The sequence below is a fragment of the Xyrauchen texanus genome, chromosome 22 (genome assembly GCF_025860055.1).
Source record: "Xyrauchen texanus isolate HMW12.3.18 chromosome 22, RBS_HiC_50CHRs, whole genome shotgun sequence".
Taxonomy (NCBI): domain Eukaryota; kingdom Metazoa; phylum Chordata; class Actinopteri; order Cypriniformes; family Catostomidae; genus Xyrauchen; species Xyrauchen texanus.
This window is the reverse complement of record NC_068297.1, coordinates 7,123,227-7,267,405: the sequence shown is the minus strand read 5'-3', so window position 1 is coordinate 7,267,405 and position 144,179 is coordinate 7,123,227. Positions and strand designations below refer to the sequence as shown.

Genomic DNA, 144,179 nt, shown 5'->3' with positions numbered 1-144,179 from the left:
TCGGTGTTCCAGTCGTTCATGAACGACATCTTCCGGGACATGCTAGACCTCTTCCTCGTCGTCTACATAGACGAACTTTTAATCTACTCCTCCACACTCTCTGAACACACCGTTCACGTCTCGAGAGTGTTACAGAGACTGCGAGAACACGACCTGTTCGTAAAAGGCAGAGAAGTGTGCCTTTCACCGTCCCTCCGTCTCCTTCTTGGGCTATGTCCTGTCTGCCGGAACTATGGAGATGGAGACCGACAAGGTTGCCGCAGTCTTGTCCTGGCCTGAGCCTAGGACGCTCAAGGAGCTCCAATGGTTCCTGGGTTTCGCCAACTATTACAGACGTTTTATCAGAGACTTTGGTAAGATCGCCGCACCTCTCATGTCTCTGACACGAGGCAACCCGAGGTTCCTCACTTGGAACGCACCCACCCAGCAGGCCTTCCAGGCCCTAAAGGAGGCCTTTACGGCCTCCCCAGTTCTCCAACAACCCGATCCCACTCTCCCGTTCGTGGTAGAGGTAGACGCCTCAGAGGTAGGGGTGGGAGCTGTACTCTCCCAACCACACGGGACTCCCGCTAAGCTGTACCCTTGTGCTTTCTACTCCCATAAACTGTCCTCCCCGAACAGAACTACGATGTCGGGAATAGAGAGCTGCTGGCCATCAAGCTAGCCCTGGAGGAATGGCGCCATTGGTTTGAGGGCTCTAGGTTCCCTTTCGTCGTTTTCACCGACCATAAGAACCTGGAGTAACTTCGCTCAGCCAAGAGGTTGAACCCTCGACAAGCCAGGTGGGCGATGTTCTTCACCCATTTTAACTTTTCTGTTACTTTTCGCCCGGGCTCCCAGAACATCAAGGCTGACGCCCTCTCTCGTCTCTTCAACCATGGCTCGGAACCCCCGGGGTCGGAGACAATTCTCCCCACGTCGTCGCACCCGTTAGGTGGGAACTGACGGAGGCCATCCTGCAGGCTCAAGGCGACGAGCCTGCGCCTCCTCAAACCCCCCCCAACAAGATGTATGTACCCACCATTATTTGCCCTCAGCTGATGCAGTGGGTTCTCACTTCCCTTTGTTCTGGCCACCCGGGGATTACCCGTTCTACCGAGCTACTCGCTAGGAGATTTTGGTGGCCCTCACTCAAGGACGACGTCCACGACTGTGTTCTCTCGTGTCCAGTCTGTGCCCAGTCCAAAACGCCTCGTCACCTTCCCGCAGGACTCCTCCAACCGTTACCTATACCTGACCGACCGTGGTCCCACATCGCCATGGATTTCATTACCGACTTGCCCCCCTCCGACGGTCGGACCGAGATCCTAGTTGTAATAGACCGATTCTCCAAGATGTGCCGCCTGATTCCCCTACCTGGGTTGCCCAACGCTACACAACTGGCCGACCACATCATTAACCACATCTTCAGAAACTTCGGTATTCCCGAGGAGATCACTTCAGATCGGGGTACCCAATTCACATCTCGCTTCTGGCGAGCCTTCAGTGACAGACTGGGTATCCAACTCAACTTCTCCTCGGGATACCACCCCCAGACCAATGGTCAGACCGAGCGCCTCAACCAGGAGATTGGCAGATACCTGAGAGCCTACTGCGCCCAGAACCAAGGCAGCTGGCACACCTACCTCCCCTGGGCCGAATACGCCCAGAACAGCCTGGTCAGCTCTTCGACTCATCTTACCCCTTTCCAATGCGTCCTGGGCTACCAACCACCCCTTTTCCCGTGGGAAGCTGATCCCAGCGACGTTCCGGCGGTGGATGCCTGGGCCCGGAGGTGTGCCCAGGTCTGGAGAGCCACCCATGACCGGATACAATGCTCCACCCAGACCCAGAAGTCTAAGGCAGACCGCTGATGCCGTCCTGCCCCCCTTTTCCATCCGGGCCAAAGGGTTTGGCTCTGGACCCGAGACATCCGTCTCCGTCTCCCGTCTAAGAAGCTCAGCCCTAAGCTCAGCCCTTTTAAAATTGTTAAAAGAGTTAACCCAGTCACTTATAAATTGCTTTTGCCACCCCGCTACAAAATTTGTCCTGTGTTTCATGTTTCCCTTTTAAAGCCAGTATTCTATAGCCCCATGTTCCCGCCCACGGCAGCCCAAACACCCCCTCCACCACTCGATGTCGGAGGTCAACCCGCCTATACGGTCCGGGCCTTGCTAGACTCCCGACGTCGGGGTGGCGAGTTGCAGTATCTGGTAGACTGGGAGGGCTACAGACCTGAGGAACAGTCGTGGGTACGGTCAAGGGATGTCCTGGACCAAGCGCTCAAGCTAGATTACCATCGCCAGCATCCCGATCGTCCTGCACCACTTCCCGTAGGTCGCGCTCCTCGCAACCGAGTGCGGCCATCCGTAGCACAGGGAGGAGTACTGTAACTATCTCTGATCCTCAAGTTCACCCCGCCCCCTCTGGCTCTCACGCTCGCTCCCAGAGTATTAGTTTCACCCGCACTCGTCCCAATCACTAGATTATTAGTTTCACCTGCACTGTTCATTTTCCCTATATATATATATATATATATATATATATATATATATATATATATAGGGGAAAATATATATAAAAATATATATATATACATATATACGCTGCCCTTTCGTTTCACACTTGTTGGTTATTGTTTAGTTTACCCCTTCACTTTGCCAGCTCTAGTGTTCCCCTAGCTTCCCCTGTCTATTCAACTCGCTTGTCTTATTCGAAATACTTATTCTGATTCCCCGGCTTTGACCTTACGCTTCCCTTGACCACTCTTCTGTAGATTTGCCCCTTTGCCATATTCTGATTCCCCGGTTTCGACCTTTTCGCTCCCCACGACTACTCTTCTCTGGATTTGCCCTTTTGTACTTTTGCCTGCTCTGTAACAAAAGCAGTTTTCTTTTACATTGTGTCTCTTCTTGTGCGGGTTACATATATATATTTTTAAAATATATATATATTTTTTATATATATAAATATATAAAAATATATATTTTTCATAATTCATATATATATATATATATATATATATATATATATATATATATATATATATATATATATATATATATATATTTAGAATTATAAAGAAAAAAAATTCAAACTGTATTTAGACCAATGGTGCAATTAATTTAACAAACAGTCTTGGAGTGCATGAAATAAATTTTGTATAATTGTTTATCTTTTTTTAAAAATGTTGTTTTATTAAATAATTCCACCCATCCTATTGCACACTTCTTAGGGTTTGCCGTGAGTCCCGCCTGTCTCAACGACTTCAGGACAGCCCTAAATTGTTGCAGGTGCCACTGTCAATCATTACTATAAATAATAATGTCATCCAGATTGCCAGCATTGTAAGCAGTGTGCGTTCTGAGGATTCTGTCAATGAGCCAAAATTAGTGTAAGCCAAATGGTGTGCAAAATGCAGGTTTTTCACAGGACATGGGAGTTAAAAGATCTGCCAATATCCCCTTTTCAAATCCAGTGTCGAATAATAGCGAGCCACGCCTAAGCGATCGAGCAGTTCATCAATGCAAGGCATTGGGTATGCATCATATTTAGACACCTCATTGACTTTTATAGAATCCACACAGAATGGATAACTCTTCGAAACCTGCACCGAAGTCACCACTGTGACAAGAACCAACACCACCGGGCTGGCCCAGTCACTGTGGGATTCTTCTATTACCCACATATTTAGCATGGCCTTTAATAATAATTCTTCCCGAACCACTTTTTTCTTGTATTCAAGTAATCGGTAGAGACAACTGTGTACCACTACCTTTGGGGTAATTTCAATATGGTCCTCTGTGAGATTCGTACAAACGGGAAGAGGTGAGGACACGTCGGATAATTCTCCTTGCAACCTGGCAACCTCCGTGAATTTTTACAGTGAGAGGTGGTCTCCGCAAATGACCGGGGTGACTCGATCAGTGGCTTTTAAGTTCACTTCTGGTACGAGCTCCTCCCTCTCCAGAAGCACCATCCGCAAAAGTCACAGAGCTGTTGGGCAGAGGCAAACGAGCGGCCAAGCTCACCAAGAGTCAGTGAGCTGAAGCACAGTTGTAAGATGGCACGTTTCAATTCCTGATATCCCAGGAGGTTGGTGACGGATAGTTGTTGGGCTGCCAGTTGTGCTTCACCTGACAGCAGCGTTGGCAGGTGGACCACCCACTGGGACCCTGGCCATCCCGCTGCTTCCGCAGCATGCTCAAACAGCTCCACGAATGCCTCAGGGTCATCCTCTGGCCCCAACTTGGTGAGCATGAAGTGGGTCATGGAGGGGCGGTGGCTGAGATCATACCAATGAAAGCTCCCTGGGGTATCAAGCTCGGTAGCACCTGACTGTCCTCTGCTTGAGCTTGAAGGATGATCTGGAATCGCTGTTCCTGGCTCAGCTCTAGTCGATCTTGATGTTATGTTAGTTGGATGCTGGCGAGGGTCTTGATCAGCTCGGCGAAGTGTGATGACTCCATGACTGCACAACTTCCTCCAAATCTTGGGTTTCGGCACCAATGTGACAAGATCTCTGTCTTTCTTCTCAAGGAGGAAGCGAGGGCCAGACAAACGTTCAATGCATGTCTTTTATTTTCCACACTTTCTCATTTTTTCAGCACAACACAAAACACACAGAACGATTTGCTTCGTGCTCTCTCTCTCTCTCTCTCTCTCTCTCTCTCTCTCTATCTCCTTCGGCGTTCTGGATTGACCTTTTTATCCCTCTCCACTCTCACTGCAAACACAAAACAGATGTTAGAGGTATTTTCCACAGGTGTCAATCCTTACCGTTCTGTCTCTCCTGGCCTCACTCTCTGAAAATGGCGCTCGGCCAGGCCCCCATCAACACACATGTCAATGACACATTACTGATCATTTACATCAACAATTGTACTGCGGACCAGGAAGCTGGTTATAAGGCTAAAAATAAGCTGCAATTATTAATAATGGGTCAGTCGCTGTTCCCTTTTTGTGTTGCTAAACTGGAAGGATTTCTTTTTTTAAGGATGGATAAAAGAACATTGGACATTGTCTAATGAGTATGTAAGTAGTTGTATGTGTGTTGAGAGGGGGCGCATGGCTTCTGTCAAATTAAATATCTCAATTAATGGAAGACATGGGATCATAAGAACAAAGCCTAGAGATTATATTCAGCTTTTTAATTGATTCTAGAATCAAATTGAGCTGTTACACAAAGAGTGTCAGGGCTCATTGATGTGTAGATTGGGTTCTCAGTGAAGGCGCAATGGTCACATCAAGCTGTGCTTTTAACAACTGTGTTTATGGCTTTAAAGAACTCGGCATGTGCCAATCACTGACCGAAGACCATTCTACTCTTACACTCTCTCTCTCTCTACATCATTCACTTAATATCACAATGTATTTCAGTTACTGATGGTAATAATTAGGCAGTTTTTGTAATATCTACAAGTCAGTAAGTCTCAGTCTGTACACCCACAGACAGCCAACCGTTTGCTCACTGACCATCTGATTTATATTATATAGCATGTGCTGACTGAAATTTCCATTGCGATTGTCTGGGTTTACAGAATTTTGATATTTATTATACATTTTTAAACAATGTGTGTTTGTAGGTAGGGCTAGGTATTAAGGCTAGACAAAAACACAGATTTTCTGAATCACAATTTTTATTGATATGTATTCTTAACAGAGGTGGGTAGAGTAGCCAAAAACTGTATTCAAGTAAAAGTAACATTACTTGAACATTACATTTACTCAAGTGGAAGTAAAAGTAGTTATGTCAACAATTACTTGAGAAAGAGTAAAAAAGTATCCAATTAAAAGAATACTCAAGTAACAAGCAAATATTTACTTTCATATGTAACAGAATGGATGTTTACTCCCCAATATTCATTACACAATATACATTTAACTTGTATTACATAATTATAATAATGATAATAATTTTATAATAATTATTATTGGAAATTCTTTCATCATTTAGCCTCATGTTGTTCCAAACCTGTACAACGTTCCGTTTTCAATACAACACAATTAAGGAGATTTAAGACAAAATGTTGCCTTAGTCAATATTTAATTTCACTGCAAGTTTTTTCCTCCATATTTTAAAAGGGAAAGGTGTCAGTCTCTAACATTCTGTCTAACATCTTTTGGGTTCCACAAAATACACAAAGTCACACAGGTTTGGAACAACATGAGGGTGGGGAAATGATGTCAGAACATTCATTTATGGCTGAACCATCACTTTAAGGATGCTTGTTAGATTTGTACGAATCTGTCAGTTAGAAGTTTGGAAACCATTTTCTAGTAATTATTACAGTGAAAAATATGAACAATATTCCACTGGCCCAATCATATATAATGCTGAATAAAACGAAGCAAGTTCATGCTTTTATTAATGTTACCTTTGATATTTCACAGCTTTTTATAGCCCTGCATGGATTCTAGTTCAGTGTAATTACAGTATTTTCAGTGTAGAAAGAATTTATATCATTAGTTCTGTACTGTAAGGGTAAACTGCACCTTATCTCTGTATGTTAGACTTATTTAAGTTTGTTCTCTGTTGTGCATGAGAAAAACACACTGTCAAATGCAAAGTTGTTGTGCAGTGTGCATGTGCAGAGATGTGCTCTAGTAGTCACACACGCACACGATATGCAGAGCAAAAAGGCATTTATATTTAACGCAGATGTTTACATGGATTTATACTGAAGACACTGATATATTTCAGCACTGATATAAAAAATTTAGAGATTAAAAAAAGTCTCTCAATAAATTCAGCATTTTTTTTTTCATTATACATTTACTTGAGCAAGAGTAGTAATAATAACAACAATAATAATGATATGTTTTATATAGATACCACCACAGCTCAAGTATGCTTCACAACAAAGAACAGTGACATAACAATCATATGGACAGTGGACAGTTGTCCAGTCCAGTCCGGAACAAAAACAAATGCAGTTGCATATAGCAAATATCAGATTGTGCAATCAATTAGACATTTCAATCAAGTATAAAAGAACACATAACATTGTGTAGACAGTATAGAAAGTATAAGCATTGTAGGCAGTGGCCCAATCAGAATACAGTTATGCATAAAAAAATACAACGTGACTGATAATATTGGGAGAACAAATAGGACTTGAGCTTAGATTTGAATTCAGAGATAGAGGTAGTAGTTCGGAGAGCCAGAGGGATTGAGTTCCACAGCTTAGGTTCCAAAACAGAAAAAGACCTGCAACCCATCGAAGAAAGGCAGAATCTAGGAACAAGAAGAAGTTTGCACCCTGAAAATCGGAGTGAGCGAGGAGGAATATATATAGGGAGAAAGTAAATCAGAAAGGTGAGAAGGAGCTAGACCGTGGAGGGACTTAAATGTAAGCAGGAGAATTTTGAATGCAATTCTGGATGGGACCAGGTCTCTATTGGTAATCTGGCATACCGGGCATTTTCGCACTTTGGGGCCGATCAGGGGTTTTACTCACCTGGCGGGCCGGTGGGTAAAAGTTACCAAAATTGTGAAAAACGAATGATAAATGAAGAAAAGTGGAGAAATTTCATGTAATTTAACTCTCAGATGTTGGTCAGCAGGTATACTTGCACCACAGACCTTTGGGTAGGAACAACATACAGGATTGATGGGGTCCTACTGTATACAGGGTCATAGATGTGCAGGGTACCACAGATTTTGTGTTTGGAGCATATCTTTGGTTTTGTGTTGATGAGGGGGTACTTGAGTCTTACTGATGGTTCTATTGGGGTACTTACAACAGCAACAACAACAAAAGTAAACTATGATTTGTCTGCTTTACATTTCTCTTCCTGTCTAACTGGGTAGATCTTGGCCAGAATATGTTTAAATATGGACTAGACTTTATTCGGTTAGTTAAAAGTCTGACTACATGAGTCTAGCCTGTGATATCCAGCTAGCCTAAAACTTTAGCTATCAAACTGATGTTGACCTTTTTGTAGTAAATGTAATAAATATCTACTGTACAAACCCAAAGAAATGCTGTTACCATTAATCAAAAAATGCATTACTGTATAGGACAGAATGACAAATTCTGAGTAATGATCATTGTTATATTAGTGTCCTTAATATATCATCTGAACACTGACTGTATTTTCTAATCAAAAGTGATGGATTGCTCCTCAATACAAAAACAAGATTATATATCATTCATTGATTGGATTTGTAAATGTGATAATCTGAAATACTACAAATTAAGTACTATGTACACTGTAAGGACTATGATGCTAAACATGTCTAATGTCATCACATCAATTAGTCTGTGTCTATATGATATATGCAGTAGCTATGTGAAGTTGTTTTGCATCATAGCTGATTTTATCTGTATATTTTAGCTGGACTAGAACACTGTGTAGACCAATCAGCAGCCAGGACTGGAATCTAAAATGCATAGGTAGCACTTTGCAATAAAGTTCTATATGTTAACCTTAATTAATGCAATAGCTAACATAAAACATTCAGCATTTCTTAATCTTGATTAAAATAATTGTATAGATCAGATCTGTAGTGCATCTTATTCAACTATGGATTTCAATTTATATATGATATGAATCAAAGTCTTATGACCTTTCTAATTACTTTAATGTACATTAGCTACTGATCTGTTAAGCATTATAATAATGTTTGCTATTAAGTATTATACTTACACTTTTTTTATCTGTCATGTGAAATCATTTAAATCTTATTTAACCATTAGATGTTCTGTAACATATTACTCGTAATCATTAATCACAGTGGTGTTCTGTCAAATGTCATTGCACTATCGAGAAATGATGCTGAATGTCAATAAAGTGTTTCATCTAAAGGCCAACAATTAACATAGAGACTCCTTGTGAAATGTTTCAATTATTACAGAGGCTTTAAAAGTTGCTTTCTCTGCCTGTCATTGTAGCACCACAATTGCTCTGCTCAGGGTCAGTAACCACACATAGTCAAGCAAGAAATGAAATCTCCTGTAATATAGAGCATTTCTTTAGAAGGTCCATTCATACTAACATATGCACAATTAGGTTGATATTCTTAGCGCAGGGTCCCGAAATCCAAATTTATTTCAGTCTGCTCACTTGTTATATTGCATTGGAGAATGACACCTGTCAGCACACAGTAATAATCCCAGGGAGGAAATTAAGAACTTAAATTATTAATGGAGAAAGAGACAAAGGTAATACAGTATCTACTCATCCTTCACTGATACGGCATTAGTGATGAGCTCCTAACTCACTGTCCTTTCCAGTAGGACAAAGTTACTCACATCAATTCAAATATTGCCATTAATATTAACATTTTTATGTTTATTGCATTTTTATTGTGTTTTATTGGCTTCTCTCCCTCTGTTATTCATTCATTTAAAACTTATAAAACAGCCCAGATAAGGACATTGCCAAATTAAGACACATGCCTGCTGAACAACACAGCTCAAATCAGCCCAAGCTCCTCTTAACTGGTCATCCAGCTTGGTCACGCTAGTCAGTTGACTGGTTTTAGAGGGCTTTGGGGCACTTTTTAGCTGGTCAGGATAAGAGACCAGCTTAAACCAGCTAAGACCAGTCAACCAGCTTAGGTAATTGATGTTTTAGGTTTTAGATGCAGTTTGCTCTCTATTTCAAAATATGAGCCAAAAGATGATAACGAAACCCAAGCTGATACCTAAGCAAAGATGCTGACCCCCTTTTCATCAGTCAGTAATTGTCTGTTTTGACTTTTGATTTATGTATTTATCAGCTCGGAGGTTAATGGTGCACCGTGGGTGGTTTTACATGATATTCTTCTGATATTATCACCAAATCTCATGTATGAAGACCTCCATTTATTGACTTATTTTGGTTTTGGATTGTTATTTGGATGAGTGGTGGAATATGACACATCTAAACAGTGTTATTTTTATAAACATTAAGAATAAACATTAAAAGAAAAAAAAGAAATTACTATTTTCAAATGTAAGAAACTATACTTCAAATGGGAAATTAGTGTATTTTTCTAACCCCATTGGGAAACAGATTTTCCCCCTTGTTTTAGGCATAAACCTCCAGGATCAACATAATACAAATATAAAGATATCGTATGCTGTATTTTTATACCGCTGTAAACCTATATGAGAACTTCTCAACCCTTATATCACACATTAGTATTATATATTACTCACCTGTTGCTTTACAGGGTAGTTGAAGTGGTAATAGGGTCCTCGGTGGTGTCCAATCCAGCTCAGTCTAGGATCCGTTTCACTGGGCTTTCACTTAGTAAAAATCTCTAACTATTTAAGTCAAGATATATTTAGAAAAAATCACTCTGAGACTTATTTTGAAAGATTTTCGAATCACCAAAAATTATGGTTTCGTTTTACTTAAAAAATTCTCAGAATAATACAAAGACAATAAATTCAAAAAACAAAAAATAACAGAAAAGCGTATAGGTCTTCACCTCGGAGTGCGGCCCCGTAAAACAGGAAACAGAAACATTTATATGGTTTAATTGGGGCCGTCTTTAAGATTTTGGGGGCAGTCCCCTTAAAGAAATCATTCCTTATTAGGAAGCTTTTACAGTTCTTATGCTACACCCAAAGCTGCTTACTTACTCTAGAATCTTCCCTCCAATAAGTTTGCTAAAATCTACCCTTTATCTCACCTATATGTGTTAAAACCACGTCCTACCCCTGGCCTCTCGATGGCCTCTCAGCAGACCTATTCTCGTCTATGTCTAAAGGTTACAGGGACAGACACCCGTGTGGTTTCACCCCTGTTTAGCCCCCTTAATGCATCAGCCATGCAAGCTCCTTCTGTCAGATTGACATTTCACAAATAGTACATATAAATTGTTTTCCCCTTAAAAGCTCCTTTGCGGTACACAACAATCGTTTATTAAGCTTATCCATCCGTTTGATGGTCTTTGTCATCTGACCGATGAGATCTTTCCTCTGTCTCCTCAATTGCCTCTTCTTTCTTCTTTTTCGCTCTTCTCCTGGCTTTATGCAGTTTTCTGGCGTGGTCCTTTTGTAGTCTGTCCACTAAAAGATCGTCCATAAATATTTCAATTTTATTAGTCTGATCCGTCTGTTTTGAGATACATAACTCGCGCAGTTATGTATCTCAATACATAACCGAGGTTACGTAGGTAACCGAGACGTTCTCTTACGAGAGGTTCTCTCGTATTGCGTAAGCTAGCTTACGCTACGGGAACCCATTGTCAACGCCGTGCGCGCCAAGCATCCACTGCATCCACTGCGCTGTGAAGAGGCTCGTGCAGAAGGCTGGTCATGTGGACGGCCTGCAGAGGAGCTAGCGTGACGAGGCAGGAAGAGGTTCATGGCTTGGGTGGCTTTCTGGACTTCTGTGAAACGGTCAACAATGCCACTCACCGCGGAACCGAAGAGACCGGACGGAGAGAGCGGCGCGTTGTCCGTCGCGCTCCTTAGATCTGAAACAGCCTCTGGGTGTCCGCCTTTCTCATCCCATTCTCGAAGGAGGTCTGCTTGGAGGATCTGTAAGACGGCCATGGAATGCAGAGCAGATGCGGCTTGGCCAGCGGCGGCATAGGCGCGGCCAACACAGGCGGAAGTAGTTCTGCAGGCCTAGACGGGAGCACCGGTTTAGACCGCCATCTCGCGGAGGGCGGGCAAAGGTGTGCTGCTACCGAATCCTCTGGATTCCTGGGCCGAGGAGGAGGCTTGGGAGCCTGAACACTCCTCGCTGTCCGAAGCCATGATGGAACAGCAACCCTTATCCTCCGCCTCGTCATCCCAGATGGCAGCAGTGCGGCCGCTCGGCGGCAACTGCGCGCGTCCCAGGGGGCGGGAGGGTGAAAGCGAGACTCGAGGGAGAGGCTCCGGCGAGGCAGTCGCTTCTAACACCGGTTCCGCAGCCTTTGGGAGCGGCGCTTATTGCGCTGGCGAAGCGAAAGCGGCGGCGGCTTTGGTTTTGCATGTTTCGAGTGGAGCCCGCAGGGTCAACATCGGAAGCTCCTCGCAGAGGTCGCATCCGCCGTCAGCGAGGGCGAGCTCTGCATGTTCCCGTCCCAGGCAGAGAGCGCAGATGAGGTGGCGGTCTCCGGTGCTGAGAGGAGCGCGGCATGAGCCGCAGGAAGTGCGAGGCATCTTTAAAAAGACGCTCGATACTCTTTTTGTGAAGTTCGCTGAGGAACTTAGCTAGAACTTAGCTAAAAAAGGATACGTCGCCAGATGGCGTAGCTCGCAGGATGGCTGAAGGTGGTGAAGACGGCCGGCTTCTTCGAGCGCTGTCCAAGCTTGCTAGATGCCCCTCGAACGACGACGCGGCTTCCAGTTCAGAGATGCGAAGAGCTTCGCTGAAGAGATGAAAATCAGGGTTCCAGCCTACGAACTATGCTTATATGCACTCTAGCCATGCCCATTTTGGCGGGCTTTGATGCAGTAAGCGCACGGACGCCTCTCATTGGACGCGAGTTCGCCCAAGTTCGTCTATAGGCTGCAGCAGTTGCCGCAGAGCAACCAATGAGCTCGCTAGCTAGCCCGCTCAAGGTCTGCAGTTGCTGCACTGCGTTGACAAATGATACAAAATTAAGGATAATTTTTTGGCTTCAATATCTCAGAAAAGATTCATCTTTCCCATAGCGTAAGCTAGCTTACGCAATACTCGTTCCCTCGTCTAGAGAGAACCGAGGTTACGTTAGGTAACCGATTCGTTTTCTGGCGTGGTCCTTTTGTAGTCTGTCCACTAAAAGATCGTCCATAAATATTTCAATTTTATTAGTCTGATCCGTCTGTTTTGAGATACATAACTCACCAAGAAAAGGTAATGTGAGGCATTTATCAGAAGATTTCATAGTCTCAGTGCCATGCGACACTACACTTATTCAGTTTTGATTCTTAACTTAACTACAGTATCTTATTTCAAAGATGGTTTGGATGGTTTTTTTTTTACTGGAAAACAAGTCAAAAATACTGATTGGTAAAATATTTTTTGCAGTTTAACACTTGTATTTCTTTCGAGAAATGCAATTTTTATTAATGTAACAATCAATTGTGTAGCAGCCATGGGGGGTCTGGGGGAAACATACCCCGCACTCTTTAAAAAGTTTATTTGGTTCTCTACACTTTTTCAAGCTAAACCCATACAGAGTCCAAATGGTGGATTTGTATACAGTATTCTTGGCGTTTTGTTAATTTGGGCTGATTCAGCAACCATGCATCCAATCACAGGTGAGTTTCATGAGCCGTTATGTTATATTTACGTTATAGGCCGTCAGTCAGACAGTCTAATCAACATGGCTCCATTCATTTAAGTTACTTTCAACAATGCTCGGTCATCCATGTTTTTTATTGGCATTGATGTTGATCTAAATGAACAATCTAGAGTTGAGGAACACACAAACTAGAGTTATTTATCAGCATATCACTCTTAATCGTGTTACGTGAAATGCACTGCAGAAAACCAAAACAAAGGACAATCCTTCTTTTAAGCACTCACCGTAAGTGGAGTTTATGTCAGTGCCTGAGTCTTCATTAAGTTATTCTTTTTACATTATGCTTGTGAGGTAAAATTTTGATTGTTCTTTTTGCCAATTTAAGCAGATTTCCAGATCTGTGTTAAATATGTGTAGCCGGTAGGTTGTAATTAATACCTACGGAGAGAAAAATATATTTTATTATATAACAAAAAACAGCGGTCAATGGGCCCATAAAAAAAAAAAAAATAATTATTACATATAATGAAATACATAAATTAGATACAAAAATGTTAAATGATAAAATAAAATGCAACAAATTAAATACGGTAGAGGCTCATGTCAAAAGAAAATACAAACAGGGCAGTAGCTTACCCATATGCTTAAGCATACTTAATAATCACCTTAATACATGCTTATATCATTTACAAAACCCTATGCACTTAAGTACTTGCTCAAATCACTCAAAGCATCATATGCATTTAAGGCATGCTTAAATAACTCAAAGCATTTTATGCATTTAACACATGCTTAAATCACTCAAAGTGTTTTATGCATTTAACACATGCTTAAATCACTCAAAGCATTTTATGCATTTAACACATGCTTAAATCACTCAAAGTGTTTAATGCATTTAACACATGCTTAAATCACACAAAGCGTTTTATGCATTTAACACATGCTTAAATCACTCAAAGTGTTTAATGCATTTAACACATGCTTAAATCACTCAAAGCGTTTTATGCATTTAACACATGCTTAAATCACTCAAAGTGTTTAATGCATTTAACACATGCTTAAATCACTCAAAGCATTTTATGCATTTCTAACCAGGCTTCAAGGACACGTATAACATTTTTAATAATACATTATCATTACACACATTTTCACATATAACATTTATTACACTTATTCACTAAACTGGAAAACACTCTGGGTTATAAATCATTAAATAAGATAGTCCCAGTCCTTGCATGTTTACAATGTGGTCAAACTACACACATGCAATGCATATGCATCCTTAAAAGATTATCCATAAAAAAGACAAACATTTTATATCACTCTCGAGAACACATATATTATGTAATTCATAAATGACATTTAATGACAATTCAACATTTAAATCCCACAATGCACAAGCTCATAGTAAAAATTACAATTGCGCACATGCACAGTTGTCATTATTGTAATTGATTAAATCATTTATTCAGTACCAGCTTGTGCTCAGTCTTTTATTATCATGTGTGAAACAGAAGCAAGTGCTCAATTAAGTTTTCCAGCTAATTTTGCAATTAATTTGCAACACTTAAATCTTTAAAATACTACAAATACAAGTATATAATACTTATATATTAATAGAATACTTATATCATACTTACTCCTGAAAAGATACATTTCACTTTTAATACCTATGGGTTCCATAGACAAGATTAAGGGTTGAGACAGGTAGATACCAGGAGAATGTGGAATAAGTTTTGTAAAAAAAAAAAAAATACCTTTTATAGATTTATTTAGTGTCCTGAAAAAGGATCTATAATTTGAACTGTAAGCTTTTTACTGGCTGGAGTATAAAGCCCACTGTTAGGATTCATGGCACGTTTGCTCAGTTTTAATGGATAGCTATTAAGTGAACTGTCGGATTCTTAATTTTCACTCCTTTCTAAAAGTGAAGGGGGCTTTATTATTGAGTTTTGTCGGTGACAGAACAGAACCTGTCAAATATTCGCTTGCCAACACTTCTATTCAGTTGCTTGAATCACAAGTGATAGTATATAATGAGAGAGGGAAATTTGTTTCAACTGTGTAGCAGACATGAGTGATTTAATTTCAGATACCACACAGTTGCGATACTCTTGTAATCAACACAAAAACAAATGTGGCCATGGAGCTCAGCGACTGTCTTGCAGTGGGGATTTCTTTAAGACTGCAAGGGAAGCTCAGCTTCCCCTATAATGTCAAAAAAATAATGGTCAAATATGTACTATTGTGTAAACAATTTATTGACTAAAAATGCGTTAGAACACGTTCATCTCGAAGACGAGTTCGTTCAGAATCAGCTACATTACATATAGCAGGTCGGCTGACTCGATTTACTTCTCATACATTCCCGTAGCTTCAGTGCATTTCCCTGTTGAAGCCGAGCGTCCATTGACTTCAATGGGGCTGTTCTGAACAGTTTTTTTCAGTGCTCCGAAAATAGACGGTCATTGGATAAATGCTGCGATTATGTCCGCCCACGGACGCTCAGCGTCTCTGGGGGTGAATGAGGAGTGGGCTGGCCGGACTCCGGGCTTCTGCGTGATGATTGGAGGATCTGTCGAAAGACTGCATCTCCTTTTGATTGACAGCGAATCTGTACTATAAGAAGTCACTGAAGCTATTTCAGCTCAGTCCCATCGCGGATTTCTCAAGTGTAGTCGAAAGACAAACTGCTGCAACCTATTTCTTTATATTTGTTTGGCTGAAATTGCTAGTCAAGTTGCATAATACATTTCACACAATTATACACCACATTCCTTGTTTCAGTTTTACCAAGTTTAATATATTTTGTTTTAGAGCGTTCGTTCGTTCGTTCGTTCATTCATTCATTCATACAGTAGGCTAGGCTAGCGTCGTGCGGGTGAAACTGCGTCGCGATGGCAGATGGTGTTAATATTGTCGACCTGATTTTGGCGAAGCCATTTGAAAGTCTTCCTTACGAGGAAAAAATTAGAATTAAACAGCAGGGCAGATCAACACCTAAGATTGATTTAGTGCAAAAAATAGGGTAAATATGTTTATAATGTAGGCCGAAAATGAGCTTCCCCTCTTTGAAAGACCAGCAGCCGCCACTGCTGTCTTGGACTTTCTCACTGAACTTGACTTCCATGTCTTACATTCTAAAGAAACTCTCACTCATTCATTCATATTTTTTTTTTCAACTACTGCATTATAAGTGCTCTTTCTACCTCTGCTCTATGTGCAGATCATATTGATATGTTGGCTGAAACTTTGGCCCAGTTTACACCTGATACTAAAATCGGTCTTGGGCGATCTAATCTGGGTTATAAATTTGTAATCGGATTTGTTGTGGAGGCTACTTGTTAGAGGTTTGCACTGTCATTGAGTTGATGCACAAACCCGGCCCGTATCTGTGACCCGACCTGACTGGCTCAGTCAAATTTTAAGCCCACCCTTTAAAAAATTGAATGTTCTTGTCAGAAATCTCTTAATTGTCGCCAAAGGTTTTCTGCAGATTTACCTCTACCGGTGAAGAGCTGCAAACTTCTTGTAAATATCTGTGGCAGATCTTGTCAAAAAAATTTTTTTTGTAAACCCAACCCAAAATCACTCTCTTAATAATTTAATGTCTGATTTAGTAATTCTTGCAAAAAGCTGTTTTTTATTTAAGCATTGTATATGTGACAGGTTGAGTGTCTCTAGTATTTTCCCTGGTGCTTGGTTCTTTAGAATTAGTTTTGCTATCTTAATGGTTGTGCACATCTCCAATGGGAAGACACGCCCACTGCGCGTTAGGTTATGGTGTCTTTATAAAAAGCATGTCTAAGTGTGGTGTTGTGATTCTCCTGCATGTGCTCATGTTTTGTGGGCAGTAAGGCTCTACTGACTTCTATTTATTGTCACTCTTCCCTGGTGAGTCACATGATTTATTGATTTTTCTTACAGATGTGCTTCATTGTCTAATTATGTACTTATTGTGTGTGTGTGTGTGTGTGTGTGTGTGTGTGTGTGTGTGTGTGAGCGTGTATTTATCACTTTGTGGGGACCAAATGTCCCCATAAGGATAGTAAAACCCAAAATTTTTGACCTTGTGGGGACATTTTGTCGGTCCCCATGAGGAAAACAGCTTATAAATCATACTAAATTATGTTTTTTGAAAATGTAAAAATGCAGAAAGTTTTCTGTGAGGGTTAGGTTTAGGGTAGGGTTAGGTTTAGGGATAGAATATAAAGTTTGTACAGTATAAAACCATTATGTCTCTGGAAGTCCCATAAAACATGGAAACACAACTGTGTGTGTGTGTGTGTGTGTGTGTGTGTGTGTGTGTGTGTGTGTGTGTGTGTGTGTGTGTGTGTGTGTGTGTGTGTGTGGAGTTAGCGTAAAGCCTTCTGTAGATTAGGAATTTCCTTAAGGAGGTAAGACATTTATTGTGGGTTCTTTTTATAAACTTGACATAATTTATGAACTTCATGTTCTTACCACATCTTTGTTTCAGGTGTGGCCTGAGAGCAATTTTTTTTTATGCCTGTTTGATAGGGCCTACTGCTGATTAACAATCTTGCTCATATGGCTGTCTGTCTCTGACGGCTGTGGCCGCTGTTGTCTTTAATCACTGTTTTATGTGTGTTTTTAGGATGATTTTTCTCTGTGGATCCTTTTGATATATCTGTGATTCACTGTGATTCACGGTTTTGAAAGATCCTAAATATTACCTTTTTTTTTTTTTATACCAGTGTATATCCACAGTCCTATTACCTGTTAATGTCTGACCTGCTGTGATACTGAGGCTTAACATAGAGGGGAGTTTGTTTGGTATTGTTTTCCTTTTGGGTTGTCATTTGCTTTAAGAGTGTGTGTGCACTTATCTGATGTGCGATTAGTCCTTTCTGTTAATGTTTGCTTTATTATAGTGTCTTATAAACTGTTGGTATTTAATTGGTAAACTGTCATATAGTACATTTTTAGAAAGCTTTATGTGGAATACATTTATTTGTGAAATAAATTGGTTGTTTGAAAGTCATGTATCTGCCTTCATCCAATCCAAACCAGCAGGGTCCTTCATATTATTGTAACAGCATTTTGGTTTAAAACATTTGGGGGAAGTTTTACTTTATTTTCCTGGGTGGTAAAATGACCTAGGTGGCGTAGTCTGCTTTCTTTATCCCGTTAGCCAAAGGATACTTAGACCGCATTCATTTAAGTGTTGTATGACTAAACACTTAACAAGGCCCATCAATACATAAGAGTAAAAGGGGGGAAAAAAAATAAAAACCTTGGTTTACACTTTTTTACTTGACTTGCAATTACTCTAAGAAATGTAGCGGTGTAAGATGCTGAGGAAACAGTGCTGTGGCACAAAGGTCAAAGTCCAGCACATGTTTACAATTGGAAAAACAGCGCAAAACACATTCGCCTAGAGCAGACTCTAACTCATAATTTCAACTCCGTATCCATTGCCACAGAGCTTCTGAAGCATCATCTATTGATTACCAGACATTTCAGATTCATTATATTTCTCTCTGCAGCGCCAAAAGCAGAACAAAATGCCTTTTTCATATGGAGTTCAATGCGGTGCTTGCTGCACTGAAACAAATCCTGTGCATTCCATATCCAAAGTGAAATTATGATAAATATTGTGGCGGATGGGTGTTTAAGAGATTTAATGAACATTGCAATGAATAGTAGTTATATCAATCAGTCAACATCCCACTTTTGTAAATATTAATGTTACATGAATTGGTGCTATTTTAGTTCATTTCTGTCCTTGTACTGTGTAGTTTGGAAAATGTTAATAAAGCAGTATTGTTCCATATTGTTTTGCTCTATCATGTTGTCTTTTCCAAAAAAGGAAAAAATGCATTCATGTATACAGTATATTTTGTCAAATTTCAGCATTTTGTAAATCTGAGATTAATTGTATTTTTTACAATTTAAATATATTTTTTACAATTTAACCTCAACGCAAATGTGACAATTTGAGAAGAACACTCAATGTTTTTAGTGTATATGTGCTTTATGTGATATGTGTCATTGCATGTTGATGTCAGGAAACCTGATAAGTTCTGTGAAGTCTTGTGCATGTATATGTTTGGGGCTTATCTCAAATTTTATATCGGATGGTTATTTGATTTTAAAGCCACACACAATCGGCAAGGTTTAAACCCTTGTTGTAGCACAGTGGTTAATTGGTAGGTGAGTAGGTTGTCCTCTGTTGTTTGGAATGCATCAGGACAGACTTGCAATTCCACTACTGCTGTGTGTCACTGAATGTATGCCTGAATGTGGTTTGAGTGATTGAATCACAAATGTTTGGACCCTGTTGACAGTTTCTGATCAGATCACCCAAAACACATGTTACTGCCAGGTATAAATGGGGTCTTTGAAATATGTGGTTATGTAGTTTATTCTCAATTGGTTGCTTATGGATTATGCCATTGCCTAATGAAATAATATAAAAGTCGTTTGTTCATCTAAACCTTTATACATTTATTTTAGCAGCATTTTCACTCTTCGACTTATTCATACAGTCTATTAAAGCCAACGATAAAGAGGAGGTCGTTTGCTGGCAAAAAAGTCACATTCATGTTGGTTCTAGTACAGAAAGAATGGACTTTTTTATTTGCACAATGGACCTCAGGTGTTCCTTTGAAAGCCATTACATTGACTGAAACAGCTCTGAACTTTGAAAGCTTAAGAGAAGCAGTCATTTACATAATGCACACCTGCAGATCCTTTTTAATGTGTTTCAAAGTGCTTACTACCCCAAAAAAATCTACTTTAAAATTTAAAAAGACTTTCCAAATAACTTTTAGATATTATTTATCCTCTCTTGTTCTCAAAGCTATGTGATTGTGGCCAATCATTTATTAATAAGACTCAACGCTTCAAGTGTGAGTTTGGATATGCTGTCACATTTGATAGTTATGGTGTTCACTATTCACGCACTATCCTGTCCTTGATGTACAGAGAAACACTGAATAAATTATTTCAGTCCACTCAAAGGAATTGTCTCAGCGATAGAGAGAGATAGACAGATTCATCGTAATGAGATGTCCATGCTCTCTACCGTAGAACACACTGAATTTTTTATTCTGCATGTATTTGAGAGCCTCTCACAAATATAATGGATACTTGTTTGTAGTATCATAATCAAATTAGCCAATTCAATTTGTGTTTAAGTCAATAAACTGTATCCAGTTTTTTAAGGATATCCTGATCACTCTTTTCCATGTAATGAAAGTGAATCGGAACTTGGACTGTCAAGCACAATGATAATATCATAAATGTAGTCCATACTTCTCACGTGTTATATTCTCCACCAAAGCTCTAAAATTAACTACAAAAGTTGCATGGACATTAAAATGCTCATGCTACTCTCCATGATCAACTCACAACTTACCATGCGCCCCATTGAGAGCAAGAACCCCTAATTATGACCACAAGGAGGTTATCCCATGTGACTCTAGCTTCCCTAGCAACCGGGCCAATTTGGTTGCTTAGGAGACTTGGCTGGAATCACTGGCTGGAGGCAGCACGCCTGGATTCGAAGTTGTGACTCCAGGGGTGGTAGTCAGCATCAATACTCGCTGAGCTATCCAGGACCCATGGTTTAAAATGTCATTGACATCAATCTTGTCAGGGTGTAAAAACAGTACAGGGTGACACATGTAACTGGAATATGCATATTTAGAATATGGTTGCCTTCTTGCCTTCCAATTACCTTTTTATTTACATGTGTATATATACTGTACACTGGTGGCCAAATGTTTGGAATAATGTACAGATTTTGCTGTTTCGGAAGGAAATTGGTACTTTAATTCACCAAAGTGGCATTCAACTGATCACAGAGTATAGTCAGGATATTACTGATGTAAAAAAACAGCACCATCACTATTTGAAAGAAGTAATTTTTGATCAAATCTAGAAATGCCCCATTTCCAGTTGCCATGACTCCAAAACCTTAACCTTGAGTAATCATGCTAAATTGCTAATTTGGTACTAGAAAATCACTTGCCATTATATCAAACACTGCTGTAAGCTATTTGGTTCATTAAATTAAGCTTAATATTGTCTTTGTGTTTGTTTTTGAGGTGTTAGAGCAGGAGCTTCAGATAATGTTCACATCAAGAATCAGAACTGGGAAAAAATATGATCTCAGTGATTTGGACCGTGGCATGATTGTTGGTGCCAGATGGGCTGGTTTGAGTATTTCTGTAACTGCTGATCTCCTTGGATTTTCACGCATATTACTCTGTATGTATGTGTGTGTGTGTGTATATATATATATATATATATATATATATATATATATATATATATATATTAAATAGTGTGATGAAAGCTTAAGAAGCTTACGTTATTTGATCATAATCTTGACCAACCATTGTAGCAAATAGCTGCCTGGAGGTGTTATGAACATGGTTGTTGAGTGAAGCAAAAGTATACGTCAGTTTTGATGCAAAATCTTATCATCTGTGTACAGTCAAATGCTTGCTTTTTAAAGTACTGTATACTTCATTTGAATGTGCGCATGTATACTGCCGTTTGGTTCATGCAAGCTACGACTGCTATGAGTCTATTGACTATTGCGCTATATGACTATTTTTCTTCTGGAGTTTATACCCCTAAAGATATCTTTACATTCCTTCAGACTCGGGTTACAGAAATACAGGTATCTCCCGACCTTCTCACGTGCTCTTGACGTGCACATCCACTGTTGTTGCTTCTACCGTCTCCTGATGTTCAGTGGCAATGACATATTCTTCTAGCATTTCTTTGTGACAACAACGGCTCAATTTGAGCTATGCTACCTTGTGGACTCACTTCTCAATGCAAATTATTCCAGGTGCAAGCGCATTATGCACATTCAGAGTATGAATGGTTAGAAAAATTGGACCACAAGCATTTAGTGCTCGATTACTGTGCCAATGACGAAATTGGCATCACACATCCTGTACACACAGAAGCCTAGCGTACCACTAATACCTCTAATTAATGGATTTTATTTATTTATTTATTGTATTTTTTTGCCTAATTCTGATCATTTGGAATATAATGTTTTTTTTCTTCTTTAAGTTAACATGAGTGGAAGGAGAAATAGTTCCTATCCTATGGAGCGATTTGTTAATAGAATTTTTTATTTTTAAGGATTTTCATGGTAAATAATATAAATTCTCTAGTAAATAAAACCACTTTAGAATCAAGATTTTTTATGTGAGGATCAATCCTCTCGGATACTTCAGGATCGGCCCACCCATCCCTACTAGATTTATCATTCTAAAATGTATAGAACCGGTATAAGGTATTATTGATTTCTGAATTTTAGAAATACATGCATTTCAATTGATTGTGCTTAGTAAAAAGCATCATGACTCTTTAATATCATGACTCAGCAGACATTAAAAAAATTTCCAAAAGGAAACGCCTTTAAAATTGGATTGTCGCAGTAAGAGACGCCCTGGAAAATTATTAAAAAAGTGTTAAAAAATGGTTGACTGCGTCTTTCATAACATTGCGCTTTGTCATTTTTGCAGAAGGAAATCAAACTTTTATTTATTTATTTATTTATTTTTGCATTGGTGGGTTTTAATTTAAAGCATCAAGGCAATGGTTGAATCCTTGAGCAGATTCATGCGAGTAATGGGCTGCCATAGAATCCCCCATAACCTCCATAATGCTGCCAGGTTTTGGATGGATTGTGCCTAACCCAGAGTTCTACCCCAACCTCTTTCCTCAGCTCTTAATCTCCATAATTGGAAACACAGCTGGTAGTGTTCTAGTCTTCACGCTGCCCAGCACATCATAAAATGGCCTGATCTTGGCCTAGGGGACTGTCTGAGCCATTTAGTCCTACAGAACAATAAAAGAACAGGAACAGGACATGCTGCATTATGTTAAAAATGCTAAATGGATTATCTTCTTATTCAAAAACTTTTGGTTTCATTAGCTCTATCTGCCAGTCAAAAGACACACCTCATTCTTTATTTGATACTATTTTCAACATTTTATGATAATAGTAAAGTCATAAAAAATATGAAAACTCAAATGGACATATGGGAATTACAGTATGTAGTGACCAAAATGTAATTACTTTTACATTTATGCATTTGGCAGACGCTTTTATCCAAAGCGACTTCCAGTGCACTTATTACAGGGACAATCCCCCCGGAGCAACCTGGGGTTAAGTGCCTTCCTCAAGAACACAATGGTGGTGGATGTGGAGATCGAACCAGTGACCTTCTGATTACCAGTTCAGTGCTTTAGCCCACTATGCCACCACCTTAGTGTGGTGTATTATATATAAATATGTAATAAATTTGCCTCTTCAAAGTAACTACTCTTTGTCAAGATTACATCTCTGCACATTATTGGGGGCCTGGGTAGCTCAACAAGTAAAGATGCTGACTATCACACTATCACAAGTTCGAATCCAGGGCGAGCTGAGTGAATCCAGTCAGGCTTCCAAAGCAATCAATTGGCCTGTTTATTAGGGTGGGTAGAGTCATGTTGGGTTAACCTCCCCGTGGTCACTCTAATGTGGTTCTCACTCTCGGTGGGGCACGTGGTGAGTTGTGCATGAACGCTGCAGAGAATAGCATGAAACCTCCACACATGCTATGTCTCCAGGGTAATGTGCTCAATAAGTCACGTAATAAGATGCGTGTATTGACGGTCTCAGATGCGAAGGCAACAGAGATTCATCCTCCGCCACCCGGATTGAGGCGAGTCACTACGCCACCACAAGGACCATGCCAAAATGGAGAGAAAAGGGGGAGAAAATCCCCTCTTAAAAAATTTGGAATAAATTAATAAATTATTAATCAATTTTAGTAATGAATTCCCTTCATTAAATTGAAATGTAGTAGTAGTAGTAGTAGTCCTTTATTGTCACATAGTAAACCAGTGAAATTGGCTATCGACCTGTCCATACAAACATACATATGACAAGGGGGTAGACAGGACAGGAAGACAGGGAATTAGAAAGAAATACAGCTTGACATGAGGAGAGGTGAGGAGAGAAAAAAGGCAGCCCCCAGACTATGCTCCTTAAGGAGTACAGTGTGGGAACAGGAAAAAAACACCTCAGCAACATTAGCACATAATCAGTACACTCTATAACATGAACAAGACTTGCAACAGGGGAGGGGATGGGGGTTGGAGGTGGCCCAGCACAGGCAATCAGCCATCCGGTCCTGCAGCCATTTTCGGCGCTGGTCACAGACCCGCCTGTCAGACTGGGGGTACAAAGCGGCGAAGGCGAGAGATAGGGTATCGGGCATGTAGTGCATGTAGTCTTTGGTATCATAATGTCAATGATTGCTTTGATGGTAGTTTCAAAGACAATTTTTTTTTTTTTTTTTAATTTTTAACATACCAATGGGGCCTTGTCCATCACTGATCTCTGTATTTGATTGGATTTATCATCCTTCTCTCATGTCTGTGATTGCCTGTTCCTAAAAGACATAGTGTGTCCATCATGGCCTGTTTCTTTTTATCAAATGTGTATAGCTCATCGATAACCCTGACCCTCGATAAATGCGTCTCTCCCCTGTTGAGTGTCAAGTGTTGTGCTGGGAAGAGGCGAGCGGCTCATGATAGACAGCAGAAGTGGGACATCAGCACTGGCTAGCTGCATGTTTGAGCTGTGTTTTGGCTAGCTGCAATGACACTGATGGAGAGCATTTGCTTTTGTAGCTACACAAATGACATGCCTTGTTACACTATGGCTGTGGCCAGTGGTTCAAATCTGGTGCTGAGGTTATGTGGAGAAATCCATTGCTAGGCAGACTTTGATGCACAGTGGGATTGATATGAGTGTTTACTCTGTGTTTTGACATTCATTCATGTTGTTTGGCTTAAAAGGCAAGGATAAAACCTTATCAGTCATGCCCTGTTGGCCTTTCTTGTAACCCACACAAGAAGAGACAGTCACAATGTATAGTCAAACTGCGTTTATTGCAGGCAAAGCAAAAGTACAAATAGGGCAAATCCAGAAGAGAGTGGTCGAGGAAAGCGTAAGGTCGAAGCCGGGGAAATCAGAATCAGTATAACAAGTAAGACAATTGAGTTGAATAGACAGGGGAGCTAGGGGATCACTAGAGCTGGCAAAGCGAAGGGGTAAACTAAACAATAACCAACATGAGTGAGACGAAAGGGCAGCGTATAAATAGGGGAAAACGAACAGTGCAGGTGAAACTAATAATCGAGTGATTGGGACGAGTGCGGGTGAAACTAATACTCTGGTGATTGGGAGCGAGCGTGAGAGCCCTGACGTCAGGAGTCCTGCAGGGCCCGGACCGTATAGGCGGGTTTACCTCCGACATTGAGTGGTGGAGGGGGTGTCTGGGCTGCCATGGGCGGAAACATGGGACTATAGTGCACCGGCTTTAAAAGGGAAACATGAAACACAGGACAAATTTTGTAGCGGGGTGGCAAAAGTAATTTGTAAGTGACAGGGTTTATTCTTTTTATTATTTTAAAAGGGCCGACATACTTAGGGCTGAGTTTCTTCGACGGGAGATGGAGGCGGATGTCTCGGGTCGAGAGCAAACCCTTTGGCCCGGATGGAACAGGGGGGCAGGACGGCGTCGGCGATCTGCCTTAGACTTCTGGGCCTGGGTGGAGCGTTGTATCCGGTCCTGGGTGGCTCTCCAGACCTGGGCACACCTCTGGGCCCAGGCATCCACCGCCGGAACGTCGCTGGGATCAGCTTCCCATGGGAAAAGGGGTGGTTGGTAGCCCAGGACACACTGGAAAGGGGTAAGACGAGTTGAGGAGCTGACCAGGCTGTTCTGGGCGTATTCGGCCCAGGGGAGGTAGGTGTGCCAGCTGCCTTGGTTCTGGGCGCAGTAGGCTCTCAGGTACCTGCCTGAGATGCTGAGATCTCCTGGTTGAGACGCTCGGTCTGGCCATTGGTCTGGGGGTGGTATCCCGAGAAGAAGTTGAGTTGGATACCCAGTCTGTCACTGAAGGCCCGCCAGAAGCGAGACGTGAACTGGGTACCCCGATATGAGGTGATCTCCTCGGGAGTACCGAAGTTTCAGAAGATGTGGGTAATCATGTGGTCGGCCAGTTGTGTCGCATTAGGTAACCCGGGTAGGGGAATTAGGCAGCACATCTTAGAGAAGCGGTCTATGACAACCAGGATCTCGGTCCGGCTGTCGGAGGGGGGGCAAGTCGGTAATAAAGTCCATGGCAATGTGGGACCACGGGCGGTCAGGCACAGGCAACGGCTGGAGGAGTCCTGCAGGGAGGTGACGAGGTGTTTTGGACTGGGCACAGACTGGACACGAGAGGACATAGTCGTGGACGTCGTCCTTGAGTGAGGGCCACCAAAATCTCCTAGCGAGTAGCTCGGTAGAACGGGTAATCCCCGGGTGGCCAGAACAAAGGGAAGTATGAACCCACTGCATAAGCTGAGGGCGAATAGTGGTGGGTACATACATCTTGTTGGGGGGGTTTGAGGAGGCGCGTGCTCGTCGCCTTGAGCCTGCAGGATGGCCTCTGTCAGTTCCCACCGAACGGGTGCGACGACGCACGACGTGGGGAGAATTGTCTCCGACCTTGGGGGTTCCGAGCCATGGTTGAAGAGACGAGAGAGTGCATCAGCCTTGATGTTCTGGGAGCCCGGACGAAAAGTAACCGAAAAGTTAAACCGGGTGAAGAACATCGCCCACCTGGCCTGTCGAGGGTTCAACCTCTTGGCTGAGCGAAGGTACTCTAGGTTCTTATGGTCGGTGAAAATGACAAAAGGGAACCTAGAGCCCTCCAGCCAATGGCGCCATTCCTCCAGGGCTAGCTTGATGGCCAGCAGCTCTCTATTCCCGACATCGTAGTTCTGTTCGGAGAGGACAGCTAATGGGAGTAGAACGCACAAGGGTACAGCTTAGCGGGAGTCCCGTGTGGTTGGGAGAGTACAGCTCCCACCCCTACCTCTGAGGCATCCACCTCTACCACGAACGGGAGAGTGGAATCGGGTTGCTGAAGAACTGGGGAGGTCGTGAAGGCCTCCTTTAGGGCCTGGAAGGCCTGCTGGGCGGGTGCGTTCCAGGTGAGGAACTTCGGGTTGCCTCGTGTAAGAGACGTGAGAGGTGCGGCGATCTTGCCAAAGTCTCTGATAAAACGCTGGTAATAGTTGCCGAAACCCAGGAACCGTTGGAGCTCCTTGAGCGTACAAGGCTCGGGCCGAGATAGGACTGCGGCAAACTTGTCGGTCTCCATCTCCATAGTTCCCACAGACAGGACGTAGCCCAAGAAGGAGACGGAGGGGCGGTGAAAGGCACACTTCTCTGCCTTCACGAACATGTCGTGTTCTCGCAGTCTCTGTAATACCTTCGAGACGTGAACGGTGTGTTCAGAGAGTGTGGTGGAGTAAATTAAAAGGTTGTCTACGTAGACGACGAGGAAGAGGTCTAGCATGTCCCGGAAGACGTCGTTCATGAATGACTGGAACACCGAGGGGGAGTTGGCGAGGCCGTATTGCATCACCAAGTACTCGTAGTGCCCCCTGGTGGTGATGAACGCAGTCTTCCACTCGTCTCCCTTGCGGATGCGTACAAGGTTGTACGCGCTCCTGAGGTCGAGCTTAGTAAAGATCTTAGCCTTACTGACCTGCTCGAGGGACGGTTGGATGAGAGGCAGGGGGTAGGCGAACTTCACCATAGCCTTATTTAGGGCCCGGTAATCGATGCAGGGGCAAAGCCCGCCATCCTTCTTGCCCACGAAAAAGAAGCCGGACGCCGGAATGATGCCTAGACTGAGCGCCTCGTCGATGTAGTCCTCCATGGCTTTGGTTTCGGGTAGCGTTAAGGGGTACACTCGGCTCTTAGGGAGTGGGGACCCCGGAAGGAGATCGATGGCACAGTCCACACTACGATGTGGGGGGAGACTAACCTGGGTCTTCTCGAACACATCTGTGTAGGAGGAGTACTCAGGAGGGATGGAGACAGGAGACTTCACTTCGGGGCTCTCTACGGAGGTGGAGAACACCAGAAGGGAAATACAATGTGACAAACAGTGGTCGGTCCAGCGCAACAGCTCCCCCGTGCACCAGGAAATGTGGGGGTCATGAAGCGCCAACCAGGGGTGGCCCAAAACCACAGGGTCTCTAGGTGATTTCACAATAAAAAACTGGATGAGCTCAGTGTGAAACAAACCCACTTGGAGGGACAATGGCACGGTCCGAAAGGAAATGAGACCCGATCCGAGGGGTGCCCCATCTAGAGAATTAACCCTGAGAGGTGGCACGACCGGACTGAGTGGGATGGACAGTTTTTGGACCAAGCCATCGCTCTAAAAAATTCCCCGCTGCCCGGAATCAACTAGGGCTGGGGTAGAAAAGGAGACCTTGTTAAAACTCAACATTACTGGGAGGCAGACTTGTTTCTGGGTAATGTTGAGAATGACTGACGTTCTCACCTGGCTTTTGGAGCGGGAACGCTGGGGACCGGCCGGGCATGAGGTAATCCGGTGGCCCGGGGTGCCACAGTATAGGCAGAGGTTCTGTGTCAATCGCCTAGTTCGCCCCCCTTGAGTTATGTGGGCGCGACCAAGTTGCATAGGTTCGGATTTGGAAGAGCACTCGGGAGAAACGAGTTTAGGCAAGTGGAGACCCGTAGCAGGCTCTTGGACGACAGAGGGGCTCCAACAAGCACGGTCGTGAAGCAGGTTATCCACTGTGATGGAGAGCTGAATATAGTTCTCCAGCGACAGTGATTCTCCTCGACATGCCAATTCCATTTGGAGCTGGTCATTCAAACCCAGGCGGTATACAGTTAACAAAGCGGGGTCGCTCCACCCGCTACCCGCTGCAAGGGTGCGGAAATCAAGTGCGTAGGCAGCGGTTGTGCGTGTCACCTGTTTCAAAAACACGAGGCGGCTGCCTACATCCCTACCAGCTGCCGGGTGATTAAAAACCATGGCAATCTGGTGACAAAACTGATCATATGACGTCAAAAGGGGGCTCTCGGCAGTCCACAATGCAGTGGCCCATTGCCGTGCCTTCCCCGAGAGCAGTGAGATTAAAAAATGTATTCTCTCACTGTCAGTGCTTAAGAGGGGGTGATACGTCATATAAACAGTACATTGCATTAAAAAACCCTGACAAGCTTCCGACGAACTGTCAAACCGCTCAGGGGGGTTGAAAGCTCGCGGCGCTGGGAAATGCGGTGGGAACATCAACGGGTACAGGGACAGACACAGGTGGAACAGGTTGAAACTGATCGGAAATGGTACGTACCGTATGCAGTATTTCCTGTATTTGCTGTCCCTGGGCCGTGAGCGCTTGGTCGTGTTTCCCAACCGTAGATCCTTGGGCAGAAAGCGCTGTGCAAATCCGTTCTAGCGAGCTGCGGAGATCCTCAATGGATTCCATTGTGACTGTCTTCTGTAAGGTTGGTTATTCTGTAACCCGCACAAGAAGAGACAGTCACAATGTATAGTCAAACTGCGTTTATTGCAGGCAAAGCAAAAGTACAAATAGGGCAAATCCAGAAGAGAGTGGTCGAGGGGAGCGTAAGGTCGAAGCCGGGGAATCAGGATATGGCAACGGTGCAAATCTACAAAAGAGTGGTCGAGGAAAGCGTAAGGTCGAAGCTGGGGAAATCAGAATCAGTATAACAAGTAAGACAATCGAGTTGAATAGACAGGGGAGCTAGGGGATCACTAGAGCTGGCAAAGCGAAGGGGTAAACTAAACAATAACCAACACGAGTGAGACGAAAGGGCAGCGTATAAATAGGGGAAAACGAACAGTGCAGGTGAAACTACTAATCGAGTGATTGGGACGAGTGCGGGTGAAACTAATACTCTGGTGATTGGGAGTGAGCTTGAGAGCCAGAGGGGGGTGATTGGGAGCGAGCGTGTGAGCTCGAGGAAGCGGAGCGAACTAGAGGAGCGGGGTTCGTTACATTTCTACAGCAGTCCTAGGCTTTCTCGTCAATACAGCCTCTCAGATTGGGTGAACAATTCTCAACTACTTTTAAATCAACAAACAAAATTGTGACCTACTGTATGTATGTCTAGCTTATACTGCTTATCTGTTTATACTGTGCACTCATACTACATATAATAACCTATTCCTTTAAATAAAACTGCAGTGCATGCATGGCTGTGAAGAATAGTGTTTAAGTTTTAGGTTAGCTTTGAATCTCCATATATTAATGCTGCATTCACATCTTGTCAGAGTTACTTATTATTATGGGTGTTCTACAAAAATGCTTTTTACAATTCAAAATCTCATAATATTAGTAATATCAAAATGACAAGAATGTTTGGTTCATGTCAGATTTTGTTTTCAGTCGACTGTACACTTAGCATTTGTAACACAGCATACTACCATACTACTCCTATTATTCTTGCCATTTTATGGTGTAGTCTGTGAATAACACAAATATATTACCATAAATTCTTTCCTGTTATTCAAATTTGAATGCTGACTATTCTATCAATGTAAGCCAATGGCAAATTATCAAACATTAATCTTACATTTCTTAGAGAGCATAATGTTCGCAAAAATAGATAGCTCACCCTTATGTAATTCTTTATGCTAACCTACTGCTACTGTAATTTTGTAGAATGGCAAAAAAATTGATTGCTGGAATGACCAAATGTGCAAACAACAGTTTACGGCCTTCATTGCCTGAGTTCTATTTGTGTCGAGCAGACACATTCTTTGCACCCTAGTGTTTATGCCAATCACTGGGCATCAGGTTTATGTCAGGATTATTAACGATGTCAATCAAGACAGTAATCTAGATGCACTGAAACGCTTCCTCTCCATAAGACGTGCTGGTGCAATGTTAATTAAGGGCAGTGGCACACTCTTATTGTTATGATGCACATGTAATATTGTCACGTGCAGGATTTTGTGATGCCGCTTGCTATCTCAAGGCAATTTGGAACAGGAATCTACGACTCAGAGCTCTTCAAGCGAGAGGCCTCAACTCTGTCCACTTCAATAAAACTCATCTCACTAATCAAAAAACACAATAACAGCACTGAATAAACTACGGGGATCAATATTATTGTTCTCATTTATCAAAGTCAACCTTCAGTATTAAGAAAATAATAAACAGTCAAGGAACTTTGAAAATGATGCAGTACTATTTACCTTCTCTTACGTTTCTAAGAAAAAGTGTGCAACCCAGATACAGTATTCTGCAGATATTATCATGGGCACAAAGTTTGGAAAGAGATCAATTTAAAGTATAAAATACTGGATAATAGTATGTTTTTAGACCCCATGGATGAGCTTTCTTTACTCTGTGGACACATTTCCTATTGAAACAGGACATTTGGGTAGGACATATACTTTACTGTAGAAGGGCTAATCCCCCTTTATTTGGTTAAACAGCCAAGAGCCTTTAGTTTACATAATGACAAATTCAACTAATACTTGGTATTTTAAAGAAAGTCGTTTTAGAGTAAGTTATTATAAAAGATTACATGGACAAAAATACTTTTCCCCTTTATACTTTAGAATAGCATGCATTGATAGTGTGCCTAACAAGAGCAGGAAGGTTTATTTAGAGAATAAATAGGCTCAATTTTGATTTCATATTGCCCTAAAAAGAATTGAGAACAGACTAGTTAGTATTTTACAAATTAGTAGTTGAATTTGACAATTCAACTACTTTTTGAACGTCGTGGCTGCATTTCTGTGTCGAAGGACTGACAACGCAACACCTTAGATGTTTCACAGACTTAATGCTGAGTCTTTGTGTTCAAGCTGAAGTCCTCTTTGAAGCACTGAGCTCACATGGCTTTGATGTTTGCATCACCCATTCCTTCAACGCAACAGTCAGGGACTGTGCTGGAGAAGAATGTAGTTAAATTAAACTCTACTTAAAGTGCAAATCAATGCTAATGGAGAGGAATCAGACCGTCTACATGTATCCATTCTCAGTCTCTTGGTCATGACACACCAGGTATAGACAAAAACTACTTTCCTGAAGCTTGCAAGAGGGGCCTTTTATACCTCTCAGCCAATACATTGGGGAAAATCATCAAATTGCAGCCTCAGGATTTCAGCTAACACTAATTGAATGATAGATGTATAAAGAAGAATAAAAGAAAACATTGTCCTTGGTGAATATATTTATTTGTTTTTTGCATTTATAATTGAAATTAATGTGTGTGACTATTGATTCCAACACACTGGGTCTGTTAGCGGTTGATGTAGGCAGTAAACAGCAAAGAAGCTGCTTTATTTCCAAATGCCATGGAACCGCATAAGAGTGGCTTCTTCCTGGAAAATACGCATCATACCTTAAAATGCAGCATCAGTTGGGAGCTTACCACAGAGCAGTAGATTCTCTGCACAGTCACTTCCACATTCTGTCAGCGGGGGCATCCCTAAATTTGATTGAATATACTTTGAACAATTTTACTCAAAGCCTGCAGCCTGTATGTTCCCAATACTAATGTATAAGTGAAAAAATGCCAGGTATATGTAATCACCCGGGCCTCTTTAACTGCTGGATCATTTGGTTAAGTTAGCGATACATTCAGTTAAATCAAATAGAAATCCTATTCGCTCTCATTATGCATACCTTCAATCTGTTTAGAAATGAATTTATTCAGCATAATTTCCTAAATTAATATCTAATTTGCATGTTAATTTGTACAGTTCAATTTAAGGTTTTTGAAAATATAATTAATGTGGGAAAAAAGTTGATCTCCACCAGGATGGACCATATGCTTATACGTTATTGACAAATAAGGTTGTCCAGGGTGATGAAAATGATTTATATTTTATAAAACTGTTTAAAAAGTATAATAAAATGATGTGTACACAGCTTCATTAATTTCAAAATAAGTTAGGTAAAGAAGATTTTACAAATTAGTGTCATCCTTAACCTTAACTAAATGAAAAAACTAACATGATTCAGTTAGGACAACTCTCAGAGTAGTATTACATATATTTTTTATTTGATATATTTATGACGTGGTATGGGGCGGACAAGATCTGCTCTACGCATGCAGCTGCTGCTGCTGCTACTTGACATGAGTAAATATGCTGCTGTTGTTGCACAGAACCCTTGTGCTGCTGCTGCTGACAGAGAAGCGTGCTGCTTCTACTGAACAAACATAAAATCCCCCAATCCATGTTGAAAGAAAATAAAGAAATAATGTGATCCCTCCCCCCAAAGAGCAGATCTGGGCTGCAGTGAGGTGGATTTAATTCATGTGTAACTAGCAGTGTATCCTTAGCATTTGTTAAAAATTGTGTTCCCAATGGGGTTTGTCCTGTTTATCTAGTTATTAGGTTTTGTTTTTGACAGCACATTTGCACTGTTGCATTGTCGACCTGTAGATGCTGCAGTTGCAGCTCCTGGACAGCACATTTGCGCTGTTTTTCCCCGCTTGGCTTGAGCCAAGTTAGACCCTTGAGTTGAAATATTTGCATCAATCTTGGGCAAGCTAACCATGACTCGTAATAGGTTATTTGTCGACCGTTAGGAAGAAAGTGTAATAAAAGTAGGCAGAGTTCTGGTTTCAGGCCTGGAGACATGTGGAGAGCGGGCAGAAATGTGTTAGTTTGGGTTAGGCAATGGGTGATCCTTATTAAAGTACAGCAGATGTAAATAAGTGAAGATTTTTTATTAAATTGTTTTGTAGATGCTACAGTTGCGGGACCTAGACAACACATTTGCGCTGCTTTCAGTGCTGTAAGAGTTTTAGATGCTCGGCTTAAAGACACTGCAGTTGCGGCACCTTAACAGCACAAACTCAGCAGGCCGAGTAGATGATATAACATACTGGCAGGCTGAAGACAAGAACAGACAGGGACAAAGTAGCTGACGTGGAATGAATAGACTGGACATGGAAGCAGAGTCACAACAATGCTCAACAAGGACTATAGCAAACATGCTGGCTTAAGGGAACGCATGATAAAAACAACCAATGACTAGACTTATAACTAATAAAAAGATAACCAGACTACTAAAGAGGAACCAATAACAAAACAGAACTGATAACAAGTTAAGACAATAAACCAATGAGAGCAAGACACGTGAACATGAGGGAAAGAAGATATCACAAGACTAGACAAGGAAAGCACAGAACTAAAAATAAAAAGTCTTAAATACACCTAGCGACCTAAAGTGGCCGCTAGTGCAAATTTCCCAAGTGTAACAAAGCCCTCCCTTTAAGGAGCAACTCCTGTCTGAGTCTGAAATCCAACTTGAACCAGGAGACCAAGTAGACCAGGGCAGATCAGGTGGACGGTCAGTAGAGTCAGTGGCCAGGGAAGTGATCCCAGGAAGGGAGTGGGGTTCTGGCTGTTTCAGAGGCAGCTCCAGCAAGGGAATGGTGTCTGGTGGTTTGGGAGGCGGCTCCAGGAAGGGAGCGGGATCCGGCGGCCTGGGAGGTGGCTCCAGGAAGGGAAATGGTGGAGGATCAGGAGACCAGGACAGAACTGGCAGAGAGTCGCCTCTTGTTATCTGCTAACATCTCCTACAAAGGATGGTGGTATGCTGCTGCAGGTGATGAAGGAGATCTTTTATATACTCTTCGATTGAGATCTTTTATATACTCTTTGACAACATATCCGAAGAAAGATCTTTATCTCTTATCCAGCCTAGTGCCCATAGCTGATAGACTGCTGCATTAGCTGATTAGTAGGCTCCCTTTATAAGGGCACTTTCTTAAAATAGCGAATATGATGACTGTAGGAGGCTTGAGAAATGTTGCGTGTTACCATGCTGCTGCAGCCGTGCCATTACCATGTGTAGGCGGGTTATATATAATTTGATGAGGATAAAAGGAGTTATGATTGGTTAACGTAGCAAGGTGTGCCGGGGTGACCTATCGGCCCACGCCACAGAGTTTCCTAACTGAAATTAATTTGTCATTTGAAAGAAGAAAAAAAAGACAAACTAAACTAAAATACATTTGTATGACTGCAAAACTGACCTTAAATGAGTTTACATTTCAATTACACAGAATATAATTTAAATAATAAATAAATAAATAAACTTTACAATCTATCTTCATTAAACGTGAAAATGTTACTAAAATGCAGTAACACAAGACTGCTCTGAGAAATTGAATGTTAAAACTATTTAAATAATATTCGCAAACACTTTAGCTTTGAAAGCCATAAAATACTAAAACTAAAATAGAAACTAACTAAATAGAATCTAGAAATTATTTGATGTTCTTCTACATGACAACAGAATGGTAACCTCATGTTGGTTAACTATCTGACTTTAGAATGGCGTCCAACCGATTTTCAAATATTAATGATATTTGAAAATAAAATTTGTTTTATTTATTTATTTATTTTTCAAAGACATATTAACAAATGGTTATTCCAAATTTCAAGAACTTTAGATTTTATATAAAATATTTTATTTGTATTTATTTATTTATTTACTGTCTCTGTTTATGTAATTTAAACATTTTGGATTTTACGCCCCAGAGAAAAATATCAAAATGACAATGAACTCAGAACTAGAAAACACATTCACCATAGTAGTGGTGTAATCAAGTAATTGTTTTAAATAATGCTTTTTATTATTATATATGATATATATATATATATATATATATATATATATATATATATAAGAAAATAAAGCCTAATTTGGACATTATAATTTGTAATTTTATGTTGTTGTTTTTTTTATGATTCTATAACGATTAAGCATGTTTTCACTTCCAAATATATATTAATATAACGCATCTAGATGTTAGATTTAGATTAGTCATTATTCTTCTGCTTTTTTTACTCCAAAATGCTTTACTGCATGTTGCTCAATGGTTATTATTACTGTAAAGTAATTTTTTTCAAAATATTTAGGCATATTAAGAAGAATGTTAAGCTGTAACTCCTGCAGTGATGTGGATTTGTCACGTTGATGTTAATAACAGTGCCAGAGAGCTCATTCTATAATCATTCTGTGTTGCTTTAACCTCAGAGCTGAAGTGTCACAGGTGCTGAAAGGCAAACAGTTTTTAAAATGTAGCTCACAATACCCTTATAAATGTGTGCATGGACCATTCATTATGCCTGTTTACAGTTATACAAAGCAGAGATTGAAATAATATGCATGTGCTTTTTAAGCTCGCAGGCACATGTTGCATATTGCACATTTCTCTTCAGCAAGGGCAGAGAATCCAGATGGTAACCAGAGTTCATCCTCTGTCAAGCAATACCAGATTTAAATCTAACTCGCACATTTGTCAGAAGTCAAATCTCTGTTTCTCCTCCATTGCTGTTTACATAACAGGGTGCTAAATTCTTGATGGAACAGGAAAAACTATAGTACCAAATTGTGGTATCTTTTATTTATTTGTATCTATTCTCTTTTTTTTTGTTTTTTGGACACGATACCATGGTAATACCGTGTTGTTTTGAACATGTACAAAATTATTCCATTGCATCCTTTTAAAGCTCACACATGTATTTTTTTGCACCCCATCTTAATATGTGGAGTCAGATATCCAAGAAAGTCATTTGTAGGTTGGAGTAAATGCTTGAGTGAAAATGTCCCCTCTCCACTAGATTGTATAGAGTATTGTTTGTTGGTGTAGATATGATCAAATGAATTGCTGAGAGCCAGCATTTCAATCAAGGTTGGCTCATTTCAAAGACGCTGTATAAAATGCCTCTGACACAAACCTTGACAGAATCTCCAAGCTACAGCCACTGATTTAACCAAAATGCTAACCAGAAAGCTTTTTGTTCAGTTGACACAGGGAGGATATGTGAATATGAAAGGCTTACATGTGTTTGCTTTTAAAGCTGTACAAAAATGCATTTTAGTCTGACGTCAAAGTTAGCCTTGGTGACCATTCACTTTCAATGCATCTTTTATTTGATTAGATTTTTACCTCCAAAGATTGAATTGTTTCTGAGGCTAACTTTTTCCTTTCTATACCACAGAAGAACATGCAATTGTTCCCTAAAGACTGGTTGCAATTCTCTGTGTGTTCACCCTCACTCTTCTTCCTAATGAGCTGACACTTGCTGACTAAAGAACGCTCTGCACTAATATTAAGTGAAAAAGGGGAGTGAGGGTTGTTAAAATGTCCTTAAACTCAGCTAAATCTTAATGGCAATGGGCATCCTGACTCCGTATGAGACAATCAAGCTGAAGAGCAGGGGTGTAAAGTAACGAATTACAAATACTCATGTTAATGTAATCAACTACTTTTCCCCAAGAATTGTACTTTTTTAAGTAGTTTAACATTTTTATAATTTTACTTTTACTGTGCTGTAACTGTACTTTTACTGCACTATTTTCCCACCATCTGTGTTCACTACTTCCCTGTACTAACTTTATTTGTAACTATCAACGTAATTGGCTAGGGTGAGTCTCGACTGTCATCAAATCAAATCACACGTAATAAACTTGAACGGCATCTGCAGATTTGGCGCCAACTGTGGAGAATGCCTCAAGCAGAGTTTACAGCTGAACATCACCGCCGCACCTAAAGGTTCAAACGAAAACCATATGTGGTCGAAAGAGATCTTTAAAGCTACTTACCATTAAGAGTCCACGGCTTAAAGGGTGCACAGCAAGGACATTAAAGATATCAAACTGTTTGAAGTTAGCTTCTCCTACTCTCTAAATCACACAACCTTGTGTAAACTGCAAGATCACCTAGGAAGTTGGCATATTGTTTCCAAGAGTTCCAGTACCCTAGGATAGGCCACATTATGCTGACTCACTGACATGCCCTCCACAGACATTTCACCCAGAAAATGGAGCTCACACGTGCCCATACACCCAACAGCACTTACTGCTTTGCCGTTGGGGGCAGTGTTTTGCATTTCGGTAAGCACAGACTGATTCATTTATAACCTCTTGTGATAAGGTCTGTTTTTATCTTGCAATAATTTTAAGTACAAACCCAATTCCAAAAGAGTTGGGAGAGTATGTAAAATGCTAATAAAAAAAGAGTGATTTGTAAATTATATTCACCCTTTGCTAAATTGAAAACACTAAAACTACACGTTATAAGATGTTTTACCTAAAATATAAGACATTCATGTATAAGAAATAAACATGCAAACCAAAACATGTACAAAGATGTTCAAAATTAATGATAAATATAAATAATATGAACATGCTTACATTTTGTTTTCCACATTCAAGAGGTGTTTTTATTTCCTTTCTTCTTTCACCTATTAAGTCACAAATTTATTATGTAGGGGGTTTGGTGGCATGCTCCCCTTTGATTTATTTAATTTTTTACAATACGATTCTGGTGACTTTTGCAGCAGCATTTTCACATTTTCAAAGCATCTTTAGACTTACATGATGTTGTCGAATTTTCTCAAGGTGACCTTCAAAAAAGTAGCCAGCTGTAACCGTTCCATGTTAAAATGAGAGTAATATTATGGTATTTTAATACACATTATATTCCATAGTATTTAAATGAGAGGTATATGAAGTATCTCAGTACTCATGTGATTTTTACATCGTCTAAGCATCTGAAACCCTTTGAAAAAAACTGAGTATACATGAGTAGACCACTTTTTTGAATTTGGACTGTGCTAGTGAAAAACATAGTTTTCTACTTCATTTCCAATAGGTATTGTTTTCCTTTCCTCATGCTCTTATTGATTTAAATATATTTATTTATTTACTTATTTATTTTTAATGAAACATCATTCAAACAGAACATATATTATACAGGATGAAAACTTTGTCCATAATTTTCCATGAGTCTTGGAGGTCCAGACTTTGAAATCTGTTATGTACATGCCTTTATATTTACAGTGCAGTGTCATATAAGCACAGGTAAGACCATGGATGTCTTCTCATTAATGTGGTTAAAAAAATATAATTATAGTATTTGTTATGAAGAAATAGTAGCCTGAGCACATTTAAAAAAACATTAACTACAACTGCCCCATTTGTAATACAATTTCAGGCTAATAAATTTCCTCCTAATAGAACACATTTATACATTTTATATAAAAATACCACAGTTACTGTTAGCAGGGGTGCATTAATGCACAGGCTTACATGGGATGAAGCCCAGGGGCCCACAACTCCTATTGAGTCTGGCTTGAGGCGTTCGCCACCCCATTTTTCCCTTTCCATGTTGGTGGGAGGAGCGCTTTAAGCGGGAGATGGAGTTGTTGACACGAATACGGTGCGCAGCATTGAAAGGCCTCTGTGTAGCGCATGTTCAATGCACAGCAGTTCCAAGCAGAAAACATTTGGGGCAAGACCACAATCATTCGGGGATCAAGCCCCCTAATAAGTCATTGTATGGGAGAAACGTGTCGCACTGAATGTATGACTTGTGAGTGACAAGGAGGAAATGTAGACATGTTTAATTCATTAATCAGAAAAAACAAATACTTTGTCACAGAATGCAGAGAGACAGGACCCAATCATAGAGTTCAAAAACAGGGATTTATTAAATACAACAAAAGGTGCAAAAACAAACTAAAACTCCTACAAGGGGGAAAAAACTAAGAAAATCTCCCCCGAAGGAGAAGAACACAAAGTAAATAATCCAGGCAGGGGAAACAAGGAACAGGACCGACTGAATTGGGCTACAGGGACCAGGGTAAGAGGAAACAGACCGACTGACAGTACTGACATGAGAGCAACAAACACACTGGAAATAAGATGAACTGGCACTGGACAGCAAACATGAGGAGACTAAAATATGGAGAGAAATTAACAGGTTAACAAGACAGGGCAGGTGTGACTAATAAACTAATAATGGGCAAACAAGGAGGCAGGGTATGACGCAAGACAGAGAGACACGTGGCATTACAGAAACAAAACAACACCACGTGCTCTCACAAGACACCAAAATACCCGAATGGCATGAGCGTACATCGCCAAGACAATGAGACAATATATGTCCATGCCAACAAAATGAGAGAATACGTAGCAATGCCAAACAAAGCGATGCCACGCATTCTCTTACTAAACGAAACCTGAGTGTATATCACACACAACAGGTGACAAAAACAAGACAGGACACCTGTGTGAGAGTTCGGCCACTCACACACCGAGCACCTTAGACCGAAGTGATCGAAACTCAGCACGACATGAAGACAGCTTGAGATCCGTAATGCCACAAGCACCTGTGTTCACGAGAGACAGACAAACAATTGACGCGAGTGCATGCTGACATAAGCGTGATGCACCAACGTCAATAATAGACAGACATGGAGCACAAGTGTCCGGATCCCGACACAGACCGAAACCGAACCAGACATGAAGTCAGGATCCAGACACCGTGCTCCCGACATGAAACAAGACAGACCGAGGAGAGGGAATACAACCAAAACCGAGCGCTCACACAAATGCAGGCAACGAAACACAAGACAGACATGGGACAATAATGCCACGATCCTGTCAGACAAAAAACTAGACCGTGACACACTTTTCTGTGAAGTGTTTAATAAATATACTGTAAAATGTATTAGTAATGTGATTACATTTGTTGAAGAAATCAGTAAAGTAATCTGATTGCAGTTTGATTAAAGTAATTAGAATTTTTTTGTGACTTTTTTTGAGTACCTTACCCAACACTGCATGAAAAGAGTAGTACTTAATCTCTGCAGCACCTTCCCTAAAACAAAAACTCTTTGCAATGGTCCTAACACGTCGTAAAAGCAAGTGTGCCCATCGTGTGATGCATTGTCATTTTAATCAGCTTACAATGCGGATGCTTTCATGAACCATAGAGAATTAGGTTCTATTACCGAGGTGATTATTTCCTCACATTATCCTTAAGCTGGATCTGAGCTCACACAGGGAGGATAACTGGACTGAGCACAACACAACATTATTCTGGGTGAAACACTGCACTCTACATAATGTTACTAATTAAAACTGAAAAAGAATGTTAAAACACTACAGTGCAATCCTATTTATTAACTGAGCTACCTTAACATATTTGGTGAAAGACTGTAAAATACTGTAAAATTGTATGTTTTATTTTTGTAAAAAGTAATTTACCTAATTTCCCTGATTTTCTTACCTAAAATGTGTTTGTTTTTTTACAGTAAAAATATATAAAAGATGTTCCCAGTAGTCTCTGAGTGATCGAATTATAATTATATTTATTTATAAATTGTATTTATATAAATATTAAAATATGTTAATGTTTTTTTGTTTTTGTTTTAGTTTTGCATATTTATTTTTTATGTAATATTTAATTTGATTGTTTAGTTAATGTTAACAAAATTATTTACATTCATGCATTTGGCAGACACTTTTATCCAAAGGCATTTTCCCCATGGACCGATGCACTTTGGGGCCGATCAGGGGCGGACTGGCCATCGGGAGAACCGAGCGAGTCGAATGGGCCACGATAAGCTGAAACGAGCCGGCGTGTTATGCAAAACGGACAAAGCCCCCCCACCCACCCCGCTCAACGTTTGGGCCAGTTGCTATGTAAAATCCGGGCCAATTTCTCTTCCCAGTCCAGCCATGATGGAAGGAGAAGACTCAGGTGGTGCTCCGGTGAAAAAATCTAAATATACATGCAAATTTAACAACAGCTGGACGAAAGAATTGAATTTCATATCTCGAAGCCATATCGACAATGCCTGCACCTTTTGCAAAGTGTGTCGCACTGATTTTAATATCGGACAAGGTGGGAAAAATGACACTACTTAGCACATTATATCACAACGGCACAATTTGTATGCATTGTATGTATGGAGTGGTGGTGGTGTAGTGGGCTAAGGCACATAACTGTTAATCAGAAGGTTGCTGGTTCGATCCCCACTGCCACCACCATTGTGTCCTTGAGCAAGGCACTTAAATCCAGTTTGCTCCGGGGGGGATTGTCCCTGTAATAAGTGCACTGTAAGTCACTTTGGATAAAAGCATCTGCCAAAAGCATAAATGTAAATGTATTTAGCCTGCCTCTGCCATCCAGCACCCCCTCAGAGGTCTCCCAAATGTTGACAGGTATGCACAAAGTATTATAGTGGTTATCAGTACATTGTAAAGTACAATGCAGATTTATGTAGTTGTTTAGGTGGTATATTACCATTATAGTTGATAATGATAAATATAGTGCTGAACTGTAATATATAGACATGTCATGTAAAATGTAATTCCTATAACATTGTTACCAAACAGCATTGATTACACAGATTAAGTTTTGCAAGTTTACAAATATTTCATAAGATCACCTTCACTTTTATGAAAATGTGTTTAGTTTTCATATTGACACAAATGAAAGTTTCTGTTTTAAATGTCTTTTTATTTTACACAACATAAGAACACAGCAGATGTTGTCTTTCTGTACATGTATCTTTTGTGCCTTAAAACAAAGGCAAAATCAATCAGTCACTTAAAAGAAAAAGCTTCCATTTTAAAAAATATCAATTTAATAACAGGTCCCAGTATCAAGTCTTTATATACTTGTTTTTAGAGGGTTTTTTTTCTGTACTATGCAGAAAATGTCATTTCCTTGAATATAAAGGCTTTTTTTGTGAAATCTCTCATGTTTCCTTGTATCCTGTAGAAGCTCCTGGCAAGAAGACAAAGGAAGGCACCAATGCTCTACGCTTACCATGCTGCTCAGAGAGTGTAGTGAATGTGGATGTGAAGGTCTGTCTCCTGGATGGTTTGTGTGGTGGTGTTGGTGTTGGTGGTGGAGATCGCTTGGAGCAGTTACCATTTTTAGAGAAGGGAGACCTAGGAGTGAACTCCCTCAAGGTAAGCATCCGCATTATCCATGTATTTTTCCAGAAAACATAAATAAAAATGACAGTAGAAAATAAGATTTTTGGATGGAAACAAAAGAAAAGGTGCAAAACGTCATCATACGATCTCACACATGCAGACACACATACACAGACTTACAGAGGCCCCAAAAAGTATTACTTAAGCCACATAAAAATATATGGATGTCATGCATTGGATAACAGAATATCAAACAACCGTGACCCTTATTATAAGTTGTCCACGTTGAAACATATGAGAAATCTTTTCAAAATCTACTTAGTCATGAAAGACCTTTTTTTATTTTTACATATGGGTTACATTTTTGTAACCTTGACAACAAAATGACAACCTATGTTGGTAACAGTGGCGCCTGTACGACCATATGCACTGTGCATACCATGATCGCTCCGACAGACCTGAGAAACATTTACTCTCAGAATATTTAATCAGTCATGAAATGTGTCCCGTATTTCTGTTGGCTTTTTAAAAGAACTATTGGGCTATGCCCAATTTACATTTACATTTATGCATTTGGCAGACGCTTTTATCCAAAGCGACTTACAGTGCACTTATTACAGGGACAATCCCCCCGGAACAACCTGGAGTTAAGTGCCTTGCTCAAGGACACAATGGTGGTGGCTCTGGGGATTGAACCAGCAACCTTCTGATTACCAGTTATGTGATTTAACCCACTATGCCACTACCACTACTCACATGAATAATTCTTTTGAGTCGGTTCTTTTCAGTGAATTGTGTAAACGGGATTGAAAAACAAAATCTGAATAGATTTGTGATTTAGTAAGTTCAGAGTGCTCTCTCGCTGAATCATTTGGAGCTGTTTCTCACACAGTAAAATAGTATCGGGATATTTACGAACACAGAACAAACAGTGCTGGATACAGTGGAAATTTACCTACAACTAACTGAAACAAAAGTCTCTCTTTTTGAGAGGTAACTTTGAGAAACCTCCGCTAGTGCTGTGTCGTGTGGACAATTGGCTGTTCAAACCGAACCTGATTTTGCAACTGTTCACACTGTTTTTCAATCGCTTTCCAAGTATATATTTGCTTGATTGAAGTCATGTTTCACTGTCACCATCTCTCACAGGAGTGCTGCATTTTTGGACGCAGTGTCGAGTTAATAAGAACTTCAGCTGTTAAAAACACATCTCCAGACGCCTGTGTTCAGCTCTATTCGTTGTGGTGCATTTAGCTTTTTTAGTACTAGTAAGTGTTTGTCCTGAAGTAGTTACATGAATGCTATTCATACTCTAGAAAATGCAAAAAATGCTTCTCTCAAGTCACCAGAATTGAATGCTTTGCTGTTATTTTTGCAAAACACCCTCCCGGGGGACCATGCCCCTGGAACACCCAAGATATAAGGATATATCAGGCAGCCTCTGGTACTTTCAGATGAAATCCTGCAGGCAACCATGGTTTGTAACACCAAATGAATTTATTTGGTCGAAATTTTCTTTTAAGAAATAATAATTTTATATTTGTTTCTGCACTACTCATGCCCACATTTTTTTAATTTTTTTTTTTTTAAGAATTTCAGCTTTTAATGACACTTTAATTTTTTTTTTTTTTTTTACTGTAGTCTGACAATTACACCACATGACATACATGACCTGAAGTCCTAAAAAAAAACTTTGAACTCAGTAACTGAAAGCATGTTCATCATAGTAGATGTGCGATCAAGTTATTGAATTGCATTTTTTTATATATTTTTGTATAACTTGATCCGGATTAAAAAATTTGAGTTTAATCTTAAATAAAGATGGCATAAGCACACTTTTAAAGAAAAGGATTTCACAATAAGAAGTTTGTAAGATTTTAAATTGCTATGCTGTTCAGAATTAAGACAAACATATTTGTATACTTCTTAGTGGAACATGTCCATAGTTAATGTGATCCACTACACCTGTGGTTACTCTGCTAGGACACCTGTATGAACTTGAGGGGATCTGACCTTGGAACTGATCCTACATCCATTAATTGTTACCCTGGGACCAGTTGGTTTAAAGTAACTGCAATGTGATTAAAGTGAAGTTAGTGCTGAGAAAATGTTGAGCATATTTTCAATGTAGACGCCACTTGGTTTGATACTTTGTTATATAATGCAATGTGTTTTAAAGGGATCGCTCACCCAAACAATGTATGTTGTCATTTACCCTCATCTTGTTCCAAACATCTTACAGCTTAATTTCTTCCATGAAACATAAGAAAATATATTTTGAATAATGTTAACACTGCTCTTTCCCACACAATTAAAGTGAATGAGTATCTCCTATTGGGTTTCATTGAAGGAAAGAAGTCTTAGAGGTTTGGAATGCCATGATAGTAAGTAAACAATGATTGCACTTTCCTTTGTTTATGAACTATCCCTTTAAGTATCCAAATAATTTCTGGGGCCAATGCATTTGCCTATGTGCACATACACACATACAGTATACAAACGCATGTAGACAAAAGTGGGAGATGTAGGCACTCATCCTCCAACCATCATACATTCACACTGTGCTCTCAAGAATCCATTCTGAACTGGAAAATGTGGTTTTCTCATCTAAGTTTTCCTTTTCAACTAGCATTCCATTCATGGAAATACTCCGCTTGCAAAACGTGTTCACAAACTTCTGCGAGCCAATATAGCAGTGGTGTTTTGAGAGGTTCTCATTTAAAGAGTACCTGCGGTTAGCCCGCACTCCTTCAGCAGGCAGTGTCTTATACTTGGACGCAGAGGGACGTGCCCTCCTCAGGATTGGGGTGTCTTTGAAGCGGGCTGGGGGCGTAGGGGTTGGGGCGGGTATCTGGGGCTGCTGCAGGGTGGTGGAGTTGTTACGGTTGGTATTTTGCATCTCTGCGTTGGGTAGCGCCTCCACCTTGGGCTCAGCGCTGGCCGCGGGAACGGGTTTTGGGGCTGGTCTGCGCTTTGGCTTAAGTGACCCTGAAGAGCCGGGTGTTGTCCAGCTCTGGCTTACCAGGGAAGTGGTGGTGGAGCAGTCCGGGAGGGAGGTCTCCGAAATGTTGGATTGGGAATCGGGAGGAGGAGGTGGCGGCGCGGAGCTCTTTTGGTAACCATCGCCTCCTTCTAAGCTCAAAACATGTTGCTTGGACACAGAGGGTGTGACGGTACAGCCCTGTGACTGTGCCCCATTGGTTTGTGAGTGCATGTCGATGACTGAGGTACCTTTGGCAGTGGTACCAGTGTTGCACACTTTATAGCGGATCATGAGGATGATGATGAATATCAGGACAGAGGCCACGATTATGCCTCCGATGATAATGATCATGGTGCCACCCAAGAACTGGGACTGCATGAAGTGGCAGCGCAGATACTCAGACTCAGTGGTGAACTGGACGCAGCCTACAACCCGCGTAGCCGTCAGGGAGGTGATGCCGTCATCATAAATAGCCAGCACGCAGAGGTCGTACTGCGTCCCGGCAGCCAGATTATTTACCAGAAAGTTCTTACTCGTTGGGGGAATCATCCTGTTGGGTAAAAGAAGAACATTGGTGAAATAAAACATGTTGTTTCTTTAATAATTGAGTCATTCACATATTAAACTGTAATACACTGTCTTAGCAACCTTGAGAGATTTACCAGTTCCAGCAAAACAAAAAAAATTTCATCCGGAGACAGTCCTGGCTCACTTCATTCCCAATCTGAGATATGACTTCATCCCCCAAAAAACACAAAAATATATTGAACATGATTTTTTCCCCTCTCCAAAAAGTATGATTTTTTGCTAAAATTAATATTTACATTGGGGTCCAAAAGGTTAAGACCACTCTCTTAAAAAAAAAAAAAACCATCTTAATTTAATGCAAAAAGGTTATTACAAATGATATTATCAGCAAAACAGTTTGAGTAAAAAGTTGTAAATATGTAAATATTTGCATGATATCAGAATGCGCTTATTTAATTAGTGACCTTATTGTTAGTGAATAATGCACTCGTTAACATTTTTTTCTATTTTCAAAATCGTAAAACCTTTATTTCCAGGTTTAAATTAGATTTTGAACCCCAGGCTCAATATATTTGGAACATTGTATGAATAAATAAATAAATTGTGTTGTTGTGGCTTATTTATTGCTTTAAAAAATTTAAGAATATAAAATCATATTCAAATTAATAAAAAATATTATTTCTAATTATTAACATAATCATTAATAAATACAATTAAATCATATAATAATAATAATAATAATAATAAAAATAATAAAAACATTGACATTGAATGGCTTGAATGACTCCTGATGGGACTCTACTGTAGAGGTAAATTTGAGGCAGTGAGCGTAAACTGCTCTCAGTTCAGTTCAAAGGTGCTAAATGCATAGTAAAATTTACATTTTCAATAAGTAGAATATCTGGTTTGTGAATTGGTCTAAAAGCAATGACATGATATTACAGCATGATCCTCATACTACATCCATACTAAAGCAAACGATTCATTGAGCCTTAAAGAAAACACATTGAAGGATTATAGCTTTCAGATGTAAAATCTGTTTGAGCCAAATTCAATTTATCAATGGGAAAGCTTAAAACACCATTCAATCACTAATTTAAAGGCATAAAGTCTGTGTTGTTAACTGACGACTTCAAGCAGCCCATACCAGCCAGATAGTGACTATTGCCTGCAGCATTTCAGTCAATAGACTACCAACACAGGACTGCAAACTACAGCCTATATGAGGACACTTCACTGACCACTACCTGCATCACTCAGTCAATTAAGGTAATTCATACTACGTAATTAATATTATTCAATGAGCACATGACCAATCACACATGCTATGTGAATAGATAATATTTACAATAATTGTAATGCTAGAGGTCATATAGGTTTAGAATGACATCAGAGTGAGTAAATGATGACAGAATGTTCATGTTTAGGTGAAGTATCTCTTTAAATTTACTCACTGATCTAACCTAAATGAAGAATTATGACAACACTGTTGTTAACATGGGCATACCATGAGGTCTTACTGGACATGCAAAAGGTGTATCCCTGATGATACTTCTGCCTCTCTACTTTGCTCTTCCTGTTCTTGTCACTTTCTCCTTCCAGTGTCTCCTCCCCATCCTCTTTCTGTCCCTCCACTGCATTCCTCTCTTTGCTGAATTCAGTCTTTTGTAAAGTTGCTTCAACTCTCTGCTCCTGCTTCCTTTCCATCCTACTTTGATTTTTTAACAAAATAGCTGTCTATGTCTCCCTTCCTCTTTCTTTGGGCCTTATTCAGTCACACAGCATTGGTAACAGCAACATAAAGCACATTCATGGCAATTAAAGGTACCCTATTAAAAATTAAGATTCATAATAATCCATCTATCCTAATTGCACAGCAAGTTAGCATACATATTTAAGTGTCATTTACAGTGTAAATGAGAATTTCCAGTAAAATAACCACACAGGTAATTAATTTAGATTAACTTTAGTTCGCTAGACACATGATTGACTATTAACAGATTCTGTGCAGCAAGATGACGAATAATATTGTGCTATTACTGTGATGGCTAGTGTTACGTGCTCCGAGGATATGTTGTTCTTTTGTTGTTGTTTTTGCTTTCACTTTCTCTGCTATCATCTCTCAGGGCGGTGTTGTTGGCTGTCCGTCATCATTGTGACGCGCATCGGAATGGGCGTCATTGCTATAAGAGACTGACGTGGACAGGAAGAGGGGGAGAAGGAAGGAACTGTTTGTTTTCGTTTCGGGTCACGCTGTGATGGTGACATGTCTTGTTTTCTTTTTGTTTTGTTATCTAAAGTTTATGTTTTGAGTTAATAGTTTGTTAACGTTTCTTTTTGGATTACGTTGGGAACTTGAGTCTTTATGTTTCCTCCTTTTTGTTTCTTTTGTATTGCTTTACAACCGGTCAGGGAATAGTAATCCAGCAAGCATGTCACGTGACTTCCATTCATGCAACACCTAGGGAAGCACTCTGTTAATACAACAGGTAAGGAGCGGGTGCTATTTTTGTATGTTTTGAGTTTTTATGTAGAGTAGGTTAGCGAGGGCGTGTTGCACCGCCGTCGATGTTGTTTTTTCCTTTCTTTGATGTTGTAGTTTTAGTGGGAATGGGAATGTAGTTAGAAAGTGGGTTTTGTTTTGATTATTTCTTTGTTTTAAGCCCGTTCAGATTCCTACTCCTGGGTGCGGTATTTGTATTCGTTTTGTTTCTTTCTCCTTTGTGCACGTGGTTGTAATGAATAAATATATTCATGTATTGGACTTAAACCTCCTTATGTCTTCGTATCTTGTTGCTCCAGCATCTTAGTGGCGTTAACAGGGATAACTAATCTGGGAATATTAAACAATTATTTTATGTTGTGTCCCCTCATCCTCCGAGCTGTTTTAGGGACGTAACATAAATTTGGGGGCTCGTCCGTGCCTTAAAGCCTGGAGACGTTGTTGGGGTGCTGGTTCAAGTTGTTGAGTAAATATTTGATTTAGGGATTTGGTGGGTGGCCTGTGGTTCATTGGTAGATTTCATTATGACATCGCACGCGCAGGATTTTATTGAGAATCCTTCGTTTGGGGCGTTTGAGAGATGTCGAAAAGATGAATTGATCGTTATAGCTGACCACTTCGAATTTCTGTTAAGCAACAATTGTTAAAAAGGAAATTAAAGATTTTTTATTGCATCGATTAGTGGAATTAGATATTTTGGTTTTATCTGAGGCGGAGGGAGAAGCAGAGCAAATCGCCGATGATGCGCAAAGTATGAAGGCTGAAGAGAAAGTTGTGAAACTCGCTGGGACGGAGACCGAGGTCGAAAGCCGAGCAGCTTTTTCACTCTTCGAGTCGTTTTCCCCAGCCACGCCGGGTTCGATAGGGGAGTCGAAATTGAAAGTTCGTCTCGCCCGAATCCGTATGGAAGCGGAGGAGAGAGCGCAAGCACGACAGGGCGAATTTGATCTGCGACTCAAAATCCGTAGGTTGGAAATAGAGGCTGAGAAGGAAGTGAACTTGCGCAAGTTAGAGATAGAGGGGAGGACGCTCGCCCCTGTTACTGCTGGTTCAATCACTTCTGACTTGGTGAATAAAGATACTACAGTTCGCGGTTCTACAACCTCGGTGGTATTTGATGTGAGTAAAAATCTTCCCTTGGTGCCCTTGTTCAGAGAGTCGGAAGTGGATAGCTATTTTGGAGTTTTTGAACGGATAGCGTTTTCTTTAGGATGGCCAAAAGATGTTTGGGCTTTGTTGTTGCAGTGCCGGTTGTCAGGGAAAGCTTTGGAAGTTTTTTCTGCACTTTCGTTAGTGGAAAGTTTACAGTACGAGACCGTCAAGATAGCTATCCTTCGTTCGTTTGAGTTAGTCCCGGAGGCTTACCGGCAAAGGTTTAGATACCACAAGAAGAGTGGAAATCAGACGTTTGTGGAATTTGCGCGCGAGAAAGGGGTATTGTTTGATAAATGGTGTGTATCAAGTAAGGTAACTGATTTTGTATCCCTCCGAGAATTAATGTTGCTTGAGGATTTTAAGAAATGTTTGCCGGAACGCGTTGTGCTGTATTTAAATGAGCAAAAGTCACTGATCTGGCCACGGCAGCCGTGCGCGCTGATGAGTTTGCGCTCACACATAAGAATGTGTTTGTTAGTGCGCGTCCGGACAGAAATACGACTGTTGGTGCAGCTCAGTCTCAGTTGTTTCAGGGAGATTTGCTAATGAACAGACGAAGATGGCGGGTGAACAATCGAAAGAGAGACGTGAGTGCTTTTATTGCCATAAGACTGGTCACGTTATTGCAGATTGTTTAGTGCTGAAACGCAAATCGCAGAATGGTTCACAGCAGAGGCCTGTTGCTTTTGTGAACACGGTTCCTGAGGATGCCACAGAAGTGTCACCTGATGGTATATACAAGCCTTTCTTATTGAAAGGGTTTGTATCGTTTAGTGGTAAACTTGAGGAGCAGGTGGAAATACAGATTTTGCGTGATACAGGGGCTGCTTATTCGTTTATATGTGCTGATGCGTTGCCCTTTTCTGATCAGTCACATTTAGGATCTAGCATATTAGTTCGGGGATTCTGTATGGACGTGGTGAAGGTGCCTTTGCATCGTATATATGTGAGGTCTGAATTAGTCACGGGATTTGTCAATGTGGGGGTACGTTCTGCGTTGCCAGTTCCAGGGGTGTCATTTATTTTAGGAAATGACTTGGCTGGAGGGAGAGTGTTACCTGCACTAGAAGTAGTTGACAACCCTGTGTTGACTCCAGAATCAGAGGAATTAGCACAGACATACCCTAATCTTTTTTCGGCATGTGTTCTCACTCGTGCGCAGGTTAAAAAAAAAGATGAGGAGGTTGTGTTGGAGGATACCTTTTTGTGTGTGTCTGAGTCTGGTGAAGTTGTTGCACACAGTGAACCTGTTAGTAAAGATAAGGAAGTTACAAGGGTCAGTAATGTTGTTCTGCCCTTATCAGTTACTCGTGAGAAAATTGTGGAAGCTCAGAAGATGGATGAAACTTTGTCGAAGTGTTTCGTTGCAGCAAGGGATGGTAAAGATAAGGGAGTTTCGTATATTATCGATGGTGGTTTGTTGTTGCGTAAATGGCAGCCGACTACTACTGCGAGTGAGGAGGGTGTATCAGTATATCAAGTGGTGATTCCTTCCACATATCGCCCTCCCGTACTTTCCCTGGCGCATGATCACGTTTTTTCTGGACATTTGGGGGTTACTAAAACGTATGACCGTGTTTTGCGACATTTTTTCTGGCCTGGACTTAAGAAAGATGTAGCAAATTTTTGTCGTACATGTCACACGTGTCAATATATGGGAAAGCCGAATCAAGTTATTCCCCCGGCACCACTGGTGCCTATTCCAGCACTAGGTGAGCCGTTTGAGAATGTAATCGTGGATTGTGTGGGACCGCTTCCTAGGACGAAATCGGGTAATCAGTATGTTCTCACGATCATGTGTTCTGCTACTCGATATCCAGAGGCTATTCCGTTACGTACAATTACTGCTAAAGCTGTAATTAAGTCCCTTATTAAATTTTTTTCTACTTTTGGACTGCCGAAGTTCGTACAGACTGATCAGGGAACGAATTTCCTTTCCAAAGTGTTTAAGCAGGTGTTGAGCTCGCTCAATATAAACCATCGTGTGTCAAGTCCGTATCATCCTGAAAGCCAGGGAGCCCTGGAAAGATTTCATCAAACGTTGAAATCAATGTTGAAAAAGTACTGTGTGGACACAGGTAATGAATGGGACGAGGGACTTCCTTTCGTTTTATTCGCTATACGGGAGACTGTGCAGGAATCATTAAGGTTTAGTCCAGCTGACCTGGTCTTCGGACATTCTGTTAGGGGACCTTTGAAGGTGCTTAAGGAACAAATACTTGGTATTAGTAATGACTTGAGCCCGAAGGTTAATGTGTTGGATTATGTTTGCAGACTCCGGGAACGTGTGCAGAGCGCGTGTGACTTGGCGAAAGATTTTTTGTCTCGCGCTCAGAGTGATATGAAGAAACGGTTTGATAAAAAAACAGTTCTTCGTTCATTTTCCGTTGGAGACCAAGTGTTGGTGTTATTACCTATACCAGGGTCGGCCTTGTCAGCACGCTTTGCAGGACCATATGAGATCGTGGCTAAAAGAAGTGAAACTGACTATGTTGTTAGAACACCTGACAGGAAGCGACAGCGAAGAGTCTGTCATATTAACATGTTGAAGACGTACTATTCTAGAGATGATGTGTTAAAATCACCTACGGATGAGACTGCAGGGTCCGCTATCTCTCCGGTGGCTGTGAATTGTCATGTGGAAGCGTCATCTTCTGGAGTATCGATCGATGAGGATGGTTTGATGCTACGTAGTGATCCATTACCGCTCGCGCGGTTGTCAAACTCCGAGGTATTGAGCGATCTGTCAAATTTCCTGGTGGGATTAACGGAGCCACAGAAACAAGACGTGACCGCGCTCATTCATGGTTTTTCCGAAATTTGTGGTAATGTTCCTACACAAACACGGGTGCTGTACCATGATATCAATGTGAAGGATGCGCGCCCTATTAAGCAGCATCCATATAGAATGAATGCCACTAAGAGATCTTTAGTGAAAGATGAAGTTGATTATTTAGTAAGAGAAGGTCTTGCTGAACCTAGTAGTAGCCCGTGGAGCTCACCGTGCCTACTTGTCCCGAAGTCAGATGGAAGTTATCGATTTTGCACGGATTACCGTGAGGTCAATGCTGTCACTGTGCCAGATTGCTTCCCTTTGCCTCGTATGGAGGATTGTATTGATAATTTAGGCTCAGCTCAGTTTGTTAGTAAACTAGATCTGCTGAAAGGGTATTGGCAGGTGCCTTTAACCCCTCGAGCTTCAGAGATTTCTGCCTTCGTGACACCTGATTCATTCATGCAGTACCGGGTTATGGCATTCGGGTTACGAAATGCCCCGGCCACTTTTCAAAGATTGGTAAATATTGTACTTGTTGGCGTTTCGAACTGCAATGCCTACTTAGACGACTTGGTGGTGTATTCGACTAGTTGGGCTGAACATGTGTCCTTGTTGGGAACAGTGTTCCAACGCCTTGAAAAAGCTTCATTGACCTTGAATTTGGCCAAGTGTGAATTTGGCAAGGCCACTGTCAGATATTTGGGAAAGCAGGTAGGTCAAGGTCAAGTTCGTCCGGTGGAAGCTAAAATTCTAGCCATTCTTGAGTTTCCCGCACCTTCGACCAGACGTGAATTGCGACGCTTTCTCGGGATGGCAGGATATTACAGAACTTTCTGTAAGAATTTCTCCACTGTGGCTCGTCCTTTAACGGATCTGCTCAGTCCTTTGAAGACCTTTAGCTGGTCTTTGGAAAGTCAACAGGCTTTTGAAAATATTCAGGCATTGTTGTGTAGTGCGCCGGTGCTGTCCGCGCCTAATTTCACGGTGCCGTTCAAACTTGAGGTTGACGCAAGTGCGTATGGTGCGGGTGCAGTGCTTCTTCAGGAGAGTGCAGATGGAGTGGATCATCCCATTTGTTACTTTTCCAGGAAATTCAATAAGCACCAAATCAACTATTCAACCATTGAAAAGGAGGCGTTAGCTTTGCTATTGGCACTCCAGAATTTTGAAGTGTATGTTGGATCTACGGCATATCCAGTGATTGTTTACACCGATCATAATCCCCTAACCTTTTTGTGCCGAATGTATAACCAGAATCAAAGGTTAATGAGGTGGGCTCATCGAAATCCGGCATAAGAAGGGTTCGGAGAACGTAGTAGCTGATGCGCTTTCAAGAGTTTGAGGCGTTAATCAGTGTGTATGAATATTGTCCATTGTCTGAGTTTTTTTTTTGTTTTGTTTTATCTGTCTTTTTTCCCTTGTGGAATTTTTGACAAACATAATGTTTTATCATGTTTGTTTTTTTTGGGTGGGGATGTTACGTGCTCCAAGGATATGTTGTTCTTTTGTTGTTGTTTTTGCTTTCACTTTCTCTGCTATCATCTCTCAGGGCGGTGTTGTTGGCTGTCCGTCATCATTGTGACGCGCATCGGAATGGGCGTCATTGCTATAAGAGACTGACGTGGACAGGAAGAGGGGGAGAAGGAAGGAACTGTTTGTTTTCGTTTCGGGTCACGCTGTGATGGTGACATGTCTTGTTTTCTTTTTGTTTTGTTATCTAAAGTTTATGTTTTGAGTTAAAGGGGTCATGACATGAGAAACCAAATTTGCCTTGATCTTTTGGTATATAAGAGGTCTTTGTATCATTAAAACGTCCTGCAAGTTTAATATTTTAAGACGTCCTCCCCATTCTAAACAAATCATTTAATCAAGCTCAAAATACAGCTCGTTCTGGATTCATGGTTAGAAGTGACGTGTCGGTTAGAAGTGACGTAACAGCGTTTGCATATGACCGCCTCCAGCACAAGATAACTACGCTATAAGCGCAAGACAACTACGCTCATTTCGTATCGCCATGCGCCTCACAAGTGTTCAGTCGATGGACAGCGAGCTCTGACAGAGACTACTTGTGCACAGGAAAATTACGATGCCACACAGATGTGCTGTTCCTGGCTGTGGTCAAACAAAACCTCTGAATAAGCTGCCGAAAGATCCAGGCGTCAGGGAAAAATGGATGCAGTTTATTTTTTGCGGACGACCCAGTCACGGCAGTGTTAACTTAAGCGTTTGTTCTGTACATTTTAAGGATGACTGTTTTGAGAACAAATCTCAATATGATGCTGGCTTTGCCAGAAAACTGTTGCTGAAAGATAAGTCCGTGCCGACTATTCTGGGAACAACGACGAGCGCAAACTGTAAGTAATCTATTTTAAACTTTAAACTACTTTTTAAAGCGCAATTTCATTCATTATGAATAATCACAGTGTTTTTACTTAGTTTACTTGCATATTGTTCTGGCTGGGGCGTCAATAATTGATACATAGGCACTGACGTTAGCCAATCATAACAGTGGGCGTTAACACTGAAGTCTTAAATGGAAAACGCCCCCAAAACAGACTGTTTGAATCAGAGGATGAGAAACAGGGTGGGAAAAGGTCATAAATCACTAGATTTTAAAAGTTTTTCTTAAAAAAAAATATATTAATACTATAATTGCACCTAAGGGAACATAATAATACAATAAAAAAAACCATGTCATGACCCCTTTAATAGTTTGTTAACGTTTCTTTTTGGATTACGTTGGGAACTTGAGTCTTTATGTTTCCTCCTTTTTGTTTCTTTTGTATTGCTTTACAACCGGTCAGGGAATAGTAATCCAGCAAGCATGTCACGTGACTTCCATTCATGCAACACCTAGGGAAGCACTCTGTTAATACAACAGGTAAGGAGCGGGTGCTATTTTTGTATGTTTTGAGTTTTTATGTAGAGTAGGTTAGCGAGGGCGTGTTGCACCACCGTCGATGTTGTTTTTTTTTCCTTTCTTTGATGTTGTAGTTTTAGTGGGAATGGGAATGTAGTTAGAAAGTGGGTTTTGTTTTGATTATTTCTTTGTTTTAAGCCCCGTTCAGATTCCTACTCCCTGGGTACGGTATTTGTATTCGTTTTGTTTCTTTCTCCTTTGTGCACGTGGTTGTAATGAATAAATATATTCATGTATTGGACTTAAACCTCCTTATGTCTTCGTATCTTGTTGCTCCAGCATCTTAGTGGCGTTAACAGGGATAACTAATCTGGGAATATTAAACAATTATTTTATGTTGTGTCCCCTCATCCTCCGAGCTGTTTTAGGGACGTAACAGCTAGTCTGCTATTTTGGCATGTTGAACTAAATTTCGCCTAAACTAGATTTAGCGTGGGAGAGGGGGTGAAGATGAGCGTATACAATGAACACTGATGCCCCGATTAATATTATTTAGCTCACACACACATTTTATTGATATGCCATCTTAATGTTTGCTTAGATATTTTTACATTATTTTTACAATTAATTAGTAATTAATCCGAGATCAAATCTGTTGTTCAGTTAATCTCGGAGATGCCGAAACTTAATTGTCAATAATTTTACAAGATCCGAAATAAACATGTTTAAAAAACAAAAGAACATTTAAATAATTAAAATGGTCAATAGTGTGTATATTATTATTTTCACAAAATGTAATTGCATAAGTTACATTTAAATGTATATACATATATTTATGTTTAGCAGCTAAATAAATATGCAGTACAAATAATAGTTTCTCCAGGGATGCTTGTGTATCAGATGCTGGAAATGGCCCGCCCCTTACTGAAACGGAAGATATTATTGCTTAGCAAATATCCAATCGCATCCAATAAATATCCAATAAATAATTTAGGATCGATATTTTTGAAATCCACATCAGTATCGGAAGTATTGATACTTTTAGGATCGATCTGCCCATCCCTAAGTTGTCTCATGAGTCTCATTTAGGCAACAACATTGAAGGAGTCTTTAATGAATCCTAAAGACTATGAAATGTAGCAAAACGTTAGTAAACAACTAGCGATACTTTAATGGTTTAAGTTGAGGTGACAAGTGAGGTGGCATAGCTTCTATTTATGGTGGCAGCTGCCACCCAATGCCACTCTTTTGGCCACGCCCCTGCTTTAGGAGCTTAGGGCCTGCTATCTCTCTTTGAGCCGTTCACTTCAAATGTGAACAATGGCATGTCTTATCATCCATCCCCATGCGCCCCACCTGTCTCTCTCCACAGCCTGGCAAACATTCAGCACATTCAAGCTGCTGAATGAACTGCTCTGTGATTTCCCATGCAAGCCGACTGGATAAGCATAAAGGATCTCAGTATAAATGGCCTTGTGCTCGGCCCACCCTGGCCGGTCAGAGCGATTCAGTATGCTAGGCGAGAGTGTGTGCTATCATACATACAAATGAATCAACAAGGGTTTTAATTGCAGGGTTGTTTTAAGTAACACAAAGCGTGTGTAATGGTGTCAAGAGGCTAGTTGGTAAGGTCCTGTTTCACAGAAGGAAGAAATTATTTACATTGTTCTACCCTTTGCTTTTCTTGTGTGCAGGTGCAAGTGTTAACTAGTGTGAGTACCAAATTTATGCTGTTATTAATGATGCACTGTACCCATGTATCCACCCAGACTTTAATGTATCCACCCATTTTTAAATGCTTGTTTTTTAAGGGGATAGCTCACCCAAAAATGTAAATTCTATCATCATTTACTCACTCATGTTGTTCCATATCTATATAACTGTCTGGTCTTGCATTGTACATAAAAATATGTAAGACAGAATTACAGCCTCAGCCAACAACCACTTTAACTGAATAAATAATATGCAATGAAAGTGACTGGTGACAAGACTGACATACTGCCTAACATCTCTGTTTGTGTTCCACGAAAGAAAGTCATACAAGACTGCAGTAACATCCCTTTAAATATAACATCTAATTAGTGACACTGGGTGGATTGTATTACTGTAGTGTACTAATACACTAATAGTATACTTTCTTCAATTGCAATTGCAGTTAAGTGCCGCTTTATAATCAATACTGACCAATTCTACCTTAGCAACTGTTGCCGTCTGCCATATTATTAGACAAGCTTTTGCTCTTTTTAATGCTAGTTTACAGAAGTCCTGTGTCTTTGGACAGTTTTTCATTTTTTCCACAGGAATTGTACCGAAATTATCCATAAATATCAGTAGGGATATGTACATTTGCTCTAAAGAAAATGTATGATATTAAATTAGCAATAATAACATTAACATAAATAACAACAATACCAATTTATTTATATATTTATTTTAGCATTTAATGAGCCCATTCTACGAAAATCTCCAATCAGTGAGTCAACCGCAGGAAGACATCAAAAAACTTTAACGTAAAAGTAGCCTACATATACCTCAGGAACGCTATCCAATGTCCATAGTTAGCCTGAAACAAATTAACTCTAGAGAAGTGCTTATTAATACAATTTGAAATACTATTACTGTAAAAAATGCAATAACAAATGTGGAATGGATACAACTCATTTCAGACTTCAGAGTATTTGTATGGATGCACGATAACATCAATAGCCCTGGTTGATGTTTTGTAGACTTCTAATTAAAATGCACATATACGGACTGAACAGGCAAGAAGTGTACACACACAGTCAGAAGTTTACATGAAGTCATTAAAACTCATTTTTTAACCACTCCACAGATAGTTTTGGCAAGTCTTATAGGACATCTACTTTGTGCATGACACAAGTAATTTTTCAAACAATTGTTTACAGACAGATTGTTTCACATTTAATTGACCATTTCACAATTATATTGGGACAGAAGTTTAAGTTAACTGTGCCTTCAAGCAGCTTGAAAATTCCAGAAAATTATGTCAAGCCTTTAGGCAATTAGACAGTTAGCTTCTGATAGGCTAATTGGTTCATTGGAGTCAATTGAAGTTGTACCTGTGGATGTATTTTAAGGCTTATCAGTGCCTCTTTGCTTGACATCATGGGAAAATGCAAAGAAATCAGCCAAGACCTCAGAAAAAAAAATGTGGACCTCCACAATCTGGTTCATCCTTGGGAACAATTTCCAAACATGTTCATCTGTACAAACAATAGTACACAAGCATAAACACCATGGGACCACGCAAACATCATACTGCTCAGGAAGGAGACACATTCTGTCTACTAGAGATGAATGTAGTTTGGTGCGAAAAGTGCAAATCAATCCCAGAACAACAGCAAAGGACCTTGTGAAGATGCTGGAGGAAACAGGTATACAAGTATCTATATCCACAGTAAATTGAGTCCTATATCGACATATCCTGAAAAGCTGATCAGCAAGGAAGTAGCCACTGCTCCAAAACTGCCATACAAATGCCAGAATACAATTTGCTTTGTATGTTTACAAAGATTTTACTTTTTGGAGAAATGTATTCTGGTATGATGAAACAAAAAACTGTGAACATTTTGGGCTGATGGCCATAACTGACTCAGTTGTTGGAGGTCAGGGTTTGCCAGAGGCAGCACCACAAGATCCACTGTTGGGCCTTGAGCAGCACTCCAGGTGCTCGATTGTCCTGTAATGACTGCACGCGATAAAGCTCCAAATGCATAAATGTAAATGTGAAGCATGGGTGTTGCAGCATCTGGTTGTGGGGGGTGCTTTGCTGCAGGAGGGACTGGTGCACTTCACAAAATAGATGACATCATGAGGAAGGAAAATTATGAGGATATTTTGAAGCAACATCTCAAGACATCAGCCATGAAGTTAAAGCTTGTTCGCAAATGGGTCTTCCAAATGGACAATTACCCCAAGCATACCTCCAAAGATGTGTCAAAATTGCTTAAGGACAACAAAGTCAAGGTATTGGACCTCAATCCGAATCAATTTGTGGGCAGAACTGAAAAGGCGTGTGCGAGCAAGGAGGCCAACAAACCTGGGCCAAAATTGCAGCAGAAAAACCTTGTGGAAGGCTACCCGAAATATTTGACCAAAGTTAAACAATTTATAGGCAATGCTACCAAATACTAACAAAGTGTATGTAAACTTCTGACCCACTGGGAATGTGATGAAAGAAATAAAAGCTGAAAAAAATAATTTTCTCTATTATTCTGACATTTCACATTCTTAAAATAAAGTAGTGATCCTAACTGACCTAAGATAGAGAACGTTTTCTATGATTACATGCCAGGAATTGTGAAAACTGAGTTTAAAAGTATTTGGCTAAGGTGTATGAAAACTTCTAACTTCAACTCTATAAATATACATATACATATATATACATATAGCAGCAAATTCTCAGGAAGCCTTTTCTGCTGGCCTAACATGCCAAATAAATTGCTCATCTTTTTGCCTATGTTTTTTTAATCACTTTCCACTCTTAATTAATCTACAAACAAATTGAGAAAAATTAGAAGATTATCCAGTCAGAATTTATTCCTTGATGCTTACAAGCGAAGTGTGACAACTGTTTGACCAATCGCATGCCCAAAGCTGAGCTCGTTAGCCAAAGCATTTCCACAGAATCCCTCAACAGTGCAAATGCATGGGCAACTTAAGTCAGATTGTCAGATTTGTCAGCCAATCAGATTGATTTATTTGTTCTTGGTGGGTGTGATCTTTAGGATATGTCCCGGTCGAGGCCTTCTAGCTGGCATTGAGTGACGCAATCATGCTTTAAGTGACGTAATTTGAAAGCAAAGTGTTAGCTGTCATCACTGCTGTTATTGCTGTTGAGAAAGAGATCCTTATGGATTTAAAAATACGAGATGTTCTGCTTGACCGTGTGATTGCTTAATTTATTAAACAGTAAAGGAAGACTGATTTTCACTTTAAGCAAATTGGTAAGTGCTTTTTGCATTGCAATAGCAACATCAGGAGTTTTCTAAGTGTACATTATGCTGCTTGAGCATTCAGTGTTGGATCACATTTTGAAAAGTTCCATTAAACTTGGAAAGTCCGATTTTACAACTTCCTTCTAGGAAAAGTGCAATGGAATGCATCTTGAAGTCAGAATTGCAACTTGTAGGCTCGTTCAGAAATTCTGAACTCTGAATTAGCCGAGATGCAGGGGCATGATGTCACATAAACATGTCGAAACTCAGGGGGATATACAAAGTAAGTTATAAACATTCACTTTATTAAGTAATTTTGCTAAATGCGTTTCCACATTACATGATATTAAAGCTTGTATAACAAATGCCTGCAGAAACAGGTGTATAAAACTTTATAATCTCTTTTGATAATCTTACACCTGAAGCACAAATGCTAGCGCTGCAGCATTGTTTATCAGTTGGGTTGCTAGGAGACATCTCTAATGAGATTCAAACCCCTGCTAAGCTAATGGGAGCGTGGCAGTTTTGTTTCCTTAAACGTCAATATCGGGGAATGGAATGCATTTATGGCCGGATATATCAAGTAGGAATATCCCACATCAAACTTGAATGGAACGCAGGGCAACCGTGTACCCTGACAAAACAAAATGTATTGCAAGCAACATTTAAATCACAAATATTATTATATTTATTTTTACCAGGTATTATAAACCTCCTTGGTAGATTCATATGAAAAATTATGATTTTTAATGTCTGTTCATTTCACAAAACAGTCATGCTGCAGTAAAAAATAAGGCTTGCATGAGCAATAAGTCTCATTTCAAGTTCTGGCTTTTGTGCGTGGACGTGTTTTTAAAATGTCAGCTGTTATTACTAGTTAGCTGTGTAGCTAATGTATGATGCCCAAAGGCATAGGGTGTTTTATTCATTGTGAAACTGTGTTTTATTAATGGCATGACTCACACTGAAGGCCTAGACTAGGACACTACATACATATATATATATATATATATATATACACACACACACACACACACACTGTATAGTAATCTATATAGTTTTCTTTTCCACCAACATAAGTATCACTTTTTAACACCAATAATCTGTCTTTGTTAGTGGTTAAAGCTCAGGGTTGGTAAATGGAAAGCTTGATTCCCATAAGGAGCAATCCATGAAGCCATCCATTGTGCCCTTGAGCAAGACACTTAACCCTAAGCTTGAGGGGATAATGTCCCTGTACTAAGTTAATGGCACTTATCTGTGACAGCATAATATGTTTCAGAAACATATTCCAATGGCCCTATTTGTGCTATGATAAATAATTATTCAATTAAATTGTAATGTTTAACTGAGGCCAGTCCGTGTAATTTGTGCTAATTACAAATTTAAACAGATGAGCACTAGAAGAGCAGCAATGTAATGCTTAAGAGCATTTGGTTCTGATAACAGCATGAGATATAAGCCACACTCGTACTTATCTTGTAAAAATAGGTTGAAATCAATCTCTGCTCTTTCTGTGGGCTTTATCATTTACAAAAAAATGTGCTTCCCACACAATGTGCTCTGTACACAAATTACAAGGTAATGGCTTTGCTGCTGCAGTGCAAGTCTCATTGAACAGGGAATGCTCATGGCCAGTCTGTGCTTTTGTAATGAGCAGACTGCAGCTCATTTACAGAGGCCCATTGAGATAAAGTAACCCCCCCATAATAAATCTCTTTTTGATTCCCCAAAGCGTATCTGAAAATAACATAATTATGGGAATATATTAATGAGAACAGAGAATGTGAAAGGAAAGACTGTTAGATATACCACTTAAACACAGATTGGCTAACACATGCAATGGTTTTGAATATTACCAGTGTTAAAAACTATCAGGATTATTCAATTTTATAGTGTTATGTGCTCTTAGTAGAAACTTTTCTAGGTGTAAAAACAATAGCATTACAACAGCAAAGAACAAATGAAACCCTTGTCTCTTGCAAAATATATACAATTTACAATACAAAAGATTCAGAAGCAATTTCACACACATCAGTCTCTAAAGTTAACCAGAATTACTTGTTCAAGTGGAAATTAGAAACAGAACACAAACTAGTGATGGATTTGTGCACAGATACACTAAGTATAAGGCTCTTTTTCACAACTGACCCTTTTAACACCTAGCTGTTTTCACCAAGGGCCAAAGTTAGCTCGTTCAATCTAGATAAATTGATAGATTTTTTTTTTTTAACTGCTTTTAAAACCAAAAGGATCGTTCTTTCCCTGTGGGTTCCTCTGGGTCTGTATCATGAGATGGCTCCCTCATATTGTATCTATCAGTCTTACAGCTTACTTTACAAATGTTTGTGCTGTATTATTTACTGAAAATAAAGACTAAACCAATTCCTATTCGGTTGCATAGAATACTTCTGCAAAAAGATTATCCATGTTAGCATGGACCACAGTCAGTTTATGATCACTGGTAATTTGATAAGCTTCAATAGTAATGGACATTTTGTGTATAGATCTATAGTGTGATATCAAGTGTAGAACACAGCTCATTGTAAAGTAAGCACATTATAATGCAACTTCAATTTCACTCCTTAATTGTTTCACAGAGTCCTCCTTGTTAAGCTAATTACCCTTATTTACAGAACTGTTATACCATAACTAGTATTATGCAGCCAAATACACATAACAAATTTACAAAACAAATATGGCAATACAAATAATCAGTGCCCTACCACTTTTTTTAGCCATTGGTTGGGAAGTATTTTTTCCATTAATTTTCTAAGCCATGAACCAAACCAACCAGCTCCAATGTGAATCACAACATTAGAAACTTGATTACAATCAAAAGAGTGTTGAAAATTTGGACAAAAAAGTACAAGACTATATTTAACATATTTAATAAGAGAATGAACTACAATCCTGTGAAGCATTGATAATGTCGTAATTAAAAACTATTGAAAAAACTGCATTGATTTAAATGTGTTAATTACAAGTACATATTTAAAGTGTATTGCAAAATTTTACAATATATACAAATTTACAGTATTTGATTTGTGTAGAGAGACTGATGTCATTAAAGTGGGCAGTGGTGTCTGCTCTAAAACAAAATATTTTTAAAACTGAAGTTGAAATGACAGTCTGATGGCTTTAACAGGAGCATATACCATCAATTAACAACCTCAGAGCTCACAGTAGTTCTGTCTTTAAAGGTATATAAGTTATCCTTTAAAATCAATTCCCCCAATGAAAAAGAATGAATGGATTTTTTATTTCCAGACTGTTGCACTCTATATTCAATGTGGACTCTCAATCTACACATAAGCAAGAATGACTAGAATCTCTAGCTTTGCACTTAAAAGCATGTAATTCTCACCTGTAAACAAGAGAGTCGTCATAGGTTCCATTATACTGAATCTGAAACATGCGTATTCCAGGTATATTCCTTTGAAAGTTAAATTTGATGAGAGCAGTAGATGAAGTCGCTTCAGCCATAACCACCCTCTTGTCAGAGCTGGTCTTAGCATCGCCAGTGTGGTTACTACCATTTGCTCCAGCCCTTGTAGATGTGGAGATGTCAGAGGAGCCAGGGTCTGGCTCCTGGATGTTATTGGTGCTGTTGCTAATGTGTGGAAGCTTGATGATGACGAGCTCCACAGTCTGGTGGGCTTCCCCAGCAGGGTTTGAGGAAATGCATGTGAAAGAACCGGTGTCCTTTACTGTACTTATCAGGATGTCTAGGGTGCCATTGTTATAAACGAGTGTACGTGATGAGTTTGCAACTAATTTCCCCTCAGGAGATATCCAGTGAATGGCAGGCTCAGGGTCTCCCCTGGCCTTGCACCTCAATGCAACCCTCTGGCCCTCAAGGACTCTCATTTCATGAGAGTAGCGGGTGATGAGGGGCGGCTCACAGAGGAATTCCTCCTCAGGAATGGACCAAAAGTAGCGTCCAGAGAGGTGCAATGGTGTGGCACAGGTCTCCAAATCGTCCTCACGACTGAGTCGCCTAACCCACAAAAGCTCGCAGTTGCAGTGTAAAGGGTTTCCTCCAAAGCTCAGGGCAAAAGAATAGGGATTCATAATTCCAGATGTCGCCAGAACCTGTGCTCGCTGGAAAAGCGGGTCTGGCGGAAGTTTCTGGAGCTTGTTGGAAGTCACGTCCAAGCGATTGAGCTTCTGTAGGAGGGAGAAGGTCCCTTCAGGAATGTAGTCAATCATGTTGTGGTCCAGACTAAGAGTGTGAAGGCTGGTCATCTTTTGAATGGCCTCCCAAGGGATGGTGTCCAGGTTGTTGTAGGATAAGTCCAGTTCTTCTAGGGCTAGCAGGTCATTAAAGGCTCCCATGTGGATGAGGATCAATTGGTTGTTGTTCAGAATCAGGTGATGTAGCTTGGACATCCCACTGAAGGTGTCATTGGCTATTCGTGTCAACCGATTGTGGTCAAGATGCAAGGCGCGTAGGTTCTCCAGGTCAGCAAACGCGTGTGGAGTGATGTAGCTTATTGTATTCCGTGACAGAGTAAGATCCACCAGCTTGGTCATATTGGCCAAGTCTTTCCGTTTCACGCTGGTGACAAAGTTATCAGCAAGCCGGAGCTCCACGGTGTGCCTATCAATGTTGGGTGGTACAAAGAGCAGCCCTTTTTTGGCACAGAGTGTTGCGAGGTTAGGGGACAGAACTTGACAGACACAGCGCTTCGGACAGATCTGGGCCTTCACTGCCATTCCAATAACCAACAGGCAGACAAGCAGTTTTTCCATTTTAAATCAGGTTTTTACACCTAGGGAACAGGAAGAGAACATGGTGAAATTAATAAACTATCAAACCTATCAAAAAAAAGCAGTAATGTATTCAGTTAAGGGTTGGAAACAGAGAACTGTTCGCAAACGTGCATACCAAAACAGTGTACTAAATCAATAACATTAAAAATACCGTACAATCAGTGTAGTCCTAAAGCAGTTCCTTTGAAAGTACTCACGAACAATACAGCACAACCTGAGTAGTCTGATTCCCTAAAGAATGGCTCTTATGAGTTGGTTCTTTTGAATCTGCACTGCAAAAATATACAGCACTGATGAATGTCATTTATCAGCCAATTTTTATTAGTGAGACATTAATTTTTTGTCATGGCCGACTTAACCAAAAACACAGTAATTACTGGATGGTTGTTGATATGAAAGTGCATTTATAATTTATGTGTTTTGTTGTAATTAGTGTTATTTAAAATAAAATTAATAAATGAAAGACATATCACAAATACAAAGTTTGTGTGAACACAATTTTCAAGAATCTGTTCTGATAAAATCTGAAATTAGCTTATCTACATTTCTTATTTCCTCATTTCTTATTTTTAAGTATTTTAATAGTGCTAAAAGAATTGTTACTGGAACTGTTTAGGGATTAGAATCATTAAGGCCTAGTCCACACTAATACATTTTTGTGTTGTTGTAAAATGGATGCTTTGAAAAACGATAATGCATTTTTAGTCATGTGACCTACCAAAACAATCAAGATGGCGGCCTGTGTTATAGTGGCGCTGTTGTGCCTAATACTCACATTGATAGCGTTGTTAAAAAATAAATGTCACTTTGTATAACTGTTATGAACGTAGAGATGAAGGCAGGTGAAGGCAGACGAGGAGTGCGGATCTACGTGTAGTTCTTTAATTGAAAATAATAGGACAAACAAGACTGGAACAAATAAAACATCCACGATGGGAAAAAACAACATAAACATGAAAAAACCATCAACGGTAGAGTACGGGACAGGGGAATGGATTACCGACAGGATTTAAACACACAGACTATAAAAATATGCACAAACATCAACATTCAACGACTGACAGGGGAATGGAGAAACAGCAGGGTTTAAATACACAAAGGAACAAACAAGGGAATAAGGGACACCTGGGAAAACAATCAGGGAAGGAGAACCAATCATAAAAAGAAACAACAAAGGACTACAAAAACCAAATAGGAAACAGGAACTAAACTAAACTTCAACATAAAAGCACAAAAATAAAAGACAACAGTGAACATGACAATAACCTTCACATTGCATTCCTTCAATGGCGAAGGGAAGTTTACTCGGAATTGGTGTCCGGCGACAGAACACAAGGATAGTTGAGTTTCAGACCGTACATGCAGAGGGGATTTTCCGCATGCGCAGTGACACGATTTAACCATTTTCATACGTTTCAGCATGGACGAGCAACTTTTGGAAAATGCTTGAAAACATTAGTGTGGACGGAGAGCGTTTTTGAAACGGATTAATGTAGACGTAGTCTAAGATGAATCAGAATTGGAATCATTCAATGTTTTATGAATTCCATCCCTAATTCAGTCATAACATAATTGCATTTGTTGATGTTTATCAAACAGCAGTGCTTGGCACAGTCAGAATGCATGTGATAACAGCATGCTCTTGGTTATCTTGCAGTTATTTAAGGATGTATGATGCACATATCAAATCCCATGTTAGATGTAAGAGAGCAGCAGTTTAGTAACACAGCAGTAACATTCTAAACTCAAAATAGATTCATGCAGCCTCTAAAAGAGTATTCATCAATAACTGTATTCAGATGGTCCCTTATCACATCCTTCACAGTTTAGCAATAAATGCTTTTTGAATTAATAATAAAAAGTGATTATCCTTTCTTATATGCTGATAAATTTCCTGACCCATGACTTATAAAAAGTATAATTATTTATTTCTTCAATTATTAATCTTCTCATTTCACATATTATACTTCTCTTAATAACACACTGGCAACTGAATGTCAACAGGGGCAGACTAATTTCACAATCCTTCAGGGCAGCACAATTAATCAAAATAACTTAAAAATGGTAAATTGGTCATATGTGATTTATTAATCCACAAAAGACTGCATTTAAAGACAGATAAACATGGTCAGTGTGTAATTCAGAACAAACCGGTGATGCGCTGATCTGTGTGCACGTGCAAGGCAGCGCTCTCAGATCAGTCCATGTGCATTGTGAAATCAAAGTAATGCAGGTTGAAGCATTCAAATCCAAACATTAGTAACCGCTACAAGTTATTATACAAATTTACAAATGTGACACATAATAGCATAAGAAGTGCATAAAAACATCTCATATTTTTAAAAAAATTGTCTGTAGAATTTAATGTTTTACTCTGTATAATGTAAGATCTGTTTTATGTTCCCCCAATATCTGTTTGTCTTATGTTTGATGTTAAATGTCATTGTAAGCTTTTATGAAAGTTGAATAAAAAAAATAAATAAATAAAAAATAAAAAATAGAAAATTACAGTGTTACAGGAAATGCATTGTAAACTATCAAGTACACATTGACTTTTCTGTCACAATAAAAGCTCCTTGTGAAGATTAAATAAATATGACAGCACTTACGGTGTCAAAATAAAAGCCTGAAGTAGAGGTGAAGTAAACAGGACAGAAATATATTACTTTTGTACAGTAATGCAAATCTAATAATCAGAATAATGATAATTCAGCATTCAATTATAATAATAAACCTGATGTGTTCCACAGTAATAATTTAGTATTATGCAATGTTCAGCTGGGTTTCAAAAATAAGTCAGTGAAGTAGCTTTGCACACCTTGTTCATTCAAAAAATGTATTGGTAAAAACATAATAATAAATAATGCTTTTTAATAAGCTACTACATTTTGTTGTATATGAAATATAAATATAAAGTGCATATCAATTAAAATTATTAGATTTTTGTGTTTACTGATGTTCAATGAATTTCAAGATGACGCAGAGTATGGCTGCTACGTTGTGAGCTCCGACCCAATATTGCAGTTTTTTTTTTTGTCTTGGATGTTGTCTGCTTTATTGTATACGATAGACAAACACTTTTGGACATTAGTTCTTCAATAGCACACTGAACACCGGACATTAACCCTCTGGGGTCTGAGGGTGTTTTGGGCCCTGGAGAAGTTTTGACATGCCTTTTACATTTGTGTTTTTTTCAGTTGCTTAAAAACACATTAATGGCTAAAGTCTGATAACACTCTATTCAGCACAAACTGGGCTACAATAATATGTGAGCAACATTTGTGTTTTGAGAAAATATCGTTTATGCTTGTTTTTTGAAAAAACAAAATGTTTAAGTCATTGAAATAAGGTCACATAACACATACTAAACATTTGTCCACAAGACTTTTGAGATCTGGATCTTGTAGCCTAGAGTTTTTGCTACAAAATGATGTGAAAACCATCCTGATCACTTATTCATACAAAACAATATAGTACTTTAACTTTTGTATGACACTTTTAGTGTTGAAAGCTCATATGCGTGGTGTTGGCGTAGTGGCTAAAGCACAGGGCTGTTAATCAGAAAGTTGCTGGTTCAAACCCATGGCTGCCACCATTGTGCCGTTGAGCAAGGCACTTAACTCCAGGTTGCTCGGGGGGGATTGTCCCTGTAATAAGTGCTCAGGGGGGATTGTCCCTGTAATAAGTGCACTGTAAGTCGCTTTGGATAAAAGTGTCTGCCAAATGCATAAATATATGCGAGGAGGCGTGAACTATAATGCATATTGAGGTAATTCACACCTGAGGACACAAAAGACCCTCCCCTGGGCCTATCAATGAGGAATGTGATAGAAAGAGAATGAATGTGAAGAGACTTAATGATCAAAATCAAGTTTTTAGTTAAAAGAAGTTACATAAAAGTTACATCTTTACATAAAGACTTTACTTAATTTTATACCTACTCTACCATTTAAAAGTTTTAGAAGTCTCTTCTGCTCACCAAGACTGCATTTATTTGATCCAAAATACAGTAAAAACATTGTGTGAACTCATTTAACAATATCAAATAACAGTTTTCTATTTGAAAATATTGTAAAATGCAATTTGTGATCAAAGCTGAATTTTCAGCATCATTACTGCAGTCTTCAGTGTCACATGATCCTTCAGAAATCATTATAAGATGCTGATTTTCTAATATGGGCATATTTAAAGTGCATTTTACTCATTTACACCTGAACACATATTTGCAAGCGCAAGCATTGATGATAATGAGGCAGCATAAACACTAGATCAAATATATTCTAAATATTCATATAATTTTATATCATATTACATATCATATTTATATCATACAGCATACAATTTAAATACCTGCTTTAGCCGAAACAACATTTAAATGTAACTAAAACTTGCTTATTAGGAAATATTTCAAATGTCAATACTCTGATTCTTGGCTGGCAAGTCTGGAAACAGTCCCACTAGTAAAATATGTACATGTTTATATAAAATAGCATGTCAGCTAATGACAACTAAATGATTAACTCTTCCTTAATATCCAGAAGTTTCATCGCCTATGTATCATTACAAACGCGCATTAAAATGAATGAATTGTTTACATCAAACCTCTGAACACTGTCGGGGGCGTGTACCATTTGCCTTGATCGCCTCAGCACATTAGAGTATGAATGGGGCGCTCTGCTGGTGGGTGTGATCACATTAGATATAATTAGATGAACCGGTAAAAAATGTACATCGCTTTGTTTCATACATTGCAGGAGAATATTTGTTTTAAATTTTAATTGTTTTATTTAAAATTAGAAGTCTTAAGCGTTCTTTAGACATATGTTTGTGTGATAAGTATTCGCGGCGTTTCAGTTCATTTTTGTGACGTGTTTCTTAAATATGCTCAGTACAGCACAACACTACCTACTGTATATTTTATATATCCAATTTTCATTGTATACTGTGTATTCTATGTTGTGTGTATGTGTATTCTATATTGAGTGAATTGTATACTGTATGCTGTACATTGTATATTATTATTTGTATATTATGTTATGTGTAATTATCTGTACATGTAAATTGTGTTGTGTAAATCTGATGTTTATTTTAAATTGGTATATGTTTCATCACTGTCATGACTGCTATATTGCTTGGAACTGCACCCAAGTCTTTCACCCACGTTTGCACTTGTGTATATGGTTGAGTGACAATAAAGGGATCTGATTTGATTTATTTAATGAAAAACTATTTATTTAAAGTAGATTTGTATTTAAAGTCTTTAAAATATTGAATCTACTTGGCTGCAATTGCGGTTTGGATGGTTCCTCTGAAAAACTAAAAACAAACAGGAGCCATTTCATAGCAAATACATAATTATCGAGATATATATCAAATATCGTCAATAGACTGAAAATACATTTAAGACATAATGCCCAGCCCTAATACTGTAGCAGTATTTTGATTCTGCATTCTAAAAACTCAGCCCTACATAATATAATTTATATTTAACAATGTTTTTATTCAGTTTCAATCTTAAAATCCAAGCTCACTCTCAATCATCATAATTTTTTTTTATCACAATTAAACACATTCAGATAACAGGGCTCTAGACTAAAAAAATGACTTAAGAGCCATTGGCTCCTAAAATGAAACGTTAAGGAGCCAAATGGCTGTTTTTAGTAGCCCAATCACAGATTTTCTCGATGTAGATTGTTGTCCAGTAACAAGATAGAAAGCCAAAGAAAAGGAATTCAGCTGATAACCCATTCATCAAAGGTTTAATAAACAGTGCATATAGTTGAGAAGATATGTTTGCATTCCTTTGTCTCATAAATGTTTACACCCCTTTCATAATTTATAAAAATAAGAGATAAAAGATTGTTTTTATGTTTAGTACTGAATCTACATTACAGATATTTACATATACAGTAGTATAGTGTGCATATAGTAGTGTGTTGTCTTCTTGAGTATCAGTAAATGTTTGCACCTTCCCAATCCCAACCAATAATTACGAGAAGAAAAAAAGTGGTATAAAGAAGCCCAAAATACACATGGGACTCTTATTTTGAAATGTCTGTACTCCCAGTTGTGAATTCACCGATGGACGATTCGCTGAGAAAGTGATTCAAACTGCTAACCTGAGACCCTGAGTTCAAACCCTCAGTTCTTTTTGGGTGATTCATGAAAAAGATCTGGCTCAAAAGAGTTTGTTCACGACTCTCTTGCGCTGGGTTTGTTGTTGTGTGCGGTGCAGCCAGCTCATCAGAAACAGCTCACAAGATGATATCTGACGAAACCGTATATGAACGCACACAACCCCACTGTTGCCAGTGGCGACTAGATTTTAAATGATTGTCGCAATCAATTATTTTTAGTCGCATTTGCAAACATTTTAGTCGCAGTCTGGAGCCCTAGATTAAAAAAAATAAAAAAAAATATTGGCAGCTCCCAATTCTTCAATAAACTTACTGCCAGAACTACTCTGCAATAATTAACCAGCAAATTGAATGTGTCATTAAGGGATTTAAAAGGAAAGGGAACTAAGGAACATTGAAAACAAAACAAAACATAAGATAGATGTTAGAAAACAACAAAACACAACAAATAAGATGGCTGTTAGACAAGCCTATCAGTCCTATAATACCATATAAAACCACACAACCATTTTCTTTGTTAATCTACTTGTCCTGTTTGAATTCATGACACATGAGAAACTTCTAAACTGGAGCCAACTATTCATCTATAATCACCACTTGAAAGTAAATTGTTTAAACAAAGTGCACTGTTTTAATATACAAACTCAGGATCCCAAAATCAATTGATGCACTATATACATTTATAGAAAGCAGCTCTACTCCTCCACTCATGAATTTTACAGTTGGATAATATAGCTGTTCTGGCTTTTAACCTTTAATGCAATTAGTAACAGAGCAAAGCTTACTTTAACATATATGGAACCTTCTGTTTGATTTGAGATGTATTGTAGACTATTTAAGTAAGAGCTGATAAAGGAAGTCTTGCTGCTAAAGCTAGTTTAGAAACCTGGTTGGGACCAGCATCCAAAATGTAACATGCTGGTGTCCAATCCTTGAATTTACAACAGTGTAGAAGAACAGTTCTTGGATACAAGGTGTATTTTGTCTCTACTTCAACAAACCACAAACAGAAGATACATATTCCTATCGCCATTGTTCCCTTGAGGCAAGGGAATTGTTCGTCTCCTGCAGTACAGTGTGCAGTAAGCCACTTTGTATAAAAGTATCTGCTAAATGATAAGTGACCATACTTAGTATCCAGTAGATGATGTATGCACAATAAACCCTCATGAAATGCATAATGAGAGCCACAGTAATGAGAAAGCAGAAGAGTGCTGTCAGTCACTTTGACAGGAAGCAATTGCCGTGCACTTCACTGTGAAGAGCAGCACAAAGAAAAACTCTCTCTCTCTCTCTCTCTCTCTCTCTCTCTCTAATCAAGCATGTCTGTGAGTGTATGGATGTTTCACACCACCACAGCTCTTAATGATTTGAAGCTATTGGCTTAAGCGCAGCACATACAGGGGTGTGCACTGGGTCCTTTATACAACCCCAATTCCATACTTGAATCAGTATTAAAAATGCTAATAAAAACAAAAAGGAGTGATTTTTAAATTGGATTCACCCTTTGCTGTATTGAAAGCACTACAACTAAACATTACATGATGTTTTACATTGTAAATGTCATTGTTTTTTTTGTTGTTGTTGTTTTGTTTTTGAAAAAGTCATTTCAAGTCAGATGATTGCAACACACTCCAAAAAAGTTGGGACAGTCGAGTGTTTGACACTTTGAAACATAACAATTTCTTCAAATAACAATTAAGCATTTAGGCACTGAAGACACAAGTCCAAATTAAAAAGTGGAATTTTCACCCAATCATCCATTATGCAGACCTTCAGCTGCACAATTTTACGGGGTCATATTGTGCACTTCATAATACACCACACATTCTCAATTGGAGATGGTCAGGACTTTAGGCAGGCCAATCTAGCACCTGCACTCTCTGCTTATTTGGCCAGTATGTGGTTTGAATTTGTCCTACTGAAAATTCTGAGATGTCTCTGGAAAAAAACGGTGCTTGCATATCTGTATGCAATTATGGTGCCCTCACAGATGTGCGAGTTACCCATGCCATGGGCACTGACACACCCCTGGCCCATACAGACACTGGCTTTTGGACCTGACCCTGATAACAGCTTGGATGGTCCTTTTCCTTTTTGGCCCAGAGAACAAGATGGCTGGGTTTTTCAAAAACCTTTGAAATGTGGACTCATCGGACCAAAAACAAGGTTCCACTGTTCTACTTTCCATCTAAGATTAGACAGAGCCCAGATTAGGTAGTAGTGCTTCTGGACAGTGTTGATGTATGACTTCTGCTTTGCATAGTAAATTCTTAACTTGCATCTGTGGGTGCAGCACCGAATGGTGTTGACTAACAAAGGTTTAAGAAGGAAGCCCATGCTCATGATATTCATTACAGATGAATGATGTTTTTTAAGACAATGACATCTGAGGGATGTGAGATCACGTGCATTCAGAAGTGGTTTTCGTCTTGCCCTTTACGCACAGAGATTTGACTATATTTCTTGAATATTTTAACTATATTGTGTACTTTATAGACTGAAATGCCCAAAATCCTTCCAATTTGTCTTTGGGGAACATTGTTCTCAAAGTGCTGGATTATTTGATTAAGCATCTGTTGGCATATTGACAAGTGTCGAATGATCCTTGCTCTTGAAGGACTAGACTGATTTTGGAGGCTCCTTATATACTATGACATCACCTGTTTAACATCTCCCATTTCACATTGCCTTGTTATTTTAAATCGTCAAATTGTTATTAGCCTTAAATTGCCCATCTCAGCTTTTTTGGAGTGTGTTGCAATCATCTGATTTAAAATTACTGTACATTTAAAAAAACAATTAAATTCACAAGGTAAGACATCATATAATGTGTAGTTGTAGTGTTTTCAATTTAGCAAAGGGTGAATGTAATTTACAAATCACTACTTTGTTTTATTATGATTTTTCATTCTGTCTCAACTATTTGGGTATTGGGGTTGTATGTTGTACGCATGTACATGTTTGTGTGTAGCAACAGAGGGGTGATCATATGAGGGCTCTTTGGTCAGTAATAGACAGAGATAGAGAGAGACAAGATGCACAGAATATCTGACTATCATGCATTATTCATTTGGCGAACACATGAAAACTGCTCCAAAATTGACACTGATCATATTTTACACACAATGCACATATATATTTAAGTGCTCTAAAAGGAGATGTTTTCCTCTCACCCAAAATATTGTCATAATTTTTTTTAAATGTGTCAACTCTGAAGAGATTTCACTGCAGGATGAGGAAAGAGAGAGAAAGATGGTTGTGTCTCTATGGTAAACCTTGCAAAATTCTTTTGAGATGTACATTTGCTACTACCAAGATTAGGATTAGGGGTAGAGCTGGGATATGTATAAAATGTTCACTCTTTAAATTTTTTTGTTTGGCAAAATAAAAATAATAAACACCATGTTTCCTAAAGGCTGTGTCATGGACCTTTTTCAGAGTAGTGCCATCTGTATTTATTGATGGGAATGAAAACAAAGCTTTGGGATAGACGCACCGTGTCTTTAGTGGGTTGTACTGTTGTTTTAACTGCTTTGGATCGTTCCGCTGATGAAACATTGAAAACAAAATCTTTCCACAAAATGTCAGTACACAAAAAACCTCAGAAAACACACATTGTGGAAAATTAGACGTGAATTAGGAGGCTTATACAGCTTTAGTGCATGCCACTGAAGTAATTAACTCTGTCTCACAGCCTCATTTATATTTCCACCAAAAATCAAATATGGCGCTACTGTCAATGAGATCTATTAGACTAGTTTTGCAATAACTACTTATCTTGTGACTTGCTACTTTAACAGCATCTATGATTTAAACTTAATTTTCAAAAATGGCAATAAGGATGGTAAGTTCAATTCATTTATGAGAATCAGCTCAATTAAAAGATTCAATTGAATTAATTTAAAACACTTAAGAAATGATTTGTTTGCGCCATTACTCAAAACGTTTCATGGTCCCCTTGATGCATGTATTTGTTCAAGTAGTAAAATGTTTTAATGAATGAATACATAATAATTTTTAAAGAAAACATTCAAATTATAATGTATTTTTTACTTGCTTTAAAGCTTTTTAATCTGCTTTGAAACCAAAATTTTTTGGTTTCAAAGCAGAAATGTTTGATTATCCCATATGAATTCCACAAAACGTTTTCATAAAAGTCGGTTTGGCGACCTGTCGCTGAAACCAAAGCATGGTCACAGTCTAAAAGGGCAGTCACACTGGATTTTAATGTGAAATTGCATCTGACAGCACAACGAATATGAGCAACTGGATATAGTATCACGCTCCCTGGCTTCTGTTTTCAATGAAAAATAAATTACAAATGTTAAAACATACCATCTACTTCAATTTCCCAAGGCACTTCAAACCAGGCGGCTTCTCATCTTAATTGAAATTTGAATTATTTCAAACTATATTTGATATTTTGAACAGGAAGATGGTGTTTTCTCCATGTTTGATGTTTAGCCAAAAGGTGAGTCTATGACATACAGATCCTCTATTGGCCAAATGCGTCTGCTAAACCCTCCACTAAACAACTTTAAAACCAAAACAAAATCTCATTGGACGCATTACATGTCAGTCGGATGGCCTCTTCCTGTTTAGGTGGACAGTTTTTGGACAGAATAGGCTGAATTGCGTACCAGACCTTTAGTCAGTTATAGTTTACCAAACCTGAACTTCAGTACGCAGCTAAACCTACAAATTCTGCACATACTGTATGCTTACGTACCCAAAGTAAATGAAACAAAATCTTGTGTGACCAGCTTCTCTAAACTCTCTGTGATAAATTCCAGCTATATTCAAGCTTTGTACAGAAACCAAAAAAATTCATTTGGACATCTACTGTATTTCCCAAGCCACTAAACAAAATATGGCACAATGTAAAAACTCATTTCTGGCTCATTTACAACAAGAACAAAGATGTACAGCGGGTGTCAGACTAAAGACGTTTTTGAAAGTAAAAAAAGAAGCTTTTTGTTATAAAGATTGGGAGAGAGGCTGACTTTTTCTGGATCATGTAGATCCAGGCTTGAATATGAAGAGAAATGGAGCTGCATTTTCCCCTCGTGCTAAGTGAAGGCAGCAGCATTTGTCAGCCTGCTTATTCAAGATTAATCAGCACCTAATGGCAAAATACAGAGTGCTAAAATCTCCATGAGAGAGAGAGAGAGATAGAGAGAGAGCACTACAGACTAAGAGAGATGGAGTGATATACAGACAGAAAAAAAAATCTGAATATCAGCAGTAGTTGCCTGGAGCGATGACCAGCTTCATCTTCCCTCCCACTGAAACTCATGCACAGGAACACAATAAGATGGCATCCATACTAAATCTATTTACTTCCCTCCATCTTTCTTTTGCTTACTTCTGCTTCTTTTGCTAAACTGCCTTTATTTCCTGCCCCAAAAGAAAGTAAACTCACAAGTTAGATATCTTTAATATCGTAATAGTTTTCTTAGATGATATTTAGATTAAACAGGCCAAATGGAGAATTTGTAAAATACCCTAGTAAACCATGACAACAGAATGGGTGAAAAGTGGAATGAGACACACTGGCGCAAGCTCTTAAGGTGTATTCAATAACTCACAAGATGATATCTGACAAAACCGCATATGTACGCACACAACCCGACAGTCGCCAATGGCGACTAGATTTTAAATTATATTTGCAATCAATAATTTTTGGTCACATTTGCGACTGTTTTAGTCGCAGTCTAGAGCCCTGCCATGTGTGCAGCGTTTGCATATCTATCAGTGGGTAGGGCTTCACGTGAGACTGAGAGAACTGAAGAGACATGGACAGGGTTTTTCAGGCATTGAAAACTTCAATGAAATTAAGCAAATTCAATTAAATTCATCTTGCATTCATCCTTGAAGTGGGCAGGTACTCACCAGATTGCAGTATCTGCACTTCTCTAATTAAATCTACATATTAAAGGCAGTTTTTCTTGCGTACGTCACTTCTCAGTCTCCCAGTATGATTGTTCTTTTTTTTAAATGTCAATGTCAATGATTCCATGAGGCTTGCCAATCACTTTTATCTGACCCTCCAAATGATTTTGATAAAATAATGGTAAACATCCGAGCGCGCTCTGTGCAAAACTCAGCAGTGAGCTTAACAAACCTCAACATGTGCAACAACATCGACGGTCATAATGCGATCCGTGGTGCAGTTCCAAGGTGTAGTTGTCTTAAAAACATTTTTTAAGCTGTTACAGAAGTGATGTCAGTTTAAATGCACAACCTTTTTTCCACAAAAGGAAAATCGATGATGAAAACCGAACCTAAAAAAAACCAAAAAATTCACTTTTTATTTTCCATTCTTTTCTGTAGTGCTCGTAAAAAGATTGTGAAGTGCCACTGAACATGCTACGCATATATCCTGACAGTGTTAGGCTTTATATACAGATGTGTGCAAGCATTCTCGATCCCGAACATCATCAAATAAGTTTGTTCACATTTCTGATGAATATAAGACACATTTTTTTCAGTTATACATTTAATTTGTGTAAAAAGACATTAGACTGCAATTATTCTCTTATGTGGGTTTATATTGTCACAGATACAGACCTAAATGTTATTTCTCAGTTTTCATAAACAATGACCCATTTTTCTGTTTTTTTTTTAAAGTACAAAATTCTAAATTGTGTGAATTTACGGCCAGACCTTCAAAATGTAACATAACATTTTTAATGTAATTAAATACTATTTTAATGTACATAAATGCATTTTTCATGTTAACATCTTAGTTACAATAAAAGTGGTAAGATAAATATGTAAAAAAGTTAGGCCCAAGTTGAGAGTTCATCTGGATAATGTGATACCCACAATCCTGCCATATAGTATAAAACAAACGAGCCATGTTGCCTTAAGGTATTATTATATTCTCAACAGACATGACTTAAATCATTAGGTATTTACTTTCATTGGATATAAATTTTTCTTTTACTTATGTATTATTTTCTTTGTTGCAGTGCTTTAAGAAGATGTTGAGTTTCTTGATGAAAGTTTATAATAATAATAATTTTGTTCAACAACATATCAGACTGAAATGTGGCATATTGTGCAATTTAGTATTATGGTATACCTAAAGTATACCTACACAAAATTGCAATTAGTTAAAACATCTCCGACAACGTTTTTTTAAACTTAAATGTAAAAGTATACTTAGGCTAAATGAGACAAACAAGAACTCCATGAAGTCTCTAAATACAGTATATGAAAGATCAACCTTAAAGTCTGCCCTCTTTTTTTCATTTTGGTTCACCCTTTATGTCTCCTCATCCCTGCAGTTGTATGAAAAGATGACAAAATAAAGAAAAATTGTACTCCTCTTCCAGCTCTGTCGACTTTCCCCAATTTTCTGGAGTTATGCTTCAGAGGAGCAGAGTGCAGCAATCACAGGAAATCTGTGCTCTGGAAAGATAACCTATTGTTCAGCACAGATCAAACTTCAGTAGGAAGAAACCTAGTTACTGTCTGTGCATGAGCATGCCAGAGACAGAATGAGAGTTGGCATGCAGGTCACTTAATTGGATGAGAAAATGAATTCAGCGCTGCATTCGATGGGATGAATTATAATAAAGCAGATGACGCTTGTGACACAGAACAGATTCTATCAGGGGAAGCTCATTTCTCCTTTGGTCTCTGTGTAATCCCTGGTGTCTCTGCACAAGTGTGCTGTCTGGCATTAGACACAAAGCATATGGACTTCTGCCCACCGACCCTTGTAATTGCGCTCTGGCTGTATATTATAAGAATGTGTCAATACCATCAGACAGTATACTCAGAAATTCCTTTGTCTATCTGTGGTCTCTTGTAGATAAGGTTAAAGCAATAAGCCACTATGAAGAGGCTATGATTTTACCATATTTAAGGGATGTGTAGGGCAAAATGTAAAACAAAACAGAGACACCCAGGATATACAGTAGTATTTGTCCTTTCCACATTATGGCTAATGCTGGGGAATTTGACTACACAAATTAGATCTAGATATTTTTTAGCCTATTGAAGATATTCAATAAAGAGTATATCTCAATTATTGTGTATTTGTTCTGAAATGGCTTTATTTATGTATTTTTAAAAAGAAATGTTTTAATAAGAACCACCATTTTATACAGTACAAACAGCCATTGAAGCAGAGGAGATTCAAAATGTTTAATGCATGATGTAAGGATGTAGTTGCAAATAATGAAGTTTTCCAAAGATTTTCAATGAACGAAAAACCTTAATATACTAACCCTAACAAGAATGATATTTAGTCCTTTTCATTTATATCCAATGATACATGAAAGCCTAATAAAAAGCATTATTTACCTACATATATTTCTTCCTGGTATGTGCAAAACTACATATTTTCATAATGGTTAGCTGGTGGGTTGTATGAACGACTAGTCGACTACTTTGTGTTAAGGTGAATCAATATTTTTTTTTCCTCGTTAAAAAAGTTGAATGAATAGTAATTTTGAAATATTTATTTAAAATGATGAGCATTCGCATGAGTGAGACTCCAGTCATATCAGTAATCTTATAAAAGCTGTTTCATTCTACTTGGGAGAGGGTCCCCTCATGGGGGCTGCCATGTTAGGATCACATGACCAGCCAAATACTACTTAATCACAGTAACCGCCCTGTTATTAGACACTTTCTTTCAAAGATTGAATTAATAATAGCTGATTGTGAATAGTGAATTTTTACAGAAAAACTGAAAATTATAGCATTTAAATGATGTTGCATCCAGGCCCTTAAGCATCAGTGTAAGTTCAAGACTACAAATTCAAAAAATTACTGAGTGCATCTATAAGGAGCCCATGTATAATTAGGCTCATTATGTACCCGTGACCCTGATCAGACACATTTCAGAGAGATATACAGATGCTAAACGCAGCACTTCAACATGGTAACTAAAAGATAATCAACATATAAATAGGCTAAATAACAATTACCTCATATCACAAAAAACTATCAAAGATACTATAAAAACTATTAAAAAAAATAAGCAAGGCTCTGATACACAGCGGCACTAAACCACTTATGCGCAACCTAAATGCAGAATGACAAGCTTCACAGTAACTGGAGTGCTTCAGGGAGATCCTCATTGCACTTTAAAAGGTGCATAAGATTGCGGGCACACAACATCTAGTTCACGATGTCCAGCAGTTTAAACCTTTTTTACTGTAACTACTTATAAAAACAGTTTCAGACAAAATCAGACAAAAGTCTTTAATCTCTGCACAGCACTCCACAAATACAGGAACATTACTCACAGCAGAGGATTTGACATCTGACAGTGATCGTCTTGAAACTAACTGACTACCGTAATTTCCGGACTATAAGCCGCAACTTTTTTCCCACGCCTTGAACCTCGCGGCTTATACAATGATGCGGCTAATATATGGATTTTTCCCGCTTTCAAATTTTATAAAAAAAAAAAAAAAAAAAACATTCTGTGACGTGCTCAGTTTTTTGGCGGTGTGAAGCTTTCATTAGACCAATGAAATTGCCGAACGGGTTAAGGTCAAAACAACTTTTTTTGTTTACTGTTTAGATTAAATCGAGCGCGCTCAAACTTCCCATCATTCTGATTACGGTAGTAATTTTGTCACCCTCACCATGGCAAAGACATGGAGAAACGCATATGATGCTGCTTTCAAGTTGAAGGCGATTGATCTGGCTGCTGCACGGAGCTTGGTCTTAATGAGTCGATGATAAGATGCTGGAAACAGCAGCGTGAGGAATTGACTCAGTGCAAAAGACAACTAAATCTGAGGCTATACTCCGACACCGAAGGAGATGACTTCAGTGGTTTCAGTGCACAGGACGAGGAAGATAGTGACCAATGACTTGGTAGGCTACTGTTTACTGCAAATGTTTTATTACAAGCCGTGTGTGGCAGCGGGCGTGGTCAAGCGCCCGTCCGGAGAGAAAAGCGGTAAGGCGCTTACACCTGCGCTAAATTATGTCTAACACCGGTGTCTAATTTCAAGTGCCCTGCTTCACGTGTCCTTCTTGGGAAAACTGTCACACGGGCACCAGTGTGACAGTTTTCAGCAGGGCACTTGACGTTCCAGGTAAGGCTTTTAATGGCCACAGCAATGTTTACAATCAATTTTATAAAGTTTCTCAATTCTTCTATGCGCCAACACTAGACTGACGTGTGTCACTTTCTCAGCTCTGTGGCTGCTGCCTTTTTATGCCGCTCTCCCCATGCTTACTGAAATTAGACACCGGTGTTACACATAATTTAGCTCAGGTGTAAGCGCCCTTACTGCTTTTCTCTCCCGGACGGGCGCTTGACCACGCCCCCGCTGCCACACCGTGTTTCGTTAAAGCCTGAGTAAAGTTAATTTGTTTCAATGTACCGGTAGGCACCTGCGGCGTATAGACAGGTGCGGCTTATTTATGTTCAAAATAATATTTTATTTAAAAAACAGTGGGTGCGGCTTATATTCAGGTGCGCTCAATAGTCCGGAAATTACGGTAGTCAGTTGTTGAACAATTCCCTAACATTTTTATCAACAAACAGGGTGTACAACTTCACTCACATATTTTTTTGTATGCTACTTGCATATTATATAATAATTAATCATTTGTTTTGTGTGACCCATTAAAGGATATAAATAAGATTTGATTTGTTTTAGTCAATAGAAATATATTTCTGTCATATTTCACTTGGAGCTTTTATTTTGCTGAAATAGTCTTCATTTCTGTGATCTTATGTCATGTTTTTTTTTAGATTAACATTATATTGATTCCAAAAAAGCAAAGAAAAAGAAAACATATATACACAATGAATCAACATTTAACCCCCACTACTACCCCTCCCCCTCCCCAATCAAAAACCCCACCCCAACCCCAAACGAACATCCCTGTTCATTTGTACACACACAGAAAATAAAAAAAATAATGAAAAAAATGTAATAAAGAAAATATATAATAATCACACAGTTTTAAAACTACGCCTCTCTCTCCACAGTCCCTCCCAAATCATCAAATACTACCCCATTTTCCAGTTATATTAATTCCAGATCCCCAGCCTTCTACACAAGACCTCTTCGAAGGCTGCCACCCTCCCATCTCCCCACACCACTCCCGAATTTAGGGCACTGGTCAGGACCCAATTTATCTCCTACATCGATGAATGCCCCATCAACCAAAACACAGAATCTGAGGCAAAACGAAATTCGAATGCCCAACACATCACACACAAACTCTGTACCTTCAATCAAAATTCCTGGATCTCATCACACCACCAAAAAACAAGGGCCGTGTCTCCATCCTCCGATTGGCAATGCCAGCAGGTGGATGTTTCTTTAAACCAAGCCTATACAATCTAGAGGGGGTCCAAAAGAATCTATGTAAAATCTTGAATTGCATAAGTCGCACCCTTGCATATCTAGATACAGACATGATGTTTTTTAGAATCCCAGCACACACTCCCTCCTCCAATACCAAATTAAAATCTTTCTCCCACCCCTACCCTAAACGATAGTGTCAGAAAAAGCAAATGTCACAAGAAAATTTGTATTTCTCTTTACGCAAAAATGTTGGTATAGTATTGTGATTCTGAGACAAGGTTGACATTTTATTAAGGCTATGTATACACTGACCCTTTACAAATGTGACTCATCCAATCAGATTTCAAAGACAGAACTATTGACCCATTTAATAATGGTAGTTTTCAATTATTGGAAGCCTAAAAGTGAAAATAGCTATGAAAACACCATGTCACCTCAACAAAGACTCATAAGGAATACTGTTTGGTTTCTTGTGGCCTAATTTCACATTACTGTGATGTGACACAAATCCCAAAATCTTATTTAACCAAAATAAGAATCTGCATCTAACCGCTTAGAATAAAACAAGAATGTAGCTATGGTTTTAGGCCTAGCAATGTGAGACTAATCTTGGCATGACGGCATGTGTGTGCACACTGACATATGTTAATAAGGTCTCTGTGTGGTATCCTATGGCGGATGACTGAAGCTCAGTGGGGGCTGTACAGTTCACTCTGTCTGTTCAGTATTTGACCCACACACACACACACACACACACACACTTATGCCATCTGAGCCCTTTTTCTGGTAACTCTTTGGCTTCTCTCGGCCCCCTGTAGCCTGACTCTCACAACTCGTTAGAAGATCTTTCAACCCCTGCTGGGCTTCCGCCCACCTTGGCTGTTGATCATAACTGTAAGAGAAAGCCAGCATCATCAACTCAAGCTGGAGGACCCGGTGGGTGAGGATGGTGAAAGCGCCTCCAGATACTTATGCGGACTGCCATCGTGACCCCACAGCTGTTGAAGCAGAGGATTAGAGTCTTTGATCTGTAACAGTGCATCTGTAGCACCTCTGCTGGGAAATGAGTGTGAAAAGATGGGTAAGAAAAAGGTGATGGGTTTAAATCACCCAACACCTTCTTGCCATAACATACAGTAGACAACATGTCTCAGACAACATGCCCAGCCTGTTGACAAGAGCAGGATGAAATTGTTTTAGCAAGTTCCCATGCTTTTTTGATGAGTGCTTCGGAAGTTTTCAAGGTTCTTCAATCTTTGAAATGTACATTTGTACATTTTATCAGTATGTGTATTGCCAGAATTTAGCATTGCTAATTCCATGCCTTACCGGCTGAGCTGCAAGACCTTTGAATGATAGGTTTGTTTGAGATATTTAGTAGCAAGTAAATGGTATCTCATTAAGCAAACCTGTATATTCCTACCATATTATAAAAGCATACTATGGTTGGTCAGTTTACATTACAGTTAGACAACTAACTTCCTTTTTATTCTTTCTTTTTAAGGGGGCTGTTCGCACTGAATTACTTTTCCTCCCCATTTTCAAAAGTTTTGCTATGCGAACATGCGCTAAACTTACATTTTTAAATGTTACGCTGCATCTAGCTGTTTGTTTAAGCATCTTGCACAGTAGCGCCACCATTTTTTAAACAAAGTGTCAGGTTAAAACGAACTTCAACTGTTAAAAATGCTCCTCCAGACACCATGTTCTACTCTATTTTATACATTAGCTCTAGCTTTTTTAGTACAAGGGTGTGTTTGAAGTGAAAGGTGTTTCTTACCAAGAATAAGCTCCAATAAGGGCCAGACTTTATGCTGAATGTTTGGCTTCAACTATTTGGTACAGACTTTCCATTGATTTAATACATATGGGTCAATGGGTTAAATTGGTCAAGTCAACCAGTTCTGGATGTGTTATGAAACATGCCAAACCAGTTCGAAAAGGTCCCCACCAGCATAGCCAAGGTAGTCTACCAGCTGTGGCTCTCCATCTCGTCATCGCCGCCCCGCCTCTGAGGGCCATCCTTCAGCCAGGCTCAGAGTGGGAGTGGGCAGGAGAGAGAAGAGGCGCATAGTTAGTAAGCCTCGTTTGGGCAAAAGGGTGGAACGAGGCACACTTGATGTGTGTTTGGCCTCGTCACCGCTGCCAAATAAATATAGCACACCTCTTCTCTGGGATCTGACTTCCATCTCCTTGTGTACACACTGGTGTGCTCGTGCAATGGACTATGGAGGGGAGCGCGTGCGGCCGCCGGATGCCACCCACATCCTGGATCCTCCTCTGGACACTCCCCATCCAACACAACAACCTATTTCACCGTGAGGATGCCAGATTCCACTTTATTTTGAACACTGTTCCTGCTGGACAGTATTTTCAATTTTTTATGAAAATGTTATGTTTATTATTATTTTATAAATATTTATAAATGCCTCTCCGAGGCTTGACGCCACACCCACTGTGTCTGTCTCTTGCTCTCCCCGCCTTAAAGTGGTTGACTTCTAAAACCAGTTTGGAGCAGCAAATGACCATCTTCATTAAACATCTAAAAGTAAATATGTACCATAAGAAATCATAGCCGTTAGAAATTTTAGCTAGATTTTTTTTTATTTTGTTTTTAGCAAGGACAACATTGTAATAATAGGCTAACTGCCACCTCGCTGAATCTTCTGTACTCTACACAATGTACTATCAAATACATGGCAGCCCTCAGCATCTGCAAAGGTTAAAAGTTAACAGTGAGATAAGATGAAAAGCGTTTGAGATGTATACTTTCAAATGTAATGCCCAGGGCCAAAACACTCCATCTGCCATTCAGTGTGAGATTAAGGGGTGAGGCCCGAGTTGTATGTCAGATCTGTGGCACCAGGATTTAGCAGGTGTGGATATCTCTCTTTCCCAGAACTCAAAGTAATTGATCCAGATTAGTTTTTTGGAAGGGGTGGAATAAGTCTGTTTTCTGGGATCTATTTCCCTTTGAGCCATGCAGTCCACCAGACTCTGGGTGCTCCCATTTCATTGCCAAATTATGTGGAGTATGTTCTAATGCAGGATGGCTTAAATTCCATCTATCATCATGCATGATTGTATCACTTCAGTGATTTTATGTAATAGATATATAAAAGACTAATATATCAACATCACACACAGAAACCTTTATTGAAAATGGCTTGTCATAACCTCTGCTAAATCTGTCAAGCCATTGAATGTCAAATCCCAAACAGATACAATCTACTCGCTATTTAGAACTAAATGAGGCTCACTGGCACTGCCAATGAACTGAAATGATTTTAATGTAAAAAGTAATAACTGTCAGGAATATTTTGAAGATATATTCATCAAAACGAATTTGTAATATGTAAAGTTCAATGTCAACTGAATTACTTGAAATCAAAATCTTATCAAGAACATGTCCAGGTCATATATCACACCGAAAAAAGACAAATAAATAACATTTTGTATTTTGCTGACAGAAAATGATGCTTATTTTTCAGATTTTTTTGCATTGTGATATTATTTTCATGACATGATAGTATAGGGCCTATATTATTTAAATCGTAAAGCATTTATACATCATCATAGTTTTTTTTTTTTTTTGTATTGCCTTTAATTACAGTATAATAATTGAAATAATAACAATTAAAAAATGACTTATAATTAGGGATGCATAAAGTGTTTTGGCCGATACCGATTTTAACAACAACAACAAAAAACCTATATGCCAATACCAATATTTTGCCACTTACCTTATTTTTTAATCAGATCAATGTTTTGCTTAGGAATTAAGCTTTAAAAAAAAAAAATTACAAATAGGTACACATGCTTTCATATTGTTTTAACAATAAATAATTCCCACTAAATATAGATTGGATCTGCTGAACACATGACAGGCCAACATTTTAAAGAAAACCAATACTTAAGACTTAAAAAAATATGAATAAATAAATAAATAAATATCATAGCATGATGCTTATAACAAAACTTACATTTGTACATGTGTGTAGGGCTGCAACTAACAATTATTTAGATATTTGTTTAATCTTCAATTCTTTCAGAGGGCATTGGTGGCACCAGAATATAAATATGAATAATTCTGCCCAGATAAACAAATATTGTATTAGAAACATCTGCTTGCATATTGTCACTGATTATTTAAATTGTAATGATATTAAATTAATATCATAGGTTACTAGTGTCACTGGTTGCATATTTCTAAACTATTCTTTGCAAAAATAAATTTGTAATGGTAGTGTTTGCTTATCCAGTAAAATACTATTTGCCATAGTATTAATTTACTCGTGAAATCATTCAGAATTAACATATTCCATATCAAAATGTAATTACAGCCATTTTGATTGAACAATATTATTTACTTCATTCAAAATAAATGCAGACATCATTTTCACAGTATGACATTATTTTTATTCACTTATCCTTTCACAAACAGTAGTCCATGTTCTGCGCTGGTGGAGACGGGATCTGTTCCTCCTGTTATATCGTATATGGTGGTCTTGATCATCGTTAGATCGTATTTGACCTCATATCTGTCACAATGACAGCACTTTGGATATTAAAAACAGATGTTAGTGATTTGTGATTTCTTTGTAAAAAAAAGTCAATATCTACCTTGTGTCTAATAGAGCAGACGTGATAACAATGACGGTGACCCTTGAATTATCATGATTTATGTAAAATCCTGAGTTTTTCCTGATGCAACGATCTGGTGGAAATTTAAAGAAGCCCTAATCTCCAGTAATCTGTGGAAAACGGGGTCTTTTTCTGGCAGTTTCAGTGCAATTTGAGCGAAGCACCCATAGACGGCAGTTCTTTTCTGGGCAAAAAAAAGAACCCGGAAAGGGCAGAACGGAGCGTTTGTTTGTAAACAGTAACTTCATCTATAGGAAGAGTGGAAGCAATGTTTTCTGAAATCGCACATTTTATGTAAATTTGGATAGTGAGTCATAAAGGGCAAAGGGCATTTATCAGTGCTGCACAGAAATTTTTCCCAGGACGTACATGCGACCCGGTAGTAACTCTTCCACGGCCCGGTACTAGGTCATGACCTGGGGGTTGTGGACCTCTGCTGTAGATGATAGAACATCCCAAATTGATATTATGCATATGTTGGGCAATTCCACAGAAATGTCAACTAAATAATGGAAAAACATTGCAAATGTAATCCTGGTGTAATGGATAATGGATATTGCTGTCCTGACAGGTAGATGGTGCTGTTTCCTCACAGTGATGACTTAAGCACTAAAATAAATACTACATTTAAAAACACAGTCATTTAAGGTTTAGCAATTGCGCAAGAGCATATTTTAATCTTAACTCAATCAATTGTGAAGCCTTAATTGATACCATACCAACGTAAGTTAAAGTGAGTGTTTTGGATGGTTGCCCTCATAATTTTTAGGTAAGTGCCTCTTTCACAACTGTCATGTAAGTAACGCTGTTTTCCCTCATTAACGTGAGAACAAGAATGATTATAAATAAAATATTACATGTTCTTAGAATTTCTAAACATACATTCTGTGGCTTTATTATTTCTGGAGTTTTAACAAAGTGTGTTGATAATTACTTAGATATAAATAATCTGTTTTTCATATCTGCGTTTTCATGCTTATATAACCGATATGGTGATGGTTCTAATTTGGTCAGTATGTGGCAGATGAAACCACATAAATCTCTAATGATGACACATGAGAACAGCACTGCAGATCGCGCCTGACTTAGGAGAGGAAGAATTGTACAGCTCACAGTCCAGATGCACTCTAAACTTTCCAAACAGCCTCAGGTGATGTAGATCGCAAAGTATGAGGGAATTATAATGCAAAAATACAAAATAACTTAATAGAGAAGCACTCTCGTTGTGGAAAAAGTGGAGCTGGAGCTGCCGCTCTGCTGAAGCAAAACTTGTGTCGAGAGTCTTTACAGGAAACACCCCACCGTTACATCTTAAATACAGATATATTTAATGAGTTATAGCTTTATTAAAGTTCAAATAACATGGAAGCAGATCATGTAAATAACTACAAACTCCGAAACTGACATTTCTCTGTGCAGTCAGAGCCTCTTCTAGGAGTTGCGCGAATGTCCCGATATAAGGGGGAGAAATTGAAACTGCACTTGGCTGATGCACACTCTGTCGCAAGTACGCTTAATGCAGCTAGATTATAACATGATGGCTCGCAACGTATTGAATCATAATATGTGACTGTGCATTTCTTATCATGAAGAAAATTGGCAATACACCGCTTTATCAATAAGAGTTGTTTTTTTTTTGTGTGAGTCAAAGATGGATTGAATTTAACGGAATGGTGAGAGGGTATAGTCTTTGCCCCATTATAAACTGCAACAAAATACATTAGTTTTGGCTTGTCTACAAATCCTTTAAGCAATGTGCATTTTCTTTAGCAGTTATACTTAGCAGAAGTAAAAATTGTTATCTGAGAATGTTGAATACTGGATTAAACGATAAAAATAACTGTTTACCCTTTATTTAATGTAATTTAAAGATATTTATAAAATATGATTTGTGCTCTTTTTATTATATAAAAAAAAAACAATTGGGGGGGGTCCTCCCCTTTTCCCAATGCGCTCTAAGTCCTCATGGTGGGGTATTGACTCGCCTCAATCCGGGTGGCGGAGAACAAATCACAGTTGCCTCCGTGTCCAAGACGTCAATCCGCGGATTTTATCATGTGGCTTGTTGAGCGTGTTATTGCGGAGACCTAACGTGTGTGGAGGCGTCACGCTATTCCTGCGGCATCCACCGAGAGCGAGAACCACAATATTATGACCACGAAGAGGTCAACCCAGCATGACTCTACCCACTCTAGCCACCGGCCCACTTGGTCGCTTAGGAAGCATGACTGGAGTCACTCAGCACGCCCTGGATTCGAACTTGTGACTCCAGGTGTGGTAGTCAGCATCTTTACTTGCTGAGCTACCGAGGCCCCCAATTTTGTGCTCTTTATTGTTAGTAAGCACGTTTAATCCAAACTTTTAAGTCGGGGCGCAACCTGAATAATCGGTTAAAAGCTATTGATTTATCATTGCAATAATCGCCGAATAGTCCAATAATGGTTCTAATAACCGTTAGATTAATACATAAAAAACAATCGTTAGTTGCAGCCCTAATTGAGATTAGACATTTTACTCGTAATTTTTTTTATTAGATGCATTTTATTGTAATTAGAATTTAGGGGGAAATGTGTAATTTTCAAGCAAATAATGTAACAATGGCAAAAATCGTAATGGTCCCAAAATAGGCCTCATTTTCTTTATTCAAAATGTAATTTAGTTATTTTTGGGGGAGGTGAAATGTTTTGGCAAAATTCACACCTGCTTTTGGGATATGTGCAGATGGGTTTGCGTGGTGTTTCGAATGAATGTATTTGCCATTACTGTGTCTGTGAGTATGTAACTAAGCATATTATCTCTGAGCTGAGAGCTTGCGTTCATAGATGGGAAAGCTAGGCTTTATGAAGATCAATAGTTCTCTCCATTTCTCGCTCTCTCTCTGGTTTTGTTTGGTCTCAGAGTGAAGGGAAAGAAAACACACCCAGTGAGGTGATTACCTCATGCTTCAAGTTCACATCACCCTTTCAGCCAAGCAAAGCTTTATGGGATTACATGTAAATACCAGTGAAAAACAGGCAGATGAGTACAGGATAACTGTCTATGCACCTCAGAGGAGAGGTTACAGACAAGTGAAATGTCTTATGTTGTCATTATTTTGAGCTAATGCCTTTTTAAAGTTTCCTTGCAATTATTTGTAAATGTATTAAGCTGGTCCAATCCATCAAAGAATATGGAAAATCTAACAAGCCTTGGTAGAAGGTTCCAGTGAACACACTTAAGGCGGTTTATTTGAAGAGGGACATCAATGTAAATATTCCATCTGTGTAATGTTGAGCAGGTCAAATGGCAGTTCTGGCTATGTTATACTATGTGAAAGAAGATAGAAACAGTTGATAAAGAGCTCCAGCCTCTTTATCAACAATAAATAAATGTCACAACATCATTTTGGAATACAGTAGGATTCAGAGCATCCTCCTTTGAACCTGACGGGGAGACTATAAGGAGCTGCGATTAAACTGCACTGTTTCTAAGTTTATCTTTTTGGAAAACAGCTTTTTGCAATGTTTTCCTTTTTATTTTCTCAACTATTTCTCCCCAATTTGAAATGCCCAGTTCCCAATGCTCTCTAGATCCTCGTGGTGGTATAGTGACTTGCCTCAATCCGGGTGGTGGAGGACGAATCTCAGTTGCCTCCACGTCAATCCGCACATCTTATCACGTGGCTTGTTGATCACGTTACAGCGGATACATAGCGCGTGTGGAGGCCCATGCTATTCTCCACGGCATTCACACACAACTCACCATGTGCCCCACCGAGAGCGAGAACCACATTATAGCTACCACGAGGAGGAAAACCCAATGTGACACTACCCACCATAGCAACCGGTCCAATTGGTTGCTTAGGAAGCCTGACTGGAGTCACTCAGCACACCCTGGATTCAAACTTGCAACTCCAGTTGTGGTAAAATATTATCCATTATTAAAAATAGCCATATCTATTGGATATTACTCTTGAGCTGCCTCTGAAATGCTCACTTGTTCACTCATTCATTATTTCTAATATAATGGATGTCTGTGAGTGCCCTATATCAAGCAAGGAGTGAACGAAATGAGAGTGAATTCGGACGTTGACGTATACACGGAGCATTGGAGAGAGCAGGAGAACAATGAAGATGATACAGAAACAACTTTGTTATATATTAACTTTTATCTATGTAGGATAATAAAACAATAATAATAGGCCTACTTGTTTATTTATATTCTGTTTGTAATGTTTAAACCATTAATGTATATTTCCATAATGATTAAAATATTAATACTGCTAAAAACTGCCAACAAGAATAAAAAAAAATTTATAAGCGTATATTATTGTATTTTTTTACCATCTTGACACTCTCCCATCCATACTCGGCAGCATTTTTGCGCACAGAGAAGACATAACATGTGCGCATAGTGCCATCATGTGACTGCAATACAGTACTAAAGTTATAGATAACATCTATTAATTATTAGGTGAAGACACAAAACCAAATATTTGAATAATTCCCACTGTTTATTCTACTGTGCGCAGTGAGTTAACAATATCACCTCAGTGAATTAGTGAAGAAATCACTTAGCATTTTAAAAGCAAAAAGCAAAATTAATAAAAAATATTTAATGTATATAAATAAATTGTTCAATTTATCTACGATTTTCGACATATAACTTTCTCGCTCACCCACTTGCTCTCTCTCTCTCTCCTGTTTGCGCTCTCTCAGTACTCCCCTGCGTTGGATTATGGTTAAGATAGCGTCGGTGAGAGTACATCGACTGTACACTCGAAATCAGGTTGCATTGTGGGCAAGAATGAGTGAACAAATATAGGGAACAAATTCGGACACTACTACAAGATGGCCGATACCTGAAAAGTGCACTATAAAGTGGATAGGAGGCAATAGTGGACACAGCTATTATTTTTCACTTAGGAATGAAGGGGTAACTATGATAGCAAAGATTTGTTTTTCCTCATGCTAAACCACACCCCCAACGTATGAAGCCTTGCCAACTGTATCTATATCCTGGTAGCTCTTTGTGGCAGCCTCCGATGCAATGCCATTGTAACATTTATGAACTCTCAATTGCATATTGCACTGAAAAACTGCTAAACATTTAAAAAAACAAGAAAGTTACAAACAATTGGTTGGGTGTCATGCACATCCAGGAGTCAGGGAAGATCATGGACAGGTTATTTTTTACAAAAGTTTTTATTTGACCAATTAACCAAAAATAAAGTTTTGTAACTCACTAGTTAATAAAAGTGTGTTCAGGAATTCACCACATTATGAAAGTGGAAATCAAAACTGTGCAAAACCCGCAATACTGTACTGAATTTCAGGCCTTGTAAGTTACACTGCTGAACATGCAATGATGCAGGTGTTTACAGACACATGCATAGACACAGGTGCATAACATGCATTACTATATGGCAATATCACAGAGCAGAAGAGGATGGCCACTAAACTAGGCCAGTGATTCATTAGACAAAAATTTATTTTTTCCCCGTCATGCATTTGTTTATTTGTTTGTTTGTTTTATGGCACATCCTTAAATCCTCTTTTCTCAGGGATGCATGCTTGCAGTGCAGGTGTCACATGGTTCCACTCTGGTATAAGGACAACTTTAGAGCTTACCCCGAAATGTCTCTGCTAAATTTATCATTGCCATCTGTGTGAAAACGTGTGTAGAGCTGCATGATTAAGACGAAAATCATAATTGTTACTTTCCTTGACATAGTGATCATGATTATTAATTTAACTAGGCTACACTGCCCTGCAAATACAAAATGCAGTGACTGCACAGATTCAGAGAAAACTGAATGATTCTGCTTTATAACCCTTTTCTTTGTTTTTTTGTTTTTTATGGCTGGACAATAAAAACACAACTGAAAAGCATATAGTTGCCTCAATTTCAGTATTGGTGTAGTTTGAGATTTGTAGAGCAGTACGCATCCTAGACAAGCTGAAACTGTGTTCCTGCATTACATTCATTATTATTATTTCAATATATTATATCAATTAATTGTGCAGCCCTTTGTGTACTGCTTAAACCAAAGCCTTCATACACCAGTCAGCTACCCGCACCAGCCGTGAATATTAAACGAGACATTAAAACCTGTAACAGATGGACATGCAACAGCTCAGTCCAACAAAGCACACGTGCATACAGTACACATACACACAAACACATGCAAATCTCCGCTCAGAATCATGAGCGGAGATTCTGAGAAATAGACAGGAACAGAGTAAAGAAGCACTTGAGCCACTGCCACAATGCAGAATGCTATCTTCTGGAAATCTTTTAAACAGACGATGCATGACTTTCGTGTGTCGCCTGACAACTGGAACATCTTCATGCAAACTCATTACTTTTTTTATACGGCTCAGAAACTGGCCCTTCAAGTGAAACCCACACCACACTAAAAGGCCTCCTATGAAGAAATAGGGCAGTAAAGTTCCCTTTAATTTTTGTTCATGCTGTGCAAAACCCCTTTCTATCGGGTGGACAATTCTGCAACCAGACTAGGAACATTAAATAATGTTGTCTAGAGGCCATGCATTACGGTCATATTTTCGAAATAAATACAAATATAAAATATTTAACAAAATCAGCATTCTGAAGACTCAATTCAACTTTACAAATGCAAGACAGAAAAATTATGTAGGCCTAGTTCATGACTCCTGAGGGCTTCCATATGTGCTTCTATGAACTTCAGTACTATGCTCAAATTAATCCTCTTGTGAATAAACAAGCACTGCGTATTCCACAAAATACATTTACAGCTTCAGTTATAAATTGGGGTTGCTCCGATAAAAATATTTTGGCTTTGGTATGATATCAGCCCTGCCACCTTGGTATTGACACTAACTGTATACTCAAATTAAATCTTAGGTTTATGAAAGAGAAAATTTGACAAAAAGAAAAGCATAAAGTCTTTGATAACAACTTTGCCTTTTCGGTTTAAATTTTTCTGGATTCCATGTTAAATTTTTTAATGAAATGTTATGATCAAATTGTGTTTCATCAAATATATACTGTACAGATTTGATGAAATGGAAAAAAAAAAAAAAAAAAATAAAAAATTTTGGTAAAAACAAGATGCAAAACAGAGCATTGCAGCATTAATGAAAACAATCTGATTACCGGAGGCTGCCATGGCTAAATCACAATATGCTGATATTCAGGACAGGCAGTCAGCTTTTGGGATATTGCTTACAGATAAAAATACTAATATAACCATTTTATATTATTGTTATGAGTATTAATGCTACTATTAAATATTACACTTATACAGTAGTAATATTTTATGTTGTAATGTCTTCAATTTCACACATCCAGTTAAAGCTCTCATTTCAGTGGAATTTCTATTTTGAAAGACCTCTGAAGTTCTTCCTGTTTTTGAAGGGTTCCCTTCAACTTTGTGACTCACGAGCTGCAATCTCCAGTGAAAAAGGTCATTTGAGAGTTCATACACAAAAGCACACTGCTCTGCAGATGGTTACTATTGGACACACTGCATGAAAATCAAGCAGTAGTAGAGTGTTGCCAATGGAAGCATACCTTAATATGATACCGAAATTATCAATATGATTTTGTTCCGTTTAAATTTTTTTGGTATCGTGATATTCCGTACTGGCATACCACGCAACACTATAAATAAAATGGACATTCATATGGATAGTTGGAATACTCATTCATTGCCAATTAATTTAGTTCTGCAATTTGTGGTTTCATTTATTCCTTTAGAAGACACTTTATCTAAAGCACTTTTCAAAAAGGTATTTTGCACTGATGTCAGATTAATTTGTTATCTTTTAACATTAAGGTTGTATTTGTCAACATTAGCATTAGGTAACTGAAAATCAGCATTTTTTTTTTTACTTTGGTTTTGCATGGATCAAGAACCAAATATATATAATTTTTTTTTTTTTTTGGGGGGGGGGGTGTGGAAAAAATTTAATATATTTGACAAGTATTTTGGGTTGAATTTCCAGCAATTATAACATTTTGGTCATACCTGTGACGAGACAGATGAGGAATGAGGATCCAAACACAGCTTTTAATTAAACAAATTAACTCAAGAATAAAAAGCAAACAAAAAACAGGGAATACAAGACAGAGCTGACGAGGCCACAGGCATAGGCGTTGGCTTGTTGGCCATGGAAGGCTTGGAGCAAGGAGCTGTGGAAGGCTTGGACGAGGGAGCGGAAGATGCTGGTTTTGGCCCAGGGTTCCTACCATAAAATCACTGTATAAAGGGATCCGCAAAGTTCCAGAGTCTTCTCCACATATTTGCAGAGTGTCCAGTGAGGATCAGCCAGAGGCAACAGCTCCTTCAATGCACTATTCAGACTGGTCTGGAAGAAAACCACTAGAGAGCGGTTTGGATAGTGCACCAAATTTGCTAAAAACTCATGGATGTGATCCTCAACTGGACAGTCCCCTTTCTTCAGAAGCAGAATTCTGACAGCCATTAGATCCATTTTTGGTCAGTCATTCTGTGACCAGGCACACGAGAAACAAGGATCTAAACGCAGCTTTTAACAAAACAAACACGGTAACTCAGAATAAAATAAAAACAAAACAAAACAAAACAAAACAAAACAAAACAAAACAAAACAAAACAAAACAAAACAAAACAAAACAAAACAAAACAAAACAAAACAAAACAAAACAAAACAAAACAAAACAAAACAAAACAAAACAAAACAAAACAAAACAAAACAACCCACTGGGAACCCAGCACAGAACATGACAACACATATGAAGGCTAACAAAGAAACCAGGGGAAACAAGGGCTTAAATACACAAGGGCAAACAAGGGAACAAGGAACACCTGGGGGAAAAAATCAGGGGGAACCAATCATGAAAGAAAACTACAAAGGACTACAAAACTAACAGGAAATGGGAATGGGGAACTAAACAAGAATTTCAACATAAAAGTCAAGGCAAAAAACAGGGAATACGTGACAATACCACCCATCCCTAACTCTCTGTAATACACAAGTCTTTACAAGAGTATAAAAAAGACTTTTATGCTCCATGCATGTCTCAAAAGACATCTTTAGATGGCCCTTGTTTTCTCTGAAGAGGCATGAAAATAAAGTGGAGGGAAAATGAACAAATATCTCCTCAGTGGATGACTACTAGCTTCAGCATGTGTGTTTTTCAGTGTCTGTTCCTCCCTATCCTTCTCTCCAGCAGGGCTCTGATCTCATTTGCCTCTCGGAACTGATTTTGCATTTATGGATTAATGCAGAGTCTAATGGACAATCAGACAGAATAGCACCCCTCCTCCCTTTAAGCATGCTAGGAATCAGGAGGAAGGGACCGGCAAATTATATAATCAATTTGTTTTGCAGCAATGCTTGTTTTTGGCAAATCATTGGCTTGTCTTTATTGCTTAAGGGTTGAAGTTTCGAGACTGCTCCCTGGACATGTTATTTTCATCAGAATTGTTTTCTGTTGGCAAACATTTTTTTTAATTCTTAGAATTTTCATTTTGGTTGAACTTTTTCTATAACAAACATTGTCAAAGAAAAAGTTCAGTGCAACAGCTGCATACCTTGAGCGGGCTAGCTAGCGAGCTCATTGATTGCTCTGCGGCAACTGCTGCAGCCTATAGACGAACTTGAGTGAACTCGCGTCCAATGACAGGCGCCCGCACCGTCACTGTATCAAAGCCCGCCAGAATGGGCGTGGCTAGAGAGCATATAAGCGTAAGTTCGTAGGCTGGAACCCTGGTTTTCATTGAATGAAGCGAAAGTCGCTCGTGGCGCGAGCACGGCCGGCTACGCAATACTCGTTCCTCATCTAGAGAGAACCGAGGTTACGTTAGGTAACCGATTCGTTCTCTTCACGAGAGGTTCTCTCGTATTGCGTAAGCTAGCTTACGCTCACGGGAACCCATTGTCAACGCCGTGCACGCCAAGCATCCACTGCATGAGCCCCGGGGTGGGGGACCCGGGGGAGCCCTTGTGAGTGGGGGAATAATATTTGACCGGCAAGAGTGCGGGCCAGTGTGTGTGTAATACATAAGCACATAGTGGGAAGTGAAAGACAGAGCGGCGGTGCCGGTCTGTGTGGAATGTGTCCCGTCAGTGCAGCTCACCAGGGGAGCTGTAGCGTACTAAACCGCTAGTAGTTTTGCCTGCAGGGCGGGCACTTCCAGATTGTAAAATCTGACAAAGGTGGAGGGGGAAGCCCAGCCCGCTGCCACACATATGTCGTGAATGGAAATCCCGCTGGACCATGCCCACGAGGAGGCCATGCCTCTAGTGGAGTGAGCCCTAATGCCTAACGGGCATGGTAGGTCTTTTGACGCATACGCGGCAGCAATAGCGTCCACTATCCATCTAGACAGTGTCTGTTTCAAGACGGCGAAAACTCCAAACTCAAGACATGCAGCGCTGACAGACAGCGCATGAAGGTCTCCCACACGTTTAACTGATGACAGGGCAGTTAGAAAAACGGTTTTGAGTGAAAGGTATTTCAAATCCACGGATTGAAGCGGTTCGAAAGGGGGGGCTTTCATAGCTTCGAGAACTATGGAAAGATCCCAGATAGGAACCGATGGGGGGCGCGGGGGGTTCATCCTTCTAGCTCCCCTGAGGAAGCGGATGACCAGCTCATTTTTTCCCAGTGACTGGCCATGCAGGGGTTCAGCGGACGCCGCGACGGCCGCCACGTACACTTTGAGCTGCTGCCCTTATCCAGCAGCTCTTGTAAAAACACGAGCAACGACAACACCCCACATGTCCGTGGGTCCAGGTCTCTGTCGGTGCACCATTTTGAAAACACAGACCATTTGGACGCATAGAGTCTTCTCGTGGAAGGGGCTCTAGCGTGTATGATAGTGTTTATTACTCCTTCTGGCAAAGCGACGGGTAGTCGTTGATCACCCACGCGTGCAGTGCCCAGCGCTCTGGGTGGGGATGCCAGATCGTGCCGCGAGCTTGAGAGAGGAGATCTGCTCTCACTGGAATGGGCCATGGGGCTGTCAGTGACAGCTGCGTAAGCTCCGGGAACCATGTCTGATTCTCCCAGCGCGGGGCTATGAGGAGCACCGAGTGACGCATTTCCCTGATCCTCTGCATTACCTGTGGCAACAGCGAGACGGGAGGGAAGGCGTAAAGCGGGCGGTTGGGCCAGTCCTGGGCCAGCTGCGTCCTCGCTTTTGAGAAAAATACTGGGCAGTGAGAGTTCTCTTCTGACGCTAAAGAGGTCTATCTCTGCTCTGCCGAATATGCTCCATAACTTCTGGACTGTTTGAGCGTGCAGGGACCATTCCCCTGGGGAAATATTGTCTCTGGACAGTCTGTCTGGGCCGTCCTTCAGGTGGCCTGGCACGTGCGTCGCCCTCAGCGAGCGCAGGTGGCACTGGGACCAACTCAGTATGCGTTTTGTCAGATGGAAGAGGTTCCTGGATCTGACACCGCCCTGACGGTTTAGATAGAATACCACAGATCTGTTGTCCGAACGGACCAGGACGTGGTGACCCTGAATGACCAGGAGGGAGCGCACGAGCGCGTACGCGACCGCTATCATTTCCAGACAATTTATGTGAAGGAGCTTTTCCTGAACTGACCATAGGCCAAAAACCGGAGAGCCCTCGCAGACCGCGCCCCAACCCGTGTTGGACGCGTCTGTCGAGATGACTTTTCGGCGAGATACAGCTCCCATCGTCACTCCCGCTGATACCATTCGGCCACTGCCCAGGGCTGCAGAGCTGAGATACAGGTCTGAGTCACTCTGATCGGCTGGCGCCCGTGGCCCAAGCCCGGCGAGACGCGGGTGTTTAGCCAATGCTGAAGCGGGCGATGCACAGTAAACCCAGCTGAAGTACTGCTGCGGCTGAGGCCATGTAACCAAGCATTCTCTGAAATTTTTTCAGAGGCGTGAGGCTGTTCATCTGAAAGGACGCGGCTAGTCACTGAACGCGGCGCGCGCGCTGTGTAGATAAGCGAGCCGTCATCGCCATGGAGTCTAGTTCTATTCCAAGGAAGGAAATTGCCTGACTGGGCTGTAGTGAGCTCTTGGTCCAATTGACTGCAAGACCCAAACTGTTCAGATGACTGAGGAGAACTGTCCTGTGAGACAGAAGCTCCGTATGTGACTGTGCCAAAATCAGCCAATTGTCCAAATAGTTCAGAATTCGCAAGCCCTGACTCCGCAGGGGTGCAAGCGCCGCATCCATACACGTCGTGAAAGTACGGGGTGCTAAAGACAGGCCGAACGGAAGGACGGTGTATTGATAAACCTGGCCGTCGAAGGCGAATCTCAAGAATGGCCTGTGACGGGGATTTATCTGAATCTGAAAGTAGGCATCTTTCAGATCGAGAGAAATAAACCAGTCCCCCTGGCGCACATGCTGGAGGAGTTTCCTGATTGTAAGCATTTTGAACAGTCTTTTTGCGAGCACCTTGTTCAAAACCCTGAGATCTAATATTGGTCTGAGGCCGCCGTCTTTCTTGGGGACAAGAAAATAACGGCTGTAAAACCCTGACTCGCTCAGAGAAGGTGGCACTCTCTCTATGGCCCTTTTGCACAGAAGGTTTGCTATTTCTGAACGAAGCATGCAGGCTGCTTCCGTGTTCACAGTAGTTTCGAGCCGCGCTCTGAAGCAGGGAAGGCGGCGATCGAACTGTAGCAAATAGCCCTGTTTTATTGTGATAACACCCATTTGGATATCCCTGGGATAGCTTTCCACGCTTTGAAGCGTAACGCTAGAGGGTGAATGGCCAAGTCGCCCTGATTGCCACACACAGCTAGCTGAACAGAATGTGTGAGCGCTCTTACTGTGCTTATGCATGACTGCTCGCAGACAGCAGGGACAGGCTGTTCTGTGAGTGACTTCCCGATTGAGGTGAATGGGGAAAGAGTCACATCTGTGAAGTGATGCGCGAGCATAGTCACGGGCATGGGACTTACATACAGAGAGGTGTTTGCTGGCCGTGTGACAGAGCGGGCAGAGAAGGGGTGTGCGCACGGATTCATGGGCGCGTTTATTGACTCTAACACTCGAGCTGGCTGTGCCCGCTTTATGTGAGTGGGCTCTGATAGGGACACGGGAAGTGTAATGCTTGTGTGTAGGGGTGAACACTGGATTGTGGGCACATTTTCTACACATAAGGCATGTTTGCTTTTTACAAGATTTCTTTGGGTCGCCGTGGAAACGGCATTTGAGTGCAGGCAAGCAGGCAGTATCACCGGCTTGTTGGCTGCTGAATCCACCACTGCAGTAGCCTGAGAGAAGGGGACTGACAGGGGGCGAAGCTTTGACGGTGGTCCGGCCGCGGCGGGACTGAGCCATCGTTTCCTCAACAAAGCTAGGAGGACTTCGGTTGCTCAGGCTTCAGCGCAATCTTAGGCCGAGGCCCGCGGGGGGGCGGCGGCCTGCGGCGGCTGTCTGAGCGCGTTCTAGGGCGGCCCTGTCGACGCTGAGAAGTCTGGCTTTGCTGAGCTGGGCGCTGTGAAGAGGCTCGTGCAGGATGCTGGTCACGTGGGCGGCCTGCAGAGGAGCTAGCGCGACGAGGCAGGAAGAGATTCATGGCTTGGGTGGCTTTCTGGACTTTCGAGAAACGGTCAACAATGCCACTCACCGCGGAACCGAAGAGACCGGACGGAGAGAGCGGTGCTTTGAGGAACGTGGAGCGTTCAGCTTCTCCCATGTCGGCTAGCGTTAGCCATAGGTGTCTCTCGGTCACAGTCAGCGCGGCCATGCACTTCCCTAGGGCTTGAGCTGCAGCTTTGGTGGCGCGAAGGGCGAGATCCGTCGCGCTCCTTAGATCTGAAACAGCCTCTGGGTGCCTGCCTTTCTCATCCCACTCTCGAAGAAGGTCCGCTTGGAGGATCTGTAAAACGGCCATGGAATGCAGAGCAGATGCGGCTTGGCCGGCGGCGGCATAGGCGCGGCCAACACAGGCGGAAGTAGTTCTGCAGGCCTTAGACGGGAGCACTGGCTTAGACCGCCATGTCGTGGAGGGCGGGCAAAGGTGTGCTGCTACCGAATCCTCGACCGGGGGGATGGAAGAGTAGCCCCTCTCGGTGGCGCCGTCCACCGATGGAGACATGGGATCGGTTCCTGGCCGAGAGAGGCGCGTTCCACGATTTAGAGAGCTCGGCGTGGAGTTCCGCCAGGAAGGGAGCGGCCCGGGCCGCGGGCGCCGCGCGGCGACGGCTCTGAAGAACGCAGCCGTCGAGTCTGTTGGGAGCCTGCTCAGAGGGCGGTGACCACTCGAGCCCGAGGCGGTCGACGGCCTGTGTGAGGAGGCGCGCGTTAGTTCTTCTTCGACTCCCGGTGCGGGTCCTGCTGGATTCCTGGGCTGAGGAGGAGGCTTGGGAGCCTGACCACTCCTCGCTGTCCGAAGCCATGATAGAACAGCAGCCCTTATCCTCCGCCTCGTCATCCGAGATGGCAACAGTGCGGCCGCTCGGCGGCAACTGCGCCTCCCGGGGGGGCGGGGAGGGTGAAAGCAAGGCTCGAGGGAGAGGCTCCGGCTAGGTAGTCGCTTCTAACACCGGTTCCGGCAGCCTTTGGGAGCTTCTTTCTGCGTGGCGAAGCGAAGGCGCGGCGGCTTCGGTTTTGAGTGCTTCGAGTCGAGCCCGCAGGGTCGACATCGGAAGCTCCTCGCAGAGGTCGCATCCGCCGTCAGCGAGGACGAGCTCTGCATGTTCTAGACCCAGGCAGAGAGCGCAGATGAGGTGGCGGTCTCCGGCGCTGAGAGGGGCGCGGCATGAGGCGCAGGTGGTGCGAGGCATCTTTAAAAAGACGCTCGTTGCTCTTTTTGTGAAGTTCGCTGAGGAACTAGCTTGCTCTAAAAGGATACGTCGCCCGGATGGCGTAGCTCGCAGGATGGCTGAAGGTGGCGAAGACAGCCGGCTTCTTCGAGCGCTGTCCAAGCTTGCTAGATGCCCCTCGAACGGCGACGCGGCTTCTGCAGTTCAGAGATGCGAAGAGCTTCGCTGAATAGATGAAAATCAGGGTTCCAGCCTACGAACTTATGCTTATATGCACTCTAGCCACGCCCATTCTGGCGGGCTTTGATACAGTGACGGCGCGGGCGCCTGTCATTGGACGCGACTCAAGTTCGTCTATAGGCTGCAGCAGTTGCCGCAGAGCAACCAATGAGCTCGCTAGCTAGCCCGCTCAAGGTATGCAGCTGCTGCACTGCGTTGACAATGGATACAAAATTAAGGATAATTTTTTGGCTTCAATATCTCAGAAAAGATGAATCTTTCCCGTAGCGTAAGCTAGCTTACGCAATACGAGAGAACCTCTCGTAAGAGAACATCTGGTTTTTCTCTGCTTTTGACTTCAAAATGTAACAAGGCCTGCACACAACATGCACTGGAGAAGCCAGTAAAAACGCAGGTAAAAGGTGTTTATATGCAACGCAACCCCAAAAAAGGAAAACCGTTAAAGGTGTTTACACAACCTCACTCATTGTCAGCTCATTGAACATCATTTCATGTTGCATCACGTTACATGTCAGAACCAATAACATTTGTCATTAAGGAAGACAAACTTGTCACGGCACATCCAAAGGCAGGGTTTTTGTTTTTATTATTATTATACAAGCACGAATGAGACTTGTAAAATTTTTACATTTCGGTCTGTTCTTTACACAGAGCTATCGTATGACTCAGCAGACTACTAATGACTACTTTTATGATACATTTATGGTGCATTTGTGTCCTTTTTGGAGCTTGGGAGTACAAATCACTAATAACTTCTGTTGTATGGAGAAAGTATTGTATGGCTTGACTGCTCCAATCCTCACTCACTTTCGTTATTTTGAAAATAAATAACACTTTTTGTCGAAGGTTATGAACACGTTGTAAGAAATTCTTGGCCTTAGCATCCCAGTGTGTCCCATAATAGCTGTACTAGGAGACATGTCAAGAGCAAGGGTATAGTTTTGCATTTTCAAATCAGTTTTTATTTTATATCATTTTCAGATTAGATTGAATTTCAGTTTAGTTTTTTGTTAGTTTTAGTAATACTTAAAGTAATTATTGTTTTGAGAGTTAACAGAACACTTCCGGAGTGTAGACCAAAGCAAGACATTTGAATTTATGCTTGGCAAACTTACACTACACTTAAAGCGAAACGAAACAGTTGAATATTTGCACAGTTTACTTAGACTCAGCATACTTGTGCATAATAACAATAAAATAATGGTTTGAGATTCAACAAACTCACAAAGAACCAAACAAAAGCAAATCAAAACATAACATTTATGAAAATGTAAAATGAACTCAAATTCATGTTAAACATGAAACCTTGTTAAACTGTTGATTCCCACTGTACCGAAACCGGGTGCTCCATCGCTTTGTTTATATATGTTTACATTTACTGCATACAATATGATACATGTCTCGTATAATCTTTAAATCTATGGTCGTCTGTTAAATATAGTATGTTATCCATTCAACCACGAAGGGCACTGCAGCACAGAAATTATCAAAATATGGACATGAAGAAAAAAGTGTATCACATCAGAGGCTACATGAACAGACTTCCTCATTTGGATCTCTACAACATTTTTAGTCTGATGAAAGATGTCATGAATATATAGATGACTACATTTGTATGGTTTGTTAATATTTTCCAAGTGATAGCTCGTATTTATATAGGTTTAATGAACAGTTCTGGATCTGCCACTGGATTTCAGTTTAATCAATAATTTTCATTTACAAAAATAATCTTAAATTTTAAACTTTTCTAGAAATGAAATAATCTATATAATTTAATAACTTATGGCAGTGCAAAAATAAATGAATAAATAAATAAACCTGGCATTATTACATACCTAGGGGTCTTTCTATAAAGATATGCAGTACCGGTCAAAATTTAAAACACGACTGAAATGTTTTGATCTGAATGCGTATGCTTAAAAGTTTGAAATACTTTTGGAGACAAATATAATTGTTCCAACATATTTATTTCATTATAAAAAAAAAATAACAAATAAATAAAAAAATAAAGTTTTTGAAATTGATGACTTGGACTAAATAATAAAAGCAAAGCAGCCAATTGTAACAACACACCAACTTGGGAGCTGTGATGAACCCAGATGCAGGAGTTTATTTCACAATATACAGGAGAAACAGGTAAGTAGTGAGCGCAGGATATTCAGGTAAGGTATAAAGTCTTAGAACACCTCCCTCCCCATCTTCTCCCCCTCGGTGGGGCCCTATCTTTTCAATTCTACAGCTTGAATCTGAACCACTCCGCCTGTGGCTATGTCTGTCTGCCATCATAAACGTTCCAGATTGTTTCCACTTCTAGTTCCTCATCAGCAAAGTTTAGCTGCAAGGCAAGTGGTTGCAGCCTCTGATAAATTTTTTCCAAAAGGTTTTTTTCCACGTTGATCCTGCATGTGGCATAGACACATACATGCTTTAATGGTGCACTATGTAACTTTTTGCTCATTAAAAAAGTTGTACCTAAAAAGACACACATATATATTTAATTATGTTGAAAATGATGTACACTCACTATAGATAAAGATTCCAGTCATATCAGAAAACAAATAAAAGCTGTTTAATTTTACATGGAGCGAGTCACGCCCTCATGGGTAATTCCATGTTGACAACCTGTGTCATGCAATTGACCGAGTTACTGACACTAAGGCGACCTCCACACTTATATTTTTTCATTTGAAAAATGCATCTTTTCTCTACGTTTTGGCCTTCTGTCCACACTGAGAGCTTTTTGAAAAGACTCTCTCAAGTGGATACATTTGAAAATGCTGACGCATTTGTTGTCATGTGACACAATCATGTGATCTTTCAACCAAAACAATCAAGATGGTGGCCCATGTTTTACCAGTGCAGTTGTGCCAATAGGTTACTATTCGTAACACTGGTTCCCTGAAACATCGAGTGGAGAGATCCACCTATGGGAAGGGCATCCAAACCTGACCTCTGCAGAAGCATCCAATTTAACCAAGTCTGGCTAGACTGACAGAAGCGGGTGTCCTATGCCAGCTGAGGCCCGTCCCTTACCTGGGTGCATATAAGGACCTGAACGTGCTGCTATTCCTCAGTAAGTATGTTTGTTTCTCGTGCAACAAGCGGGGAAAGCTTGGTGGATCTCTCCACTCGATGTTTCAGAGAACCAAGATTACAAATAGTAATCTATTGTTTTCGATCATCATCTCGCATTTGATATACACCTATAGGAGGTACACTCAAAGTGAGGTCTTGTAAGCCAGGGGGCAGTCACCTCAGAGAGACAGTGCTTAACATGACCCATAATCAGGTGCCTGATTACCCTGAAGCACAAAAGTGAGAATGGTACACAAGTAGAAGCGTGAATAACATGTTAGTGACACAAACATGTAAATCAGCCTGGCAGCTTACATACAGTGAAGATGGCACCCAGGCAGGAACATAAATTACAAACTTGGCGACATGAGTGTGCAGAACCTGATGGCCCAAACCACTTTTCCCTTTCCTTTTTTTCAGAAAAATAAAACAAATTTTACGGGGAAGAGGCTATGAAGAGCCCACTGAAGCCCACAGAATGAGCTACTGGGTCCTGGTAACATCCAGCCAGTAGTAACGAACAAAAGTGTGAGGAGCAGCCCAGCTGGCAGCAGAACATATGTCCTGCAATGAGACTACCCTAAACAGAGCCCAAGAGGTGGCTATGCCCCTCTTGGTGTGAGCTCTGAGGTATCCTGGTGTCTGCACTCCCCTGGATTCATATGCCAAAATTATAGCTTCCATAAGCCAATGTGAGAGGCATTGCTTCGATTCCCTGTGTGTGGGGGGGGGGGCACATGTACATATCCATGTACACCAAAAAGGCATGCACATTCATCCTCGGATCCTCTGCAAAGGAGAAAGGAGGATTGTGTGAAGTGGAAAGCTCCATTACCTTAGAGGAGAACGCAGGGAAGCATTTAGGCATAAAGGCTGGGTTGGGCCTAAGAAAAACATATCCCAACTAAAAGACAGCATTTTCAGGGAAATGCTTCCCAGGTGCACAAAAGGCTGTTGAGATAGAGCCATGGAGAGGTCCCACTCTGGAAGAGTTCTCCAAGTAACTAGGAGTGAACGGCAGACACCCTTCATAAATCTAGCAACGAGGGGGTGCTGCCCCGTCGCTGTGTTATCATATACACAACCCAACATGGCAAGCGTAAATAGCCACCAGGTAGTCCTTAAGAGTGGAAAAAGACTTGTCCTTATACATAAGGTCTTGTAAAAAACACAAAATATCAGAGACTGAACACTGATATGATGTGGAATGGCACCCAATACACCTCCCTTTGAACACTCACCACTTACAGTCATATAGGGAACGTGTAGAGGGGGCTCTAGCATTCTGTAGTGGCAGATGGGGGGAGCCCCATCGAGCTCAAGTTTGCCCTCTTATGGGCCAAGCCCAGAAAGCCACCCTGTCCGGGTGTTGGTGGTAAATCTCCCTGTTCGCTTGAGACAAGAGGTCTGTGCGTAATGGGAGGGGCCATGACTGGGCATGCAAAAGAGTTATTATTTCTGCCAGCCATGGGTGCTATCAAAATGAGAGACAGGCTCTGCTCTCTCACCCTGGCCATGGTGGGGGCTATCAGGTACAGCGGAGGAAATGCGTAGAGCAGAACTTTGGGCCATGGATGGGCTAGTGCATCCATGCCGAGGGGCGTGTCCTCGTCCTTTAGCGAGAAGAACATAAGACAATGGGTGAATTTGCACAAGGCGAAGAGATCTACATGTGCCTAATCGAATCTCTCCCACAGCATGTCCACTATCTGAGGGTGGAGGCACCAGTCTCTGTAGAGTGGGTTTCCCCTTGACAGAAGGTCTGCAGACAATGGAATTTAAGAATCAATATCGAGATCGTTCAAATGAAGATTGCGATGCATCTGAAAAATTATATTTTTACCCACCCCTACAATATATAGCTCTAATATGGTTTTAAGAAGACTTGCTAAACAATGCACAAGTCACATGGATTACATTTATGATACTTTTATTGTGCTTTTCTGAGCTTGACAACCCCTGTCCTCATTTGCTTCACATCAAGAGTGGCCAGGACATTCTTATAAATTATCGTTTTGTGTTCAACAGAAAAAAGTCATACAGGTTCGAAGTGAAATGAGTAAATAACAACAGATTTTTTTATTTTTCGGTCAACAATACATTTAACACACCCACATTACACTAACTCCACCTGCGGTGCAACTCAGGTCACACTCTCATGTGCGATCCAAAACAAATCATGCATATCCCATTATTCAGAGAAGTAGGTCACATTCCACTGGCTCACAAACAAAATACATAAGTTGTCTATATCTGGGGCATCGAGAGAGACAAAAAAAGCATTTTGTTTAGGACATCAATCGAGAGACAAGAGCAGAGGGACTTAAGCCACTTATGTCTAATCTTTCCAGCGAGACTGAGGGGTCAGGCCAGGAGAGGTCTCTATGAATTCATGCTTAGTTTTATCACAATACCTGACTTGATGAACAAAAGACTGGTCAGTCCTGTTGTGAGAGCCATAGTGCTGCCACTGTCCCACACACAGGGACTCAGAGGTCATTCAGATGATGTCTCAAGGCCCATAAGCTTCTTGTCAAAAGCAAATTCATTGGCAGATTGTTCGCCTTACTGTGTTTTCTGAAAGCATTCGTACATTCATAGACTGTATTTCTCTATACAAATACTACCAGCTAGCTCTCATAACAACAGTGAGAATGAGCGCCGACTTCCTACCTACTTTATTCTGCTATTTTTCTCAGACTGTGTCTCTTCTAGGGGTTATAACAACTAGTCCACTAGCTGTTCTGTCCACCTTATTCCATTCTGCGTTCTCCGAAAGTATGAGGGCTTTTCGACTAGTCACTAATTGATGCATTGGGTTGTGTCAACTGGTTGTGAAAAAAATGTATTATGATTTAAGATGAAAAATTGTAGGCCAGCTTTAAATATCAGAGTGTTGGGGTGCTTTTGTCCATCTGTATTTTGATTTGATTTTTATTTCTTTTAAGGGTTATAAACTAGATATTGGGTCTGTTCCAAAACATAGTGAGCATCCTCCAGAGGCAGCATTTTTAGATATCATATGTGCGCTCCCAACACAAAGGATGTTCCAAAAGGTATCTCTTAATTATGTTGCCCCTTAACATATCTAGTTTTGGCCAAATTCTAAGGTAGCATCGTATGTATCCTTCCCTGGGAAGGCAATCACAGAATGCACCGTGACAAAGCAAGAGAAATTTAGATTATAAATATACTTGCAGTATAATCCATTTAATTCTAAAAATAAATTGTTTATTATGATCTCGATAAAAACATAACAGTTTAATATGATACAATACCGATATTTTACCCAAAATGCGTGTGTGCTGTGCGTATCTAGGCACCACAGGTGCCTATGTAAGAAGGAGACAGCGAGGCTGTCAGCGAGAAATTTTGGAACAGACCCATTGTCTCAAAAATAACCCCACAAATGTGCACTTGACATATTACTCTACATAGTGTTTATTTTAAATGCCGATTCAATTGTCAAGATAATAATTATTTGCAGCACTATTCAACAGTTACAGCCAATTTAGAAGCAGCAACAATCTCTTCAATGAATGCAAGCAGTAATGTCTCGCAAACCATCTCAAATCACAACTAGGACACGCATTGATTCCTAGCACATTCATTCGAGCACTGACTTCTCTGCCTATCAAAATCTATATTTTTGACCACTCGACCATGAAGTTCCACCCATGATTAATATTCTAATAATAGTCTTTAATAGCCTCTGGTCTGAGATGATACACAAGCCACATGTCTGCTCACTAACCTTCCCTGAATATGTATGAAAAGCCATAAAATGTAATGATGTTTTACCTATCCCAAATAGTACACATTGTCAGGGCATCTATTGGGAGGAATACAGGAAAATATATTATCTGTCCTTTTTTAAATCCTTTAAACATGGACAGCTGAAGCTATGCATGCATGCACACTATGTGTGTGCAGTAATGCACTTGTATTTCATGCAGAGGCCCACGTGGAATTCAGTCACTGTGCATAGAAATGCTGACATCACGGAACATTAACGATTAGACAGGGAACAAATCATTGAGGTGTGTTTCCAAGAAGGCAAAAACAAATGCCAACCCCTTTCTCTTGACTTAAGGGGTTTCTGTTGTTTTGCACATTGCGGCTGCTTGATCATCATAGTGAGTTTTCTATGTAAGATCTGATGGCTTACATGGTAGGCACATCTCAGTAATTGTATGCATTTGTGTGGGTGGGTGTGTATATGCTAGGCTATATAAAGTAAAGCTCTGTTACTTTGAGCTATCATGGATAACACTCAAAAATACAGGAAGAGCTAAAAGGATTCTGCCATTGAAGTGCTTTCCATCACAACATGCCAAAAGCACTCTAGATTTAAGGCATCACGCATACATGAATGCATACACAATGGTGTTAAGAATATGGGTTTCAGAGGGTGACAAAATGCCAAATCAGAGTAAAAATTGCTATGGTGAGTAAATAAAACACTTACATTTGGAGTTATTCACCAGTTATTCACCTTTTATATTGTTCAAACCTGGAAAAATAAATAAAAAAATAACTTAAACCGGCCTAAGATGGTTTGCTAGTATTGGCTGGTCTTCCAGTCTGGTTAATCTGGTTGGGCAGCAGGTCCACCAGCAAGCTAAGACAAACAAACCATATTCTAAATTTTGTTCACAAATCTCCTTGCTTTAAGCTACCAACATATAAACTGGTTTATCTTGTATCTTCTAAATGTATATGATTCCTGTTTGCTGCAGGAATCAACAGCTAAACAATCCCATTGTCATGAAAACAAAAATATATTTTTAATTCAATTATACAACATACAGTCTCATGGTCAGTATTAAATATGTTTGGCCATAAAATGTTCTCAATTCATGTGCTTTAGCAGGTGTGGCAAAGAGTTTTTTTTTGTTTTTTACCCTGGCTACAGGACACAGTGTCTCAGCACAGAGAAGCCTTTATCATCAACAAACTGGAGCATCCTAATGATTTGTTTCCTCTGAAGGTCAAGACGACAAGCTGCAAATTAGGGGCGATCGAGCCAACAAAGCACAATACAGAGAGAGAATGGAGATAATTGCATTCAAGGTTTGTCCAATAGATGAAGGGGATCATTATAGGATCATTAGGGTTTAATGATACTGATGGTTTTGCCTTGTACTCATGCAGTGCAGAGCAAATAGGGAATGAAGATACTAGTCATGTTGGTTTGTGTTTCTGACCTGGGTATACATTTGGGGACAAAAAGATTTAAAATGTTCCCAGACGTTAGTTAAACCAAACAAAATCATCTTTTGTAGATGTCTGCGAATGGAAAGAATGAATCTTCTAAAGAATAAATAATGTCTTATTTGACATAAAAATGCCAAAAGTTGTATTTCATAGTTTTTGTTATGGCTTAGCAGGTTGAATTAGGGTGAGTATATAGTGATAGTGGCCCTAAAAAATATTTGGACACTTAGGCCAAACTTCTATAAATGGCATTGCATTAGATAAAATATCTAAAACAGGCGTTTTTTTAGGTTTTAAATATTGAAACAATAGAAAACTGTTAAAAATTAAGCCAAACATTATATGGACAATCTGTGGATAACAGTAGGGATATGCCCGAAGCCGTATACCTTATTCGGTAAGGCACAAATAATGACTTCAAAACAAATAATGGATTAATTTGAATAATATAAAAAATATATATTTGACTGATTATCCAAGAAGCACAAGGATAAAGCAACATTTTAAATAAACATATTCAAAATTACAATGAATTTATGAATCTGTGCAGCCAATATTTCTAAAGTGCAAACTATATGAATGAAAATGCCCACAATGTGATTTCAGATCGTATGGGCGCGGACTTGACTGTAATAATAACAGCCTGTTTCAATTGAAGAAGTAACTTGCTGCAGACAAAATAAATGCACTGGCATAATTTTAGAAGTATCACATTATACATAATTTTTATTTCAATATCCTTTCACAAACAGTAGCCTCTTCACTGAGGTGGTAGAGAATATGTATCGTTCTTTTTATTACCTTCCATGGGTCTTGTCCGTAATTTTGTCCATATTTGACCTCATATCCATCATGGCGTTTGAATTTTTATCAATTGAAATTTTGTGATCAGATTTTGTGCGATTCCTTCATGAAAATGAAAATCTACTAGCAACAGCTGCGAGGTGAATTGGTCTAAACAGAGCAGATGCGATAACAATGACGGTGATCCATGAAATATCATAAAACATGTCAAACCATGGGTTCCTCTTGATCAACCGATCCTGATGGGAATTTAAAGAAGCCCAACGTACAATAATCTTTTGGAAACAGGATGTTTCAACCCCACAAACAACTGCAGTGAAGCACCCATAGACAGCAGTCCTTTTCTATGCTGTCAAAAGAACCTGGGAGTGATAGAGCAGTGCATTTGCTTTTAAACAGTGATTTCCTCTATATGTTATTCATGCATTTTTTTTGGGCTGCTACTGCTCAGAGTGATAGGTTGCTGCATCGCCTGGTGCTTGCTTTATGCTTGGATAGAAATGTGTACAGACGTGGCTGACGTGAGAGGGTCAAAATAGCAGTGAATTCTAAAACTATTTTTTTCTTTTTTTATGTGTTGCATAGATGGATCACATTGTTGGTAATTTGATCTATACATTGATGCAGATCAATGGATTGTGACACTCCTAACAGTAATTGGCTCAATAATAAAAATAAAAAAAAAACAGAAGTATATGGTATATCATTATTTAGATAGCAAGGTAAACAGGCATGAGTGTGTGGGTATGTGAGCATAGTGTTTAAATGTGTTTTTTACTCAAATATCTGAAGTAGGCAGACATTCAAAAATGTTAAAGCCAATTACATGGTAACCAAGGCAGTAGCCACAAAGAGCAATTTCAATTAAACTTAAAGGGAAGTTCACCCAAAAATGTTAATTCTCTCATGATTTACTCACCCTCTGGGCATCCCAGACTTTCTTCTGCAGAACACAAATTATAACATGTCAGCTCTGTAGGTCCTCACAATGCAAGTTAATGGGTGCCAACATTTTGAAGCTCCAAAATCCACATAAAGTGAGCATAAAAGTAATCCATATCTCTACAGTGGTTAAATCCATGTTTTCAGACACGATATGATAGGTGTGGGTGAGAAACTGATACATTTTTTGTAGTTTATATCATAAATACTCCCCATTGACCAGTAGGGGATGATATGCACAAAGAATGTGAATAATCAAAAACTCAAGAAGAAGAATGTGAATATTGACCTGTTTCTCACCCACACCTATCATATAATTTCCAAAGATATGGATTTAAACACCAGACTCGTCTGTAGTACTTTTATGTGCCCTTATATGATTTTGGCACATATTCACTTACATTGTATGGATTAAAACAGCTGAGATATTATTCTAAATATCTATGTTCAGCAGATGAAAGAAAGAGCATTTTCATTTTTGGGTGAACTATCCTTTTAACACTCTTTTTGCTCAGATAAATGTTTTCACTGCATCTTTTGTGACATCATTCTCACCATTTTATTCTCAAAAGGTAAAGTCACAGTGCAGTGTATTTTTACAGGCTTTTGAAGGATTGTTACATTTCTATGAAGGTTATGTTAAATAACAGAGGCATTAGAATTAGAGTTTACTTTGATGATATAAAAATAAAATACTCTTTTTTTTTTTTAGGAATCAGACCAGCCCCATGTAGCAATATTGGCTCAATCAATGGCCAATTGAAGTTTGGGGTGGACTCTATCTTTATTTGACCAATGGTAGATGGTAGTGGTTGATCAATTCAGTATACAAATTTTACAATGACATCATTGCCATCTGTTAGATTTTTTTATGACATTCTGTCAGTTTAAATCTATGGAAGACTTTTAAAAATCAATGCAACACTTAATCAGTAATAAAATAAATCCGGAGCTAAAGAGAATTTAAAAAAAGAACAAAGAGGGTTTCTGGCAATTCATTCACTGAAATGAAGTATTCAAGGAATAAATAAATAAGTTGAGCAATGTGAGCAAAGCGAGAGAAAGTCAGAGAGGAAGAGCAGAGAACCTGGAGCCTTAAAACAATGCATACATTATAGCACAGACACAATGGGAACTGTGACATCAAAGCTATGCAAATGCTGATAAACAGCTCAGTGTGATGCGACTGTTGCATGTGATCCCTGTCACATACCACCAGAAAACATGGCAATCAAAAGTAACCATTTCAGTGTCTGACTGCCATTTTGCACCAAAACATTTCATACGTGTTTAATGTAGCTAAATATTAGGAATTTGTTTGACAACTAAAAAAACTTTTTTATCCATGTGGAAACAGAACAAATGCAATGTTTTCTGCTCTAGGGGGAAAGTATAGATTTGTAGTATGATCTGTGCTTAATAAACAGCAGACCAAATGCAAAGCTCAATGCATAAAAATAATGGCGGTGCCCAAAATAGTTTTTTTCACAGTTACAGGACCCAGGTTAATCATTAGTTTATCTTAGATCCAGTTGGCATGCATATTGCACACAAAAATGACAAGAGATTTCAAAACTCACAAGCTCTGATCTCAATGAATTGATTTCAAATTCACCTGCTCCTAAACATAACTTAAACTGTTGTTGGTTGCTTTACATGTCACTCAAACAGAACCTTCCAATCTAATCGGGCTGTTCTGTTCTAGAATAAGCTGTGAAGTGGACCAGACATAGGCAAAAGTCTGGCTCAGACAATCCTTGCTAAGTTACTGTCAAATCAAATGTCATTAGCTATGAAGGTGCTGACGAGGAAAATCAGGCCTATACTCAATAAGTGTTGAGGAGTGTTTTAATACACATCTACCTAGTTGATAACAAATTCACTTCCTCATATTCCCTGAGCCCAGACAAAGATTCTCATTATCATTTGATATATTCTTTAACAGGACCTGGTTAAACTCACATGGGGCTTTGAATGACACATTTTAGGGTTTCTGAATTTTCCCAGGTGCTCTTTGTACTCTGTACCATCTCTAAAGACAGTGATCGGCACCTCTGGAGTGACAGAAGGCCTATGCTCAGCTCATGAGTCTGCCTGCACTGGGACATAAACTCACAGTGACGGCTTTCATTCAGGCTTCCCAGGTGTCTCTTCTAAAACAGCGATTCAACCTTTCAGCTCCTTAATGAGAATCAACAAAGCATCAAAGCCTTTCTTAACTCCCGCTTTCTGTCTCATACTAAATTTCTCTTTTTTTTTCTTTTCTCATAGTACAATGAGAATGCATATCATAATATTTTTTTTTCTCTTTAAAAAGGGCCATACTCTACACTTGTGTAGAATTTTGCTACTGTGATGTCCGCTTATAATGTTAGGTCATTTTGTGATGTCGTAATTTAGATTTAAATGACCTGTTTTCACCTTCTCTCTCTGACATTTCGAATTAAACAGGTTGTTTTTACAACTGCACCTTTAAGACTTCTATGTGAAGAAACCTTTTTTTTAATATTATAATATAATAATACCAGTTGCTCATCTGTACAGTCTAAGTAAGAGAAAAAGTTGTTCATAGTTCAGACAGAGAAGAAGTTGTAAGGATAGTCATGGATGGGTGAGCTCATAAAGGTAATAAAAAGAATAGTTATTTTGCCACCTGCCTTGTTTCAACAATTGGCGACAATGGCGAGTCTTCCCACACCTTCTCTATTCTTGCCATGTGGTGCTGACCCACCGATACCTTTCTGCACAATCTTCTAAAATTACCTGCTGGCCATCAACATGTCTGGATGCTATTGGAATGATACTCGGAGACATGCGTTGCTTTTGCATAGCCTGGGGACGGAAGGCGTTTTCTACACTTTGCAAAACACAGGTACATTCCAGTTTTGGAATGCTTTAAAGCTATTGTGTCATTAAATGGTGCCACTGTACCATTTTTCTCCACATTGTTAAAAATGTATCTGCTTTATTGGCATGGATGCACTCAAAGCACTGAAATGCACTATTAACGATGTCAACATTCCTACTGCTCCAGTCAGACGTGCTGCTGATGCTGAATCAGTCGTTTGTATGAATGGGTTTGTTCATAAAATAAAGGTGCGTGAGGATGCTGTCCCTGTCCAACAAAATCTTCGGCGACTTCCCTTTGCTGTACATCAGGCAGTGTCAGAGTAGCTACAGTCCTGGCTGAAACAAGGCATTATTGAGCAAGTTGATGCATTTCCCTGGGTCTTACCAATAGAATATTTTGGCTGTGTGTTGACCTTTGTGAGCCCAAGAAAGCATTAATAGTGGACAAACACCCCTTACATCAGATGGAGGAACTGCTCAGTAAGTTGAGAGGCACAGCAGTGTTTTCAACAACTGACTTGGCTAGCACTTACCACCAACTTCCACTACATTTTGACAGTCATGATCTCACCGCTTTTATCATGCACAACAGACTGTTTAATTACTGTCGCATTCGGCTTCAGTTCCATCTGCATTCCAAAAAATTATGGAGACTGTACTGAGGGATGTATCTGGGGTGAGGAACTATATAGATGATTTAATAGTCCATGTTGCTTCACAAACTTAACACAACACAATTTTGCAAATTGTCACTCAGCCAGCCTGACTCTGAACATGCAGAAGTGCACATTCAATCAGACATCTCTAAACTTCCTGGGCCAAGGATGGAATTGTGCCTGACACCGCTCACGTTGAGGTAATCATTGATGCTCTGTGGAGTCGTCACTTTACGCTGAGAACTGACCACAAATCATTAACCAATTTGCTTACAACGAAGGGAATCGGACAGGCTGGAATGACGAGTGGCAAGGTGGTCAGCTTGATTGCTTTCTTTCTCCTATGACATTGTGTACTGTCCTGGAGCTCAGAACCAGGTGGCGGGCTGTTTATCGAGAATGCATTCACCAGTGAACAGCGAGCACATTGAAGAGCAGGAAATGTTTGCTGCAGTCTTCTTTGTGTGGGGGATTTTACCACAGCCTCTGAATGTACCCTGAACTTGGTCTGCTTAGAGCACAAATACTGAGGGGCTGGCCAGACAACAAGATGAGTGTAAACCCATGAAATTCACCAGGGACTGGTGAGAACAAAAAGACTACGTGAATTGTACTGGTGGCTGCAAATGGACGCTTTAGTGCAATCCGTAATTTCTAAGTGTCTGCCGTTACAGTTAAATGATAAAACTGCAAAAATGGCACCTGCTCCACTACAGCCTGAAGACCTACTTGAGGGCCCATGATAGAATCTGGTACTTAACGTTGAACGTCCTTTCAAATGCGCCACATCGGGTTGTCGTTTTGCCATTTTCATTAGTGGACTACTACAGCAAATGGCCAGAAGTGGCATTTGCTTCACATGTTGCCACTGATGTTGTCACTTCTTTTCTGCATTCTGTTTTTGCACGAGAAGTCAATCAACTTTTTGTTGTGGCCCTAAATTTCTCTCCTTTGCATTCTCTGATTTTCATGCTGAGAGGGGAATCAAGCATTTGTGCACCAGTGTGTACCATCCCCAATGCAATGGTGCAGTACAGCGGGAAACCTTCAGTGACTGAGTTTATGAAGTTTGAAGTTATCAAGCAACGCCCCGCTCAACACCCAATGTTTCCCCATCAGAGATTTTGTGCAATTGTAAAATCGGAACAAAGATTGACTCCTTCAAGTTCGGGGACCAGGTGAGAGTCAAAAAGCCTGTACCTAACCATGTACTTAAAGTATAAATATACTCTCACACTGTCCATTCATGAAAAGATTGGACTCAGTATGTTCGTGCTTGGTGATGGAAGGAAGTGGAATATAGTGTGAATTAGTAGGTTCTCAGATCAAACTGAGAGAGCCATCTCAAACCTGCCTGAACAAGGGCTCCCAGACATTCCCAGGAAGAGTGGGAGACCTGTTAAATCAACAGGGTGGATGAAGGACATCACAAAATAGTTAGCAGTACTGGGCTACGAGGTGGGGGGGTGGGGGTGAAAATTTGTATTATTCAACAACCACTTGCTGATCTGCACAAAATATGTGTTGTTTTAAAGCTTAGACTTATATCTTTACAATTAATATAGCTTATCTGACCAATTCTAAAATACTGCTTTTAAATTTTCAGATAAATTAGAACTGTTCCAATTTTTTATACGCAAATTTGCATGATAACAATCATATATATATATATATATATATATATATATATATATATATATATATTTGGAAAGGTAATGATTAGCAGAATATAATTAGCAGAATGAAATCCACATATATCTTTAAAAAAGGATAAACGGCATTTCTTTCCCATTTTAGTTTATTACTTCATGAAAAGAAAATGAGACATCACAACATACAGCAGGCGAATCTGAATCAAAGAAGCCCTCAGTCAATGTCATACGATTTGAAAATCCATAGAAATTTCTCAAAGAATGTCATGACATGCTATTTTGGCTAGCTCTAATAGCGATCGCTATAGCAACTGCGTTCTCTGGGAGCAACTAGCTGAAACATGATCATTCATGTTGTAGTACACCAAAGTCAATTTTTGGACCATCAATACTTCCTATCAAAATGTATGATTTCAAACTGAAAAAGTGTATTTTTTAGCACTAAATTGAACACTGTGCTGTGTGAACGTAACCGTGAACTTGTTGTCTGTGTGAACATAACTGTGAACTAGTTGTCTGTCATGTCATTTAATGTGAGAGAGCCACGCTGCACTGTACACGAGTGTGTCTCGTGTGATTCATGTGGGATTTCGTTAACTCACGGAGACAGAGATTTAAGCTGCTTGTCTTCTGAAAATTCCGCCAACAGATGCTTATGGGCACAAGCCGCACGACACAAAAGCTGCACTCTGCATGTGGTTAAAAAGCAGCTGCTCTCAGTTAAATATGATCTGACGGATGAACTCGTGCCTCGATTAGACTTGTTTATTTAATAACGTGGCATCTTACTGATGTTACGGACGTCGCCATCTTCAATATTTACTTTAGTCACTGTCACTATTGTTACAGGTGTTAGAATACGGTTTGTTCATTCAGACAGTATTCGAACTGCTACTGTCAACTGTTGTATGAACAGGACATTTCAAGGCTCACACCTGTAAGTAAATACAGTTGTCATTCCCAAACTCTGACTGTGTGAACGTAGCAATACTGTACATCATTTGAGTTTGGAACGACTGTATGGTTATTAATGACAGGTTCTTCATTTTTGGGTGAACTATGCCTATACAGCTAAATCCTGTAATCCATTATGCCTCCCCTTTCATTAGATTATAACACCAATTTTACCAATAACACATTTTTCCTTTTGAGAGATGAAATTTAACCTCTCAGCAACATCCTGGCTTTATGTTAATAACACTCATGTATCAAGGGAAGGGTTTTACCTTACTAAAATTCAGCTGGTTTGACATAGCAAATAACAGGGCACCCTTTCATCTTGACAGGATAACAAGATCCTCAACTAAGCAGAGCTGATCCACACAATTTCTCTAGTAAGGGATACTTCAAAATATAAAATTCCAAATAGCTATCCCCATATATTTACCAGCCTAAATTGTTCCATCTATCCCATGCATTTTCTTTGTTATTTGGAATATGTTTTGAGAGGAGAACATCCAGAATTTTTATTTTTATAAATAAGTAAATAAAGCTCACTAAATCACACAGGTCACAAAAATAGGACTGTCACTCCCATATTACACGGGCCAGGAATAGTTTGTGGTGTGTATTAAATCACTGAGTAATGTGAGAGCTGGTGGGTAATATTTCAGGTTTCCCAAACACTCACCCTGTCTTCCATTGGCCATACAAACAGATTGTCCTAGCCCAAGTCAATGTTGCTCATGCCATTCCTTTGTTATTTAGGATACCTTTTGCAGGCAGCACTTCCATAAAGTCTGTATTTTGCAAATAAATAAGTAAATACAACTTAATGAACCACACAGGTCACAAAAATAGGACTAGTGTTCCCATTAAACTCAGGCCAGGAATAGTTTGTGGTGTGTGATAAATCATTTGGTAATGAGGGAGCATGTGGCAGTGCATTAGTATGCTACCCAGCTGTTGGCAGACTTCTATTTGCTATCTCTCCTGGATGTAGAGAGAGAGAGACTGCATTAAGCCATTATAGTCTGGTGTTTACCCAGAATACAGATGTGCATACAGCCATTTCAGTCCATCATTTAGTGTCAATATGCGCAGGAGACAAAGGCCAGTGGAGGTAATCATATATAAAATAACCGCACCTCCTGAATCATTCTTCATCAGGCAGGCCATGTAAAGTGCAATTAGGGTCTCCTGGCATAGGACACATCCCCCAGCCATTCTATAGCATTTGCTCTAGTGTATAACTGTAGATAAGTAAGCTTTTCCATTATTAGAAACTGGCGCAAGGACCCAGCAAGAGCTTTAATGCGCTCTTTACCACTTACATGAGTATATCAAGCATGCTGGGTGCTTTTGTCCCATTTTATAGCTGCTGCAGAGTTCTTTTATGACTCAATATATGCTTACTTAAGTAAGATCTGCTTACTGCAAGCAAAGCCAAGCCGGAGTGCGGGCGGACAAAAACCCGCTAGGGAAGTGTATCACATGCCACCTTTTACCTATTTTCTGCTGCACTCCCACAGATCTGCTCATCAGAGTCACTAAAATGGTCTGCACTTTGCCTGAGTTTCCATAGACAAGCAAAATGGTTTTCTGAGTGGGTTGTTGCATGCATACACACAACAAACACATGCAACATAAAAACAACAGTGAAATTTCAGATCTTTGGCACAAATGCAATTTTTAAATGTTTGAACATTAAAAAAAAAAAAAAGGCCTGATTTATATCTAAATATAGATTTTTGCATTTTCAGGAGAAAATGTGAGTGAAGCTTGCCTGTGCAAAACTCACCACCATGATGCTAGTGCGTTGTGTGTGGTTTCCAATGCATTGATATGTGGTTGCTAGTGTGTTGCTAGGGTGTTTCTTGGTTTTCTAAATAGTTTTTACTGGCCCAAGTCAAAATAGCCCACCTCAAGTCTCTATGATATTCTGATCAAAGAATATCAATGAAAATCCCTTGGTGATCCTATGGGATTTTTCATACATTTTACTGTTCACCAGAAGGAAATCATTAAGAAGTAGAATAATTTGAATGAGAAAAAGGTAATAGCACACCTCTCCGTAACAAGCTGCACAAATTGGGGTATCACTCATTTCCATTCCACAAACAGTGTGGGACAAGTTGCACGCTGAAGTTTAAAGCTAATGTGTGAACTTTTGCACTACCTAATAAAATAGCAAAAATAAACATTGTTTTCAAACCGTTGTCCCAAATACCCCCCTCCCCCCAATCTGTTATTGGTTGAACAAACACATAGTCTCTGCCAACTCACACTATTAATTGAGTCAATGTTGCTGTGTACTGTGGTCAGGATGTGGAAAAATCAACCTAAAAATGGCTTAGAGCTGACTCTGCATATTAAAGTGTTAGTTCATCCAAAAAATACATTTCTCACATCATTAGCTCACCCTCATGCCATCTAAGATTTGTATGACTTTCTTTATTTTGCAGAACAGGTATAAGATTATAGAAGAATACGTTAGCTCTGTAGGTCTATACAATGCAAATGAATGGTGGCCAGGCCTATGAAGCTCCAACAAGCAGATCAAGTCAGCATTAGCATAATCCATCAATCTCCACTGGATTTAATCAATGTCTTCTGAAGTAATCCTTTTGGTTTTTGGGTGAGAACAGACCAAAATGTAACTCCTTTTTCACTGAACATCTTGACAGCAGTCTCCTTGGCAATCATGATTTCAAGCTCGATTACACTACCTATAGCTTCTTCTAGAGCTCTCCGCATATGTCAAGCACTATGAAGTGTAATCGACCTTGAAATGAGAATTGTGCCTAGAGACTGAAATGGCAAAAAGTACAGTGAAAAATTTGTTACATTTTGGTCTCTTCTAACCGAAAACAAACTGGATCGTTTCAGAAGACATCGATTAAACCACTGTAGTATTATGGATTACCTTTATGCTGACTTCTCGTTTCGAAAGCTGTGCGCTAGGTAAGGGACGCGTCCTTTGAAGGCTTCAATATACCGAGCGTCCTCCTTTAAACAAGCTTTATTTAAACAAGATGACCTTTGTAGGACAAACGGAAACAGAATGTAAAATGGCTGCTATGACAGCAAGCCATTCTTTAACAAGCGTGAGTGATTTGAGTGAGAAGGGAACAAAGTCACTTTCAAAGGGAATGTATGAGGTACGTTTTAGGAGAGTTATAATGATATAGAGAGAAAGAAAATAGATTTTAAAGGTGTGCTTTTAGTCTATAATACTTTAATTATATATTACTGCAATTATACATATTAAATTCTCTGCACTCGTCTACTGAGGAACTTGGAAATTAAAATGACTTGCATTTAAACATCATATTTTCGAGCAAACTGACATTATTTTATTTAGACAAATTATGTTCATTTCCATTGAAGCAAAAAATGTTGGGTTGTGAGTGCCCACAAAGGATGCATGAGGTGTATCCTTTGTAAGTGCCTACAAAGGATACACCTCATGCATCCTCTGAATTCCAGTGAAAGAAGGTCGCATTTGAAGGCTGCATTCGGAGTGTCCTACATGCTTTTCTGAAACGAGACAGCCTTGATGACGTATGCGGCCGACAAATGCGACCACCGGAGGATGCAGTCATCAAAACGAGACACCGCCTTTATCTCCTTTATGAAGCTTCAAAGGCCTGACCACCATTCACTTGCATTGTATGGACCTACAGAGCTAAGGTATTGATCCCAAGTCATACACATCTGGGATATCATAATGGTGAGTAAATGATGAAAGCATTTTCATTTGTGGTTGAACTATCCCTTTAAACTGTGTTACAAATATTTAAATGTTGAAAAAGTTACACACTTTAGCTTTACTGCTTTTAATACTTTTAAGTATGAGTAATAGTACCTCATATGTTTTTTTTTTTTTTTTTTACAAAAGTAATCTAATAGTTAATGGTGAGAATATACATTCTGAATCATATACTCACATAATCATTGATACTGAGGGATGCCTCTGGTTTTATGCAGAGCTTGGTAAACATCTTAGTATTGGTAGTAGGACTTAGGCTGCATAGTCAACCTCATTTGTCATATGAACCAACACTTGCATTCGATGTGTAACTGTGCATGTGAGCACACATGCAAGCATGATTGTCTGTGCACCTAGAGCAAGATTAAGGCCACAGTATGTCTGTAATCTGATCAGTACAGATAAACCAGGCCTCCCGCACAGATGCACTTCCTTCCCAGCACATAACACAAATATTTATCCCATTTTCACATTGTAAATACAAGACTAATATGTGCAAACAGATTAGACGGGGGATTGGCATTGTTGATAGGCCCCATAACAGAGATTAGAAAGAGACAAAATTGAATGTTTTCCTCATAAATCATTCCAGTCTTGATATGCTGTGCTTTTTAAATAATGAAGCATAATTCTTTCATCATTGTGAGGAGGAAAGTTTAAATAAAAGTGAATGGTGACAGAGGCTAATATTCTGTCCAACATATCCTTTTGTGTTTCATGGGGGGGACAACATAAATAGCCAGTGAATGATAATGAGAGCATTTAGGATAGCTTTAAAGAGATAGCTTTCTTTAGATAAGCTCGATTAGTCTTGTTATGGATGACACAGGCATTGCTCCATACAGACGAAAGTGGAAGGTGACGGTAATATGATAATGCAGCTGACAGCTAATACACACTTATGTTTAGATGATGATTTATTTGTAGATCTGACAGCCCTGATGAAGCTTCAGTCACCAATAGCTTTCAGAGGTTCTGCCGCAATAAATAACTGCAAAACAAAAAAAAAACTAAAAAACATGAACACTCTCTTAATCTTCTGTGATGACTCAGTCAATGCTTTGGAACTGTAAATTATGTTCTTTTACATGACAATATATAGACAAAATAAGAAATCTGTGAATCGAGTGTTCAAATGTGGGTGAATCTCACAAAACCTGTCAAGAACATACCAATGTTATATTTCACCCCAGAATTAAAGGGAAAAAATGCTCAGAGGGAACATGGCAAAGGAGTACCGGCACCAATATCATTCCATTTCAAGCACTCAATGAGAGTGAAATGTTGTTGTTTTTTTGCATAACAGTAATGAAAATGTTTGAGGGAAAACTGTCCTTAGTTGCCATGAAAATGAAGTCAAAATGTAAAAAATCTTAAAGGAATATTCTGGGTTCAAAAACAAGTTAAGTTCAATCGACAGCATTTGAGGCATAATATTGATCAGGAAAGATCTAGGTTATAGTGAGGCACTTACGATTTGTGGAGGCTTTAAAGGTAGAAATGTAAAGCTTAAAGTTTTATTAAAGCACTTACATTAATTATTTTGTTAAAACTTGTGTATTTTACTTTTTAAGATGTAAAATTGTTTAAATAATAGTTTTTGCGGGATTACAAGGTTTACAACATTATGCCGTCATGGATATATGTACAATTGGATATAACTTATATAAATTATATATTATATATAAAGTCGGTAGGCTATTTTATCACACAAAACACACGTTAACACACATTGCTAATGTATGTTGCTATTCTTTTGAAACGGTGAGTATTTTAATGTTTACAGATTGGCCCCAGTCAATTCTATTATAAGTGTCTTACTGTAATAGAATTCTGTCTTAAAAAAAAAAAAAAAGATTATTGGTTATCATCATTAAGCCACAAATTCTGTCAACTGAGCTTTATTTGTATTGAAACTGGAATATTTTATCCTTCAATGGTCCTAAAACAACATGATCACTCGGGAGGTCGGCATGTTATTTCCGATAATTCGAGTACTCTAGGATCTGCAACATTATGGCGACTTACCAACAAGTGGCATCTCCAATCAGACATGTTTGCATCAGCTCGAGTCTGATAACCTTCCCCTGTGCCACAATGGGATATGCATCATGTCAGCCATGTGGGAGACCCAGGTTTGGATACCACATTAAAACCAGGAAGAAATTGTGTTTGCATAATTGGTGACAAGCGTGATTTCAAGGTTGCATTTTTCCCTCATTTTTACTCCACTAATTCTGAGGTTTGGGTTTAGGTTTGTGTTGAGGAGTGGCGGATGGGGTAGAGTTTATAAAACATGATGTAAACAACTTGCTTTATATCTTGCTTTTGGTGCCCCTCCGTAGACATTACACCCAGAAAATGAAGCTAACACGTGCCCATTCGCCAAAAACACTTACCACTTTGGCCACTGGGAGCAGTGTTTTGCATTTTGGTATACAACAGTGGGGATTTCTTTAAGACTGCAAGGGAAGCTCAGCTTCCCCTATAATGTCAAAAAAATAATGGTCAAATATGTACTATTGTGTAAACAATTTATTGACTAAAAATGCGTTAGAACACGTTCATCTCGAAGACGAGTTCGTCCAGAATCAGCTACATTACATATAGCAGGTCGGCTGACTCGATTTACTTCTCATACATTCCCGTAGCGTCAGTGCATTTCCCTGTTGAAGCCGAGCGTCCATTGACTTCAATGGGGCTGCTCTGAACAGTTTTTTTTCAGTGCTCCGAAAATAGACGGTCATTGGATAAATGCTGCGATTATGTCCCGCCCACGGACGCTCAGCGTCTCTGGGGGTGAATGAGGAGTGGGCAGGCCCGGACTCCGGGCTTCAGCGTGATGATTGGAGGATCTGTCGAAAGACTGCATCTCCTTTTGATTGACAGCGAATCTGTACTATAAGAAGTCACTGAAGCTATTTCACGCTCAGTCCCATCGTGGATTTCTCAAGTGTAGTCGAAAGACAAACTGCTGCAACCTATTTCTTTATATTTGTTTGGCGAAATTGCTAGTCAATTTGCATAATACATTTCACACAATTATACACCACATTCCTTGTTTCAGTTTTACCAAGTTTAATATATTTTGTTTTAGAGCGTTCGTTCGTTCATTCATTCATTCATACAGTAGGCTAGGCTAGCGTCGTGCGGGTGAAACTGCGCACGCGATGGCAGGCGGTGCTAATATTGTCGACCTGATTTTGGCGAAGCCATTTGAAAGTCTTCCTTACGAGGAAAAAATTAGAATTAAACAGCAGGGCAGATCAACACCTAAGATTGATTTAGTGCAAAAAAAAGGGTAAATAAGTTTATAATGTAGGCCGAAAATGAGCTTCCCCTCTTTGAAAGACCAGCAGCCGCCACTGGTATACAAAGACAAAAAATCTATATAAATATGACATCAGTGAGTTTCACTTATGCAGATGTGGCATATGGAAAATGCTTCTTGAATATATATGACCAAAATACAGAAACATCAGGGCTCTTGAACATCATTAAAAAATACAAACTCCACTATACTCTATCAGCCTGCTTTTATTAAGTCCATGTGTCTCATTTGAGCTGAAGCACTTAGACATGGTGCGTAATCCACCAGTATATTGATAATGCCATTACAATATTATTAGATTAGATACTTATCTTTTGTCACTTCCTCTTCCTTCTGGTGATTTATTCCCTTTTTTTTTTTCTTTTTCTTTCTTTTTTACACTTGATGGCCTTTAATTCACAATAATTTCCCCATGTTCCAGACAGTCTTGAGAATAGGCCACACTTACCATTGCCTAGTACAAGAAAGTGCTGCAGACAGAGGCCTAAACAACACATACACTGAACACAGGAGAAAGCATCCACTCCCAACACACATAAATTAACTAATGCCATTATAGTCTCACACAGAATCTATTTCCATTCACATGCTGTCACTTTTCTTAAGCAGCAGGGTGACCAGATCAAAACAAGACACCGGTGCCTCAGTGACAGCTCATTATTACAGACAAACACCCCCTAAAGTGACTCCCACTCAAACCTCTGCCATTTTACCACATCGCCTTCTCATCACTTTGAAAACAACCACGCTCTCCCCTCACCGAATGCCAGCTCTCCTGAAACCGAAACTGAGAACGTTTAGAGCCGCTCATGACATTACTTTGGCTCTGTTGTGATTTTGTGCTGCTTAAAAATCTGGCTCTTTAGACTGGAATTGTTTCAATTTTGTTTTCTTGCCAAATGTTTCCTGAACACCTGCCCGAAAGAATTTTACATCCCAGTGACTACAGAAAAATATCTTCCAGAAGATTCAGGAGGTGCCTCACAGCATCTGCAGGGAAACCACACATAAACACTTGTTTTTTTGTGTGTTTTTTTTTTTGGGAAATACACAGACTGGTAATTTAAGGAAATCGAGTGGGTTTGAGGCCTAATTTTTTACTAAATATTTTCATTATAGCTTTTAGGGAAAAGTTTGTTATACACTCATATATAATCATATATAATATATAATATACATAATATAATATATAATCAGTTGAATGCTGAAGTAGCATTCAACTGATCACAAAGTATCAGTAGCAGTAACAGTACCATCACAGGCCCCATTTCCAGTAGCCATAAATCCAACACCTTATCTTTGAGTAATCATGCTATATTGCTAATGTGGTACAAGAAAATCACATGCCATTATATGCTAAACATCTATATGTTTATTTTTTGGTTGCCACAGTATGCAAACGTCAGGCTTGTCTTAAGGTTAATATTAGGTCAGAAATGGCAAAAAAGAAACAGCTTTCTCTAGAAACTTGTCAGTCAATAATTGTTTGGAGGAATGGAGGCTATACAATGCTTGAAATCGAAGATTTCATTCAAAGGTGTACAATACAGTCTTCAAAGACAAATGAAAACTGACTTTAACAAGGACAGAAGAGATGTGGAAGGCCCAGATACATCTAAACAAGAGGATAAGTACATCAGATTCACTAGTTTGAGAAATAGACACCTCACATGTCCTCAGCTGACAGCTTCATTGAATTCTACTCACTCAACACCAATTTCATATACAACAGTATAGAGAAGACTCAGGGGTGCAGGCCTTATGGGAAGAATTGCAAAGAAAAAGCCACTTTTGAAACAGAAAATCAAAAAGAAATGTTAGAGTGGGCAAAGAAACACAGACATTGGACAACAGATAATTGGAAAAGAGTGTTATGGTCTTAACCCCATTAAGCTTTTTTGGGATCAGCTAGACTGTAAGGTGCATGAGAAGTGCCCAACAAGACAGCCACCACATCTATGGCAAGTGCTACAGGAAGTATGGGGTGAAATGTCACCGGAGTATCTGGACAAACTGACAGCTAGAATGCCAAAGATCTGTAAAGATGTCATTGCTACATATGGAGGATATTTTATGAGAACTCTTTGAAGAAGTTTAAGACGTTCAGAATTTTTATTTTCAAATTGTAATAGTAATTGTTCACATTATTAATGTCCTGAGTCTCCTGACGATGCATTGTGATCAGTTGAATGCCACTTTGATTAATAAAAGTATACATTTATTTCCATAAGAGCAAAATCTGTACATTATTCCAGTGTATGTCTCAACAGTAATTCTTAAAGTTAGTGGGGGCAGAACATGCTATACTTTAGGTTGGGTGTTGACCTTATATTCCTTGTCTAATCTATCTTTGGCATTTGGACATTCATCTGTTGTGGGTCACAGGCTTATTGTATTTAATTTATATGTTTGAGCCAAGTGAATTCAGGGAGAGGTTAGACAACAGCTGGCAACCCTGATCTGCAAATACTCTATACCAGTGCAGAGCAGACATAGTGCACAAACCTCCTACAGAAAACAACATGCATGATTGTCTGGAAGAGTTGTTTTAACATTGTGTCACATGACATCAAATATACCCATACAAGATACAGGAATATTGGAAGTAGGAATAATTGAATATAGGATTACTCTTCCCATAAATGTTCTAGGCCTACAGCTTGTTTGCTAGCTAATTTTAACATTTCTCTTTGTCCTATTTTAAAGTAATATTCTGTGTTCAATATAAGTTAAGCTCAATCAACAGCATTTGTGGCATTAAAGGAATGTTCCGGGTTCCATACAAGTTAAGCTGAATCAACAGCATGTGGCATAATATTGTACAAAAAAAAAAGTTATTTCTCGTCCCTCCTCTTCTTTAAAAATAAGCAATAATCGAGGTTACAGTAAGGCACTTACAATGGAACTGAATTTTGCCAATAAAAGTGTTTGTGTCCAATTTTTGGAGGGTTTAAAAAGGCAGAAATCTCAAGCTTAAACTTAAGCTTATTACACGTACAGTAATCCCACTGTTAAAACTGATGTATTATTTGAGGTATAAAGTTGTTTAAATTGTAATTTTTACAGTCATTTTAGGGTTTTAAGGTTTGTTGACATGACATCATCATGGCAACGAAGTTCTAAAATTGGCTATAACTTTATACAGAAAAGGTTAGTAAGTGATTTCAAACTAAAAACATGTTAACACACATATTGTTTATGCCTTGTTGCTATACTTTTTAAAAAATATTTTAACGTTCACAAATTGGCCCCCATACAATTCAATTGGAATTGCCTTACTGTAACCTAGATTTGTATTTATTGTTTTCATTAAGAAAAGGTATTTTTGTGGTAATCAGCATTATTCCACAAATGCTGTTGATTGAGCCTATCTTTTTTTAAACCCAGAACTTTCCTTTAAGTTGATAACCACAAAAAAAAAAAAAAAAAACATTTAGACTTTTCGACCTACCTTTCTTTAAAACAAAAACAAAATATGGGTTATAGTGAGGAAGTGCAATTGATTGTGGCCAATTTGTGCATGTTTATATACTCGCTGTTTCAAAAATGTTTTGCTTTTTTTAAGAAAAGGAAGGATGAGTTGAAATAATTTTTTGTGGTGATCAACATTATGTCACAAATGCTGTTCATTGAGCTTTACTTGTATTGTACCAAGAGTATTCCTTTAAGCAAGTAAGGCATACTAAACAAACCAATAACATGGCTGCTTCTCCAGTAGAGGCATATTAGGTTTCAGCTCAGATAAATGCCCCCTAATTTTTATGTGCAAAGTCACAACCCATATAGGCAAATAAATCAAGATAAAAACATACCTGTTTTCACTGTTCTCTTGTTTCTGAAAGGATATTCATTAACACATTTCTCAAACATGCAGCTAATATTGAACTAGTGCCTTACAACCTACCAGGCCAATAACGCTGTAATTTCAGCCTGCAAGTTGCATAATTTCAAGGAAAGCTCTGTTGTACTCCGAACCGCCAAATAATTGAATGGGTATGAATGATAATACTAGGTCATTAATGATACTTTTGTACCCTTTCCAATTCCTTATTCAAACAAACAATCACACAAGCTGTGTGAATCATAGCACTCTTGCTGGCTTCTTGGCTCCATCTCATTATAACATGAGTATAAGCTCAGCAAGAGTAATTAAACAAGTCTGAAGGACTTTTTGGCATTCTGGCACCAGATCCAATAGGTGAGAGCACAGAGTTTGTGGGAGCTGTCCATGGTGCTGAATCCCTTATTCTCATTTTACTGTTATGTAATATTTAACATTAAAGAGTCTGTGTTACAGATATTAAATGTTTCCATTGGTAATTACTATGAAAATATCTACAACACTAACAACTTGCAAGCAGCTTCACAAAACAATTACACATAAAATCCATTCAGTTGTTCAGCATTAGGTTACTCAACACTTATGCAATAAGAAAACAGTCAAATAAAGTGTGTACTGGAAAGTGTGACACATTTTTCCTACGTATTGGCAGGTAAACATGATAAAAACCATAGTTTCCCACATCCCCATCCTGTAAGACAGTGTGCTCAGCCCTTTGAGCATAAATTGAATTATAGCACCACCACCCAGGTGGAAGAGGCGCTGCAGTTTAGTAATCCATCTACTCTGTAAGAAAACACATCCATTACGGTCAAAAATGCGCAGTTCTTTTAGATACAACTTTTAACGTATGTTTATTAGAGGTTTGTGAATGTACAAAGACATAATTAAAAACACGTCTTCATGAGTATTTCAACACACTAAGTAACAACACATATTTAGTTGTCCTGTCATGTTAACTGATGGATTTTGACTCTTTAAAATAAAGGAAATCTGATTTATTGAGTAGCTATGTATAATGCTACTTATGAAATTATGAGTTGAACGTTGGTGGGTATTGGATGCCAGAGATTGTCCAAGAACAAATTACAGCATATTAATACATATTTGGTAGGTTTTGATTTTGTTAATAACAAAATTAAACTTGTTTTTATACCTGTTCATGTTGCAGCACACAATATGTTTCAGGTGCATGACAAATCCTGGTAAAATCCAAATAGGCTAGTAATATATCTGTCTAAACCCCTTTTATTTAAAGGTTATCAGTATAATTAAAAAGCAGCACACATTTAATACATTAAATAAATCATAATTTTCAGAGATAAATAGCCTATAAGTGACATCCAAAGACTACTGCAGGCACTGGACAACACGGATTGCTGCTTAATTTAATCTCTACTAAACACCATTATCTCGGCCCACTCCAAATTAATATTTTAAACACAATGGTGAACGACTAACCGACCACTCCTTTCTATTTATTCACACAAAACAACTACGAGTTTGAAAAGCCATTTTAGGTGGGAGGAAATTGGATTGCAAAAATGCTACTAGTTTCAAAACTCCAACCCCTCAGTTAAAATACCCCCTTCACCACCGAAGTAAAAAATAAAAAACTGCACGTATGACTGTGCTCCGCCTCTTGTATCGTCGATTGGATGTATCCCAATGCTGAAGACTGTAACTTAATTGCTATCGCCAGCCGATGTTTCTTGAAAAAGCCTTGTGACAGAATGTTACTCATAATTACACCATTACTTAGAACAGAGCAGATTACGGATGTGGGTGCACAGTAAACAACTGATTTACATCTAGTCTTTCAACACAACAGTGAGACAGTGAAAGTGTGTCTGCGTTAACGACCCCCTCCACCGCCCAGCAACCCCACACACACACACACACACACACACACACACACACACAAACATACACATGTTGGTGAGGCTATCCTTATGAGGACTCTCCATAAACATTGTGTTTACTAAACTGTACGAACTATAGATTATATCCCCTCACCCTGCCCCTAAACCTAACCCTCACAAAAAAACTTTCAGAATTTTTACATTTTCAAAAAAACATAGTTTAGTATGTTTTTTTTAAGCGATTTGAATTATGAGGACGCTAGAAATGTCCTCATAAACCACATTTATTGCACAATTCTCTTGTAATTACCAGTTTGTAACCTAAGAAATTTGTCCTAGTAAACCACCCAAACCCGCCCACACCAACACACACACACACACACACACACACACACACACACACACACACACACACACACACACACACAAACACACACACAACATTCTATTATTTATATATAACCACTCAGACCACATACAAATCATGGATATATATATATATATATATATATATATTATTATATTTTTTTTTTATGTAAGAAGTGAATGTTCAGTAAAATGCCATTATGTCAGTAGACACAAACGCCCATCGTTATCTTTCTCTTATTTCCTCGCACTTTTATTATCTATTAAAACATTTTTGAGCATATCGAATTTTGAGTGCAAGAAATTGTGTTTATGAAGATAAATAATAATGACCTTGCCATGCACCTAAAAAAAACAGAGCCCAACGACGTCCGGTTGCTCTGAAAATAGATAAATGTTGATTCTTGGCAACGATTCCACAAGGAGGTCGATATCCCGACCGAACGAGAGATAGCTCAATGTGACAAGCAACTACATATTTAAAAAAAAAAAAGAAAATTTAAAAAAAGTTTACCTTGCAGAAGGAACGCCAGCCCTGCTTTAAGCACCGAGGGTCAAAGGAACCGAATCGTCTCACTTGTCATATTTTTTCCATGTTGCTGTTCCGTTGTGCTCCTCTGGATTCACACTAAATACTCTTGAAGCAAAGGCGCGCTTGATATGAAGGCATCCAACTCTGCAAAGCCCATATCCAAAATTACCGGTTTGTCTTCGGTCAGAGCCTCTAAAATCCACAACTGGTTTCCGTTTCTGTTTTGTTTTCCGTTCGAGGGAATGGGTAGATATCCCCAAAAGAGCCAACTAAGATTTTTAAGGGACAGTCAAAAAATTCCTGCGCAATGTGCCCGACGCCCCTCAAGAAAGCCAAGTACTTGTTTTCCCATATGAAGTGCTGAAGCCCGTGCCATTCTCCTCCCGCTCGTCGACGCACCTCGCTCGACAGCGAACTTTCGTCCGCATTAAATGCCGGCTGCGCCCGAAAACTCAAATCAGATCTCAGCAGGGAGAGCAGCTTCAAAACGCAGCACCTTTACAAGTATTTCCCCCCACTCTGCCTCCTCCACACCGAGTTAATCCACACAGTAACTGACGGTCTTCCGCGCGTGCCCTCCATCTAAAAGGTAGTAGAAGTGTCGCAATCGTCTACCTTCTCCTCAGGCAGCGTACGCTCTTCAAAACGGGCTGAGGATGGATTAAGAACTCGGAATGCCTCCAATAGGTCGAAATAACTCACAAAGGACGTGGTAAACCTAAAGTGAGGTCTTATTAAATGCCCATAAAGCGGGTAGACGAAACACATTCCTCACGAGCTCTCTATAAATTCATTCGCGCCATTATAACGGTCGAGCTGTTTAAACAAACTAGTTTTGCACGATCTACTGGGATCATCTGTGTAACCGCTGTTCTCTCTCTCCCCTACTGTTTAGGGAAAAAACGTAGGAAGTTATCACGGATTGGCTCAGACTGACGCTCGCGTGTGTCACCCTGCGTCTGTCAGTGAGAAGTGCTGTTGATTTAGCGCTCGAAGATGAAAAAAGAGATTCTGTCCACGGGATGAAAAAAGGAATAGAAGAGTACGGATAAGGTACTCTTAGTTTGACGCAATAGCTACATTTTCTACCTCAGCCAGCCCTGTCCACGAATATTTACCAGATGGTTAGGATTAAGGATGGTTAGCATAAAGAACATACATTACGTTGGTCCGAGTGCTGGAATGTTGCGGCCGTACACACCAAATGCGTTTTAGCTTTCACCTGCGCTGTTTTCCAATTATTTTCTATGCAAACATGAGGTAGACGGGTGACTTTGAGCGTTGTACAGCGTCTGGATGTTTTTTCAGCGTCTCGCGCAGGAGAGCCGCGTGTTTTAGAACGTGAACTTAAAAAAAGCCTCTCGAGACACGTGCGTTATGTTATATGATTTGTGCCGCGTCGCGCGCAGGTGCGCAACGTTTTTAAGACGTGAAGTTAAAAGGGACTTCAACTTTTAAAAACGCGTCTCGAGACACCTGCATTCCGTTCTATTTTTGGCCCTGCGTCTAGCTGTTCAGCTCAAACACGCCTTCTAAACGACCCCTAGTGTGTTGCTTATGAGCACAGAATGCACTTCAAAGCAATGAAAGAAGTGAATGAACCTAGAGCTGATAAAGCTATAAAGATTTATTTCAATTTCGTTTGAGGTGCTGCCGCTGAAATACCGCTCCCACACTCGTTTGGTGTTCTGTGAGACAGGAGATCGATAACGTGCGATCATACCAATAAAAGCGTCGACGTTGCATTTGCCGTTGCGTCAGGAGTCCACTCATTACATATGGCTTGACTTCTCAGTGGTCGATATCGATGCAACTCTTTCATTGTGTGTCGTGATTTAACCTACAGAAAACTCAGCTTGTTTAACTGAGAAGATGGCGCTATAATTCTCATACGAAATGCATGTTTATATATGCACATATATATATAGGTAATTTTTTTTTAACCTATAATTTGATTTGTTGCTATACATGCATCCGTGCACAAACCACTTGATGTGGTTTTATGTTGTTTAGTGTTTATTTGTGGTGATTCAGCACCATGGACAGCAACGGCGTAGCCTACCGAATCCAGTTATTCATTTGTAACCATGTTGTTTATTTTGAGTAGGCCTATGTTCAATCAGTCACTTAGACTGCATATCAGTGTTTGATTAATAATAATAATAATACAAATAATAATGCAATTTATGTATAGCCTACTTTGCTATAAAATAAAACTAAATATAATTTAAAAAAATATATATATTTTTGTTTGTTTGTTTTGCTAGGTGCCCTGAAGATACTGACTCATCAGTCAAGTCCATTCATGTCTGAAAGAAACTGATGGGACATGGGGCAATTAAGATGTTGCCACTCTCACCTACAAAGCATCGTCTGCTTTTGTGTTTGAACTTTTCTTTGACACCATAGTTTAATATAATAGCACACAGTGGGGTCCTCGTGGAATGCTATATGAATCGTAAATGATGCACCCACATCTTTTGCATAAGTTCACCATGTGTTCATTAAAAGCATTTGTGCATGTCTGACTAGTCTTTGACAGGAATTTGACATTTTCACTTGGTTGATTGCCTGGGTAATTTGCTATTCACTTTGTCTCCAGTATACTCCATAAAATAGCAACCAGTCGTTTCCCTGTACTCAATATAATTGCATGCAAGTAGAACATATCATTAAAATGGTTTTGTATGCTGGATCAATTTATTTCAAAGCACAGCATGCGTGCAATGGGGCTGTTAAGATGGGGGAGCTGTTGCACTGAACACTATATTGCTATGGATTTTTCAGTCCTGCACTTCCAGTACAGTCATTTATTAGAAGCAGGGCAAAACATTTTATGCTTTCTCTTCAGGCTGAATTAAAAAATGGCCCTGAAATCTCCTTATTTGTGCTGTCTTATTAATGTTCATTGTGGGTGTTCTTCTTCCACTGTAAACATGTCCACTCAGCATGAACCAGCCCATCAGTGTTCAGCCTACAAAATGCCCTCCCTTGCTGATCATTTTAGTATTAAGCTCTTGTTTAGCTGAATTAGCAATAACATTATTTGGCTAAAAAGCTGTCATAGGGAGTGATTTTTGTTGCCAATGTAAGACAATACTTGTAAACAGAAAAAATATTTGGTGACATGTTAGCTTTTTTAAAGTTTAATTTCAAGTAATTTTAAAATGATTCTATGACAGATTTTGATTAGTAAATCCTTCCTTCCTTCAATCCATCCATCCATCTATCCTTCCTTCCTTCCTTCCTTAGAACTGTATGTTCGTCCATCCGTCCTTCCTTAAAAGATCCCTTTTTTAATAGTGGGTCTGCAAGACAGCTTTTGTTACAATGAATGAATCAGTAATTATTTGATTTCCCTTGAGACCATATCTCGTTTTTAATGTCTAATATGTTAATTAAAATTCTTTCTTTTCCTTTATTCAAAAACAGAGTGTGCTATCCCCTACACATCACACCCATGTACATCTCCACACACATGCATGACCTGGAGTCTTTTGTGCTATATCTTGTCACATCATCATAGAGAAAGAAACACCTTTGTTGTAGCCCCTAAGGGACAAATTTTCACGCTGCTGATGTGAGTTTCTGCTCTCTTGAGACTGCGTTTCTCATAATCATGCCATGCGTCTGCACAGTATAATATTCTGTTTTTAGAAAGGCAGGGAGAGGATGCTAATGACTTGGGTGGAGTGTAACTAGCTGTGATTGTATGCAGTAGGAATAGAAAAAAGGAAAAAGTACAGAGTCTGAGGTTGTATGTGTTTATGTATTATTGATGCTTGTCCAGTTTTAATGCTGTAGGATTTAGAAAGGATGAAAATTCTTTCATAATTTACTCACCTTTATGTCGTTCCTAACAGGCAGGGCCAGCGCTAACTCTGCTGCAGCTATCAAATTTAACGCTCCATTCTGTGTGGCAATAATTTTTTTAACTAAGCGCACTGTATGAGAAGGAGATTTGACTTGGAATATAGTGCAAAATGTGTATGGATGACGTTTTATGGTGCTTTATAATGTTTTTGTGCTTTTTGGAGCCTGAATAGTTTCTATGAATCTATGTGTTTTTGTAAAATAGCATACAGATTTGGAACAGCATGAGTATGAGTAAATAATGACTAGAGGTAGGCCGATATATCGGTTGTATTGACAACAATCGGTGCCTTAAGTTACTTTTTGACACTATCGTTTATTGGCAAAAATACATGCCGATAGTTTTCGATAGTACATTTTTTTTCCTCATTTCTTTAAGCACTAAATCTGAATTTTTCTGGATATTATTGGAGTTTTGGTTACACAATAAAATCCTTTTGGGACTCTTGTAGCCTCAATGTCTGTGCCCATCATAGTAAGAAAAGACTATGAAATCTTTGATCATTCTATATATAAATACATTTAAAAAAAAAACTATTGGATGACTAATCGGTTATCGGCCATTTCCACCACCTTACTATTGATCAACCTCTAATACTGACAGATTTTTCACTTTTGGGTGAACTATTCAATTTATAAAAAATAGTATGCTTACTGAAGAAAGCCATTGCTGGCCATGAAAATATGGAAAGGTCAGGGGCATCACAGAATCGCAGGAGCCGAATGTCAACATGACTGAACCATTTTGTGTGTGCTTGTGTTTATGTGCGTGCGTGCGTGCGTGCATGTGTGTGACTGGTCATGTGTCATCTGATTGAGGGTGCTTTTTGTTCACTGTGACACAGAAACCATTTTGTTCTATTTCCTCCATGTGCCGAAAAATTCCTTCAATCCTCAGACCACCTGCTGGTTACCTTCCCATCACCCAGCCTGTAGAGAGCAACCAGGCAGAAACCTCACTGAATTACATCTCACCCCTCCCCACCCTCCAGCACAGTTACTGTTTAAGACAAACAAGAAAATTCCAGGCAAAAGGAGAAAGGACCTGAGGTTTGATTTTTTGGGGCAGCAGTCTAGTTTATACCATCTTGTTGATTTTATCCTATAGGCCAAGGGATGATATCACAGTCTAATTATTGGCCACAGGGGGTAAATGATGGCAAATTAAGTAAAGGTAACACAGTTACCTTACATTTTTAAAAACATTGCATAAAGGTATTTAAAAGGGTAAAGGTATTTGCATATTAATGAGCAAGTATACATACAGTCCACACACATTTTGGCAACACTGAATGTAATATTACTGACTGGAATAAAAGCAAAATAATGTGACATAAACATGATGTGATTTTGAAGGTAGCGTATTTTAATTACTCTCTCATTATTGTTTACTTAGTTTTAAGTTATTCTCATTTAGAAAACGTTATTTTACTTGAAACTTTTGAGCAAACACATATATAGATTCTTCACTTGTAAGTTAACAGGTCAAATTCCTTATAATTAAAGCACTATACATTTGAGAACAGAAAAAAACAAAGGGTTACATTTTTCAAAAACTTAACCTAGCCATTGGAGGAGCCAATGCGTGTTCAACATTGATATTGTCTGTACACTTGTTTTGCCCAAACAGTATTGTTCATATACTGTAGCTCTATACATGATATGCAACAATCAGAACTTCTGTTTCAAACTACTCAGGACTGTTTGTGGCAGAGGGTCTTATCGTTCTGTCTGGTTATCAGGGGGCAGCTGATAGTACCATGCAGATTCATGCCTGGCAGGATGGTAGCAATCTGTTCGCTCTCACTCAAAGAGGAGTCTCAACACCTGCTTTAGCTTCCTGCTCCTCCTCCCTATCTGTTTTGCACTGTGTCATGTCTGTGGTTGTTCCGCCCTTTATAATTGGATACTGTTCTGTAACTTTCTCCCCTTGCAATCATTATTTTGTTGGATATGTGCATAAAATTGTAAAAGGAGTTTACTAGTTAGACAGTACAAGGGAAACTGAGATGTTCTTTCTTGTTCTGTGTTTCTCCGTTTCTGAGTCTTCCCTTGTGGGGTATGCAGCAGGGATTTGTGAAAAGATAGCAAGCTGAGTAGTTCTTAAGCAACGAAGAGACAGACGTCTGGTTGTGGTAGAGTGATTCCCCTGGGGCTTTAAGGATCATGTAGTGAGTGTCTCTGTTGTCTGGACAGGTGGTCCTCTGTTAGCTTCTGGATCCGTTTATGTTGTTATGGTTGGTGGGCATGAGTTTTAATGTATCATGGAATAGAATCAACAACAATATGGTGTCATTATCTAAATTCCAAGATTTAATTCCAAAGCCAGTATTTATATCTGCTACACAGTACTAGAGAGCCCCTATAGTCTCTGCATCAGACACACAGTCCATGTGGAAAGCCCATGAACCACCCACAGTCTGTTGTTACCTGACCAAGTGATGCATACATAATATAAATGGCAAGGGCTAGCTAAAATCGACAATTGTGATCTCATTGCCCGACCAAAACTTATGTCTGTTTATTGTGATGTTTCCAAGCTAGTCTATAGATCGCAATGGTTTTGTTCCTGAAGTAAAAATCAGAATAATTTTCTAGGGAAACAGAATCTTTAAACAGAGTCCAAAAGGGGTTGAGTCGGACTCAAGACCGAGTCCATAACAGGTCAAGTACATTTCGAGTATCAACATCAATATTTTAAGCTAATTTTAAACTTCACAACTAAGAAAACAATTTGTCAATATAAATGCAAAAAAAACTAATGATTAGTATCCTGCTGAACAAATTTCATAGTGGTTTCAGAATGAAAGCATATGATTTAGGTATATGAAGGCAAAACTGTCCTACAACACGCTATAACTTATTTCTGTTGACATTTCAATTATTTGTTGCTTTTCCCCTCCACATAAACATACACCAAAGAAAGTGAAAGCTGCGTTAGTCATTACAACCAGTTATTTTTATTATTTCACATTTTTATTTAGTTTTTATTTCTACTTAATTTTTAATTTGTCCATTCAATTTAGATTAGTTTTATCTCAAATTATGGGTGAAATACATTTAATGTAATTAATTCAATACATTTAATTTGTTAAATACATTTAATAAATGGTTATATTAAAACTGAAATAATACCCATAAAATTAAATACAACAACATAAAATAAAAACAGAAAAGATCAGATAAAAGAATATTCATATACTACAGTAGGCCTCTACTACACTTCACACTTTTTGTCCTCCTGCTGTGTCCAGGTGTAGCCTACTTCCCTAAAGTCAAGATCAAACTCACCTTGGGTTGACATTTTGTTCTTTTCACATTATATTTATAATGGCTAATGGGTGAATAGAGACTTCTCCCCTCACTTGTTTTCTTCATTGTATTTTCATTGTAATTACTTTTTTGCCAAAAGATACACAAGTGCCGGCTTTACAGGTAACACACAGAGGTTGCGCTAAAAATATGTGACCATTGTGAGTGGTACAATTTCCATCATGGTCTGTTTCATCCATCACATTAGTTTAAATGTCCCTGATACATAGTAAATTTTATATTGTCTTGATATAGTCAACATTTTCAGTTAGAAATAACTGTGTAGTAAGTGTGAGTCTAATAAAATGTGTTCTATTTAATAATTTGCAGAGTTGGGGAATATACTTTTTAAAGTGTAATTATGTTATTGATATTTCTGGATGAGAGCAACAGAGCACGTCTGGCATTTGCCGATCTCTTTCCCGCACACACATACAGCACAGCCGTGCGGGTGAGAGAGCTATAAAAGGACTTTGAAAGAGTGTGCGCTGTTGCTCTCAGCAAGAATAATCACACGTAAAGACATATACGTGTGAGAACTGATGCGCAGTATCAAATACACAGAATGCATGATAGTACTAACTGTAGAGAGCACATCAATATGAAGACCTAGACATTCCCAGACATTTAGTGGCAATTTTGAAGTCCCTGACGGATGCTTTTTCAGGTCTGATAAAGAGGGCATGTTTGGGGGAAAGAGGACATATGGTCACCCTATGTTACATTATGTTTTTTTTTTTTTCATTGCATCAGAAATGCAATGAACTCGGCCTGACTCGGAAAAAAAATCCCAAGTCCGAAAGGCTTGAGTCCGAGTCGAGTCCGAGTAAAAATGCATCCGAGTCCATGACAAGTCCATTAAAATTGGACTTGTGACTCGGACTTGAGTAACCCAACTCAATATATTTGTATATATATGGAACCCTTTCTAGACAGACCTACCCTGAGCTCTGAGGCTGTTAATCGATGGTATACAGTATGCCTCTGATAAAGCCATAGGTCTGTGTTATTTCATCTTGATTAAAAAATTGTTTTTAATAGCAGAATTTCTGGTGAAATCTACACTACTTATGTTCCTGATGGGAAACGATCCAACAATCAGAGAATCAAAGCATACAAAGCATGCCAAATAGACATTCACACAAGCGTCATCTTTGATTTTTAATGGGAACGACAATGAGGCTGTGAGGGATAGACTTACAATCACTTCAATGGGCTGCACGGTAGTTTAAAGTTTTTTTGGATCTTTCTGTGGAAAAAACACTTATACTGTTCGTGTCATTAAAGAGATGGTAAGTATATCCCTCACAGCCTCGTTGTCATTCCCATTAAAAATCAAAGAAGGTGCTAGCGTGAATAACGCCTATGAGCGCTGCAGCTCCCTACACTCTAAAACATATATTTTTGCATATATCTTTATTTATTTTATCCCATTTTCTCCAATTTGGAATGCCCAATTCCTACTACTTAGTATGTCCTCGTGGTGGCGCGGTTACTCACCTCAAATCAGGGTGGCGGAGGACAAGTCTCAGTTTCCTCCACTTCTGAGACAGTCAATCTGCGCATCTTATCACATGGCTCGTTGTGCATGACACCACGGAGACTCCGAATTTGGAGGCTCATGCCACTCTCCGTAATCCACGCACAACTTACCACACCTCCCATTGAGAGCGAGAACAACTAATCACGACCAAGAGGAGGTTGCCCATGTGACTCTACCCTCCCTAGCAACCAGGCCAATTTGGTAGCTTAGGAGACCTGTCTGGAGTAACTCAGCACACCCTGGATTCGAACTCACGAATCCAGGTGTGGTAGTCAGAATCAATACTCGCTGACCTACCCAGACCCCCCATATTTTTGCATATATCTTAATATTTTGCAATAAAATTAAAATACAATATATTGCTTATATACTTATAATCAACAGCTTTATGTAGCTGGTGAGTTGAAAATAATCACCAAAGGATTAGGGAGGCGTGAGACTAGACGTCTAGTCGACTTAACGGTTCTGATGCTGCTAGCCGACACTGGGATTACTAGTCAGTTAATATTTTTCCCCATTTAACTATTCAACATTTTTACTCATTTACAATTGGCTTTATATTTTTACAGAGGCTGCACTTTAATTATTGTCATATTAATGTTACACATTTTAAATATAATTATTTATTATTGTAATGTTCTACATTGAATGTACAATGATAATAATGCAAGACGAGCACGTCACAGATAAATTACCCTTTTTAGAATTTTGGAATTTAGCATCAGATTTGGAATAGATTAAGTATTTTAAATGAGTCACATTTTTTTTTTTTTACAGTTTTCTGATGGTTAGTTTCTTTTTAGTCTAATCGACTTGTTACGGAATTATGTATTCCTTGTTATTTCTGTGTGTTTCTTGTTGTCTGTTATTTCTGTTTGCTCTAAGCAGGATCAGCTGTGGGATGGCTCCACCCCTTTAATTGACATGGGTTTAAAACTCCAGCTTCCGCCCTTTGAAGTCGAGCTGTTGCGATTCCGGTCCGGTCACACTTCTCCTGTCTCCTCTCCAGCCGTCAGATCATTATTTGTACCTGATTTAGATTGTTATGTTTTTTTTTTATTTCTCAGTGATGGTGTCTTGTAGGGTTGACCTGCCCTTTTCTTTGACATCACGTTCGTTCTGTTTTGTTAGTGTACTTAGGGTAATTTTCTGGATTTTGATTTGGATACTTTGAGGGAAGTTAGTTTGATATTGTTTATGATCTGTTTTGTTTGTTATTTTGGGCCTTGGGTCTTCCTGAAGATTATACACCCACTGGTTTATGTTACTCTGGAAATACTTGCATTTTACATCTGTTTATTTTCTTTATCTTAATAAAAACGTTTATCGTTTTTTCCTGAATTTTGGGCTCATTGGTTTTTCTTTTGGTCTGACGACTGGGCGTGGGAGTCATGTTCTTTTTTTTTTTACGATTTAGCCTAGACGGATCATAATACGACTCCAAAATTTTAATTTAAACATGAAATTATTCATTCCGCACATCCATACACAGGATACATAAATATATTTTGGGTTTTTATTCTGATGGATGTTTATTAAAAAGGAAATAAAACATCGGTCGATGTATTTTATAAAAATAAAGGAGTAAAGAAAATACAAAAAATGAAAACACTGTAATATAATCGAATACGGAAATAAAATAAGGTGAAATGAAATATGGTAATGAAATACAAAATAAAAGAATGAAATATGGAACTGAAATATTGAAGAGGCCAGTCCTCGCATGTATGTAAAACATGGTCAAACCCCACACATGTAATCCATATGCATCCCAAAGAATTATCAACCGATGAAAGAAATCCGGGAGCTCTCCTGCACAATGTGTGTTCTCACATCTCCAACACGAGAGAGAGTGCCAGAAAGCAGGTGTCGCAAAACTCCGGTGTCACAAAACTCCGGTGCTTAAAGGGACCACATACAATTAATGATGAGTTAAATTACATGAAATTTCTCCACTTGGATACATTTAAATTACATTTTATATTTTTTCATAGTTTTTATTCGATTACTTCATGGGATATTAGTTAATTCCTTTAATAAAGATGTGACGTATACAGTCTTGTTCTTCAAATCAAAGTTTGTAATGTTGAGATTAAGCTCAGAGCTGGTTGATTTAGTTTATGGTTTAGTGCTCTTTTATGAAGAAATTTATGAAAACCCTAGGGGAAAAAATAATAGAAACAATAATTCAGAATTCCATAACCAAGATAGATTAGAAAGTGTGCAGGCACTGTTGCACTCTATAATGGTGGTATCAAGCAGAATATCCTAGCACTAAACAGCACATACAAATTAAACAAAATATTAAAAATGGTCACTCAAGTCGTCTTTTCCTGTCTAAGTGGATGGATCTTGGTCACAATAAGTTGCAAAGTGGACCATACTTTATGACGATAGTCAAAAGTCTGGCTATGATAGACTAGAGCACCCTATATTATGTGTCCGATTAACCATAGTACCATGTTGATGTTGACATGGTTTTATTATAAGTCAATTCCCTCTAGTGTCACAATGCAGTAGAAAAGCTTAAACAATCCAATCCTATATTGGATTCAAACCACAAAATGCATGCAGATGCATTTGGTTAAGAAATGTAAGCCTAAGTGTTGAAGTCCACCACATAACAAAGGCAATAATTGTGCTTACTGAGCCCATTAGATAAGTCAGGCGGCAAGCTATTGATGCAGGGCATTGCAGGGGAGGAAGCATCTGTGGTGATTTTAAGGTCACAACTGCATCTTTCTGCTGTTCTGTTTATATGCATAAACAAACACAATATATCAAGCTGTCTCATTCACTATAAAAAGCCACAAAAGTTCCTTACTGTTTGAAGAATACCAGCCATTGGCACAGTTCATTTCCAAAAAAAAAAAGAAAAGAAAACTTACAGAGACTAACGCATCATGGAAAATTGATGTTCCGACTTTGGTGCACGTAGTTAGTCTTCTGCATTGGAAAATGGAAAATGAAGTTATTAAGGACTTATGGGGCAGATCTTGCAGCTACAAACCAGAAATAAAAACAGGAAATGGGAACATTGAGTTTCCTCAATGAAAAGTGACATTATGGTATTGTATAGGAGGGGGACTAAAAGTTGGCGCAGCAGGCTTCTGCCTTGTATTCCTGCATAGCCAGACTATTGCAACCTGGTCTCACTGAATCACAGTACTGTCTATATTTTTTCAAAACTAATTTTAGGCTTGGCCCGTTCCCAGGTTGGCAGCCAGCACCTTGTTCCCCCTTCCGGGGTAACAATAAGGAATCCTGATGGCTTAAATGGGGCATTGGGGA

The 144,179-nt window shown here is 39.4% G+C and overlaps 1 protein-coding gene across 1 annotated transcript; it reads right to left on the bottom strand.

Annotated features, from left to right (window-relative positions):
- Positions 1-44,907: 44,907 nt before the first annotated feature.
- LOC127662588 (leucine-rich repeat and fibronectin type-III domain-containing protein 5-like) lies at positions 44,908-132,641 on the bottom strand. The gene is made up of 3 exons (XM_052153845.1): positions 132,143-132,641; positions 63,877-65,284; positions 44,908-46,279 (listed from the first exon to the last, which is right to left on the bottom strand). The coding sequence occupies exons 2-3, from the start codon at positions 65,262-65,264 to the stop codon at positions 45,301-45,303; spliced, it is 2,367 nt and encodes a 788-aa protein (XP_052009805.1). The 5' UTR covers positions 65,265-65,284; positions 132,143-132,641; the 3' UTR covers positions 44,908-45,300.
- Positions 132,642-144,179: the final 11,538 nt, after the last annotated feature.

What these genes read in the sequence shown, in the direction of transcription:
- LOC127662588 (XM_052153845.1), bottom strand. Translation starts at nt 65,264, where the DNA reads ATGGAAAAACTGCTTGTCTGCCTGTTGGTTATTGGAATGGCAGTGAAG. An exon ending in GACGACTCTCTTGTTTACAG is followed by an intron (nt 46,280 to 63,876) that starts GTGAGAATTACA and finishes TTTACCCAACAG; the next exon opens with GATGATTCCCCCAACGAGTA.